The sequence below is a fragment of the Schistocerca serialis genome, chromosome 1 (assembly GCF_023864345.2).
Source record: "Schistocerca serialis cubense isolate TAMUIC-IGC-003099 chromosome 1, iqSchSeri2.2, whole genome shotgun sequence".
Classification (NCBI taxonomy): Eukaryota; Metazoa; Arthropoda; class Insecta; order Orthoptera; family Acrididae; genus Schistocerca; species Schistocerca serialis.
The window spans coordinates 388,601,163-388,723,058 of record NC_064638.1 but is presented as its reverse complement, the minus strand read 5'-3'; the positions used below and the strand labels follow the sequence as shown (position 1 = coordinate 388,723,058).

Sequence of the window (121,896 nt, the reverse complement as noted above, 5' to 3'; positions counted from 1 at the left end):
ACACACACACACACACACTCAATATGAATATATTCAAGGACTGAAAATTAGCTGGCATAAGAACAACAAGCATTAGGCAGTATAGTGATAGTTTAGTGTTACTTCAATGTACGATTTGCTTATCTTCTGTTAATGTATAACTTGACACAGTCCACATCCTTGTTGAGATTTATGGAATACGATGGATGGATAGATGGATCGATTTTTTATCAGCAATAACTCCTTTTCAAGTATATGTCCAATAGTAATACTCCAGATAGATTTTATGAACACACAACCTAACAAATTTCTGGGAACACAAACAAACTAACTTACGTTTCAGAGTAAGTAATATCCACTGTTAGCTGTAAGGGCTAACAGCAATCTTCTGTCTTTGGTAATATTCTTAATCATCTCTAAATATTTCACTCTGTGATCTGGATTGATCAAGAATAGTTTCAGAACTCCTTTTAGCATTTACACTCACCCAAATATGAGGGCGGTTCAGAAAGTAACCTCCGATTGGTCACAGTGCAGGTTGTGGGGGGAGTAGCGACGCCATCTGTGCGTTCACGCACTCAACAGGTCAGTCGGCATCAAGCCGTGGTCGAGTGAACGTCGTACCTGCGCTAGTTTAGTTTTTGTGGCAGTTTGAAATGTGTGCTGCAATAGAAAACCCCGCCAAATGTGAAGTGTGTGCTGTCATAAGGTTTTTTACAGCCAAAGGATATTCTGCAGCAGCTATTCATCGTGAGCTTTGTGCCGTGTACGGACCAAGAGTTATGAGTGAAGGAGTTGTCCGTGAATGGGTACGTTTATTTAAAAGTGGACGAGAAAACGTTCATGATGAAGAGAGGAGTGGTAGACCATCATTGGTGACTGACGAACTCCTTCAGACAGTTGATGCAAAAGTTCGTGAAAATCGACGTTTCTCAATGTCGGAGTTGTCTACTGGTTTTCCACAGATTTCTAAGACTCTCTTGTATGAGACAGTGACAGCAAGATTGGGTTACCGTAAGTTCTGTGCACGATGGGTGCCCAAAATTCTTACCAACCACCACAAAACCCAAAGAATGGCCTCTGCATTAGACTTTCTGTCACTTTATGAGGACGAAGGAGAACCATTGTTAAACAGAATCGTGACCGGTGACGAAACCTGGATTAAGTACGTGAACCCTGAGACAAAAGAACAATCAAAGATGTGGGCACATTCAAATTCGCCTACCAAACCAAGAAAAGCCTCGCAAGATTTTTCTGCCAGAAAACTGATGGCAACGGTGTTTTGGGATGCCAAAGGGGTGTTGTTGGTTGAATTCATGGAACGTGGTACGACCATTAATCAAGATGTGTACTGTGAAACAATAAAAAAGTTACGACGGGCTATACAGAACAAACGCCGTGGTATGCTGACTTCCGGTATCGTTTTTTTTGCACGATAACGCCCATCCTCACTCTGCTCGCAGAACAACGGCCCTTCTTGAGTCCTTCAAGTGGGACGTTATCAACCATCCACCTTACAGCCCAGACCTGGCGCCAAGTGATTATCACCTCTTCATGCATTTGAAGAAATGGCTCGGGTCACAGCGGTTTGATGACGACGAAGAGCTCAAAGATGCGGTCACAGGCTGGCTCCAGGCACAAGCGGGTGATTTTTATGCAGAAGGAATTTCAAAGCTTGTGAAGAGATACGATAAGTGCCTCAATCGCTATGGAGACTATGTAGAAAAATAGTGCAAAGATGTAGTTGTAAGATGTATATATTAAAATATTTTTATTTAACTTGGTGTATTTTTTTAAATCAACCGGAGGTTACTTTCTGAACGGCCCTCGTATATCATCATGTTATGCCTCATGTTTTCTGGTGCTGGTGACAACCCCCTTTTTTTACATTTGCCAAAATTAATAGATCGTATTAATGGTGCAGCATGTTAAAATACTGACTGCCACACACAAAGTGATGGATGTTTCATCGCCAGACCACACCCGGCACTTTGCGGCGGACAGACAGTGTCAGGCTGTTGGCAAAGCAATCAACATGCTAAATTACACTGGCTGCATTAGTCACCTAATTTATGGCAATCGGAGTCTCTGTTCTTAGTTACCTTTGATCCTGACTGGAATTTCCCGAATTTCTAGATAAATTAAAAATGTTTTCTTGGCAAGGATTCAAACCTGAATGTTTAACATTTACTAACAACACTATTACTGACTGAGCTACCTAGGTATGACTCAACTTCAGAGCTTTAATTATGCTAGTATCTATCTATTTATTCTGACTTCATAGTGTGCTACTTGCTGCCTCATTTCATTTAACAATAGTATTTGGTCCTTCGAATGCCTAAGAAACTGACTTTGTGCTCCCCCTATCTTTGCCTTTAGTTTACACACATCTTCATTTTATGCAGTCTTCCTTTAAGTCAACTACTCATCTTGCAAGAACCTTGGGATGTTCAAATTTATGCAGAATCTCTGGAACAGCTGGCAATACTTCAGTTTATATGGTAGATTCCGAAGTTGCTCATACTGTTACACAATCCACGAGAAAAATGAAACCTTTCTAGCTACTCTACTCTGAATATTGGGGCAATACCACTGATGATGTATAACAGTGGCATCTGAAATAAAAGAACTATTTTGTTCTTTTTAGAATGGACGGGTGATGTACTTATGTTTCTTTACACAAATTACTATCACTGGTCATTTAATTCATACTACTGTATAATGGCTGCACCATTGGCTATCCTACTCTGAAGACCTACCTTGTCAATAATTGTTACAAAAAATGACAAAACACAACTCCTTAGGTTTTTTGCCCTTCTGTATCATTCTGTCTTACAACGTGTGTTCCATTCTCACACATACTGGTGCATCTGACACATAGAAAAAAGATGTAACTGTCATGAATTGGAAGGTTGGTTTGAACACCACAGTGCTTTACGAATTACTGGACCTATTGGAGGAGGTATGTGCTTGCTTGACCTTTGCATTGACTTAATTAGTTAAAGGTAGACTACAAACCATGGAGGCATTTTTCATATTAAAAAACCATTGCCAGAGTTGAAAGAAGCAGCAAGTGACAGAAGAAATGTTAGATCTGACAGAGGACTGAACCCCAGGTTTTTCAATCTGTAGTCCAACATTCACTCTCTCAGTCACCCAGCTACTCTTATGCCCCCTTTCATCATAACTGTGCAATATTTCAGCTGTGTATTTCTCGAGTGACCTTGGAATATTACAAACTCATCTGAAGAACAATTCCTGTACATCCAGTCACATTAGGTAGTCTAGTATCGTAGACAAAACTGTATACACTCTAAGACATCCCCCCCCCCCCCCGCCCCCGCCCCCCCACACACACACACACACAAAAAAAGTGCACCATGGAGGAGTTATGCAAATTAGTCACAAATTGATATTCATACAGGTATTGACAGATAATGCAAAATTATAAACTATAATGTAAAGAAGACACATTGAGTTGTAGACAGGTATAATTAAAAGACACTTGCATAAAGCTTTCGGCCACAGTCTTCATCAGTAAAAGTGAGAGACACACCATTCATATATACACCTCACGAACACATGACCGTCAACTCCAGCATCTCTGGCCAAAATGCAACAGTCTGGAGGAGGCAGGGAAGGGGAAGGGATAGACGTGAACTGGTAGAGAGGGGGGGGGGGGGGGAGGGGGAGAGAGAGAGAGAGAGAGAGAGAGAGAGAGAGAGAGAGAGACTATCTGATGGAACGGGCAAGGACTGTAATGCCAACAGGTGCACTGTCACAAGGTTGTGGGGCAGGAAGGTGGGGAAAAGGGGGCAAAAAAGGAGAGGTGCAGGGAAAGATGGGCAGATCTGTTAGCAGAGGGCGGCAAATATACAGGGTGGGAGATGAGAATGGGGAGGAGATAATAGGACAGAGGGGTGTGAAAACTGCTGGGTGGAGGGGTGTGGCAACAGTAGTTATCGTAGCTTAAGGCAGGATATTCCCTACCTGGAGTTTCCATTGTTTAAATTATAACCATTGGGGGACAGTGGATGAATGTATGATGCTGCAGTGCAATTTCACCATCGTGCTGGAAAGGATAGTAAAGATAGCGTGTCGATACCAGGGCATAAATTCTTTGTGAATTTCATTCAGTGTACTCATACAATGGAAGCTCCAGGTAGGAATATCAACAGTGTAGGAAAAGACAGGTTGCTACGTACCATAAAGAAGATAACATTAAGTTCCAGATAGGAACACTTAAAAAAAAAAAATACCTTGCATAAAGCTTCTGGCCATGGCTGTCATCAGGAAAAGAGAAACACAGACCATTCACACATACCTCATGCACACATGACCATCAAAGCCAGCATCTTGGGCATTTCAGGCTGGCCCGAGATGCTGGAGTTAGCAGTCATGTGTGCATGAGGTATGCTTGCTTGGGTGTCTTTTACTGATGAATGCTGTGGCCAAAACTTTATGCAAGTGTCTTAATTCCGTATACTCAGTTGGACAGTAACTATGTCCTGCAGACAGCTGCATAGACAGTTTACGCAGATGTCAGCATTTGAGAGAGGACGTGTAGTTGGGCTCAAAGAAGCTGGTTGGAGTAATCAGCATATCGCTCAACATTTGACTAGGAGTGATGCCATATTCGATGATGCTGGCAGGAATGGGTGAACCATGGCTGAACTTAGTGTCAAGATGGAAGTAGTTTACCTAGAGAGACCACACAACGTAAGGACTGAGCGATCATCAGAGAGGTGCTCGGAGACCCAGATTCATCTTTATCATAGATTTGACATGCAACTGGTGCTTAAGTGACCACAAGGACCATTAATAGGAATCTTACAGAAAAGGGGGGGGGGGGGAGGGGGCTGAGCTCAAGCACACCCTGCACTAATTATCATTGACCTCTGCTCACCAAGCCCATTTGCAGTGGTGTCAGGCACATTTGATCTGGAATCTCACTGACTGGAGTTGAACTATCTTCAGTAATGAGTCCTGCTTCAAACTGAGCCCTGATGACCAGCAAACATGTGTCTGGAGACATCCCAGATAACAGTGGAATGTCCGATGGCCGTACGGCCCAGCAGCCACGTGTGATGGCGTGGGGTACCATTTCATTTCACAGCAGGATCCCTTTGGTTGTCATCCACGGCCAGTATACCAATGACATTTTGCACCCTGTTTTGTTGCCCATCGTGGCAGACCATCTGGAGCTTACATTTCAGCAAGATACCTGCCCCCCCTCTCCTCCTCCTCCTCTGGTGAGAGTTTCTACTGCCTGCCTAACCCAGCAAGGTCAACAGACTCTCGCCAACTGAGTTACGTTTGGATCGTTATGGGCACAGCTCTTCAACCAGCTCGGGATTTTGATGATTTAACACTCATATTGGATAGAATTTAGCATTCAGTGCCAAGTCAAATAACTGCTTGCATAAAGGCCAGAGGTGAACCAATGCATTATTGACTTGCTCCATTTGTGAAAATCTTTCTGTTGAATAAATTATTCAATTTTTCTGAAATTATAATCATTTGTTTGTCTCTACATGTATATCATATCTACTGATTTCTGTTCCATTTGGAAAATTCCTTCACAGTGAGGTTCTTTTTTTGTTTTTGTTTTTTTGTCTTAGAGCGTATGTACTGTCTCAACTCATCTAGTTCAAAGTACCCGCTTTATCAATGTTGTCACTCAAATGTGTTCTGGGTTGTCCTAATTTTAAGCAGAATCCTCATTTTGTTCTGAGTAACTTTGTCCTTCCTTAATTTGATATTCGACATCTTTTTTCATACCATTCCACATTTAGTACTTGGACAGGGTGGTAGTCTTTCAGCAACTTGGCTGCTGCTTTCAACTTTTTTGAACAGCTGCACAAGTAAACACAAGACTTAAAAATGCCAGATTTGCAATCATACTTTTAAGTCTTCATTTAAAATATGTTGTTTCTTTACTACTGGGCATGTTATTTGTAGGTTTTAATCATTTTATGAACATATCATATGGGGAACGGTGGTGGAATCTTGCTTTATAAAATCGTAGCTGTCACTGGCTAGTCAACACTTGGTGGTGGTGGGTAAGTCATCACACAGTGGCTACAAGCACGGGCTTTTCATGTGATCAGTAGAGCCTGAATTTTTATATAATTACCTATTGGTTTCCTTTGCCCTGACATACATAAATAGTGTAAACATTCATGAATTACACCACCACATTGATATATTTCACTTCATCATTACATATTGTCATGTCGTAATAACAATAAAGTTCAAATCTGAGAACACAATTGTCTATGAAGTACAACACTTAGCACTGAGAGATAACAGATATCAACATACTGCCAGTACAAAACGGAACTCTTGCACGAAGAGTGTTGCTATTTATACAAACACAGAATATTCAAAAATATGCGCGTGTTACAAACATAAGAAGTTTTGGGAACCTTCCAGAAATGATAAATACTCAGTAACAAATACATGCTAGTGATGGGGTGTGGCTACCCACAGCATGCCAGCCAGCAACACTTACCAGTACGCCCCCTTTCCTGATGATGTCAGACTCCCTATTTGGGTATATAGGTTTTGATTAACTCAGCTCTTATTCTTTGAGGCAAATATCCTCCTGAGAATTCTTCATTCCACAAATGATCCTGTTTTATGTGGTTCAGACTTTTTGAAGTGTATAAGGCTTCAGGGCAGACATTGTCTGCTAACATCTTTATTTTGCACTGGTTGAAAGATTCTTCTTATTGTAGATGTACATAGTTTGTATTACTAAATTCATCTTGTTTATTCGAGCTCCCATTACTTCTTTTTCTGTCAGATTAGTTGCTGTCCAGTCCCCTAGATATTTGAGTGTCTCTGAATTCTAATTTTTCCTCCCTCTGCTGTCACTCATCCACAAACTGTCTTTATTTTCATCATCACAGTGCCTTCTGGACAGAGATCTGTAGATCTGCTTCAGCTGCTTGTGTGTATAGTTGTGTGGTTTGATTAGCCTCCTGTTCTAATTATTCCAACAATATCACAGTCATCTATGAATATCAGACAATTTAATTGTATTCCTCTTTTCTAGCCTCCCATTGTATTCTAACTGTCTCCCACTGCATTCCAACCATTCCTTTGATTTCTTGTCACCATTATGATCAATTTATCAAGGAAACAACAAAAGAGCCAAAGTGGGAGTCCATCCCCCAATCCGGCTCCAGTTTTGCTCTTGAAAGACTCTGGAAGCTTTCCTCTGAAATTGACATTGGATGCTTAAGGTATCTTCAACCAATTCACTGGATTTTCCATCCAAACTCAGTGTTGTTTTTCTATCTTGAAGCCTACAAATGTGAGGATGAAATTCGTTCTTCTCTGTTTCTGATATGCAATGATCAGCTCCTGATTAAAGATTTGTTGTACACACCATCTGCCTTTCCTGAAGCCTCCTCGGTCCTCTCCAGTTTGTGGATTTAGTTATTTTTCCACTCTCTTCAGTAACGTTTCTGAGAATATCTTTTATGAGGTGCAGTCAAGCAGTATCAGGAATTTTAATTTTTTGCAATTAGTTTTATTTATTCATCTACATAAATGTTACCTCTTTCAAAGTAGTCCCTATTAGACATTACAAGCTTTTGCCAGTATTTCTTCCAATCCCCAAAATGCTTCTAGAGCTTGATCGTTGGGATAGTACTCAGCTCTATCAGCAATTTACTTTTAATCTCATCTAAGTGTGAAAAATGATGGCCCTTTAAGGTTCTTGTTAATTTTGGAAACAGAAAAAAAGAATGCATTCCGGTCTGAGCTGCTGGAGATGTCAATCATGTGAGGGTGTGTGAGGCGTGCTTTTTTGTGTGTGTGTGTGTGTGTGTGTGTGTGTGTGTGTGTGTGTGTGTACGCGCGCGCGCATGCTTCCTTTTCTGAAAAAGTCTTTGGCCAAATGTGTAGGGTAGCAATTAAACCATTTACTTATACCGTTGATATTCCAACCTGGTGTTTTTATTCTTTGAAAATGTCAAGAAATATTTTTTAAAAAATGACTGGTAAACCTAGAGCATGTTTCTGAAAAATTTTACAAATCCTACAAATGGGACTAAGGTAACTATAAATTTAAAAACAAGAAATGAAGTCAAATTGCAACTTTCACTTTGTTCCATAATTTTCTGAATACAATACCAGCTTAAGTACATTTTTTTAATAATTAAAATACATGTACAATGGAAAATATTCACCAGTGACGAACATTTCGAAATTCCTTACTGAATTTACTTCTGTTATATTCCAATCAAATTTAGTTTTCCCTAAAATATGTAAAATTAAGCTAATGACACCCTTGCCATCAAGTGAGATGCTATAAATACTGTTAAATCTTCTCCAATAATACTGTATAACTTGCCTGTGAAGTTATATTTCTTGAAGTACCAATTCTTAGCTGCCATAAACAAAGTATTTTCTGTTAGAAAAGCCTTTACACTGTGTTACAGTTTTGATATGTCAGATTACTTACACATACAGAAAATTATTTTTATTTTATAAAGGTCACATAGTCAGAATTTGATAATATTTTTCTCTGTGTATAATTACACCTTTCAATTTGAAAGTATTCTCTGTTTGTCAGTGCACGAATTTTAAGATTGGTAGCTGACAGAATACTATTAATATGTTGCAGTCTCTAAGTGTACTTCCTGTTCAGGTGAAAAGGTAAGAATATTAGTATATCAACATAAAGGCACATGGCACCATCACCAAATTTTCATTGTGGCAAGACACTGATGGAAAAAAAATTCTTCTGTTCTCTTTGCTTTCAGTATTCCTAATGAAACACAAACTTCCTTACATATTAAAACAAATACTGAACACTTCAAACTTAATAAACAAGCCTTTTGATGTATTAACAACAAGCCAGTCAGTCTCCAGGAGGAGAATTGCGCAATGGAAACATAAGCAATTTTGATTGCATAAAAGAAAGATCAGGGAAAGCATTCAGCACAGCAACTGCATCTTGTGAAAGACCCTCATGTCTATTATGAGAAGAGGGCACAGGTCCAAGTGCCGCAGAAGTCAACAGGTCTTGCATTAACTGTCTTGGTGCAATTGTCATTTCTTCTTGTGTTGAACGATGACAATTTTCAGTCACACTATTTGGCTCAGCTGCTAAACCTGAAAAGGAAGAGAATAATTACAACTTAAAGTTTTAATAAACTGATAATGAGATTTAGAGATAGTTCCTACAGTGTTCACCAGTCAAGGTAGCCATCTGAAACTTAAAACTAGGTTTTGGTGCAGGCATGCAATGTACCTGGGGCTTTTGCAGTGTTCTGTTTTTCCTCTTTTATAAATAGTAGAATAATAATCACACAGACAAGTTTATGTTTTACCATGATAAAATGTACTGACCTGTATTATATACACAGGGATTTGCACAATCACTATATCTTTAAAGAAAATGCGCTTTACTTTGGTGGAGCTCTGTTTATTACTATTCTTATTATTTTTACCAGCAATATAAAAACCAAAGGCAACAAATATTCAACATATGCATGTTGCACCTTCTCCAAGTGACTCAGTGTCTGCAAATGTTGTATGAAATGAATGGAGGGTACAAATATTTGCTGCTAATATAAATATTTTTGATACTTATGTGAAATGCTACATAAAGTTACTTTTTTTAAACAGTCATGAACATTATCTCTGTCTTGTTACAACTTACATACATTATTTTTATTTCTTCTAGACACAATCACAGTAACACACTTAATTATGACTGTTTTGGCCATATATTGGCCATAAGCAGCAAACTGCAAAGAATATTTACACAAAATGCACTGTCATAACAATTGTAGGCACAATAAAAAAAAAGACAAATAATGCACCACTTAAATATCAGCTGTATGAAACCAAATAATGTTACTATCAAATAAAAAAAGTAACCAAAACAGTGGCAACTATTTGAAAGTCTACATCTTTGCACATGTGTGGAAACAATATGCTTCTGTGTAATATGCAGTTAGTGTGTCACTCCACCCTACATATTGCAACAATCTGGGATCCTCCTCGGAGTGCTGCCTACAAGGCGGTCAAGACACTGCTGCTCAAGCCTGTCCTCCAATAGTGGCCCTCCTGTAGTCATCAAGTGTGTGAGAGGGATGCTACAAGGAGCAGAAAATTCCAACAAGTCCCAAGCATGTTCAGTCAGGTTCATCGCAGCAAGTATTGCTGTCCATTCCCTTTGGTTGTTTCATGCCACCTGAAGGAAGGTGTTCAAGAGGGGAGCGCCGTCATTCTTGTATATTACCATCTTAAAAGACAAACTCATCACCAAAATACTGACATTAGAGCTGGTCAATAGGTAGGAGGATCCTGCAGATGCACAAGTTGACATAATTAAAGTAGCTGATATGGTAGACTGTAACATCACTACAACAATAATCTCCACTGTGTTTGGCACTGAAACATACAGGCTTGTTTACTTTGTGTCTCTAATCTTCTATGATGTTATATTTTGAGGCAACTCTGTTTACCCACCAAGAATACTCTTAGACTGACCTGTGGTGTCAAGTTTGCAACCTCTGCGTAGGCCGTTGTTCAGACATCTCAGAATACTAATTCTGCCAACCCTATACATATGTTCAACTGCGGAATTATTTGTTGACATTACCGACTTGTTGAAAACAGACTGCAATATTTGTTCAGTGAAAGTGACTGTATGCCTGAGATGTGCATCAGTATGTTACTGCCTCCATTCTCATCAACGAAGAGGATCCACTGCTCCAATTTTCATTCCAGATGTTTCCTTGCTCATGACATTTGCATATCGCTGAGCAGGGGGCTTTGTACCATAGCTCATAAAGGAAGCAGAGATGCAGAACTGATCGTAAGCAGACTGTTGTGTTCTGTTTGGGTCAACCTTGTCGCCCTAGTTTCCTCCTAAAATGAATTGTCCACCACTGGGTACCCACAAGCCATAATTGAAGATAGTAATCACTAGCAGCAGGTGTTGTTGACCACAGATGATCACCCTGATGCACATTTTGTGCCTCATGAGAATGACAATGTCCAAATGATATCACTGTGGCATGTGTCAACTTTGTGATCGATTTCCATTGCTGAAAACCCTTTTTGCTACAAAAGTAATGCAGTGTACACAATCTAAGCTTGAAGTTATCCTTTGAAGTATGTTGACAAACTTAACAGTGTACTCGGGCCACTTTGTCCCTTTCTTCATTGGAAACATTGTCCTCTACTGAACTACACTGAGACTGCAGGTTACCTTTTTCTCCATTACATGAGTGTCGGTGCATAGAAATATTCTGTACTTAAAAAGAGTGTTCAGAAAATCAATCTATACGAATCATGAGTGTGGTGCAAAACTTTTTTTCTGAGCAGTCTCTAACGAAAGGATGGGTGGTTATATAAACAAAAAATGGAATTAAGTCCCAAGCCATAGATCTAAACAAATGTTGAATAAACAACTCATTAAATGTTGTGCTTTAGCAACGGAGGTGGAACATAAGAAATAGCAACTCTGACACAGTATATGTCCCATTAAAAACTGTTTTAAACTCCATCGGGTAGTTAGAGAGAGTACTATTAATATTTAATAAAAGTAACTGGGAAGCCATTGCATGTGGTGATTTCAACACTGATTGGATTTTGAATAGTGTTACATGACAACACAGAGCTAGCAAAGAAGGGACAGGCACACTGAATTATCTTCAGTGTTAATAAACAGCATCAGCTGTATTTCGTCCTTTATTTTTAAGTCGCTACCTGTTTCATGGCACTAAAAGTCACATCTTCAGGTGAATGTCTGCATAACAATAAACCAAGAAGGAATAACAACCCTGAGGCATACATTGATACAATAATTTTCTTAAATTATTTTAAGATATTTAAAATTAAAATACTATTAAAAACTTTTACATGAAAAAATTAAAATATTTGTACTCACTTAACTAAAACATTAAAGCCTAAAGGCTCAGAACTTTGTACCCAATATTCGTTGCCTGTCAGAACAAAATAACAGAGATCAACAAATTAATCTATCATTGATTGGTCATTTCACTGATGTCATAGGACAATCCTTTCTCTCAAAATAATGTTTCTTTCTCATTTTAAGTAATATCAGAAAGGGTGTGCACTCTAGGACAAAAGTCAAAACAGGAATCAGTGACATCCTGATGAATAATCTGGTGGATGGCTTACTCAAGAACATTCATTCAATTTACTACTCAGAACAATGAGGAGGGGACATTACCATATCTGGATCTTCAGATCACCTCATGCAGCACTAAAGCCGCATTTGATATTTGCAGAAAGGCAAACACCACTGATTCATAACCTCCAACCACCCTATCAAGAAAAAGTCAGCCTTTAGATTGCTGTTAAAGGAAGCCTTCAATAGAGACTTTCAAATTATATGGTACACAGCCTACAAAAATGGTGATAGCAGTGAGTTCATCAATGGTATTAACAGGGGTATCCCTCTGCTAAGTCCTCAAAGTTTCGTCTTGAACTTGCGTGAATCCACAACAAGTAATCAGCAGGATGATGAGATCCATGATTTGGAATCACATCACAACGACTTAGCCCAGATACAATTAGCAGCGGGCACTGTACGATGCAACCAGACTTGTCAGCAATCACCTCAATGGCAGTAGCAGTAAGACAGCATTTGCAATGCACACTCCCAACTTCAGAAATCTCAATATACGGAGGGGAGGGGAGTTTATTCCTGGTTTCTATTTTCCTTGATCTACCTGCTTCATGCAGTGGTATGCAAGTTTTTCTGCAATCTCCTTCTTACTTCAAATGAGATTTTTCTCACAACCACTTATGTTTTGTTTCAATATAGAATTAACTCCTTGGAGCTCACCCATCTAGTGATGTTTCTTTCTGATTCTTCCTTTACTCATTGATCTGCTGTCCGCTCTGTTTTGTGTAATTCTAAAGTTTTGCAATCAGAGTAGATAGCATAATTTGTGTCCTTCGTATGTCTGGCCACCAACTCAACCATAATTGTCCAGCATCATGCTGGTTATCTCAACTGTATTGTCCAGCATCATGCCAGTGTCAACCCGAGCAACCATTCATTTTCTTATCATTTTTCTGTTTTAAATGCATAAATTCATTCTCAAATTGTTTTATAACCTTGGTGCTTATGTGCCATGAGTAATTTTTACACACTGTTTCAACAAATATTATTTTACCAGATCAAACTATCATTCAGTGACCATTTAAGTAAATTATTCAACTGAAATGTCCAGGTGCTCCTGCCAATGAGCAATGGGCGAGGTCCCTGACAAGTTCTGGAACTTATCAAACAACATTTTCCAATGTGCATGGCAGCTGATTTTTCAAGTAGCCTATTAGCTTCATGGGGGTAATCTATCGTTTATATTATCTGGGGTGACAGATTCAGCATCAGTCTAACCTGCACACCCATGGAACACCTGAAAAGCAAGAGGTTATGTTCACAGCACACACGGTTCCTGGCACAGCTTTGAACAAAGAAGTACCTGGAGGAATGATTCTTCTTTGAGACACATGATCAAGTATATTTTAATGCCCAGGAAAGAATGAAAATATTTGTACAAAATGTAAAATACATAATATTATCAAAGAAATAAAGCAATATCAAAAAAAAAAAAAAAAAAAAAAAAAAAAGGAAAAAGTAGACTGGACAGCAAATGAGAGAATAACTGAAACCAAACACCAATATGTATAAAAAAGGAAATGATGCTTGGGAAGTCTTAAGAAGAGGTGACTAGACCAATTCTGTCACAGCTCACTCAAATACACATGAAACATTTCGAGTCCTCTGCTTCTGTATTTTAACACACACTAAATACTGACAAAAATCAATTGCAACAAGAGGAAAGAATGTACAGGGTGACACAAAAGTCCAATAACATTTGAAAATTCAATACTTCAATGAATAATGAAGAGGAGTAAAAATTGACACACAAACTTGAAATGACAGGAGGTTTTACTGAAACCAAAAACTGTACAAAATGGCCAACAGATGGTACTTCATATGATACAAAACAACAAATGCTCAACATACCTGTAGTCTACATATACGAAGACAGTAACTTGTTCTCGAAAGAACAGTTACTGTTGATGATCGTGCAGCTTTTCCCTGGAATAAATGATAACTAACTGAAAACCTCAGCTGCTGAGAGGTGTTGTTGATATACCTCGAGAGGTGGTGTTGATATACCTCGATGTAGACAGCTGAAAATGTGTGCCCCGACCGGGACTCGAACCCGGGATCTCCTGCTTACGTGGCAGATGCTCTATCCATCTGAGCCACCGAGGACACAGATGAATAGCGCGACTGCAGGGACTTATCCCTTGCACGCTTCTCGTGAGACTCACATTCCCAACTGTCCACAATTCTACATATGTATTGTACCTTATAGACATTTGCCCAACCACTCATTACTCACGCACGCTTTGGCGATTCCCGTAAGAGTTTGGGCAACCTGTGCGCATTCGCACAGACGAAGGTCAACGGCTGGGTAGCCTTTAACTATATATACAAAGACAGTAACTTGTTCTCGAAAGAACAGTTACTGTTGATGACCGTGCAGCTTTTCCCTGGAATAAATGATAACTAACTGAAAACCTCAGCTGCTGAGAGGTGGTGTTGATATACCTCAATGTGGACAGCTGAAAATTTGTGCCTGTAGTCAATGGACAATGTTGTGAACAGCACTGTACAGCATACCAGTAGGTGTGGTGAGACATTCCCATTGGACGTTGTCTTTTAGCATCCCTAATGAGGTTGGGCAACTGAGGTAGACTTTTAACTTGTGACTAACCCACCACCTATTGACCAGTTTTTGCAATCTTTTGGTTTCAGTAAAACCCCATATCATTTCGTGCATCTTGAACTTTACCTGCCTGTCTACATTATTCCATTAATTAGTGCATTTTCAAATGTTAATTAATTTTTGGGTCACCCTACATATAATGAATAGTGGCTAACCGAGGGGTGTTAATTAAAAGAAAATTAAGTGGTAAGTTATTTACATACACTGAAATGGTACTTGTGCTTAATAACTAATTCAATGTGAGTCATATAGATAATGTACAAGAAAACTGCCATACATATTGGTGATTGCAAGACTGTGATTGTAGAGCAAAATGCAGAAGATAGATATCGAAGAAACTGGCAAGAGATTTTGTTCAGACACAGCTCCATTTCAGGCAGTGTATTTGAAGAATGTTACCAGTTTCTTTAATCGAATACTAATAAATTCGCGAACGGACAAGGATGCCACACGAGAAAGTGTACCGAAATACTGAAAAATTTCAACCCGGGGCACTAAGAACGACGCCTAATATATCAACGCAATATACCTATAAAATTTCAGGAACTCTATTCCAGAGGATTTACGAATAATCTTCAACTCACTGTTTATTTCTTCCATAAAGATTTAGTCTAATAATAGCTTGTACAGTGCACATTTTCCATTTCTCAGGAATGGAACAAGGGAAGAGCCTCAGTGTATATCACAATGTAAGCTCTCCCTCCTACTTAGCAGTGAAAGAGTGGATTGCAGTTTGTAAACATATACTAAGAGTGCACGTCTCTCGCACAGGCCCAGACAAACAATTCAACTGTATCAGTAGCGAAGAAGATGACACGGTGGGATCGACAGAAGAGAGAATTCTTCACTCGCGAGTAAATATAACTACTGCCTTCCACAGTGACTACTGAAGACTAACACCATTAGTCCCCACCGAATAATCTTACAAAGTGTTAAGCCTACTGAACTGGACAACGGAAAACTTTGACACGAAAATGAGCATAGGATGTAAAAAAACAATACTGAAAGCCTGTCCTATGTGGATGTGAATCAGAGTCAAAAGACACGAGTTAAGAATAATTATACAGAAAAGAACATCCTTTGGCAGATAAACAAAAACAAAACATATGAGTGCAGGCTTTCTCGGCGAATTTTGCAGGTTGTCAGCCGAGAACTCTGAAGACCGGCCACACAAAGAGAGAAGACAGGCCGGATGAAGACTGAGCGATGGGCTGTGCATTCTGGCCACACGTGGCTCCACCAACAGCCAACATCATCAGAATTCTCCACAAACATCAAATGAAGACCGTTTTCCGCGCAGTGGGAAAAATCGGAGACCTTCTCAGTTCGACCGAGGATCCACCAGGTCTGGCGGCACTTGGCGTGTACGAGATCGGATGCGAATGTGGGACGCGATATATAGGACGGACGCAGTGTCGCATCTCATGGCGCCGCAACGAACACGTCGGGCACGTACGCTCGGGTCGGACCGCCAAATCTGCTGTGGCAGAACGTAGAAGCGCACCTTTGATTTTGTGGACACGAAGAAAATATGCAGTATGAACGGATTTTGGGACTCTGTAATCGAAGAGTCCGTAGAAATACGGTTACACTACAATCTGATCGACTGCGACAGTGGCTACCGTCTCGGCACGGCCCGGAAGCCTGCAAACGGGAAAATCGGAGAAGAACGTTCCGTCCCACCGAGGGCCGAGGACGGAGCGGACGGGGACAGACGCCGGAACACTAACCCCGCACATGTGTCCCCCCCCCCCCCCCCCTCACCGGCCACTCCGAGCGCATCAGGCAATTCCGTGGGTGCGCGATTGGCCAGTGGCAGGAAGCGGAGAGTGGTCCGGCAGAGATATCGGCCCACGAGCGACGGTATCCCGACACTTCGCCTGAAGGTGGAGAAGCGTTCCGTCGAAACGTCGCTACGAGACGACGATGCTACTCGGCTGACAACACGTGAAGACTTCGTATATGAAAAACAAAATAGCAATATTACCTACCTATCATAAATCTGCCTACTAAATGCAAAGAGTCCGTAGACAACGTGGAAATGAAATGGAAAATAGAATGATTAAATTGTTTCAAAAAGCTACAAAAAGGATACTGCTTTAGTAGTACAGAAACATAAAAGCAGCAAGAAATGATGTGACAAATATAAACAACAAAAATGTTTATTTTGTATCAGATATAGAATATTTTAGTGATATACATTACCAAGTGAAATAGAATGGAGCCCAAAGAGACAAATAACTATGTGTGGTCGTTTTTGCAATGGCATTCTGAAATATTCAGATAAGAAAATCATACATGATACACATATATTATACAAGATGATGCTTGAAAAGATGAAAACAGCAACCAGTCACTGTCAATAATACTGTTTATTTACACAAACAACACTGTTACCTGTTGCATGCTGAGAGGTTCATCTTCAGGCGGCTGTTAACGTTTAGATTACATTTGTTGTTATTTACATTAGTTGTTGGCTGTTTCCCCATGTTACAGCAAAAGTTTCGACAAACTAGCATACATATATGCGGTATGTGGTTAAGAAAAGTAAAGATCTACTTTATTTACTATTTTATACTACAATCGACCTTCTACTGTCAGATCAATTTGTTTATTTGACAAGTTGATGCATTAATAAGTATGAACACAAGTCGCAACCTTAATATTCTACTTTTATGTCTAATTATTAGGAAACAACTTCTGCAATACCATCAATAATTACTGCAGTCTAGTCTCATTTCCATAACACAATCTCTCTTTTTACCATCTCATCACACTAATTTAACAGGATCATCATACTCTAAATTGCCTACTTCCACTATAGAATCCTTCGGGTGTAGATCAGTGTAAATATGGAACACATAAAACACTTCTTTTAATCTCCTGCATTCCAAGGCAGAATTAAAAGCTGATTTTACATGCTGCATTAAAGAATCATGCATGGAGATAACAGGAAGATCAAACAAGGTCATTGCAGAAAGCAAGCAGAACATAGCTGAAACACCAATACTCACTGCAGAACTCCCAAAGAGTGTCAGATGTGGAGGATGATGTTAAGCTATCAAATGTGTTGAGACAGTCGAGGTCAAGCAGGGCTGACTGGCAGCCTGCTTCCATGACCAATTTAGTCAGCATAAACACAAGACAGACATCATTACCACACAATTATGGTAATAAACAAGGACAACCACTACAAATTGTTAAGATATGTTATATCTCTTACATGCAGTTCTTTATTTTTTTTATGGAGCAAGAGACATACAAATCAAGCTCTAAAATTTATCAAGAGAATCACACTGCAAAGTAATTACAATTTTATGAATTTTAGCCATTCAACATAAATGATGAAAGAAGAGTGGGAAGGGGGGTGAGGAAGCAGGACAATGGCAGAACAGTGCATCCTCTCCTTGCTGATTGAATTTTGCCTGTCTGTAGATCACCGAGTTTTGATGCAAATGAATACTAAATTTTCAGAAACAGACTGGACACAACAATAGGGGCGCAAGTTATTACACAACAACACTTATAGACAATGTTTTGAGTATGGAAACAGATTGGGGGGGGCACAAGGGGGGGGGGGGGGGGGAGGACTTCACTGAGCATACAGGATTAACAGCACAATCCAGAAGTTACACAGGATAAACTTCTCAATTACAGACAAATTAACTGACAGATTTGTAATGCGTGAATTTTTGCACACACAAGCTAAAGATGTAGGAATTTCAATACTACGTGCCCTGAGTACTATGGATCATCACAAAGTACTTGTTGGCTTTCGATGGTCACCTTATAATTTAAAAAATCTGTATATCAAGAAACAGTGGATCCAAGCCTATGATCTTGAGAAAATGAATAATTTTCAAAATAAAATAAAGAAACTATCTACAATCATAAAGCAGTAACAGAAAGGAAATCTAAACACAAACTTTATAATGTGGTTTTATTTGGCATCCTCAAATTGATGGATTGTGTGTGCACATGCACATTAAATAGGTTTCCTGCCTTTGACACCTGTGTGGCCAATACAAAAAGTGTGCAACACAGGAGAAAAATAGCATGATGGAACAAATTATGAAATGGATAGCAAATAACACAGGAATATCCTTGCGTGGAGAGTATTTTTAACAATGGATGAAAATATAAAAAATTTCACTGCACAAGGAAAAAACATAGATGAATTCATACAAAAAGTACCCATTTTTGCAAATGCTCCTAACTAAACTATTACATAAACTGGAGAGGGTAAAATGAAACCTCAATTTCACCACCTGAATTCAAATCCCACCAAGTTCAAAGGGCCTTATAACACCTACTCACAAATTACCCACAGCTGTGTGTCCCTGTGTTTGCAGCTCACAAGTTCGCATGCACTTGTTAGAAAATTAACTTATCAAATTTCAATATAACAATAAACAAAAGCATCACAGCTTCATAACTTCATGAAATAATTGCTATTTGAAATTAGAAATGTCAACTGATTTTATACAAATAATGTCCACCAATATCATCATACTCAGCCATGACAAGATCATCTTCCTCTTAGTCTTTTCCCATGGACATTATTATCATAATATTTTTGACAGGTCCTACAGTGAGTCACTCTCTTCATATGACCAAACTGCCATATTTACTATGGGTTGAGATTTACCAGCATGCTTTTTTCTAATGTGACAGTTGTCAGATAATCTCATTCTTCATTTTATATTTCTTGTCCTTTTGAGCAAGACATTAGGAACTCCATTACTGTTTACTTGTTTGCTGCAGTAACTACAGCTGCTTCTTGACCATACATCAGTACAGATACGAGATATTCTTTGGATGAAATATTTCAACTAGTTTCCTACTTATCTTCTTTGCCAGAAGGTAATCAGTAGGGCACTTGCCAACATGTTGGATCAAATGGTGCCTTTACTCAACTGCTAACCCAAGAAAATACCATGAGTCAAATTCACAGGGAAACGTGTCTAGTGGAGCATGCAGAGACTAGATTGCAGACAGGAGCAGAGTCAGGAGGCTGTAGGGCAGAGAGGTGAGGGAAAAAGGAACAAACAAGGAGAGGAGTAGGTAAAGATGGGCAGATGCATTGGCAGAGGGCTGCAAATAAACAGATCGGAGATGAGAATGGGGAGGAGATGATAGGACAGAGGGAGTGAAAATTGTTGGGTGGAGGGTGTGGAGACAGTGTGTTACTGTATGTTGAGGACAGGATAATTACGGGAGTGGAGAATGTGTTGTAAGCATAATTTCCACCTGCACAGTTCAGAAACGCTGGTGGTGAAGAGAAGGATCCAGATGGCTTGGGTAGTGAAGTAGCAATTGAAATCGAGTGTGTTATGTTCAGCTGCACACTGTGCCACAAGGTTGTATACTTTGCTCCAGGTCACAGTTTGGCTGTGGTCATTTACACTGGCAGACAGCTGGTTGGTAGTCATACCAACATAAAAAGCTGTGAAATGATGGCAGAAGAGCTGGCAAATGACATGGAAGCTTTCACAGGTGGCCCGGCCCCTGATGGTGTCTGACAAACCTGTGACAGGACTGGAATAGGAAGTACTAGTTGTGTGGATTGGGTAGGTTTTGCATATGGATCTTCTAATCCTTGTGGTAGGATGCTGTGGCTCCATCCACCCCTCTGTCCACAATGAACTCTGCAACCACCAACAGTACCTACATTTTGACAACTGTCATCCCTTTCACACCCAAAAATCCCTCCCATACAGCCTGGCTATTTGGGGACAGCATACCTGCAGTGGAAAAAAAACCTCCATTGCTCAGTATGCTGAGGGTCTCACCAAGGCCTTTACATACAGACACTATCATGCAGACCTAGTCCGCAAACAAATCTCCTTGTCATTTCCCCTCACACCCCCAATCCCCCCACCACCAAAAAACAGCCACAAAGGAGCGTCCCCTTCATCACCCAGTACTATCCCAGACTGGAACAACTGAACCACACCCTTCGCCAGGGCTCTGATTACCTATCATCGTGTCCCGAAACGATGGACATCCTACCAGAGATACTACTTCCCACCCCTCCTAAAGTGGTGTTCCATCACCCACCCAACCTCCACAACATCATATGCCATCCCTATGCCACTGCCAATTCCAATCCCTTGCCACAAGGATCACACCCCTGTGGAAGATCCAAAGCAAAACCAGCCCATTCCACCCAACCGGCACATTCTATTCCAGTCCTGTCACAGATTTATCCTACCCCTCAGGGACTATGCCATCTGTGAAAGCAGCCTGTCATTTACCAGCTCTGCTGCAATCACTGCACAGCCATTTATGTTGATATGACTACCTACCGGCTGCTCACCAGGATGAACGGCCACCTCCAAACTGTGGCCAAGAGCAAAGTATACCACACTGTGACACAGCATGCAGCTGAACATAACACACTTTATTTCAATGGCTGCTTCACTATCCAAGCCATCCGGATCCTTCCTTCTACCAATAGCTTTTCTGAATTGTGCAGATGAGAACGATTCTTACAATACATTCTCCACTCCTGTAATTATCCTGCCCTTAACATACAGTAACATACTGTCTCTGCACCTTCCACCCAACAGTTTCCACTCCTTCTGCTCTATCATCTCCTCCCCATTCTCTTCTGCCACACTTTATTTGCAGCCTTCTGACAGTGCATCCACATATCTTTATCCACTCCTCTCTTTGTTTATTCCTTTTGCCCACCTCCCCGCCCCACTATCTCCTGACGCTGCCGTCTTCTTTATGGTAAGTAGCAAACCATCTTTTCTTACACTGTTCATATTTCTACCTGGAGTTTCCATCATTGATTTTTGCCGAATGCCTTTCTTCCATCCTAAAACCCTTTTATGTTTTCCTTAGTTACTCTTCTCTATAGCATTACTTGTCTCAGTGTCCATTCTCTCTGGTCTTTCCTATGTTTATTTACCACTGCATCTACTCCCAAGCCACACTGTATCAACAACTGTCCACAAACAACACAGACTTCATGACCATGCAGATTGCTGACGCAGCATCTAATGTCCCAGATTCTTTCCTCTGATAGTTAATTACATTTATTCCTATTGATCCCACTTCATCCCTCATCCTGGCATACTTTAGAGTTTTGTTTTACATACATGCCAGGTGCCACATGAACTTTTAATCCTCGATTAAACCTCCCTCGCTCTCTCTTTGCTTATTGTGACATACACTACCATACTTCATCGTTCCTTTTCACCCACGTTTCTGTACGTTTTTAATGTATTTTTGTATAATTTCATGTGGTTTCTTGCAGTTTCACATATTTATGCACATTTTGACATATCTGAGTATTTTGCATAGCTGTGCATGTTTCTGTGTTCTTTATGTATTTTTTATGCATCTCTATGCAACTTTTAGCTTATCCAGTTCCTCTCACAACCATCAACATCTACATCTACAGAGTCCACCAGAAAAATGTATACACTCTGTCTGGCTCTATCGAGATATCAATATTGTCATTTGATTTGAGTTACGAGTGTGTTGTATGGTCTTTGGCTCAACAGATGTTAGTACTTTCATCTCGGTATTGAGAAAACAAGATGGCTGTAGCACATTTGACATTCAAGCAATGAAAATGTATTGTGAAGTGGCTTTTCAAGTTTGATAATGCCGTTGAAGTGCAAAGTCAGTGGAAGTGAGAGTTTGAAACAGAACCACCAACCTGCCGAGCAATTAAATGCATCATTGACAATTTGCGTTGCTTGGAATGATTTGTGATATTCACAACGGAATATCAGGAAGACAGTATACAGCTACTAGTCCCTCTTCATCAGCTCTCATGTTAGAAATGTTTCTTAATCCTCCACAGAAGTCTGCTATGCAATGTGCATGTGAAGTGGGGGCTAGCAGTACAAGTGTGTGAAGAATTCTGAAAGCTGCAAAGTGGAAAGTTTACATTCCACGAATACTGCACATGATTAATGATGATGATGATGATGATGATGATTGTCGAATGCAATTTTGTGAATGTTATCAGCAAATGATAACTGATGACAAATAATTTGTGACGAAGGTAGTGTGGAGTGACGAGGCACAATTTACACTTAACGGAACTGTGAATCGGCATTACAGTGTGTACTGGGCACCAGAAAATCTGCATGTTTATATGGATGTAGTGGTCAATCCGACAGGGGTTCATGTGTGGTGTGGATTATCGTCTAGGGGCTTCTTTGATGCTACTGTAACTGGAGAAGTGGACCTGGAAATGTTATGCACATCAATTTTGCCAGGTATACATGCACTTTATGGAGCTGATGAAGAGGTCTTCTACCAACCGGAGAGGGGGCCACCATACTACCACCTAACCGTACGAGCTTTCCTGGATGACAGTTTTCGGGGCACTGGATTGGACAAAAAGAGGGCCCACTGAGTTCCCTCCATGGTCACCAATCTAACACCTATGGACTTTTACTTGTGCGAAACTGTGAAAGATAACATCTACCGACGTAAGCCACGCACACTGGAGTAACTTCGCCAGGAGATTACGGCCACATGTGCAGCGATCTCCACTGTAACACTGACTGACTTGGATGCAGAAGCTGCTTGCCTTTCTGCTATTTGTATAGCCACCAATGGTGAACATTCTGAACATTGAAAGTAACAATGTGCTAAACTGAAGGTTGTACAACAAGTGTGATCAATTATTAAATGTAAAATAAACAAATAAGTAATACTTTTCATTCCTTATATTGTGTATACATTTTTCTGTCGGACTCTATTTTGCCCATTTCTGTGTCATTCCCATTTCCTTTGCACCATTCCTGGCACAATGGACCCTTGCCCCATCTTTCTGCACCAGTCTAGAAAAATATCATTTTCTCTGATTGAAACCAAGTCCCACATCCTGTTTCCCAAATGCTCACTAAACCATGGAATCCCCCAAATGCCCTAACTGTAAAGAGTCCTTTCTCTGGATCCCACCCCTCTTTCACAATGATCTACACCTTTTCAGATTCTGCCAATCTCTGCCCTGGCTCTCACAAACCTGGTACTGCAACCCATGGCACAGACATCTCAGAACCGCCTCTGCTCCCTCCGCAAGATACTACTACTCTGTAATCCCCGCTCCATACATCAATCTCTGAAACTGAATCCCTTGCTCTCCAGCACCTGGAGGAGCATTCCAGACACCACCTCCAAAAATTATCCAAGTTGCTGACTTCCTGCTGCCACCTCAGGGCATCACTATCCAACGCCTATCATATCCACAGTGTTCCTCCTTGTCCCCCTCATAGCAGCTAACCCCTGCCTTACTGACCTTTTCAACTTGCCACATCCCCTGAAACTCCCTAACAACCACCCACAAAATCCAGAGCCAACACAATCCCGTAACATTGTTGTTAACCTTTCCATCAAAATCCCCAGCTCTACAAAAGTTACAATTCCATCCAGCGGCTTTACTTTTAGCCCTACACCCAAATTTAACCGTGCTGGACTTGACAAAGGCCTACTTTCCTTCTCCTAATTCCTGCAAGGTAAGCACTTCTTTGCCACCAACCCCTCCAGCCAAAACCACCCTAATTCCAACACTGAACCCTGCCTCTTGCAGTTTGTACCACCAGACAGTCACGATCCTCCCCCCCCCCCCCCCTCCACCTCCCTTCCACCTTACCACCCACTGGTCACTTCCAGAAATTTCTTACCCCAAATTAGCCTCACCATCCTTCACCAGGTTCCTTCCTCAGAACACCAACCTTTCGGTAGAAAAAAGTACAGCCGTACACAACCTCAAACCAGATCTTGACCTAATCATCCTACCTGCAGACAAAGGTTCTACAACTGTTGTTATGAACTGCCGTGACTATCTGGCAGAAGGCCTCCACCAATTGTTCAATTCCTCCACCTATAAACTTTGCCAGAATGATCCCATACCATAAATCCAACACAAACTGCAACCCCTGCTTAAAGCCTTAGGCCTTTCCCAGATCATCATCCCTGAATCCATTTCCCTCATCATGCCTATGACGCCCCGCACACCTGCCTTCTACATGCTCCCCAAAATCCACAAACCCAAAAATCCTGGATGTCTCATTGCGGCTGGTTATTGTGTCCCAACTGAAAGAATTTCATCAGTGATTGACTAACACCTCCAATCAGTTCCCTGTAATCTAGCCTCCCACATCAAAGTTACCAACCACTTCCTTCACCAACTCTCCACCATCGGCACCCCTCTACCTCCTGGATCCCTACTCATCACTGTTGACACCACCTCCCTACACATCAACATCCCTCGTGCCCATGGTCTTACCGCTACTGACACTATCTTTCCCAACGTCCTTCAAACTCCAAACCCACTACCTCATTCCTCATACACCTTGTTAACTTCATCCTAACGTACAACTGTTTCTCATTTGAAGGGAATGTATACAAAGAAATCTGCGGCACAGCCCACTGGCACCTGCATGGCATGCTCCTATGCCAACCTTTTTATGGGCCACCTAGACAAGACCTCCCTAGCCTACCAAAACCAAGTCTGGTTCAGGTTCACTGATGATATCTTCATGATCTGGACTAGGGCCAAGCACCCATCTTCGTTCCTTCACAACATCATCATCCGCTCTCACATTCGCTTCATGTGATGCTCATCAACCCAGTCATGGTGTGTACGCGAACAAGGAAAAAAAATTCCCGGGTTTCTCTCGATTTCCCGGTTAAAAATACACTTTCTCCCGGGTGGAAACATAGTTTTTTCCCTGTTAACTGACAGTATATTTTCTCTCGGAACTGTATAACTTATCAATCTTTTGAATGGTTATGGTTTTATACAGGGACGTAGAATTTCCCGGCGCTTTAGAAAACGAAACTCAGAGGAAAAAACACCTTTAGGAAAGATGTTTGATGTGCAGTAACATGTACGCTGCATATTTTCGTATTACAAATTCCACCAAACACCACATGTTACTTTCCGAACCATTGAAATCGAGATTACAATGCGTATTTGTAAGTCAATCATAGCTCATGTCACCTGATCTCGACAGCCGATGAGAGCAGATATTCAGAGCTTCGGACACGTGGTGTAGTCAGCCAATAGCAACATCACTGTTAAGTACCGCGAACACACGAACAGGAAAAGTTAATGGTTTAAATTAATATATATAATGTTGCTACAAGAAAAAGCTTTCACATATAATGTTGGTCTTTTATGTACGTATTACATTTCAAGATATATCACACAAATGTGCCAGTAAATTTTCTTAAAAACGACATAAAAGTGTGATCTTCTGGGATATAAATTATTCTACATTGATCATCATCAAAGAGCTGATTTTTAAATGAGTCCCAGATTCCTAGTGAAGTAGGCATTGACCTGATATTAAGCTTTTCAATGTGGTTTCGGGATGTAAATTTCCTTGGGTACCAGTACTTTATCTCATGTCTGTTTCTTTGTTATGGCATAATGCCATATGTGCTAGAAGATGAAAACGTACACTTGAAATGCACCGAACAGTTGAACTAGCCAATAGTTTGAAATTAAACCCTTTGTTTCAAATATACTGACAGCCTCAGCAGAAAAGATTATTAAAAGACAATTTCTTCAGCAAACCGATAAAAAAAACTTCATTGTTTTGCATGGCAATTAATGCTTGACTGTCAGAAAGGTGGAAATAAAATAAAATCTGAAAATAATAACATATTTTAGCCTTCTGTAATTATGTGAATGTATTTTAATTCACATGATAGCTCCCGGCCAAAGAAATCAATTTTGTTTTCATTTGACGTGAGTACAGTAGACAAAGAGGAAACAGCAAAATCACTAAATGTAAACACGGGTACATGGAGACTACCCGCTTCCCTATTATAACTCAGACTGCTCTGTGCATCAGATCCGTATCTACGATATTTCCGAACCGGGGCAATAGTAGATAGTGGCGTCCCTTGAGCGTTTGAGATAGGACGTCAAAATTTTTTAAAAAAATCGAATTTTCAAAAATATGTTCATTTTGTAGCACAAATCTTTCTGAAGAGTCTGATACATAAAACACACAAGTCCGAAGAATTGTAAGACATGTTATTTGATCTTAAGTGTGCCAAAGTGCAGCGCCACACCTCTTCACACAGCATTCTTCTATTGCCCGTCACTGTATTTCGGTCTGTGGAATTGAAACATGTATATTTTGTACTGGTTGCCATCAAACTATATTCAGGACAGTTGAAATTAAAAAAAACTCTTCAGAAAATTTGCACTCTTTATCCCCTATTAGCTAACAACTTGATGCTTTGTGTGACATAAAATTAAGTATAGGATACATAAAACCAGTAAAGAGAAGAGACAAGCAAGACAGTACACATTTCTTCAATCCTTGGCTCCTAGAATTTTTTTCTCTCTAATCTTGCTACAGCTTTACATGGCGTGCTTTCCTTTCTGCGAAAGGATCTGTTACCTCATCACAGTTCGTCAAACGTTTTGCTACATGAAGAATCTAAATGTCGCTGTCTAATTCTGAAAAAGCTGTAATTACAAATAAGCCCAAGACTGGTGTGGTTTCTCGACCTGATTACCTGTATTTTGTCACTGTCTGCAAGATAAAACAAAACAGGTCTTTATAATACTGCAGCAATTGTAACAAACGCCAAATAAACGAGACTGTTTTGGCAAAATGGTCATTTTTATAACATGACAGAATATAATTCACAAAGTACCAATATCAAATGTCTATTAGGCCAACTACAACCAACAAGCTTTACATTAGGAAATAGTTTTACACTTCATTCATACGCTCCAGTTTCTCAAGCTTGAGATCGAAAAGTAGTAGTGCGAAATTTTTATATAAATTTGGAATCGTCATATTCTTCCATAATTTAAGTGATGTCACCATTTCTTCTCCTTCCTCGTTCTAACACCCCAGTGTCAAAGCTTATTCACCGGTTAACTTGACTAACTCTGCCAGAATCACCAGTTTAGTTATTCCGCGATTATTCTCCAGTTAGGCATTATTACGTGTTCATACAACGCGTTTTCCACGCTACTTCGAGAATAGATCTTAAAGCGGCTGCTAGACGGAGACTGTACAACTGGCCCTTGCTAGTATATCGATCTGGCCAAAAATTTTCTGTCAAAATTTCATTTTCTTGGATACACCAAGAAGATAATGCGTAATCTTTCTTACCTGTTATTCCTGCTATCCGTTTATTCGCACTCTGGTAGTCTGAATCTATGGATTTCGCTGGTAATCATAACAACCCTCATCATTTGCAAACCCAATCAGCCACATAATCAGACAGTAGTTGGCTTTCTTTCATTCGGCTATACTCTGTTCAGCTCGTATAGCACCTTTTGTCTGCAGGAAAGTTTATTTCTAGATGTGATGAGGATTCCACTGACAGAGACATCACGTACACTATGCACGCATTCACAAATCAACTTATGATTCATTCAGAAATCAACTTAGAATGTGTTCAACAACGTTCAAAAACCGACAGGGACACGTTTCAAAGTCATACAAATAATCGATAGACCAACGTGCGCTGGATGCTAGGCGCTTTGTGAAACAAGGTTTTCTCCTCAGGAATATGAATTGCCCCCCCCCCCTCCCCCCCACACACACACACACTCCTAGATCTAGAGCTGCTGCGCAATCTGGCAGCTTGGCCGCACCAGTAAAATTCTTCCTGGTAGCACCTAGCTGCCCCCCCCCCCTTTTTTTTTGCAGCTGCTTACACAGCCAACAGCCATGTTTCTGTAGCCACAAGCGGAAGAAAATACTACTCAACTGCGTATGCGCATGATCCCACTTTTAACTGTTATACCAAATCAAATGTTAACAGTTGTGACGCCATGCTCATCGGAGGCAATTTGTTGTTACGGAGCATTGCACAGTCTTCCTAAAGCCTTTGGCACATTTTGCTGTTGGCAGACGCTTGTATGAGCACTGTGTTTCGTTGCTGTATATGGCGCATTTCCTTTGCAATTTAAGTTTTACTTCAGTTTTTTCTCTCGTTCATGTTTTATTGCTGCAGTAGCAGGATATAGTAATATCCTTTGTTAAGAGTATTGGTTCTTACCAGTCAAAATTACAAAAATTTATCTGAGAACAAAAACAATGAAAAATTCCTGGAATTCAAAAAAATTCCCAGGTTTTTTGCGGTTTTCTCCCGGATGAAAAAATTCCCGGTTGTCCCAGGTCGTAGACACCCTGCCAGTGTGCCACTTTCCTAAATGTTGACCACCTCTTCTCTAATGGCTCCATCTGCACCTCTGTCCACATTAAACCCACCAACCTCCGACGGTAGCTGCATTTTGACAGCTATCATCCCTTTCTGGTGTGAAAGTCCCTCCCATAAAGTCTGGCTACATGGAGATATATCTGCAATGACAAAAACTCCTTTACTCATCATGCTGTGGGTCTCATCAAGGCCTTCACAGACAGGCACTATCACGCAGACCTAGTCTGCAAACAGATCTCCTTACCATTTCCCCTCACAAACCCAATCTTCCCATCTCCACCTAAAACCAGTCACAAAGAAGTGTCCCTTTCATCACCAAAAGTACCATCCCGGAGTGTAACAATGGAACCACAAGCTTCAACAGGACTTTGTCAAAGCATGTGGTTCATCGTGCCCTGAAATGAGGGCCATCATACCCGATGTACTTCCACCCCTCCTTAATAAGGTGGTGTTCTGTAGCCCACCCAACCTCCATAACATCATTGGCCAACCCTATGCCACTCCCAATTCCAACCCCTTGTCACAAGGATCACATCCCTGTGGAAGATCCAGGTGCAAATCCTGCCCAATCCACCCACCCAGCACTTTCATTTCCAGTCCTGTCACAGATTTATCCCACCCCATCAGGAACTATGCCACCTGTGAAAGCAGCCATGTCATTTACCAGCTCTGCTGCAATCGTTACACAACCTTTTATACTGGTATGACTACCAACCAGCTGCTCACCAGGATGAATGGCCACTGCCAAACTGTGGCCAAGAGCAAAGTATACCACCCTGTGGCACAGCATGCAGCTGAACATAACACACTTTATTTGAATGGCTGCTTCATTACCCAAGCCATCTAGATCCTTCCCTCCACTACTAGCTTTTCTGAACTGCACACATGGGAATGATTCTTACAATACATTCTCCACTCCTGTAATTATACTGCCCTCAACCTACGGTAACGTACTGTGTCCACACCCTCCACCCAACAGTTTCCACCCCTTCTGCCCTATCATCTCCTTCCCTTTTTCTTCTCCCACCCTGTTTATTTGCAGCCTTCTGACAATGCATCCGCATATCTTTATCTATTCCTCTCTTCGTTTGTTCCTTTCCCCCACCTCCCTGCCCCACAACCTCCTGACGCTGTGCCAGTCAGCAGTCTAGTACCTGCACATTCCACCAGACAGTGATTGTCTCTCTTCCCACCTGTACACTACTATCCCTTCCCTTCCCCACCCCTTCCAGAGTGTTGCTGCTTGCGTCTCACATGGTGATGCATTCCAGCCTGAGATGCTAGAGTTGGTAGTCATGCGTGCGTGAGGTGTGCTTGGTTGTGTGTGGTGTGTGTGTGTGTGTGTGTGTGTGTGTGTGTTTACTGTAAACACAAAGGCTGTAGCCGACAGCTATATATGAGTGCCTTTTAAAAAATTGTGCCTGTCTCAAACTTGATATGTCTTCTTTACGGTAACTAGCAATCTTATCTTCTCCTACATTGTTGATATTCCTACCTAGCATTTCCACAGCTTGATTACAGGGAAAGGTGATATTCTCATAAAGTTATGAAGTAGGTTTTATACAGACTGATCTATGAGGCTCAAAGTGTCTGAGATAATACATGATAGGATTATAAGCTCTTTGTATTTTCTTGTTAAACTCTTAATACACAGTATCATTAAATTAATCAATGCTATGCAAGTACTGGAAGCTGATCAAAATATCTATATATTTGTAAGAGGGATGGCTAGAGTGTTCTAAACCAAGAACAAACCAACTGCTTCAGTTCATTTTTTTTACAAATTCTTCAAGCCAACGAGCTAATTAGTTTCTCTATTTACATCTTACATCACAGGCACAAAGCTTTGACTTTTTTAAATCTTCATGCATTATTATGACCAGGATGAAGAGATGTGGCAATATACAACTTCTTTGGTGGAATCCACTCTTCAATTCTAATCAATCTGGTACTCCATTCTGGGATTGTACATTGTTCCTGGTGTTCTTGAGTAACTCTTACTGTGGTGTTACGAAACCTTGTTACACAAATTCCTAATGGAAAGAAGCAGGGGATTCTAGAGTTGAATACAGTGTGTGTTCCATAACCATGATAGTAGTCACAAAGAATCTATTTTAACCTCGAAAAGTTACAGTAAATGGGTTCTATGTTACACATCAGCTCAGCAGTGGTGGCTAAAAACTCCATTTGAAGATGGATTACTAGACCTGTTGCTAAGCACTCTTCAAATAGCTACACAGAAAATATTTACAGAGCAAAGTCAGTGAAGAACAAGCTACATACAAATTAGTAAACCTGAAACTATCCTAATGACAGACGGCATAAAATTATCTCTCATATAAGTTTCTTTAAAAAGTCACAATGTTTGTTAACCAATAATACTTTGAATTTGATGTGATAAGTAAATACTTACCGTCAAGGGGGTTAACCAGTCCACTACTTGTCCAGTCAAACTGAGCTGCAGGAACAACATCCTGTAAAATATTACATAAATGTATGACTGTCAGTAACATGACACAGGCAACACTGATATATGGGTTGTCAAACAGTTTTTAATAGAATAAATCATATTAGTGAATCAGAAGTTACTGTGCCTACCTCTGATTCCATTCCTAAGATTGTTATCTGTATACATATCTGATACCTCTATGTGTGTCTTGATACTCCAATTGTGATTAAGCATCTATCCCAATGTCTTCAAATGCAACATACACCACAAGCTTCTTTTAAGCTTCTCTCTAGTCCCCACTTTTTTTCCTTTCTTGGTTCTGTTTTGATGCAGTCTGCCATGTTTTCCCCTCCTGTGCTAATTGCCTCATCTGAGAGATGCATTGCTAACACCAGAGAAACTCCTCTGGCACTGTACTGCTACTTGTTCCTACTTCTCTGTGAAACTTTCATCTTCCAAGTTCACCTCACCTGTTTCACAGAAGACAACTACATATCACAGTTGGATCACAGTGCCTGGAGAATATTGTGTGCAACCCCCCCCCCCCCCCTCCAAATTTTAAAGATATCTACTGTGTTTAACATATTGTTGAAGGTTAGTCTTCACTCACCTTTTAACCTCCAGTTAGAGTAATAAAATAGGCCTACTGGTGTGAACAAAAGAAATTCAGGACAAACAGAGTCTTAGAAGCAGGTGAACTTCTATATCATTTTCTCTTTCTTTGAAATATGAATGAAATTCAGAACTAAGATATATTACTGATGACAATACAATAAGGCCACAGTATTTGCAGTGTCTGAGGTTAGTCTCAACAGAATGTACAATATAATATTAATTTCTGGATGGGGCCAACAAAAGAATATGCTCTCACATTGAAACACAAACAAGTAACTAGAATGTTTTGAAAGGAAGAGGGCGTTTTGTTGGTTGTTTGGGACAGATAAGGAATAAAACAGTGAGGTCATCATGGGACCCTCTATCAGAAATTAATGACCTCAGCCACAATTTTGATCAATTTGAAAGATGATGTAGGAGTAGTAAAATACAGGCGCTGAAAGCAATATTAATGCCAGTGATGAGGAATAATTGAATGAGGAATAAAAGTATGTGGGTAGGATCAGTCTACAGGCTACAGAGCAGACAAGCCCCTTCCCTCAGCTCATTGCAGCAACAGGCACCTTATCCACGTTTGACACCTCGCTGAACCAATGCAGGGCTAAGATGACAATGGAATAAATAATTCCTTCTAGTTAGATGGAGCAGATATGCATACAGTAAAAATTGAATAGCTAGAAACATAATGAACATCAGTAGGACCAGTAATACTAAAACAAGGCGAGAGAAATACTCACATCGGTAAATGGATGTGTTCAGTCTAGTGTCCCCTCTGGGCTTAGCATTTGTTGGAATGTGCCACCCCCAATCCATTACAGTCAAACAGTTAAAGACAGGAATAGAACTCACTCTCTCTCAGAGGAAGCATAAAAATCTGTTCCTTCATCGTCAGCTATTATCAAAGATAAGGAATCTTTAAGGTTGTGCCTCTGTTGGAGTGCTATAATGAAGGGGCACTCTTAGAAAAGTAAAACAGGGTGCAACAGAAGAAAAGGCTAACTGCATCTTAAAGTAATTATACAAAGAGTAAAAGACGGTGGTTGCTGGAGGGGGTATGGTTGAGGGCCGTCTGGGCCCAGCTTGTGGAAGGAGACATTCCAATCCCAACCACACAGACTTCACCCTGAAAGCAGTTAAAAACATTAGATGCAAGAATAAAAACTAATCTCTCAGAGCAAATAAAAAACCAGTTCAAGTGTCTCCATATTGTTCACCACCATTATGCAAAGAATGTGGAAGACCCTGTTTGGCAAGGAGAGCACAATGAGAGGGCATTCCACCAGAATGTGAGCTACTGTCTATAAGGCTCCACAACCACAAATAGTGGGTGGTTCATTACATGAAATAAAACTGTGGCTCAGTCTGGTATAACTGATGCTAAGGTGACAGGGCAGTGAACTCCTTCCGGAAGGAATGGAAGGAGGAGTGCCAAGTAGCTGATGTCTCCTTGATAGTGCAGAGTTTTCTATAGAGGGGACATTTGCAAGTATAGGTCTCACCTGCACCCATAAGCAACCTCAAATCATTGCCTGTGATCACCAAAGTGAATGTTGGGTGAGTAATCATTTCTCTAGCCAAATGGCTAACCATTTCATTTCCAGTATACTCACATGTGTTGGGACCCAGTGGAAGACAACCGAACATCTAGTATGACAAAGGACATATGGAAAATTGTGAATTCCAGATATAAGAGGATGACAAGAATAACACTGATCAATAGCCTGCTGATCTCTCATTGTGTAACAACACATTAAAACTAGTTTGAGTTGGGTCTGTTTAACAAGATGTAGGACACTTTTAATGTCTCTTATCTTCACCAAAAAAATATACATCTTCCCTGTAAGGAATGCTGTTGTTAACAGATGAGAGATATAAAAGCATACCCAGTCCTATCAACAACATGCAAGGACTACGTATCCAAACAGAGTTCTTGAACAGGATGAACAGCACTATGGCAACAGAAACGCGTGACTTGCATTTTCACTGGAGAAAACTAGACACCATGGGAAAGAGTCCAAGTGGAAGCCTCCAGATAGCTCCTTGGAGAAGGTATTCAGCCAAGGCTACAGACAGAGCAATACCAAATAGGGAGGTCGTTGACATACAACTCAGGGGTAACCACTGGTCCATTACAGGTCATTAGCCCATGGACGGCAATAAGGAAAACACTTGCATGGAGCTCTGGCCAATGCTGTTCTCTTGGACTAGTGAGAACAGAGTGATGTATCCATTCCAACTCAAAACAATTGATGCAATAAAAACTGATGAATAAAATTTGGTAGGGGGACTAGAAAGTCCCAGTCATGGAGGAGGTGTACAATATGATGACATCAAGTGGTGTCTTACACCTTATGAATGTCAAAAAAAACTGCAAAGAGATGCTGACATTTAGAAAAAGCCTGTAGGATTACTGTTTCCAACTTTAGCCATATAAGTGGTTGATTGCCGCCCCCCTCCCCCCCCTGAAACAACACTGATAGGCAGCCAGAGGCTCCCACAATTCGATACCCCAGCATAATTGTTTGATCATCTAATTATGAAACAAATTAGGGCTTGGGGCCATATTGAATAATGAGTTGAAAGCCTGAACCAAGTCCCAGTTCATTATAAAGTTCAGGGTTATGGCGGCAAGAGGGAAAGGATACAGGGATGACTTCAACTTGTCATTTGTGTGTTACAAGCATAGCCAGGTAAAGAAGTGGACACTTATGTTGTTGGAAAGAGGGTTGTGAGGTGTTCAGCAAGAACTGATGCAGCAGTAGAAATACCACCATGAAGGAGGAGACCAGGAACAGTTGCTGATATTTTGTAGCCAAGTAGACCTTGGAGTTCGGCACTGGGGTGAAGAGAGACACTTTCCTAAGGAAGAGATATAGCACTCCAGGGATTCCTTCTTGCGCATTGAATTCCATAGCGAGTCTTTGCAAAGAGTTGCTTAAAAGTGATTAGGGCAGCTTGAGGAGGATGTTGCTTGAGACATTGCAGGGTCCTTCAACAGTCCTGAACAGCTGTTGCAATGTCTTAGCCCACTATGGTATCAGCTGCCAATGGATGGGGCTCCCAGAAATGGGGATAAGTGTTCCAGTGCTATGAGTGACGGCACTGGAGATATCTCCAACAACCTTGCTGGTACATTCTAATGAAGCTAACAGTAGATGTATACAACTACCAGTTGGTCCTTTGGACAGCCCAACAAGGCAACAGGTCTGGCAGGCAGTGACAGGGTCACTGGAGAGTGATCACTATCCTGAAGAAGTTGATTAATCAGAAGACTTCTACCAGATGACAGGATAGTTCCCCATAAGATGGTGTACAATATAGTCCCCAAGTAGCAGAATGGGGGAGGGGGAATGGGGGGGGGGGACAGAATTATCAAATTAAAGTGGCCATCTCAAAGTATGCTTATCCATTGTAGGGGTAGGAGCTGAAGAATATGGGCAACCTTGAGATGAGCAGTTCATGGCTCATTTAACAAATGGCTGGTGTTGGGTCACTGGTCTGTAGATTTCTAGGAAGCTGTTTCCATATGTGAGTACCAAAAGTCAATACCAAAACTCCAGCTGCTGCCAATGACCTTGCCACAGAAGTGGCACTTCACTTCATTAAATGCACTATTTACAATGTTGCAATTGTATGCATGTGTTTTCTGCCACATAACACTAAACTTTTAGAATTTTGTTTCCCATTACTCAACCCACATCAAACTGCCAATAAATCTAAAATACAAACTGTTCATCTGTAACTTACATAACTGAAAACTTGAACATACCTCAGACAAAGAATTAACAGTCTCCACTGCAGATGTCTGTGGATCTGGCTTCGTAGATGGTGATACAGGTGAACTGATACTGGAAGCTCGCACTGGCTCCAGTGGGCTGAATCCCAAATTAGCAGCAAATCTTGGTACAGAAGCATTCCAGCGTGGGCCAAAGAGCTGCAAAGATAAATAAGTCACTATTAAGACACACAAGACCTGGACATCATTTCATGTCCATATTGTTGTGTGTACTCCTATTACATCAAGTCCCCATGTGGCCAAAATTTGCCTTGGTCAACTCCAACCATCACTTTTGCCACAGCAAATTTTTTTGAATGCCATCTTTCACTACCGCACTTAACACAGATTCAGAAAATCTGTTAATGGACATTTATAATGAAACAGTACGTAATAACCTATAGACTACTTGTACAAGAGAACAGAACAACAGAATATATGAAAAAAGAAAAGAATCTAAATTCTGGCTATGAAGACGTTTCTAGCAGAAATCTTTTGCTGACTTCACAGGATTATGATTAAGCTATATTTGTAAGTAATCAATGACTTGGGGCACATAGCCTGACAGACTTAAGCATGCTTTAGTAACAGGAGTCTATGAAACTGGAAATAAGCAAACTGCCTCTATAATACACCTTTCTCACTCCCTCCACTCTTTCCACAAGTGTTTGAGAGAGTTGCTTGTAACAGAATACTGACTGATTTAGCCAAAAAGAATTTGTTAACTCGCTCTGGTACTGGCTTCTGTAAAAGATTATCCACAAGGAAAGCAATACAAGACCTCACAAACAAAGCATTAGCAGAACTCGGCAAGAAAAGTTATACAGTTGGTGTATTTTGTGACCTTATCAAAGTATTTCATTGTGTTGATCACAAAATTCTACTTAGCATACTGAAGTGCCACAATATTAATGGTATCTGTCTTGCAGAGATGGAGCTTATCTTCATAACAGAATGCAGAGGATCTAATTGACAGGCTATGTCACAGGCATGAAACTAACCCATAATGGGGGAATATAATATGTGAGGTCCCCCAAGGATTGGTACAAGGCCCACCGTTCTTGACCTACATACATGATCCAGAATGAGATTTTCACTCTGCAGCAGAGTGTGCGTTGATATGAAACTTCCTGGCAGATTAAAACTGTGTGCCGGTCCGAGACTCGAACTCAGGACCTTTGCCTTTCGCGGGCAAGTGCTCTACCAACTGAGCTACCCAAGCACGACTCATGCCCCGTCCTCACAGCTTTACTTCTGCCCGTACCTTGTCTCCTACCTTCCAAACTTAACAGAAGTTCTCCTGCGAACCTTGCAGAACTAGCACCCCTGAAAGAAAGGATATTGCAGAGACATGGCTTAGCCACAGCCTGGGGGATGTTTCCAGAATGAGGTCCCGACTTCGAGTCTCGGTCCGGCACACAGTTTTAATCAGCCAGGAAGTTTTACATAAATGATCTCCCAATGAATTTAAAGGGTGATTCATAAAACTGTAATGCTTTCTGATGACACAGAGACAATAAGACGTGACAAGATTTGTACCGTGCAATTCAAACTAGCAATAATAGCCTGTTATCACCCAAAGTAGACATCAATGGTCATCCCATTAATGAAACATCATATTTAAGATTTCTTGGGGTGCAGTTGGATAATTAGTTAAAGTGGAGAGAACACAAAAATAACCAAAAGCACAGTTCAATTTACTGGTCCTTAGAAGCACCTCTCATGGTGCTGATCTAAGGACAAACAGTGCTTGTTTATTTTGCATATTTTACTAGCTGTAACCTTACAGAATTATCTTCTAGGGCACTATACCTAAAATTCATAAAATGCTTTTACAGTAGAAGCCAACAGCAAAAGTACTTCTTGCCAGAGCCTTTTTGAGGATCTTTGAAATCTTACACTCACTTCCTAGTACATTTACTCTGCACTGGTTTTTGTTTCTGAAAAAAAAAAATTTGTTTCAGCTGAACTGTGATATACACAGTTGTAATTACAGACACAAACTTCTTTTCCTGTTGAATTTGTCTCCTCCTTTAGGGTTCAGAATGGAGTTATATTTTCTTATGGGAACATATTCAACAATCTCCCATCTAACGTAAAGCAGGAAATTGGCAGTCCTTACCGACTAAAAAGAAAATTAAAAAATTTCTCTCACCAGCCAGTCATTGTACTAAATATCTGAATATTTAGATTCAGTGATTGGATAGTTCTCTTAGCTATGTGGAAAGCATTAGTGTTTGTCGTAATGCTGCATGACAAATAGAAATTTGCTATAAACAGGATCTAAATTTACAGATTTAGGTAAATATTTTCTTTGAAAAATACCATTACAATCAAGTAATTATTAGCTGCCAAAAGCAGGTAAACAACAATTATTTTTTTGTAATAGAGAGTATAACTTCTTTTTTCCTTTCTAATTTACTTGATTAAAGTTGGCAGCCCTATGATTTCCTTGTCTCTTGTTAACATATATGCTGACACACTCCACCCCCCCACCCTCTTGTAGGTTCTCCATTTTGATGGGCTCGATGGGTGGATGAGTTTAAAGGCTACATTCAAATTATTCACACTTGTTCATTCATTATTGTGACTAACCATATCACAAAAATAAAAGTATGAAAAAGACAAGATGATATTTATGATTACTTAATAAAGTATGTAGTTATTAGCACTAACAGTCAGTGTTAAATCAGTTATACTAAGAGTAATGTTAAAAATCTATAGAACAGTGTACTTTCAAAAGGAACAGTTTCATCAGTGTTGCTTTTTTGATTAGTTAAATAGTGCACTGCAATAAGCCATTTGTAAATATTCAATGATCATGTCAGACATGGTCACTGAAAATAAAATGATAACTTTGGGACTTCTTAAAACCTTCAAATATTTTTGCATCAGCCAATGAATCATTAAACTACAGAGAAAAGTTTCTCATATACCTGAATGATTGAGACAAATATAGCAGAAAAGTTTGCTCCAAAAATTTTGATCTCTGGGTTCACAGGAGAAAATTCAAGCCACAATACACTCTGTACTTTATATCAAATCTCTCGGAACACAGTGTGTTCCCTCAGAAACTTTCTAGAGACATAGGTGATTACTGGGAAACCTCGGTTCTCAAATTGATACTTTTCAATCGTACAACAAATTTATGATCATATTCATGAGATACCAAGCAGGTGAAAACAAGACATACAGAACAAACAACATAAATAAATCACTGTCATTAAAGGTACAAGTGTTTAAATTATTTCTGTATTGAAATCCATTCAAAAACTTTTCTTAAGAATGAAATAAATTTTTAAAACCATTTGCTAAAATATCACATATCTGAATATGCTTATGTGTAAACATACATTTCTAAGTACAACATAGGACATACAGCAAAAAGAAAGCAAAGTGTGACAAAAAAAGGAAAAAACATCCTGCAGATAGATATGACTAATTGCTTGTCAACTGAATGGATGAACAATCACTTGGATACAAATTAAAATTTGAAGAGCTTATATGCTTGTGCATAAACTACATTTCTTCATTACAGGAATCACTAACTTTTTTGGTTCCACTACCTCTAATGAATATTGCAATCAATCCACAGTATTACTCTACATTCCAATAATTTAATCAGTTCATTCCCAGCAACAAGTGAAAATAATCCAATGAAATGCATAAAACTTTCGCTGTTATATATACTGCGGAAAAAGATGCTAACACACAAGATCAACAGAAGTACAAGTGTCTCAGTCCTGATTACAGACAACAAATGGTTCTGAGTAATGACAGGAGATAGTACATGGGGCCAACAGAAAATGTCTAAACAAGAAAGTGAATTGCAGTCATCATTAAAGAAAGTTGACAAATACATATTATCACCCTGTTGATGACATAGTCATTAGAGACAGACAGACTATAGTAAGAGGTGAAGAAGGAGGAAGCTGTGATGACTAAATTATAGGATTAGGTTTCTGCTGCTTTTGCAAAATGCAACTTCTTTTTAATTCCTATGACTATAGCCACAAACCAAAAACTGATAATGATGAACAACAGAAAGGAAACAAAGAAACAAAGGCAGAAAAGTGTGAAAATAAGAGAAAGAAGAAAAATAGTGAAAACAAAAAACAATATTAATTCTATAAATCACTCACCAACAGAGAGGCAAAGCAAGTATTACGAATCAAAATTAGAAAGGCTTCTGCTCGTTACTTTTTTTTTAGAAAAGATAATTGACAAACTGTATTAGTGTCATGTCAAAACGTGGCAGTGACAGATGTATCAATTTAAACTTTAAGTCAGGTGAGGATTTTTGTCACAGCAAATAACTATTTGCTTGAACTGTCTATGGTATCACCCAAAAAAAATTTATCATATCTACATCTACATGATTACTCTGCAAGTTACATCTGAATGTTCATCAGAAGGTGCACTGAACCACTTTTAGGCTCTTTCTCAGCTGTTCCACTATCTAACAACACAAGGTAAAAAGGAAAAATTAAATCTTTCTGTATGGGCTGTCATTTATCTTATTTTATCATGATGGTCAATTCTATTATTTTTAGAGCATTTCTCATGAAGAAACAGCAATCTGGCTGAAAGTACTTTAAAAAAGGATTAAAAACAGTCTTGGTTGCAATAAAACACTATACAATACAATGTTTACTGATTTTGATCAGAATGTTACCATCTTCAGGCCCTTTATACCATGATGGTAGGTGGTGGCAATGAATGGAGCAAGTATTATGACTCGATGAACGTTGACACCTGCTCCATTCACCACCACCACTACCTACCATCATGGTATAAAGGGCCTGAAAATGATTACATTCTGACCACAACTGGTAACCATTGTAAATAAATGTTTTATTGTCATTATGACTATATTTAATCCACTTTTATAGTCATTTCTTCCTATGTAGGTGGGAGCTGACAAAATTTTTGGTATTTGGAGGAGAAATTTGGTGAACATCATTTTGTGAAGAGATTTCACCATAATGAAGAATATGATTGTTTTAATTATTACAACCCCAATTTGCTCACCATATCAAAAACACTGGATCCCCTACTTCATGACAATATAAAATGAGTTGTCCTCCTTTGAAGTTTTCTCAACGTTCTCTGTCAATTCTCCGTCCTTCATAATCATGTTATATGTATGGTGAATTTCTTGTACAAGATGAGTTTTTTATATATACACTGCTACACATTGTTTTATATGTCCAAGTAATGTATTAAACTTACTTTGTAAGTCCAGTAGTTAGCAGCATTTGGTCTTTTATTCTAACCTAAACGATCACATGTTCATCACTAGCATATCATCTCCTAATGATCCAATAGTATCAATATGTATCTAGTTATAATTTTCCTAAGACAGATTTTGAATGACAACATTGCTTAGAGTAAAGCTGCACACACTGAACAGCTTTGCTAATGGTCTTGTTCATCTGTTCGTGCTGAATCACTACCTCCCATCCACCACGTTGCACACACAAAAAAGTACTTCCTATTGGAGCATTCCTCCAGTTTTACAATAAAACACCATGACCTGATCTCTGTAATGACACTGTTGTAATCTTGTAAAAATTCACTCAAGAGTCTTGTACAAAGTCACTCGTGAAAGAACCTGTACTATTTTGACAGTCTATGTACAATTGTTCTTCGGCAAGATAACAGAACTCTAAATGGACATGTAACCTACTTCAAATGTATAACTCAATGGATACCTACTGTCTTGCTATAATTCATTGGTTGGAATCATCTGAAAATGAATTACGTACAACAACAATGGATATCCTGCCTTCAAACACACACAACAAATGTACAAAATGTTTATTACAACATTAGACACAGTGGTGACTCACCAACCATATCTATCAGTTTTATCTTCTGAAATTCCAGAAATCTATGGCCAAGTTATTTACAATGCCCGATTCTTTTACACACATGAACTGGAATAATTATAAGTGCTGAAACAATTAGTGTTTCTTCTAAGTGCTAGCTGTAACATTTTCTAACTCTTGTTGCCCCATCTGATCCCTCTATATAATCCACCAAAAACCCTTTTATTGCTGCTTTTCCTTTTTCCCTGGTGAATACAAATTAGGTACAATGTTGTCACCTTTCCTCAATTTTCTGTATTTACTCCCACTTGCTAATTTGCTGATTCTCTTTCAAAAGCACCAAGAAAAACATTGTTTTGACCTTTCATTTTCAGTTGAATGACTTACTTCTCTGAGGTATCTGTACATCAAATTCCAGGTGCAACCTGACTTTTAATAATATATTTCAACAGGAACCAACACTTTTCCTTTGTGTTTTAATTAATAATGCTCCTAAAGTCTCCATAAATACTATGTTTTGTATTTATTATCATAATCAACAACCTGATTAATCAGCAAAGAAACTACTATTTTCAGACAGTTAACAAACAGTGATTGCAGTACAGTATTTTCAAAACATTATTTTTGGCAGCTGTAAGGACATTCTTCTCACTACTTAGGATCTGTCAATTTTATAAGAACAAACCTTAAAATTTTATGAATACTTGTGCCATTACCACTGTGAACTACCATTGATGACCTGAATAACGATCTATTTTACAGATTGCACAGTTAAATAAATACATCACAACACTAACCACTTTGATTATAACTTCCACATGTAACTGCATTCTGTCATCTTCTTATATCTGTTGATGTGTGCCAACAAACTTAATGCTGCACTTATAGGAAACTGAAAAGGCTTCTTATGAAACAGTCCAGTTGTGCGCAGACTAAGAATCACCATTCCACTATTTCAACCATGATCAAGCTGGGGTTCTGGGCCATCAAGCGCATTATGCTGCAATGGAAGAAAATCAGGGGCTGTAGATGCTTTTTGGTTTTAAGATCTCCAGATTGACTAAAATAAATGAATTATAGCTATCCCATATTGTATTACAGTAGTTTATCTTGGAAACCTGTGGTAGGAAATAATAGATTTGGAGCAAATGAGCTCTATTACAATGTGAAAGTAGAGTTCTGATGATATCAATGAACCTACAAAAACTGAAGTGTGCAAAGAAAAACTGAAGTGTGCAAAGAAAAACTGCGACCATGGGAAGCTAGAGCCTGTGATCCTACAATGAAAATGAACTATTTCTCTGTTGGGCCCAAAACTTGTATAAGATCACTATATTACATATTCTTTATACTTTTGACAAAATTAGCTGCAGATTGTTCATTTCTTGTTGATTACCTAAGTTCACGACAAGCATGTTTTGGCATATGTATCATCATCAAATGTTTCTGTTGGTATTATATTTATACATCATTTTATTCTACATCTACGTAATAGTACTATGAGGTTTTACATTATGTTATAATTATGTCTAGATAGGGTGATGTCCATAAACCATCTTGCAACATAAGTAATATGTTGTTATCGTATGTCATCCATTTGCTTTCTACTGAAGAATAATAGTGAAACTTTGTGTTATTTTTTTACAGTAGTAAAATGACAGATTGTTGTTGTGATGCTTTATGTTTATCAGTAAATTATATCTCTGGTAGTCAGAGATGTTTTTTTGCCAGAGATATTGTTCTTTATGTAGATTGGTGATCTTAATGTGGTCTATTGTTTTTTGTTTATCATGTTGTGTTTATCGCTCTTCTTTTTCTATTATGTCAAAATTATCTGAAAAACTTTATTGACATAAAAGAAACCAAACGAGAAAAAAAAGCACCATGATAAACAAAAAACAACACACAACATTACAACTGCATATCTACATAATGCACAATATCTCTCACATAAAAACTCTTCTGAATACCTAAGATATAATTTATTTTTAAATGTAAAGCATCACTAGAACGATATATCATTTTACAACTGCCAAAAATTTACTCATAATTTCACTAATATTCTTCTATAGAAAGTAAATACATGACTTATGTCAACAATACAGGACATAAAAGGGCTTATGTTTCATGATGATTTATGGACCTTATACCATCTAGATGTAGGTATAATAAAAGACAAAATTTCATAAAACTACTTCATAGATGTAGAATAAAATGGTATATATGAGGTGCATTCAAGTTCTAAGGCCTCCGATTTTTTTCCTAATTAACTACTCACCCGAAATCGATGAAACTGGCGTTACTTCTTGACGTAATCGCCCTGCAGACGTACACATTTTTCACAACGCTGACGCCATGATTCCATGGCAGCGGCGAAGGCTTCTTTAGGAGTCTGTTTTGACCACTGGAAAATCGCTGAGGCAATAGCAGCACGGCTGGTGAATGTGCGGCCACGGAGAGTGTCTTTCATTGTTGGAAAAAGCCAAAAGTCACTAGGAACCAGATCAGGTGAGTAGGGAGCATGAGGAATCACTTCAAAGTTGTTATCACGAAGAAACTGTTGCGTAACGTTAGCTCGATGTGCGGATGCGTTGTCTTGGTGAAACAGCACACACGCACCCCTTCCCGGACGTTTTTGTTGCAGTGCAAGAAGGAATTTGTTCTTCAAAACATTTTCGTAGGATGCACCTGTTACCGTAGTGCCCTTTGGAACGCAATGGGTAAGGATTACGCCCTCGCTGTCCCAGAACATGGACACCATCATTTTTTCAGCACTGGCGGTTACCCTAAATTTTTTTGGTGGCGGTGAATCTGTGTGCTTCCATTGAGCTGACTGGCGCTTTGTTTCTGGATTGAAAATGGCATCCACATCTCATCCATTGTCACAACCGACGAAAAGGAAGTCCCATTCATGCTGTCGTTGCGCGTCAACATTGCTTGGCAACATGCCACACGGGCAGCCATGTGGTCATCCGTCAGCATTCGTGGCACCCACCTGGATGACACTTTTCGCATTTTCAGGTCGTCATGCAGGATTGTGTGCACAGAACCCACAGAAATGCCAACTCTGGAGGCGATCTGTTCAACAGTCATTCAGCGATCCCCCAAAACAATTCTCTCCACTTTCTCGATCATGTCGTCAGACCGGCTTGTGCGAGCCCGAGGTTGTTTTCGTTTGTTGTCACACAATGTTCTGCCTTCATTAAACTGTCGCACCCACGAACGCACTTTCGACACATCCATAACTCCATCACCACATGTCTCCTTCAACTGTCGATGAATTTCAATTGGTTTCACGCCACGCAAACTCAGAAAACGCATGATTGCACGCTGTTCAAGGAAAACGTCGCCATTGTAAGTATTTAAAACAGTTCTCATTCTCGCCGCTGGCGGTAAAATTCCATCTGCCGTACGGTGCTGCCAACTCTGGGACATATTGACAATGAACTGTGTTAATCAAAATTATTTCTGTACTTTGAAATATTATAGAAATATTGTACTTATGTACACAAGTAGTACAGCAACAGGCTGACTGTGACATCTGTTGCAGAAAATTATTTATATTACACAAGCTCATTGCCAATATTTTCCAGTACAAGACAGATTAGCGTGACATTTGTCATGCACATATGTAATACATAAAATAGTCTCACAGAAACTGAGTTCGTAGAATGCATGTCCTCACAACCAAGATTTTTTTAACAGGAAAAAAAAAAGGCAACCAATAAATTTCTTGTTAACCACATTGAAAAAAAATAACCATAATCAATAAAAGTATATTAATAAGATTGCAGATATGTAAACATATATAACAGAATTAACTCTGGTAAGCACAGACATGAAATTTTTGACTTATGCTTACTTTAAGTAAAGATCTTGCTGTAAGAAGGAAGGTTACACTTAACATTTCGTTAGAGCTTGATATGGTCATTGGATATTAAGTGCTACATCAGACTGAATCCAAGTGGAGCTAATATATTTTGGTCTTTCCAAGAAACCACCTTGCATTCATCTCTGACAATTTAAAGAAACCTCATAACACATTAATGAGGGGGGTCTGATTCATTCTCTCTCTGAAAGCACATATTAAACGCTGAACTTCTGAAGTAATTCATTCTGCACATGAATAAAGAAACACAAGAAGTCTTGAGTAACTGACTACAGGAAAAGTATACTCCATGTCAGAAGTCCAAAACTGCTCAATACATAAGAGAACATGGAATATGTTTGCTTCCCTACACTCTACACATTTATGTTGAAAACACTATTCTAAAATCTCCTGATTGTTTATTCATTTATCACTGTGCCTATAGGCTAAATATTGGTGTAAATGTCTGTGAAACAATACATGGTGTTAGAAAGTGGACACCTATTAAAGTTATAGCATGAAAAAGAGACAGGAAGCAATACATTTAACACTGAAATTAAAATCAGCAATAACAAGCACCTATAAAATGCACAGTACTTCAACGCAGAATGCAAATGAAGAACCAATGGTGATTTTTTTTTTTTTTTTTTTTATAAGAGCATTTAGGCCATGGTCTAAAGCATATTTCTGTGTTGAATAATGCTTCTAATGCTGGCAAAAATGTCAGATTCTACAAAGAGGCAAATAGTTAACTTTCAGACTGAAACAATCTCAACGAAGTGCTCAACAGTCAGGTCGTGATGTCATTTCATCACTGCCTGAGATCATGGAGTTGAGTGTTATGGAGTTTTTAGCAAAGAAAAGTGGGCACTGTGTTTTGTTTAGTACTATACTTCAGTTAAAATAACCGTTTGATTGACATTTCAGTGAGTTGAGTTATGGGGACAAGGCATCAGCCAATTACAGCTGTTTCTTGGGCTCCATAGCTTTTCTATGTTGCCTGCCCGCAGGCATTAGCAGCAGTGCCTCGCCAGCAACACAGGCTCCAAGGGATGGGAAGGACCCAGACAAGACAGATGAGGGACCACATTTTTGATGGAAATCACTAATAAAGGATTGTTATTCCTTTAGTCAACTGGATGCCTCTGGAGCAAGCAGGCTTGTACCAGATGCATTCAGATGCAAACCAAGTGACCAAGTGAAGAGCAGTACATGATTACATTTGTGTGTTAATTTTCCTCTCCCCTGAGAAATTCTCCAAACTCTGCTCTAACGCATTTGACAGAACACTTCTTCCATGATATCCACCACAGGAACGTGCTATCAAAATCTTCTGATCAAGGTTACTTAATGCTATCAAGACGAAATATCATGGGCGTTTTTGCTCCATGACTGCACATACACAGACGCTGCTTCTTTGGGCTACCAAATATTGCCCTTCCCCACATTCTCCTCAATGGCACTTAGTAACTTATTCCTTCTTCGTTGGATGAAGAAACCATTGTTTGGCAGGCATTTCCAGCACAAGATGGTGATAAATGTGAACAGTTTCTCAGACAGCCAAAATGCAGATACCTACAACCAAGTTCTCCACTGACTCAGCCACCACTGAGAATGGCATGTGTCATGTTGAAGGGTGAATATGTGCAGAAGGAACAACACATCACCAGTTTCATGGTCACAGCTTGATTTCTTGAAGTGATAATTAAAACTTTACAATAACAGCTAGTGGCATCTGTTAGATTCTGAAGATGCAGAAGAAAATTGTTAGATATATGTGTACTGCTCGGCTAAAAGTATCTTGTTACCCATGATTTCAACAGAAATTTAGACCTGACTTATCCATATACAGATATGCAACTATAATCTTCTTACACAACGTATAAATTGTTTTGGTCACATGTACAACTCAATAAAGAACGATAATTTAATGCTTCCCAAATACCTACTGAAACTGTATGCTCAGACATCTAACTACAAGGGGACAAAATTTATAATAAACCAACACGCCAAACCTTACCCAGTATAAACTACAGGGAGTTTTGTGGAACGAATGCTAATATTCACCAGCAGAATTCATGCAAGATGAACAGATAATTTGAGCAAAGTGTACCTTGGTACTAGAATTAATGATTAACCTTTCTGGCCCTAATAGGAGATTATATTAAAATTAGGCTAATGTTAGCATTTCTTGTACTTTGAGCGTGGTAAAATTGTAACACAAATTTTAGATGGGTCTCTTGTACCTGAAATGAATGATTTAAAAATATGTATAATGTGAATAATAAATCATAATTCACAACTCTTCAACATTTGTTCATCAAATATGTTCAGACATATTTCTATTTTGCACTTCCTTTTTTTATCCCGTGTTCTTACTGATAATTATTCTGACTGATTCGAATCGTAAATTTGATCAGAACTATGAATCAGAGCCTTTGTAGGCAATGCTCTGCTGGCCAAGGAGGACTCAAAGTGACTTCAAGCTCAAATTTACCATAAGTTTCCCCCTATAATTTTCCAACCCCACAAAGAAACTCTAGGACTAAAAAGCCATCAATTCTAGAGGTGCATTTAGATGGTCTGCATTTAATGGCAATATTTGGCCACAATAGTGTTGCCATCAACAATGCTCAAATGTGACTGCAATAGATGGTAATTATACAGTATGGCTTCGCTATACTGCTGATGCTGCAGGCTGTTGCCAACATATTGCTGAGGGATTGCCAGTGCTGTCCAGCAAGAGTGAAGAGTATTTCATATTGCAAGGCAATATCTATCTCTGTCCTTGTGTGTAAATGCTTCTCTCTCACTTTCACCTTTGATTCCTACTTCTCTCACAGTCTAGTGTCTGAATGAAAACAAAATTGTTTCACTTTTCTTCGATTATTTGTGCATGTACATATAGCCACATATTTTGTAGCTATTCGTTGTCAGGAATTTGTTATAGACAGCAAGGGAAGTAGACAAATGAGAGAACTATAAATTTTGCAAATGAGATTTATCTCTGACTCACACTTGATGAAAGATATAAAAAATTCTGAAGACCTCAAATCTTTGCCAAATGCAAGGCAACAAAGTTGCATAGGAAGTGTGGAAGCACTTGTGGTCTGCATTTGATGCCATGAGTTTCAGATTATTTCTTCAAGAGGTACCTGAAGTAGGAATTGATAGTGTTAAACAGTAGTGTATGCCAGTTAACAAAAACAAAATAAAAACTATTTTTATTTAAAACTTCCTATGGTAAAATCTTTCAGGCCTTCTATCAAAGAATTGCATGTTTCTTGTACCATTGACAAATAGTGAAGTTTAAAGAGGTATATTATACTCCTGTCAGAATCACCAGTTGCTAAAACCTAAAGGCTGATCGCCAACCAGGTTGTAACTGATAATATATACTCTCTCATATTTGTATTGGTTTTAGCCATTCTTGGACCAATTGTTTGTATTAGATATTCAAAATGGTGTTTTGACATTCTAGTAAAATTTGGAACAGGCACGTATCCAGTATCAGTTCACTAGTTAAACTTTCTGAAGCACTGAGCTTACTTACAAAAAGTATGTATCCATGAAGCCAAATGTATCTTGTTATATCTAACTTGATTCCTTGTGTGACAGAAATGCAGTGGATCCACACTTATTTCCAATAGATTACATGCATACCTTTTATGAAAATATGCAATAGTGTGGCCACTTGTAAACATTTCTGGGCTGCTGCCAGGCAGTAGTGACTGGCAGTTTAGTACACATGCCTGCAATTAGTGTGGCCACGATATTGCCTTATATAAATCTGATGTTTATTTTATGAGTGAAAATTAATTTACGATTCTTTTTCCTTATAGATTGCAATAGCGTCTAACAGGACTCAAACTCTTGTATTTGTTGGTGTGAGGCATATTTGCTCTTGATGGTTCAAATATATTTGGCTGTTACACATCAAATAATTATTTTGATTTACATGTTTTCATTTTGGTGGTAACACATTTATTGAAAATAAATTGTGTTTTAACCTACTATACTGTTTCATTATGTAGCGTTGTTGCATTTTCTGTGTTTGTGAATAAGGGGGTAACAGCTTAGGCTTGATGTTTGGTTTTACATCATTAGTCCACATCACACTGGAAATGTCGATTTCTTTATAAATTGTGGCGAGCTGCAACTGCACTGCCAAACATAACAGGAATTTACAGTATAACAGAGTCATAATGACATAACAATGAGTTTGCAGAATCAGCAGAAACTACCAACAGGACACCCCCCCCCCCCCCATACCCCAATCTCCTCCCCCTGCCCCCCCCCCCCCCCCCCCCACACACACACACACACATAAACACATTTGTAATTTTTGAAACATGTCAATAAAATTGCTTTGATTTTAACTATAAATAGATTTTAGTGTTAAAATAGTAGTACTGTGGAGACTGATTGCATGTTGTAATGGGTATGGTAATGTGTTAACATGCAGCGGTTCTTTGGTTCGAATCACTTAGGTTCTTTAAACTTTTTTATTTTTTAATCTTTATTGAAATGACTCCTCATTATTTGTACCCAGTTAAATGGTTTCAATGTAATTTCCTATTTCTATTCCTTAGTCACATTATTTTAAACATTGTATATACTTCTTTAATTGTTCTCCTTTTGTCTTTACATCATCGTTTCTCCACTAAGAATTTTCATAAATGTGAATTTTATTACATTTAAATATAAGAAGATGCCAATCTATTAGTAAAAATAAAAGACAAAATGATCTATTTATACTGACTGTGCAACGGTGTCAAAAATGTATTTTTCATTGCAATACGTGTATTTTTCTGGATGGTAATCGTCGTACAAAGATGTACAACATAGCCTAAATTCCTATTGTTGTTGTTGTTGTTGTGGTCTTCAGTCCTGAGACTGGTTTGATGCAGCTCTCCATGCTACTCTATCCTGTGCAAGCTTCTTCATTTCCCAGTACTTACTGCAGCCTACATCCTTCTGAATCTGCTTAGTGTATTCATCTCTTGGTCTCCCTCCACGATTTTTACCCTCCACGCTTCCCTCCAATGCTAAATTTGTGATCCCTTGATGCCTCAGAACATGTCCCAACAACCGGTCCCTTCTTCTTGTCAAGTGGTGCCACATACTCCTCTTCTCCCCAATTCTATTCAATACCTCCTCATTAGTTACGTGATTTACCCATCTAATCTTCAGCATTCTTCTGTAACACCACTTTTGAAAGCTTCTCTTCTCTTCTTGTCCAAACTATTTATCGCCCATGTTTCACTCCCATACATGGCTACACTCCATACAAATACTTTCAGAAACGACTTCCTGACACTTAAATCTATACTCGATGTTAACAAATTTCTCTTCTTCAAAAACGCTTTCCTTGCCATTGCCAGTCTACATTTTATATCCTCTCTACTTCGACCATCATCAGTTATTTTGCTCCCCAAATAGCAAAACTCCTTTACTACTTTAAGTGTCTCAATTCCTAATCTAATTCCCTCAGCATCTCCCGACTTAATTCAACTACGTTCCATTATCCTCGTTTTGCTTTTGTTGATGTTCTTCTTATATCCTCCTTTAAAGACACTGTCCATTCCATTCAACTGCTCTTCCAAGTCCTCTGCTGCCTCTGACAGAATTAAAATTTCATTGGCGAACCTCAAAGTTTTTATTTCTTCTCCATGGATTTTAATACCTACTCTGAATTTTTTTTTTGCTTCCTTTACTGCTTGCTCAAAAAAAATTCCTATTGTAGTACAGACAAAATAACGCAGATGAATATTCAAATGAAAGAAGAGGTTATAAGCAAAATGAAATTAAAGCAAAACAAAGAATAGAAATAGCAAATGCAACAACATGGGTAAAAAAAATAGGATAAAAAATATCAAAATTAATACATAAAATTAATTAAAATCACGCGAACAAAGACTTCAAGCAGAAAAAGAATGACAGAAAGAAAAATGAGAGCAAATGAAGTTTATATGATGATTAAAATGATGTGACAAGAAATACAAATGAAAATACATTTAATTCAATTCATTGAATAAAAATAAGATGAAAGTATTTTGATAAAGATTTACAAATAAAAAAATTTAAAGTACCTGATGAAATTCGAAGCCATGACTTTCTGCATGTCAAAGTCTTACTCTATCCATTACACCATGCAACCAATCCATACAATAAAACTTTTTAAGGTTATTTTTGAGCATCATGGAAAATATCGATTTTTTTCCATCAATTAATCGAACAAAACCCCATCGGGGTAAATGGCTGCAGGGTTTGATGCCTGAGATCTTAATCTACATCATCTTATAGATGGTTTCAAAAAGCTGATCCCACTTTTGGGTACTTCTCCTTTTTAGTTAACCAAATTTCTGTCTGAGAAATTCTTGACTGTTAGCTTATGCTTTGACCTTCCAGCCTCTAGCAAATGTGTCCATTTCACACAGTCAACAGCAATTAATCCGAAACTTCAGGACAGATTAAAACAAACTCTTTGCCTCCAATGCAGAACCTCACCTTTCACAACTGCAGCTGTGAGAGCACACTGAGGGTCATACCTGCACAGCTCAGGAGTTTACAGCATTATCTGCAGGTTCGAGTATTGTCTGACACATGGTTTTAATCTACTGGGAAGTTTGAGGTGGACTACTATTCATACTGGAATGACACATAGTTTTAATCTATCAGGAAGTTTCAAAACCCCCATACTCAATGGTTGAGTGAAAGACTCATTCTGGAGCAATTTATTCTAGTAATAACAGTATCAAAAATGATTACCTAATTGAGTGCAGTAATCAAACTTTGTATTAATGTATATATGTGGTGTCTATTTTTTTTTTTTTGACATGTCCGAAAGAACAAACACCATTTTGATCTAACAGCCAGTATGAATTAAGACGCAAAGGCAATACAGTCAATGGCCTCTTCAGTGCAGACACACACCAGGGCAAACTCTTGTGGGAATTGGCAAAATACCAAAGGTAATGAGGATAATGCACAAGGGGCACTACATGTGTAGTGTGTGGATAAACTGAGAATTTCACAGTTTCGATGACCACTGTGTCCGGATGGTGCACCTACCTAGTAAGCGGGAGACATGCATTCGAAGTCCAGTCCAGCACAAATTTTCAACTTTCACCACTGAATTAAAGCAATCCCTTTCCCACCCAGTGTCTGTAATTCCTTTGTGTCTTTGTAGTAATGCCTAAAATATGTTGAAACAACTGTGCAAAAAGCCTATAGAAAACAAGATATTTATACTATCTTGCAGAAAAAGGGATGAGTCAGCTTGATGTCCCATTAGTAGCACACTATCGGGATATTACTGTAACTGCACACTAGATAAGACCAAGTGAAATGAGTAGCTGCTGGAGCAATCACCTAACATTCACCTGACGTGAGCTAAGGTAGCTTCAATAACTATCACCTATAGCATTTGAGTACTAGTGTTCCCAAATAAAAGTTTAGTGTCTCAACTACTGCTACCACATAAATGTGTTCTATTCTATATGCTGTGAACCACAAGTGGCAATGGAACATATGTGAGTGTATTGTATCCCCACTAATGAGAGACGCACAAGAGAAAAAAGAAAGTTCTACAAATTTAATTAGAATTAGCATTACTGTTTATGAAGTAAATTTCTGAAATGTCCCACTAGGTATTAACCAGATCTTTTCTTCCATTAGTTATTAGACATCAAAGCTGAATTACAGTTCTTTATAAACTTTTGTTTGCTATTAGATAAGTGAGAAGAGCTCACACTCGCAGACCATACACTAGTACACGATTTCTTTTAAAATTATACTTACAAGGTTTCGTGAATCTATACCAAGAGCAGACAGCAGTAATTTATTTGAAGTTGACCCTGCCCATTGGTAAGACAAAGCATGCGTAGTTTCTATATTTTTCAGATGAGCCCAGATACTTTGGGAGGCTTCTAAGTAATTTGTTAGAGGAAGCCACGTCTGTTCAGTATGCTCCTCAGTGGGAGTGTCTTTGCAGCTGCGAAACAACGCTAGGATCTTGCTTTCCAACGACAGTACCACCTGGAAGAGTCAACAACAACATATTACAAATGACGTGAATACACATGTAACTGCAAACTGCAAGTACAGATACACACATGTATAGATGAGAGAGAGAGAGAGAGAGCGCGCTAGTTTGCTTTTTTTTTTGGGGGGGGGGCGCATCGATACATCACAGACAGTAAGCATACAAAGAACACTAGGTGATGAATAGTATTACGTTTCACAAATAAAACTGTAACAGTTTTGAACACATCAGCAGCTCATACACTGTACACCACTCAGTTCGTACATTCAAAGAGATAGAGGGGCTGGCCAGTACTTACCTCAGCTCAGTACAGCCGATAGATACACAAAAAACAGAGCCGAAAATTTACGTTCCTAGCTTTCGGAACTTTGTTCCTTCACCAGGGAGGAGAGAGGGGAAAGAAAGGGAAGAAGGGAAAGTGGATTCAGTTACTCACAACCCAGGTTATGAAGCAATGGGGAAAGGAAAACAGGGAGGGTAGCAAGGATGGAGGCAGGGTTGTCAGAGGGCTTTCACTGTTCCTTATCCAAGTAACACGAATGTAGAAAGATTATGTAGCAGGTTTATCATTTTGAAATATCATATGAAAGTCAGCTGTTTATGAGAAGATCATGTTATATTTCAAGTGAGAAGCAGAAGTGCCAACACCTGTCAGAATTCGACAGCAGTAGGATTGTGGCCTATGGAGACTGCAGTTCATCATTACATGATATTGCTGCTCACACTGCCCCACGACTCTCCTGCAAATACGTAATCGATGGATTGAAGATGAGCATGTCAAGCAGGTTCTCAACAGCCCCATGCGACTAGCGTGCAAGAGGACAGACATACCATTAACTTGGCTGTGCAGGGTCATACTGCCATGTCATGTACCTTCAGTCAAGAAATAGGTTCACTCACAGTAAGACAAGCAACCACGTGGAGAACCATGTCTGCAGCATCACAGACTGTCTGCATTATGACCACTGTTGCAGCTTTCATTTGATACAGCAGTAGAGGTACGCATGCTGACAATGGTGTATCCGCAATTGACACTGGAAACAGGACTGGCGCCATGACATCTTTACGGAAGAGTCCCTGTTCTGCGTGTAGCATAACAATGGTGGCTTCAGGTATAACTAATGTTGCCAGATTGCATTTGGTATTGTTGTATATGGGACCAGACCTGGTGTGATGGTTTTAGGGTGTCACTGGGTACACAACAGTATCAGCTCCAGTTCACATAGCCAGTAATTTGGACATCAGCTTTTACAGTTCTGAAATGTTGAAGCTAATGGTCATGCTTTTCTTCAAAGTCAGCATGACAATTTTCTATTGACAAGACTACAATAGACTACGCCAGCTGGACTGTCTTGGCCTTCAACAATATAGGGTGTTCAGCTGCTGCCATAATCAGCACATCATCCAAGTCTCCCAGCCATTAAAAATATGGTCAGGGGTTGCAGAGAGGCTGGCATGACACCACTCACCAGCCATTACAATAGATTAATTCTGACATAGATCTGAAGCAGCATGAAATGACACATCAATATCTGTCATACAAGCTCAGTTCTATTCATTCCCAGCCAGGGTAGACTTCTTGTTGCTGCCAAAGGTGGCAGCTCCGTATACTTAGCTTCACACCCTGTATACCCAAAATCACTGACACATTAAAGCATGTATTCTTCCTACAATACTGTACAAGCACAAAAGTAAAATTTCATTATTTGATATCCTTCCCAATGTTTTAATTTTAATGACCCACAGTGTCAGTGGGAAAACTATGGCTATTTGCTTAAGGGAGGAAGAGAAAGGTTGTCTATAATGTTAGTTGCTCAACATACTCATTGCTAATGATCCTCCAGTAAATATTATTTCTGTATGTAGAGATTAAAAATGGCTTGCATTTTATCTCCTACAGCAATTTAAGTTGTATATCACTACAGAAAACCTCCAATGTGTAGTGGATGCCAGTGAAGACACAAACATTTAGTATAAACACAAAAGACTTTAGCAACAAGCACTTTACATCTGGTCAGGAGTGATTAGTTTGTTCAGAGTTTAGTAACAGTCACCTCAGCTTGTTCCAATGGTGAATGGAAAATAGTAGAGCAGAGACAGGCAAACCACTAACAATGCTATGATTTACAGACTGTTACAGGATATGTAAAAAGGAGTGCAGAATTCGGCCAGTGTTGGTCAGCAGCAGATGATGGTGCTTTGGGGCTCATCTGTGGTGACAGATGAAATCTCTCCATCTATCCCTCCCCACTGCTACTTTCATGCCGAGATGTGATATGTGTACATCAGAGATGTAATAAGCAACATCCTCCTAACATATGAATGGGAAAACAGGGCTGAGATGCTGAGAACACTGATGAATCTTATGATTGGAAGTAATTACAGAATATTATAAATGTGATGCAAAATTGGGCTGGCATGTAGGTCAGAGGCAGAGAGGGAACCTTGGAGGCTCCTCTGTATCCCTTACATCACAAGCCTGATGCTCAGCCAACTCAAGATTGTTTAGCACAGTGGTGTAATAAACAATGCCCTTCTAAACAGACAAAAGGGAGATCAAGGTGGGTAAAATATGGTAAAAAGAACAAAAATTATATTGTAAGTGAACATTTTATTCATACTAATATTATACATGTGAAAGTAACTCTGTCTGTTAAGTTCTAACAACCAATGCACTGAATCAATTTTGATAAAATTGTTTATTTAAATAGCTTGAACCCTGACGAAGAATACAAGCTGCTTTAGAAAGTGTGTAGTACAAGATGCTTATTGATTTGAAGAATATTATGTGAATTAGGGAAACATGTACTCTATAAACAAGAGATTTTCTGTTTAACTTTCAATCTTTATCATATTTATGAAAATGATTTTATTGGGTGATATGTGCTACGTGATACAACTCAAAGTAACGAGTACAATCCAGAATGAAATTTTCACTCTACAGTGGAGTGCGCACTGATATGAAACTTCCTGGCAGATTAAAACTATGTGCCGGACTGAGACTCGAACTTGGACCTTTGCCTTTCACAGGCAAGTGCTCTACCAACTGAGCTACCCACGCACGACTCATGCCCCGTCCTCACAGCTTTGCTTCTGCCAGTACCTCATTTCCTACCTTCCAAACCTTGCAGAAGCTCTCCTGTGAACCTTGCAGAACTAACACTCCTGAAAGAAAGGATATTGTGGAGACACGGCTTAGCCACAGCCTTGGGGATGTTTCCAGAATGAGATGTAAAGCTGTGAGGACGGGGCATGAGTCACGCTTGGGTAGCTCAGATGGTAGAGCACTTGCCCGCGAAAGGCAAAGGTCCCGAGTTCGAGTCTCGGTCCGGCACACAGTTTTAATCTGCCAGGAAGTTTCATAAAGAATACAATGCTTGTACAATCCTTAATGTATTTAATCCATACTTCTACACTATTTGTTTCATAATGTACACATTGTATAATAGGGTTCCGTAGCTACTTCAATAGCACGACGCATAAATGGGTACTCCTGCCCAGTCCACTCTATAGGTGCTACTCAGCAGTGATGCTATGCATGCTGCCGCATCATGCTCTTTGAAGCTCGGGAGGGGGGAGAACAGGGAACACATCATGAGCTATGCCATCCAAACATGTGAGGCAGCTGATGTTACTGCAGGTACAGTAATCACCATCACTCAACATAACAAAACTACTGATATGTAAGTGCAGCCACAGGTAACGGATAATACTGATTATAAGGAGTCCTCAAGATCCTTCATTTGTTAGAGTGTTGTAAGGCGGGGAACACTTCATAAGTATGTGAGACACAATCAGCAAAGAACAGCAGTTATGCTTGGGAAGGGGAAGTGCGACACTGCAGACGATAAGGCCATGGATCGAGGCGAGTAAGACCAATACAAAGCTGACATAAGTGAATTCTTTCCAGGCCACACAACAGTAGTCTCCTTGGTAGTGCACAGTTTATTGGAGGGAGCAGTAGTTCACCATTCCATGCTGCAGCTGTGATGGATAAAGTGTCTCCTCTGTGCTTCCAAATCAGTGATTTGTATGTCCATTACAAACATTGATTGTGTGGTTAATTCCCTGGCTAAGTGATCACCTAGTTCATTCCCCAAGATTTCAGTATGACTCAGGATCCAGAAGAAAATGACTCAGCACAGGGTACAGCTGAAATCATAAAGAAAGCCATGGACAGTGGACAATACTGGATGGTGGAGGTAGCATAAGTCAAGATACTGCTGAAAGCTCACTGAGTCATTAAATACCAAAAGTCAATTATACCCACCTGAGAGCATCAGAAGTGATAAAATATTCTAATTTATAAATTCTAATATAGCACAAGCTGTTTAATACATATGACAGATCAGAGGCTTACTAACTTGATTCTATCATCAACCATTCCAACACAGAGGAAGATAATCGAAGTTCTCAAGTCATTTAATGCCATTTCTTGAGTCCCTTTGGTTATTATAATCACTTAGAGTGACAATGCAGGCATTATTACCATATAAGAAGGAAGAAAGGAAAATTAGGATTAAATGTCCCATCAATGCAATGGTCATTAAATGAGATGGAGAGCTTGCTCAGGCTGTAGAAGAAAACAGGCTACGTCCTTTTCAAAGGTACACTTCTGGCAACCCTATAAGACCTTTGCCTGTTAACCTATTACTACTACTACTCTGCCTAGGGTGGAGTTATTAGATAGCTAATGAATGCATTATTGGAGCCCCATGCTCTGTTAGTTGTTAATGTTCAAAACCAGTTCTCCCACTTCTTTTTCAATTAGGTAATTAATAGTGTGCTCTGCTCCAGATTGTCCTGCAAGGTAACTTGCTTGTGACAATACAAGACAAGTTGACTGTCAGCCATGTAAGTAAACAAATGATACAGTTTAGAAAGGTGTACATCTGTGACAAGCTGTATGCCAGACCGGAGTTGAAACCCAAATCCCTGTCTTTCATGTAAAATGCTCTAGCATCTAAAATTCTGAGCACATCCCACAGACTGACTTAAAAGCTGCAATTTGCTACTAGTTCCTCACCGCACCTTCCAAACTAATCAATAGAAATGTTGTTGAGCTGCTCAAGTAACTGAAATGGAAACCACAGAGAAAAAATTACATTCTTGTATTTAATTCCTGGTAAATTTAAAAGACCAACATTTTGGACACATGGTGAAGCAGTTTACTGCCTCCATTTCACTTTTGTTCCAAAAAAGGAAGGAAGGAAGAGCAGAGTTTTAAACTTTACGATGACAGAATGAGTGTAAACTCAGAACAAAGGAACCACCTCTGCATTCATTCTAACTCATTTAGGGAAACCATGAAAAACCTAAACACAAACAGCTAGATAGAAATTTGAACCCCACCCCTCTCAAATACAGGTTCTGTGTCTTAGCCACTTAACTATCTCACTCGGTTTTGAGTAACGACCACACAAAAATACGAGCATATAATTATGGCCCAACAGACTGTTTTGCTTATTCCATCCACAAATAAAACAGACTATGGACCAGCTAGTAATAGTAAGAGGTATCCTCTCACAAGATGATGCACAGTGAGAATATGAAGAAAAATTAGTAAATCTATTGAAACTCTATGAAAAATGGGAAATTTTCTTAAGGGGCTGAATTTTTATCAAATACGGTGCCATTAATAGTTGTGTTCACAGTTTCAAACAGATGAAATGTGAGACTGGCATTACATTTTTCATGGAAATGGACAATGATTAGTATCAGACAGCAATATTATGCTACACATAAAATAAAATGGATTGCGATTGAGATGCAGTCCAAGTTGACAGAAGCTAACAGAAATTCTGCCGCAGATTCAAGACCTTTTATTATTGGGTGAATGAAGTAAACACAGATGTAGGAGCAGTGCAGATTTGGTACATTATGATCATACAATTGAGGTTTCTTCTGAAGAAGCAGTGGATACAATGCATGATATTGTGGTTGAAGACTATTGCCTTTAAATTTATATTACTGTCAAGACAATTGGCATCTCGTATACAGAGTTACGTAAGATTCTGGTGACAGCAACTGCAGTAATGGAATTTTCATAATTTCATGATAATTTACTGCAAAAAGAGTGCATCATCATTAGCTCCTACACTGGAACAATAATGACTTGTTCACAAAATGAGTGTGCTTTCACCTGCTCACACATTTGCCATTGTGAAGGGCAGGAGTCAGAGTAAAGTTTCAAAACAGATCCACATACATCCTCTGTCACAAGTGACTTCTGTTTTCTAATCCCAAAATTATGCAGCATTAGAAGCAAAATTCTGTTCTGATCGAACAAAAACATCTGAATTATACTGGGTCAAATTCATTTATCTCAATGGAGATCATACAGAAAAATAATATTTTTCTAAAAAAAAAAATTATTTATTAATAAACATAGCAATCCATTCTTCTACATAACATACTGTATAGCTGTGTTAATAATATCATAATGGTTGTAGTTTGCTCTTGTTTCTTTCTATGTCATCATTTACTACTGATTACATTTTTTGCTACACCTACAATACTACACCTAATTTACCGCACAAAACACCTAGGTTTTGTTCTAGTAGAGTATAATATCCTATCAACACGGAAATCATGAGGTACTGAATGCAAGCTTTGACTGAACAAGGATAGGGAAGGAGATCAGCTGTAGATCTGTTTATGGGACCATTATTAACCTCCAAGTGATTAACATAAATCTATCTGGCCAGGCAAGAATTTGAATTTCACTCCTTGAAAATATGAATCCTGTGTCTTCACCAATGCATCTCCTCACTTGTCATATGGAGTATAAGTACAGACAAAAATGTGCACACACTTTGTTAAATATATTCGTCAAATTCAGTGTCTCCCTATTAATGATGCAAAGCATGATATACAGGCTGTCTTATCTTTATCAGTCCACATGAAGAATTAACTGTTTTCAGCACCTAACTTGCTGGTATTCAATATGGAAACAACATATTAAAAAAGGGTGAGTAGAAAATAGCTTCCACTTCACTTCTGCAAGAAAAACACAAGAAAAGTCCCATAAATGATAGGTTGTCTGACACAGAGCACAAACTTGAAGTGGGTAAAGATGGGAAAGAAAATCAAAATCAACCCTTCCCTTCTGAAGAAAAAACACGTCGAAGAAAAAACACGTCAGCACTTGGTTTGACAGATTTATAAGAAACTGTGGAAAGCATGAATCAGAATGATGGCCTGACATGGATGTGTATTAAAAAACAAGATTTACCAAATTATGCCAGCAATCATTTCACAAATGAAACAACTTCATTAATCCTGAAATTTACAAATCAAGAAAACCCAGGAAATTCAAAATCTGCTTGTAGCATGAGGGTAGAGCCAACAAACAAACATGAAGTGTTAAAAAGCCTGAAACCTAAAATGTCAACAGGAGTACATGAGGTGCCAGGTCCTTCATAACAGTGACAGCACCACAGATGACAAGGCCTTTGGCATACATAACCAACTTACCATTTAATGGAGGAGTGTTTCTAGGAAGATTGGCAATCTAAAAAATGAAGCCATTATTTAAAAATGGCAATCTCTCCAAAGTATTTTCTACTGCTAATCATCATATTCTTTAGGTACAACTGGAACCATTTGGTATTCAAGAGATAGTAAAAAAGTGACTTGAATCACACCCACTAAACACAACGCAGATTATAAGACTGATGCCAGCTTACGCCATACACAACATCAGTTTACTATCAGGTGCAAAAAAATTTGAAATAGAAGTATTACAAGACAGTATTCTAGGTCCCATACTGTTTCCTGTTTATATAAATGACATTCACACCTCAGACATACAGCAAACGACATACTATTCACAGATGATACTAGTGTGATAAAAGTGCATCAAAGCAATTGCTTCACAAATACTGATCAAGTCCTAAAGTACGTCCTCTTTTGGTTCAATGCAAACAGGTTGACAGACAAAAGCTAGATCTGGTGTTGGGTGATGAAGTCATAAACAGAGTGACTTCTACAAAAACTGCTGGGGATTCATGCCATTGGAAACTTAAATATTAATGGTCATAATAAAACTTGCAGAAAAACCCAATTCAGCATGTTTTGCTCTTAGAATTATTGCAAATGTTTGTATTTCATAGGGTGTCGAGATAGCATATTTTGGTTAGTTTCAGTCTCCTACAACACAGAGAACAATATTTTGGGTTCCAGAGCTTGCTGCCTAAATGGATTATTATTATTATTATTATTATTATTATTATTTTAATAGAAGGCTATTCAAATAATAACACAATAGTTCTCTACACACACACACACACACACACACACACACACACACACACACTCTGCAAATCAATTTTCAAAAAGCTGAAAATACTAATAATACCTTCACTATATCTACACAAACATGTTGTATGTGTCAGAGTCCATCTTCAAGATTTTCAGATAAATGCCAACTTTCATACCTAAAATACCCAAAATGTGCAGCACTCCATGCTCAGTGAACAAAACGAAGAAACACACAAAGGAATGTGAACCATATTGGTACATAACTTAGCAACTGACTGCCAGTCAACAATAGGTAGTTGGAAGATGAGAATCAATTTAAAACAGAATTTAAAAAAAAAAAAAATCAGCCAAACAATGTTTTTACTTGTTAAGTGACTATATAGGCCAATAAGATTTCCTGATAATGCTTATAAAAAAGTAAAATTGAAAATATTGTCTTATGTCCCTAAACCTTTTTGTTATATGGTCAAAGGAGAACAATCATGCAATGTAAAATCTTTACTGAATTACTGTAGTGTGTGTAAGATCTTGCTGTTTAGGGAGAACAAAAGTAAAGCCCTACAAAAAACCAACTATGCATTATTACAACATATAGAACTGTGTTACTATGCACTGAATGACCTTTTCTTATTTTGTTTGTAATTTGTGTACATATAAATATGTTCCATTTCCTTTAAGTGCTTTCTCTTAAATTTATATGGGAAATACGGAAGCGTCCGATCCCACCCGTCTGCTTTGACCCATGACGTCACAAATATGGCGGAAACAAAAACAAACACACACACTTTCCACAAGAAGCCTAATGACACTAACGGGACAAGCGCGGGTAATGGGGTGTTTTGGGTGGGGGGCAAACTAAATATAAACAAATTTAGACGCCTTGCGTAGCTACAACGTGTAAGTGAAGACAGCCACGCATGAATACCCACCCACCTCCCCAGGGGTCATAACCCCTGCAACCCATAGAAGAGAAAGATGCTTCAGTAGCTGATTAGTGTTTGTCTTTTTTTTTTTTTAAATTTCACGGGATAGAACGAACAGATCAGAAAGATAAATATAATAAACTAAAACAGAAATTCGAGGAAACAGATAATTAAAATAAGTAATAAGTGTTTTTAAATTTTAAAAAAATCTCACGAGATAGAACGGACAGATCAGAAAAGTAAATAAAATAAGATAAAACAGAACTGGAGACAGCCACACTCAAACCAAATTCCGCGCCGTCATGACGTCACACACGACGACATCCTTACGTCACGGGTCAAAGCCGACGCGTTGGATCAGACGCTTCTGTTGACCCTTTATATGTGCACTTGGACAACATTCATATGATATTCATTATCAATGGGCTGAATAATAAGATAATATAAATAAATTTGAACCAAAAGTGAAACCAGTTGTAATGAAGCAAGCTGGGATATTTTTACTTCTAGTTTTGCCATCTGCCTCCTTAAAATTTTTTTTTTTTTTTTTACTTTTAACTATTACCATTAACATACATAACATGCATCATCATTAAAGAGAAAGGTTGGCCCTCAGTTTTAAAGAATATAACACAAGATCGAATATTGTGGTTAGTTTTATGCATGTAGTTGCTTTTCTAATTTATTTTGACTATTCCTAATTAATACTGATAAACATTTGGATGAACAACTAATGGCATTATTAAAGGATCTATTTGGCTCTATTCGAAAACTTGTTAGCAGAGCCAACTCTTAATTAATTACAAAGTAAGTCACAGTTTTGTCAAAAGTATTGTTTGCATAATGATATGTTAATTTCATAATTTAAACAAATAATTTCCCCTAACCCTTGCAACACAAGAAATTGTTAAAAGGAACGAATTTTTTGATGTATTCAGTTAATTTAATGAGTTAAGCTTTAATTGTAATTTCTGTAAATTTAACTTCAAACAATGTGTAGTTTCAGTACCTATTATTGTGAGGATATATATGGGCCCAATTTTCCGTCCTGAAACAGTCAGTCCACGGCCGAGTTTCAGACAAGAAACCTGTGTTGATAAGAACGACAACAATCCATCAACTTAACCATGGAATAAGTGTTACACCAACAGGCCGTGTGCTAAAGCAATGACAATGTCTCATCAATTTATTTGAAAGATTGTGAAATGTGTGGTTAGATGTTTACTGCTAGTAGATGTTCAACAGTACACTATTGTAGCAGTATGTGGATGTTTGCCCACAAACTATTAATGAGGCTTATCAAAAGTTAAATAATAGTTCACTGCCCATATAACTGTGTATTACTGGGGGATTGTGAACAGTGAAAGTAAAGAACAGCAAAACACTACAGTGCGCCTGTCGGCTACATTATTTACAGTAGCCAGTGTCGAAATTACAAACCCCATTTTTCAGCCATTCAGCCAGTGTAGTCATCACTGAGGGCTATCAGCAAAGAAACAAAGCAGGCGAATGCCACCCAGTGTCTTCAGCACTACTCCATCTTGCTTGGGAAGAAAAAGAGATTGTCTATGTCCATTGTCAATATTGGTAAATCACTTTTTTTAGGGGGGGGGGGGGGGGTGAAGGTATAAGATTGAAGTGAATGGTGAGTGGGGCAGGTGGGGTCTGGACCCAGTCAATAGATATTCATCTTTTTGTAGGTGCACATTAAATCACTTTCAGCAATAGGGTATTTTTGCATATTTCATATAACCGATGTTCTACAGCTGTATAAATAATATTATTGCAACTGGTAAATGAAGGTTTTAATATCAAATTACGATCAGTCTTCGAAAATGAAATTTTCACTCTGCGGCGGAGTGTGCACTGATATGAAACTTCCTGACAGATTAAAACTGTGCGCTGGGCCGAGACTCGAACTCAGGACCTTAGCCTTCTGCGGGCAAGTGCTCTACCAACTGAGCTACCCAAGCATGACTCACGCCCCGTCCTCGCAGCTTTAATTCCGCCAGTACCTCGTCTCCTACCTTCCAAACTTCGCAGAGGCTCTCCTGCATACCTAAGGTCCTGCACACAGTTTTGATCTGTCAGGAAGTTTCATGATCAATCTTGTTCTTTCTGTCTGCAGCAAAGGAAAATTATCTCCTATACCTACATAATAAAAAGAAGGAAGGAGAAGGAAATTAGTTGTATCCTACCTAAAGGTACACAACTCTGTCTTATAATTTAAGTAATTTGTATCACCATCGAAAACCTAAATCTGCATGGGCTCATGAGAATTTGAAATTCTAGCATTCAATAAGCGTGTCAGTTTCGGTAACCATCAGACCACTTTGCTCAGTATAATTCAACAGTTAAATATAGCATTTGTACATGAGTTAAGGAATATCAGTGCTATTGGAAAATATAATTCTAGAAGTTCCTCATCACAGTCTCTGTTCATTGGCAAAATCAAAGACTGTGGTACCACCAGCCAGCTTTGGTCCATGAAGTTTACTCTGTTCGGCAGTCCTGACTTAGGTTTTCGTGAATCATTTCAAGCAAATGCTGGGGCAGTTCCTCATACAATTATAGAGTTTCTGTGTGTGCATATATTTTGAGCTATTTATTTCCACTGAATTACAATGACAAATCCCAAATCATTGTGAGACTATCCCTGGATGAATAAATGCATAAATAAAATAACTGATTCAATACTAGAGTAACATCAGTTTTTTTTCCTGGCATACCTCTGCACTGTTGCAATGATTGGTGTATGACAAAAAATGATAAGCCATATCTTGGTTTGATCTCACATCACAATGACATGATAAAAGTCATGTTGGAAGTCCCCTGCAGAAATATCGAACCATGCTGCCTCTATAGCACTCCATAATTGCAAAAGTGTTGCAGGTGCAGAATTTTTTTGCATGAACTGACCTTTTGATTATGTCCCATAAATGTTTATTGGAATTCATGTCAGGAAAGAATGTTCTTCAAACCAATCGTGAACAATTGAGGCCTGGTGACATAGCATATTCTCACCCACAAAAGTTCCATCATTGCTTGAAACATCAAGTCCATGAATGATTGCAAATGGTCACCAAGTAGGTCACTTGTGCCAGAGGACACAGACTGTTCTATGTAAACATGACCCACACCATTATGGAGCCTTCACCAACATGCACAGTGCCTTATTGACAACTTCCGTTCATGGCTTTGTGGGGCCTTTGGCACATTCTAACCCCACCATCAGCTCTTACCAATTTAAATTGGGACTCACCAGACCAAACTGCTGCACTGCTGCAGGCGATGTCATGCAGCAAGCAAAGGTATTCGCATAAGTCATCTACTGCCGTAGCCCACCAACACCAAATTTCGCTGCACTATCCTAAAGGATACATTCGTCACATGACCCACATAGATTTCTGTGGTTATTTCACACAATGCTGCTTGCCTGTTAGCACTGACACCTCTCCGCAAACGCCACTGCTTTTGGTCATTAAGTGACCTGGTTGTCGGCTGCTGTGTTGTCTGTAGTGAGAGGTAGTTCTTGAAATGTGGTATTCTCGACACTGCGTATTACAGATTATTGAATTCCCTAATGATTTCTGAATTGCAAGGTGCCATGCGTATAGCTCCAATTACTTTCCCGCATTCAATGTCTGTTAATTCTTGTTGTGCAGCCATAATAATGTCAGAAATCTTTTCACATGAATCACCTGTGTACAACTGACAGCTCTGACAATGCACTGCCCTGCTATACCTTGTGTGCATGACATTACCATCATAGGTACATAAGCTTATAGCTATCCCATGACTTTTGTGTAAACTGTATGCTATTCTTTACCAACTTGGGTTGACCACTTTTGAGGTCAGAAGGTGCAAAGCATATGCTACGTTTAATAGTATGATGAAAGTAAATAAACCAAACTTCAGTTAAACAACTGCTTTCTTCTCGTAAAGAAAGTGTAGGCTGTAAAAAGCAGAGCAAACACAAAGTCTATCTCCCTAAAATGCATTGACCTTAAAGATAAGCATCTGATATATGGATAAAATGGAAGTGACATACAATATGATGTTTACAAAGAAAGACAATCACTCCTACAACTGTTAAAGTAACAACAGTGATGGTAATTATGTTCATAGCTATGATATGAACTTGCTTCTTCCAGCCTGGGCAAGACTCATTTCAGTTTGGCAACAAGATAAAAATGATTTGCTCATCATAGGAAAGTATACCATAAATTATAAGCCACTATTTCAGATACCTGTGTACTATCTTCTTTGGGTTTAACACTGGATGAGAACTCTACTGCTTCAAAATCTCCAAAATCATCATCAGCCAGCATGGAATCTGGGATCACATCATGTAATTGGGTAGCTGATGCATCAACCCAGTCTGTCCTTCCACTTTCTCCACTTTGTGCTTCCGGGAAGAAAGAAGATTCTTCACACACTGATGGTCTCTCTGTTGATGCCCCATTACCTCTATTTGGTCTTTCACTGTCACTACTGTTTCCAGATTCAATATAAGCCACTTTATCAAATTTTAGGTCCTCCAGTTCTTCCTCTGGCAATTCAGTTACATTATGGAAAACACCAAACTCATCAGAACTGCTGTCATGGTAGGAAATATCTTCAAACTTCTCACTTTCAGACACTACTAGTCCGGAAAAATTTTCACTTTCACAACTTAATTTTGTAGTGTCTTTCACAGACTCACTAAGGTCCAATTTCAGTGGCAATGGTTTGATGAGTGTGTCACCCTCAACCACTACTGAAAAGTCAGAGGAAGTAAATAAACTATCTTGTGGTTCACACTCTTCAGGAGTTGGTCCATCTGCTGATGTCACAAAATCATCGTTATACTTAATACTTTCACTTACAGGTTCTTCAGTCACAGTACTTACAACAGGGAATTCTGTGACTAGACTGCTTTTTCTATCTGAATCCGTTATTTCTGAAAGCAATGTGCCCCCTTCAATGTTTAGAGCTGACTGTCCGGGAATGGAAGACTTTGAATTAGCAACCTCATTAGGAGTACAGTGTGATGTATCTCCTAATGAATTTACATCATCTGCACCATTTCTATCATTTAGTTCTTGCTGACTTTTACTGTATGCTTCTTTAAGGTCTGTTTCATGTCGTGAAACAGAATTAACAATAGATATATCCTGATGACCATTGCAGCCTTGAGTTATGCTAGTATAAGATTCCACTTGTTTATCAATTTGTTTCATATCAGGGGCTTCTGCTTCTTGCATTATTGTAGGAATTCTGGTTTGTGCAGTAACACTTTCTCTGCATGTTACATTACCATCAGTCTGTTGATTTCCAGTAGCATCTGAAAAGTTCAACATGATCTATTAATACAGAAGCAGCAATACTATCAATATTATTAGCTCTGTATACAGTACTTACAAAGCTAGAACATTATGATAGAATAGGTAGCAGCATACTACAGTGGCTTCGAATTTTGAAACCTGACATCAGATCAACAATACTTATATTAAACCATTTTGTTTAAATCTTGTCTGAAGTATGTGTTTATCAGCCATAGAAATATGTACAACTGGTGTGTACAACACAAATTAGTACGTGTGTACTTATGCATTTACACAAAATTAAATGTTGTCCACCAATTTCATGGTGGTTTGTGTGGCATAATGATATATACAGATAGCTTGCCCATAATTTCATCTGAATAGTGCATAGTGGCATATGTGGCTGATTGTCATGTTTGCTTGGGCAGTGCAGGGTTTATGGTTTTATAAAAATGAAGCATAAGAGCAAAATATAGTGTTCATATGTAGCTTGTACCTCTCAAATGCCACCAAAGGAACTGGGAAACTGAAAAAATCACTTTAGACAGACTGACTAGAATCAGCTTCTTTACCCAAGATAGTATGAAGAATTTTACAGCAATCACTTTTCAACAACCAAAATCAATAGTTTCACTTGTAATATCGTTTATTTTAAATGGAATTTAACCCACACATGGTTTACTAAGACTGACAGTACAACATCAGTTCATTTTTAACATTACCCCTTTCAAAAGCTGAAGTTTGTTAGCTGTCACTCTGTTTATCACCTCCACTTACACTACATTGGTAAACAATAAACGAAATGATCATGTGTGGAGCATAATGTTCCATCACGATTTCTGCTACTTGAGTTACCTGTGGCGTTAAATGACAAATCTCCCATCGAAAAATCACCAAAGTCGTCGTCGTCATCATCATCTTCATCAGGATTGTCATCCAAAGGCGGAGGTGATGATGACACCATTGGTGGTATTATGTTTGACATGGTGATGTACTTACACAAAACTTAAGTTCAGTGCAAAGTATCCATCTGAAATCTAATTGATGGTACCACGTAAGTTCATGGAACGTGGAACACGTAGAAGACAATTAGGCATATGCCAAGGTAAGCCCTTCATTTATACACACAAACGAACGTCACATGACATTACACAGAAAACCAGTAAGTTCCGCATGTCAACATAAAACAGAAGTCAAGAAGCTTTAAATATTTTTCTTCAGAACCCTTGTGGCGCTTACCTCAAAGGTATTGGAGTCTAGATTAATACTGACTGCGAACAGAAAATAGAACATGTATGTTAATTATGACATTACACACTTTCTATCGATTCACCACATTACACATATCCTACATTATCTGTCGTAAACACAGCAGACATATGACATTTCTCAATCGCATTCCATTCGATCAAACTTGGGGAGATCGATGTCGATGAAAATCAATGTCGACATAAACTGTAGACTTTTCATGAATCTATATTGCAATATTACTATCGGGATTAGGAAATAAAACGCAGCTGTTGTTCTTGACATATCACATAATCAATTACAGTTCACAAATAGTTCTCTTCATTCTATATGTATTACCAACTGCGCAGACAAGTCATACCGCATGAACCCTTATTTTTAGCGGATATGAAACGTGCGCAACCCTGGAAGTTTGAGTCGCAAGTCTGGGCAAAATTGTTCAAATCTGCTTGCGCAAATCACACATGCGTATACAATGCTTAGCATGTGGAATGGTAATAGTCGTAAATCTGGTGCACGAGACATGTCTTAGTCAGTTGTTTATTCAGTGTACTCTGTAAGTGCTCGCTGAATTCTAAAACGCCTGATACATGTATGTGCTGTAGAGATTGTACTTTCATTGTAATGTTTAGAAGACACAAATTTTTGTGGGCAGTTAACAGCAAGCAATAAAGCCATCGGATTAGAAGGCAGTTATAGCAGACAGATGAAAAGTAACAAAAAAATGTTTGTGGACTATTCAGGCTATCGTTGTGGCCGATCCATAGCCCCCGGCTCCTCCCTAGCTGCTCGGCGACAGAGGATCGCGGAGATTAACGGCCGCGCCCAGGAAGTAGCTGTGGCCAGCCAGACAGCCGGACCCAGCAACAACACAATGCAGACGTTCAGCGAGATGCACGAAATCAGGATAAAGAAATTTTTCAACAAAATAGTTCCCATACTCAAAAAGACTGACGACGAGAGAAAAGATATCAACATGTAATGGCAAAAACCGACAAAAACTGAAAGAAAAGGCGTCAGGAAGGGCCAAGAAAACCCGTAACGGATGGATACATCTGCTGCAGAAGCGTCAGACACACCAGCCTCAAAAACGAAAACGCCCACCAGCAAACCCGAGGACGTGGACGTCGTCCTATCGCCGGACTGGCTGCAGCACACATCTGCCCCGCCCCCGAAAAGTGCGTGACGCCCACCACTGTGAATGCAAGGTAAAACAATGCACAAATCCTCTCATGCAATGTGAACAGAATGAGTTCCTCAGTGAAATTAAACTCGCTTTCAGATCTCTTGCAGCATAGAACTGAAGACATAGTTCTTCTACAAGAGGTGGTAATGACGCAATAGAAGAGGTACAATGATACCGAGTTTTCAGCAACACTGCACGGTGGTTAGCACACTGGACTCGAATTCGGGAGGACGGCGGTTCAGTCCCATCCTGATTTAGGTTTTCCGTGATTTCCCTAAATTGCTCCAGGCAAATGCCGGGATGGATCCTCTGAAAGGGCACAGCCGACTTCCATCCCCGTTCTTCCCTGATCCGATGAGATCGATGACTACACTGTTTGGTCTCTTCCCCCAAACAACCCAACCCAACCCAGCAACACTGACTCTGAAACCCGATGAGGATGGCTATTATGGTCAGAGAAGAAATAGAAACAGGAGAACCGAAACTAATGGTAGATGGAAGCAACATAGCAGTAGTAATAGCAGGAACGCTATTCATAAACATATATGCACCGTCGGGGACAAGAACAAGAGTGCGAGAAATCAGTTCTTCAACGAAAACATTTGCGAACTCCACCCACACAATAATACCAATCTTGTGCTAGGGCGAGATTTTAATTGCGTTGCCGCGCCAGAAGACCAGATCCCAGTACTGAATCTATTTGCAGAGCTGCATGATCTGATAAGCCGTCTAAAACTCGATAACTCATGGCGTTTGCACAACAAAGAAAACACGGAGTTCACCTTCCACTACAACAGGGGGGAAAGCAGACTAGACAGGGTGTACATAAACAAAAAATTAGCCGCCCCTGTATCACACATAGAAGTCTCCCCAGTGATCTTATCTGATCACTGTGCATACGAGAGCAAAATTCACCTACCAAGAAGAAGGATCCCTGGTCAGAAAGCGAGACGGAAAATAAAAGGAGACGTTAGGAAAATGTTCAGAAAGGCGACACTCATACAATTCCACTATAGAGTGGTGGGCAGAACTTGCCAAGGCAGCAATCAGAAGATCACTGATCAGATACAGTGCGGGAAAAGCTATCTGGAAGAACAGCATGGCAGACTTCTACGCACTCTGTCTAAAAGACGCACTGAACATCCCTACAGACGACCCACACTACCTGACATGCGTGAGTGGGTTGGAAGCACGTCTCCAAAACATCAAATGACACCGAATGAAAGGCTTTATCGCTCGTAGCCAAGCAAACGGTATCATCAAGGATGAACCTGTCACACTTAGTCAGGGAAAGGCAAAGGTCCAACAGCAAGGTCATCACTGAACTCCGTGACAGTATGGAAACAAACTGCCGACTAAGCGAGAAATCCTACACCACGTAGAATATCACTTCAGAGAACTCTTCAGAAGCGGAGAGACATCCTACTAGAAACACGTCGGAACATGAGCAATGAAGACAACAACCTGACCGAAAAAGTTACTGAGGACGTGGTGAGAGCCATCCTCAAAAACAGGACACCAACGGGATCCCCAAGGAATTCTACAGCCACCTCTGGGACCTAGTAAGCGGATTCCTAACCGAAATGGCAAACGAAATTTTATGTGGGGCAGCAGTACCAGCCTCCCTCGTGGAAGGGACAGTATTCTCTCAAAGAAATAGGAATCGAAACAGATCGAGGAGTTCAGAACCATACTGCTGATGAATGCAGATTACAAGATTGCCGCAAAATGCCTTGCAGACAACATCAATGTTGGAATTGTGTGAACTATGTATTTCGTGTGAGACGGTGGCGAAACCTCTCTAGTGCTATTGTACGCTCTGAGTTTTATGTGTCTAATATGATGTTCCTTGGTTGTTGTCTTTGATGGAAGTGCAAATATAGTTACTGGCACTAAATTTCTTCTCCTCACTATTACTTATTCAACTGTGTCGACTCTAATAGGTTATTAGCCAAGCCATGTATTTGGAATAAGTATAGCCATGATATAGTAATGAGAAAGTATTAGAAAAGTCCCAAGTAGTGCACTTGCGTGAAGTGCAAGTTACCCTTACAAGACGAACGCAACTCTTTTAGTATTATTCTTTACACTAAAAAAGATCAAACTTACTGTTAAAATGAGCGCAACACAAATTCTGCAATTGAAAGACTTACGAGTCGCGAAAACTATGCAATGTGGAAATTGGCAGTAGAAGCGTACAAGGGGCGTTTGAAAAGTCCGTGCAAAAATAAAAAGTACTTACGTGTTTGCTACAAACCTTTTTTATTTTTCGACATAGTCTCCTTTTAGACTTATACACTTCGTCCAACGCTGTTCTAATTTGTTGATCCCTTCCGAATAACAGGAATTGTCCAAGTCTGCAAAATAACTATTAGTTACTGCAATCACCTCCTCATTTGAATAAAATCGTTGTCCCGCCAGCCATTTCTTCAAATTGGGGAACATGTAGTAGTCCAAGGGAGCCAAGTCTGGAGAATAGAGGGGGTGTGAAACGAGTTGGAATCCTGTTTCCATTAATTTTGAGACCACAACTGCTGAGGTGTGTGCTGGTGCATTGTCATGATGGAAAAGGACTTTTTGCAGTCCAATCGCTGGCGTTTTTTTTGCAGCTAGGTTTTCAAACGGTCCAATAACGATGAATAATATGCACCTACAATAGTTTTACCCTTTTCCAGATAGTCTATGAGGATTACCCCTTGCGAATCCTAAAAGGCAGTCGCCATAACTTTTCCTGCCGAAGGAATGGTCTTCGCCGTTTTTGGTGCAGATTCTCCCTTGGTAACCCATTGTTTAGAACGTTCTTTGGTCTCAGGAGTATAGTAATATATCCATGTTTCATCCACGGTGACGAAACGACGCTTAAAGTCCTACGGATTTTTCCTGAACAGCTGGAAACCATCCTTGCAACACTTCACACGATTCTGGTTTTGGTCAAGCGTGAGCAATCGTGGAACCAATCTTGCGAATAGCTTTCTCACGTCCAGATGTTTATGCAAAATATTATGCAACCGTTTATTCGAGATGCCCACAGCACTAGCAATCTCAAGCACGTTAACTCTTCTGTCATCCATCATCATATCATGGATTTTATCAATGATTTCCAGAGTCGTAAACTCCACAGGGCGTCCAGAACGTTCAGCAACACTTGTGCCCATATGGCCACTCCGAAAATTTTGAAACCACTTTTAAACTGTTCTAATTGAAGGTGCAAGGTCACCATAATGTCTGTCAAGCTTCTCTTTAGTCTCCTGAGGCATTTTGTCTTTTATAAAGTCATGTTTAATCACCACACGAAATTCTTTTTCATCCATTTTTTGACAATCACTCGACTTCCTTGATTCACAAGAATGCCAAACACAAACAAATAGACCAATATGGCTGAAACTTGGTGTGCATTCTTTCCAGAGATGCTACTAACCGAACATGACCTCGATACGAGCCGCCGTTGCCATCTCTCGAACGTTGCACAGACTTTTCAAACACCCCTCGTATTTACATTGGACGACCTATCATCGGATGTGATGGATGGGACAATGAAATCCACAGATCATAATTATGCAAGTAAGGATATCAAGGCAAAATCAAAGTTGATACTACTGGTTGATTCAGTGGATTTGTTCACACTGAAAAAGCTGCAACAGCGAAAGAAGTCTGGGACAAATTACAAAGTGCATATGAGGATGGAGGTCTTACAAGGAAAGTAGGATTATTACGTGAATTATTAACCACTCGGCTGGACAAATGCAAGAGTGAAGACGAATACATCAACAAAATAATAGCTCGTCGAACCGACTGAGAAACATAGGGTTTGAGATCGCTGGCAAATGGATAGGGACACACTGTTGCCAGGACTGCTCTAAAGATATGCGACCATGATTATGGGTCTGGAAAGCTGAGGTATACCGATCATGCGCAACGGTGTTAAAATGAAAATCCTGCAGGATGTAAAGAGTACTTCAAGCTGTCATGTACTGGAGAAGGAAACTACATCTGCTCTTTATTCAAAAAATAAAAGGACGAAATCAGTGAGGTGCTATAGATGTCAGAAGAAGGAGCAATTGCATCTCAGCGCAGAGAAAAAGTAAACCCAATGTCAGACATGCAGAGAAAGAGGCATGTTGCTGATAGCCCAGAGAGAGGGATCAATAACAAAGGTAAGGCACTCTCATGTTTTCATTCTTTTGGAGATGTGGGTAATTGTCAACTGGAATGGATTTTAGACTCAGGTGCATCTGTGCATAGTGTTAAATACAAATCGCTTCTTTATTATGTTAAAAATACAGGGTGTTTCAAAAATGACCGGCATATTTGAAACGGCAATAAAAACTAAACGAGCAGCGATAGAAATACACCGTTTGTTGCAATATGCTTGGGACAACAGTACATTTTCAGGCAGACAAACTTTCGAAATTACAGTAGTTACAATTTTCAACAACAGATGGCGCTGCGGTCTGGGAAACTCTATAGTACGATATTTTCCACATATCCAACATGCGTAGCAATAATCTGGCGTAGTCTCTGAATGAAATTACCCGAAACCTTTGACAACGTGTCTGGCGGAATGGCTTCACATGCAGATGAGATGTACTGCTTCAGCTGTTCAATTGTTTCTGGATTCTGGCGGTACACCTGGTCTTTCAAGTGTCCCCACAGAAAGAAGTCACAGGGGTTCATGTCTGGCGAATAGGGAGGCCAATCCACGCCGCCTCCTGTATGTTTCGGATAGCCCAAAGCAATCACACGATCATCGAAATATTCATTCAGGAAATTAAAGACGTCGGCCGTGCGATGTGGCCGGGCACCATCTTGCATAAACCACGAGGTGTTCGCAGTGTCGTCTAAGGCAGTTTGTACCGCCACAAATTCACGAAGAATGTCCAGATAGCGTGATGCAGTAATCGTTTCGGATCTGAAAAATGGGCCAATGATTCCTTTGGAAGAAATGGCGGCCCAGACCAGTACTTTTTGAGGATGCAGGGACGATGGGACTGCAACATGGGGCTTTTCGGTTCCCCATATGCGCCAGTTCTGTTTATTGACGAAGCCGTCCAGGTAAAAATAAGCTTCGTCAGTAAACCAAATGCTGTCCACATGCATATCGCCGTCATCAATCCTGTGCACTATATCGTTAGCGTATGTCTCTCGTGCAGCAACTGTAGTGGCGCTGAGGGGTTGCCGCGTTTGAATTTTGTATGGATAGAGGTGTAAACTCTGGCGCATGAGACGATACGTGGACGTTGGCGTCATTTGGACCGCAGCTGCAACACGGCGAACGGAAACCCGAGGCCGCTGTTGGATCACCTGCTGCACTAGCTGCGCGTTGCCCTCTGTGGTTGCCGTACACGGTCGCCCTACCTTTCCAGCACGTTCATCTGTCACGTTCCCAGTCCGTTGACATTTTGCAAACAGATCCTTTATTGTATCGCTTTTCGGTCCTTTGGTTACATTAAACCTCCGTTGAAAACTTCGTCTTGTTGCAACAACACTGTGTTCTAGGCGGTGGAATTCCAACACCAGAAAAATCCTCTGTTCTAAGGAATAAACCATGTTGTCTACAGCACACTTGCACGTTGTGAACAGCACACGCTTACAGCAGAAAGACGACGTACAGAATGGCACACCCAGAGACTGCGTTGTCTTCTATATCTTTCACATCACTTGCAGCGCCATCTGTTGTTGAAAATTGTAACTACTGTAATTTCGAAAGTTTGTCTGCCTGAAAATGTACTGTTGTCCCAAGCATATTGTATTATTTCTATCGCTGCTCGTTTAGTTTTTATTGCCGTTTCAAATATACCGGTCATTTTTAAAACACCCTGTAAGACTCATATGGAATGGTGAATCTGGTATGCTTACAGCACATGATGTTCATTATGTAAAAAATGTAGTGACTAACCTATTGTCTGTAGCGGAAAATGTCAAGAAGGAAAATACAGTCACTTTTGACATGCATGGAGCAAGAGAAATCAACGAAAATGGTGAAGTTATAACTATAGCAAGCAAAGAAAGGGGTATTTTTAAGTTGGAGACCATTGACAGTAATCATAGAAATGTTAGTCATTCAGTGTACTCAGCGGAAAGTTTTTTATTGCACCACAGACTTGGACACCTAAATAGAAAGAAGATGTATGTGGCCTGACGGAGTGTGAATCCATGGGTGAGAATTATAATTTTCTTACATTTATTGATGATTACTCACGATATACCTATGTTTAATTTCCTAGTTCCAAAGACCAAGTGAGTGACACTTTTGAGGAATATCGTAATATGGTCGAAAGGTGGACAACAAAGAAGAGTAAGATCATCAGGTCTGATAATGGGAGAGATTATATTAACCATGAAAATCAGATCAAACTACCATACAGTACAGCCGCTTCTCAAAATCCGTTGCAGAGAGGGCTAATAGCACCATTGTCGAAAAAGCAAGGAGCATGATAACTGAAGCTGGATTATCAAAATATTTTTAGGCAGTGACAGTATCAATGGCAGTATATTTGAACAATATTTCACCTACAAAGCATTACGGAATACAACCCCCTACGAGATATGGGTAGGAAGGAAAACTGACCTAAGCAATATAAGGGTTTTTGGGTGTGATGCAATGGCGCACGTTTCAAAACGGCTGAGAGGAAAATGGGACCCAAAAGCTAAAAAGTATATTTCAAAGGGCTGCCGATTAATGGGTCCATTGAATAAAAGGATAGCTACAAGCAAAGATGTAGTATTCTTTGAAAATAGAAAGGACTCTGAAGAGGGCAATACTACTAAGTTAACTGCACCTAGTTCCAAGGGTGAAACCTTATGTGAAGAAGGAAGAAATTAAGAACAGAAAGAGCATAGTCAAAGGCAAATGGAGACTATTTATGATGACAATGAGTCTGAGGGAGAACAAAATGAAGAGAGCAATGTAAGGCGTTCTTCTCGCTTACCAAAACCGAAAGAATATCCGGATTTTGAGATGTATGCAGCCCAGTCTTTTAATGATGAGCCAGCAACAGCAAAAGAAGCAATGGGCGGCCTGAACTCTCAAGAATGGAAAGAAGCGCTGTAGAGGGAATTGGAATCTTTATCTCAGAACGAAACCTTTCAATGGGTAAATACGCCAGCAGATAAGAAACCATTACAGGCAAGATGTGTATTCACTTTAAAGAGCCTCGAAAATTCATCTCTGAGATATAAAGCATGTTGTTGTTGTTGTGGTCTTCAGTCCTGTGACTGGTTTGATGCAGCTCTCCATGCTACCCTATCCTGGGCAAGCTTTTTCATCTCGCAGTACTTACTGCAACCTACGTCCTTCTGAATCTGCTTAGTGTATTCATTTCTTGGTCTCCCTCTACAATTTTTACACTCCACGCTGCCCTCCAACGCTAAATTTGTGATCCCTTGATGCCTCAGAACACGTCCTACCAACCGGTCCCTTCTTCTTGTCAAGTTGTGCCACAAATTCCTCTTCCCCCCAATTCTATTCAATAAAGCATGACTTGTAATAAAAGAATATTCACAGAAACGAGGGGTAGATTACAAATAAACTTTTTCACCTGTAGTCAAGTATGCCTTATTGAGATATCTTTTAGCCTTGGCAGCAAAACGAAATTTAGCAGTTCATCATATGGATGTAAGAACAGCACATTGAAATGGGGAATTGGAGGAGGAGAATGTTTATGGACTTAAACGGAGTGTAAATTGCTGGAATCGATGTCTACATAAAACTCTAATAAATAAGAATATGAAGCACTCTAAGGCGGAGCCTAGTATACACCATAAAAGGGGAAGAGAAGGGATAATGATAATGGCAATATGGGTGGACGACTTTTTTATCCTGACTGAAAACGAAAGCCAAATGAGAATTTTTAAGATACAGTTTCAAACCAAGTTTAAGGTGCATGATTTGGGAGAAGTTAAATGTTATCTAGGTATCTAGATCACTAAGGATGAAGAGAGACAAGAACTGAGCGTAAATCAATCATCATACACAGAAAAAATGTTAAAAAAATTTGGCATGAGTGATTGTAATGTTAAATATAAATGAGACAGATGAAGAATGTGATACAAATGTTCCATATTTAGAAGCACTGGGGAGTCTGTTATATTTGTCTCAAACGTCATGACCTGACATTGCTTTTGCCACCAACACAGTGAGCAGATTTTGCACAGATCCAAAGGAAAAGCACTGGAAAGCTGTGAAAAGGATATTCCGATATCTAAGAGGAACTTAAAACCACGAATTAGGGTACTGTAGAGAAGGTTTTGCAAAATTAGAAGCCTACAGTGATGTGGACTGGGGGACTGAATTGGGAGATGGACACTCTACTACTGGCTGCTGCTTTAAGTTAATGAGAGGCCTCATTTCATGGTCCTGTCAAAGGCAAAAAACTGTTGCATTGAGCACCAAAGAGGCCGAGTATACGGCGCTATCTTACACCACACAGGAAGCATTGTGACTAAGAACATTAATATCTAAAACAGAACCCAATTTAATCGTGGAACCCATAACGATCTTCTGTGACAATAAAGGGGCGTTTTAGCTAGCTAAAAATGATGTCACTAGTGCTAGGACAAAACATATTGATATAAGGCACTATATTATTCGGAACATAGAGCGACAGATCATCCTGGGGACTACCAACGCACAGAGGGGGGACATGTTGCCTGACCTTCTGACAAAACCCTTGGACAAAGAGAAGTTTCAAAAGATTGTGGAGCTATTTGGTTTATCTTGTGAAGTGGTGTGTTGGAATTGTGTGAACAATATATTTCGTGTGAGACGGCGGCAAAGTGTATCATGTGAAATATAATAGACCTCTCTGGTGCTATTGTATGCTCTGATTTTTATATATGTAATATAATGTTTCTTGGTTGTTGTGTTCAATGTATTTTACCTTGAAGTGCAAATATAGTTACTGGCACCAAATGACTTTTACTCACTATTACTTATTCAACTGTGTCGAGTGTAATAATCAAAATAGCATTAATGAAGTCCATTAGGCTGTGGCAAACGTGTGCAGTGCTTAGAAGGAGCATATCTGATGCTGCCTGCGCATACAGAGACATGATTGGGCACACTGCAACTAACAGAACGACCGCTTCAGTAATTTCTCTTGATTTTCACAAGGCTTTCGACAGGATCAGCCACTGGTACGTACTGCAAACGTTGACGAGACTCGGATTCGGCCGCAAATTTACTCAAATCATACGAAACTTCTAAGCGAACGCCATATCACTAACAACTGTAAACGGATGGACAACAAGAAGAATTAAACTAGGTCCGCAGCTCGTGGTCGTGCGGTAGCGTTCTCGCTTCCCACGCCCGGGTTCCCGGGTTCGATTCCCGGCGGGGTCAGGGATTTTCTCTGCCTCGTGATGACTGGGTGTTGTGTGATGTCCTTAGGTAAGTTAGGTTTAAGTAGTTCTAAGTTCTAGGGGACTGATGACCATAGATGTTAAGTCCCATAGTGCTCAGAGCCATTTGAACCATTTTTGAATTAAACTAGGGAAGTCAGTGAGACAAGGCTACCCACTGTCTGTGGCGCTTTTCATGGCTGCACTTGATCCACTCCTACAGAAACGGCAGCCAGGTTAAATGGTTTCCAAATTAGAGCACAAACAGTCGCATGCAGGGCCTACACCAATGATGTGGAATTTTTTGTCAGCAATGAGCAGGACATCGAGAAAATAGAGTCAGTCATGAGAACTTTCCAAAACGCATCAGGAGCAAAAGTGAATCCCCTGAAAACAGTGCTGGGAACAGGAGTCTGACAACCAACAGGCAGTGATACCGAATAACTGACATTCATAAAACACTAGGGTTAGAAGTAAAAAATGTCCACTAAGGATGGCAGCACAAAACGGCGAACAACTCTACACATAATAAGAGGGCTCGCCAGGACTCATGCGAACTGATATCTAACGTTGGGACAAAGAGCGGAATTCACCGACATTACGATGCTGTCGAAAGCCTGGTATGTGGCTCAGACACTACGTGCAACAACAGAAATTGCACGAGTGCTACGAGGGTCTGTCTATTACTTGTTGTGGAGGTGGGAGATATTCAAGGTGTCACAGGCGACGTACTCACTGAAGTTTGAGAGCTTTTATTAGTTGACGTGAAGACGAAGTGTGCAGCACTGTTGCTCCACAGAGCAATCCAAATGGAGAACAAGAATGGAGAGAGTATCACGGCCTGCCTAATAAATACCTATGCAGGCCTCAGTCAGAGGAAGCGCCAGTAGACACCAGCCATATCCCTTTCAAGATGCGGCACATGACGCAACTGCCACTTGACAAGAGCTACACACTCCCCATTTTGGCTAACCCACAACTATAGACTGCGAAGTACATCTACGGCGCACTAAAAGGGCAAACGAAGAAAAAAAGAATCGAGATAAAATTTCTAGAGCACAATCGGCCAGAAGTCTGGAAAAGCATTTCAGAACCAGCAATATTGGAGCACGGCAGATCTAAGTGGTACAACGTAGTGTAAAACGCCATACCAACTAACGAGAGGCTGGCCCTGATTCATATAAAGGAATCGCCCAACTGCGAAATTTGCAACTAAAAGGATACCACAGAACACTGGCTCCCATGCAGGGAAAGCAGCAATATATGGGCGGCATGCAAAAGAATGGTAGCCCACATACCAAAACCGTAGCCCCATACCGAAACGCAGTGCCACGATGTGGACACTAGCTGTGACTGTACATGCAGTTAAAATAGCACATCATTTTAAATGCTGAAACAGTTCTTATCATATAGTGGAAACCAGAAAATATCCTACATCCCTGTTCCAACAAATCCAATAGGAAAAGAAATTATTACCTGCTCATTATTCCATTTATATGGGCCTCAAAATAGAAATCATACACAACAGAAAATATCACTACAGCTAAAGTAGTATTAAGTGAAAATACTGTATTATTGTTATTATTTTTCCTTCTATTTAAATGTATAAATGTGGTGCATCTGGCTTTACAAAAAAGCTAAATTAATATATAAACGTCATAGGTAAGCACTAACGAACTCAGTTTGAGAGACACTCACAAAATACAGAGACCCATGGAAACAATGACCTGAACAATACCAAAAAACGAGAACAGTCGCCTTACTAAATAGCGTAAGATGTTAAGTGTTTTGTAAAACGTAATTTGTTATCTTGTAAATAAAATTCTATAGTAAAAGTCTATAATAAAACGAAAAAAAAGCTGTAATGTAGAGGGTAACGGTTAACAGTGGTGGGTAAGGTAGACGGTTGTTTTGGTTTGCATCCTGCCATCTGGAAAAAATTGTTATCCATCTTCACATTTCTGACAGCTTCTGTGACTCGTAATTGTCAGTCATTTACAAATTAAGTATGAAATACGGAAGTGAGAATGAATATTCAAAACCTATTGGTTATGTGGTAAAAGCAAACTACCACTCGTTGCAGAATAAAAAACATAAACAAATCTGACGCACTTAAGAAAGAATTAAAAGGTGACTTAATCTCGCCGGCAGCAGCCTACAACTATAAAAGGAAATTTATGAGTTGTTTATTTTAGGAAAGTTATAAATATGCACATATGCGGACAAAATACACACATCAAAAAAAGTTTTGCATCACCCCAGTTTCAAGAACTCCTGAAGATAGACGTTGAATGTGGATATTGTATCACAGACACAGCTCCTGTGACTGTTCAGAGATGTCACTAAACCTGCCCAAAGATGTAAACAACCATGCATGGGCAGTGCCTATTAGACAGTGGTGGTCCGACAGCCGATCAGTTCCAGTCATTCCACCAGGAAGGAGGAATATAGCTCGTGTTGTCTGTAGTTCAACCACTCCTAGACGGCCAATACCACTGTTCGATCGCGTCCGCATTGTTACTTTGTGCCAGGAACGTCTCTCAACAATGGAACTGTCCAGGGTTCTTGCAGTGAACAAAAGTGATGTTGTTCAGACATGGAAGAGATACAGAGAGACAGGAACTGTCGTTGGCATATCTCGCTCAGGCCTCCCAAGGGCTACTACTGTAGTGGATGACTGCTACCTACGAATTATGGCTCGGAGGAACCCTGACAGCAACGCAACCATGTTGAATAGTGCTTTTCGTACTGCCACAGGACGTCGTGTTACGACTCAAACTGTGCGCAATAGGCTGCATGATGCGCAACTTCACTTCCGACGTCCATGGCAAGGTCCATCTTCGCAACCATGACACCATGCAGCGCAGTACAGATGGCCCCAACAACATGCTGAATGGCCCACTCGGGATTGGCGTCTCGTTCTCTGCACCGATGAGTGTCGCATATCCCTTCAACCGGAAAATTGTCGGAGATGTGTCTGGAGGCAACCTGGTCAGGCTGAACGCCTCAGACACACTTTCCAGCGAGTGCAGCGAAGTGGAGTTTCCCTGCTATTTTGGAATGGCATTATGTGGGGCCAGTGTACGCCACTGTTGGTCATGGAAGGCGCCGCAATGGCTATACGATGCGTGAATACCATCCTCCGACTGATAGTGCAACCATATCGGCAGCATATTGGTGAGTCACTCGTCTTCATAGGCGACGGATCGCACCCCCATCGTGCACATCTTGCGAATGACTTCCTTCAGGATAACGACATCGGTCCACTAGAGTGGTCAGCATGTTCTCCAGACATGAACCCTGTCTAAAATGCCTGGGATAGATTGAAAAGGGCTGTTTATGGACGACATGACCCACCAACCACCCTGAGGGATCTACGCCGAATCGCAGTTGAGGAGTGGGACAATCTGGACCAACAGGGCCTTGATGAACTTGTGGATATAATGCCACGACGAATATGGGCGTGCATCAATGCAAGAGGACGTGATACTGGATATGAGAGGTACCGGTCAGTACAGCAATCAGGACCATCACCTCTGAAGGTCTCGCTGTATGATGGTACAACACACAATGTGTGATTTTCATGAGCAATAAAAAGGGCGGAAACGATGTTTATGTTGATCTCTATTCTAATTTTCTGTACAGGTTCCGGAACTCTCGGAACCGAGGTGATGCAAAACTTTTTTTGATGTGTGTATATTCTGGTAATGGCGCAGGCGTATTTATGCTGGTGCTTTTTCTAGTTGTTTCAGTTACTTTCAAGAGCAAAGTAAGAAGTTTACTTTCCTGGCACTGAATTGTAATTTTTCCAGCACATTAGAGCTTTCTTCACAGAACAAGCACATTTTTTTAGCATTGGGGGACCTTCTCCTAAACTACATTTTCAAATACATATCACTACATAAATAATTAGTATGTAGTTGACAGCCTCTCATTTTAAAAGAAAGAAAATACAACAATATTTGTAATTTTTGGACAAATTGGAACACATTTCACACGACCAGCACGCTTATTTAGCGTTAGAGGAGCTTCATACTATTCGTAATACATAACGCTATGTAAATAACTAGTATGAAATGGGCAGATTTTCACTTTTAAAGAAAGAAAAGACAGCAATAGTTTTCAGATTTGCAATGACTGAACCAGCTGAACATATAAAGGGCTTCTGCTTTAATTCTTCTGCTAGAATGGCTACCGCAATCATGGTAGCTCTCGTGGCTATATACAAATAAATGCACGTCGCCTTCTGTAGCAGTGCAACATCTGCTCAAACGACTCAATCACTAGTACCTTCTACATACACTAGAGCAGCATGGTGATTATATATTTCTGATAAAATTTCTGATTTGGTTTTCTTGATTGACCTTGGCCCAGAGGTCAGCATACTCTCTTCCTTGTGTAGAACTTATGTGAAATGTAATGAAACTCTTCATTAAATGAAACTTCCTGGCAGATTAAAACTGTGTGCCAGACCGTGACTCGATCTCGGGACCTTTGCCTTTCACGGGCAAGTGCTCTACCGACTGAGCTACCCAAGCACGACTCACGCCCCGTCCTCACAGCTTTACTTCGGCCAGTACCCCGTCTCCTGTAATGGCTGTAAATAACTCTATTATTTGCACTTATGGCCACAAAACTCTAACGATCACTATAGATTTTACTTCGCATTTCAAGTGGAAAATTGTGACCGCCAATATCACTCAGCCTATCTCAGGTATCGATTTCCTTTCAAATTTCACGTTTACTGTGGACTTGACGAAAGCTCGCCTAATAAACAAGACAGTTGTCGCAAAGGGTCGCTCTGTTGTTGGTGAAAGAATCGAAATTATAAATACACAGTTCTCCCAGAACATTGTGCATGGTGTGGAGTTTTTGTAGGTGACAGAGGTTGATGTAATTTGTTTTTTACTTCTGTCTATACCTACAAGTATACTCTGCAAACCAACGTGAGTTGTATGGCAGAGGGTACATCCCATTATACCAGTAATTAGGGTTTCTTCCTGTTCCATTCAAGTATGGTGTGTGGGAAGAATGATAGTTTGAATGCCTCTGTGCATGCAATAGTTATCCCAGTCTTCAAACTCGTAAAGTCCATATCACACAAATGTGATATTAGGGCTAATTTGTTGGATATTCAAGTTTTGAATTTTGACGTTATTTTAAGTGAATTACGTTGCTCTATATATATATATATATATATATATATATATATATATATATATATATATATATATAGTGTACACATATATTAGTGCCCAAGATAACTTCAGTGACTTTTGTGATCTGTCATTGGTAGAATATTACTGTTATTGTCTAAATAAACATTGTAAAAAGACTGTAAACAAGCATGAGCAAGAAGTTTTTGAGCTGCCGTGGGATATTAGTTCCAGGGTTCTATGCAGCTGTAGTGACAGATGGTTACATTGGGGGGGGGGGGATGTAGTGGTATGGGTATTGGGGACGTAAATAGGTCTCTTCAATGGCATTGCAAAGTATGTTCAAGAGATAGGAATAAGTTGAACAGGAAGGGAAGATTAGAGCCCACTAGGCTGAACTGGATAGTGCTAGGGAGGGACTGATGAGGTTAAGGGTGGAGAAGGTTTCAGACAGGTGAGAAGTGGTAGCAAGGAACAGGGACCAAAGAAAGAGAACATTACCTGACAGTTTCATCGTTGGCACAAACAATAGATTGTAGATGTAAGTGTAATTAACGCTCAGTAGACATTCACCAGGAAACTAACTGTTTTTAAAAAAGTAGAAAGTAGGAGGAAAGTTCTATTGTTAGGTAGCAGCCATGTAAAAGGTCTTAGCCAAGTGATAGAGTATTTAGGATCATTGTGAACGGTTTTACTGAGCAAGGTCATGTTGTAATACTGGTAGAGCAGGAAACAGTATTGATAGGGATCAGTGTTACAATATTGAGTGTGATCTGGTAAAATAGCATCTGCAACGAACGAAACAGATGTTGGCTTGGTTACTGCTTTCATGCGATATGATCAGCACCAACTGAACAGCTCCGTCAGTAGGGTCAATATGGTGCTTGATCAGCTGCTTCGAGCAGCTACTTTGTGATGCATAGGTTTGGTTTCTTTAATGCTATTTGTAGGTGGGACTTCACAAGGCACAGCCTACATCTCAGTAGGAGAGGGAGGGCTAAATTGGATGGGAATTAGAAAAATATTTAAGGTGGGCACTATAACTCATTGGAGTGGCTCTTTTTTAGTCTATGATTGGGCTCCAGTGATTCAACATTGAATGAAATTAAGCTTAATGAGGGGCTCAGACACTCAGGTACTAGAGCTGTTAAAATATCACAAGATTCTCATAAAATTAAAGTGAAAAATAATGTCAGTTTTTCACAAGATTCTCATAAAAGCGCAGTCAAAAATAGTGTTATAATAAGCATCATAATATCAGGCGATTAGAAAACAAAGTAGATGATCTTCTTGTTTACTTAGAAGATTTAGAAACTGAGGGTGGTGCAGATGTACTATACCTGTGTAAAGGTCGTATAGTCACAAACATGCACAAGTTAAATGTAGGTGGATACAATTTTTCAGCACACGTAAGCAGAGACACTATGGAGAGGGGATAAGTTGCCATATATGCTAAAACTGATCATAGTGTAAAAAATTTAAAAACTAAAGAATTTTGTGTAGAGCAACATATAGAAGCATGTGCATGTGATCTTAAACTAAATGATGGTATTTTTATAAGTGTACCTGTGTATAGGTCCCCATTGGGAAATTTTCAGCTATTTATAAAAAACTTGGATTCTTTGTTGTGCCGTCTGTCAGACAGAGGGAAGCCAATTTTTGTATATGGCGATTTCAATGTAGATTTTCTGAAAGAGTCCAATAGAAAACTTGACCTTCAAGTATTATTGTTTCTTTCAATTTGACATCAGTTATTGATTTTCCTACTTGGGTACTGTAGGAAAGCAGCACACTGATAGATAATATTTTTACATGGCAAGATAAATTTAATCAATCAAAAACGTTTACTTTTAGGAATGGTCTGTCTGCTCATGATGCACAGCTAGTTACAGTATATGACATAGCTCAATACAGTAATGCAAAACAGTTCTCCAAAATAATGCATTCTATTAAACAATTCCAAATTTTAGAAAAAGCTTGCAACAGTTGTACTGTGGTGGGGTGTACAGGGCGCCTGCTGCTAATTTCAAATTTAACCTAGTTCATGATACCTTTGCAAGTATATTTGAAAACAGTTTCCCTAAGACAACAGTGAAATATTATTGTAAGAAACCATCTAAAAAACCATGGCTTACTAAAGGAATAAAATATCTTGCAAATAGAACAGGTAAATGTCTCTTATAGCTAGCAGGAGTAATGATCCATAAAGAGTCAAACATTACAAAAATTACTGCACTGTATTAAGAAAAGTTATTAAAAAGTCCAGAAGTATGTGGATTATGTCTGAGATTAGCACCTCTAACAATAAAATTAAAGCAATTTTGAATATTGTTAAAAGGGAAACAGGACAACCAAGAGTACAGGATGACTGTATTTCTCTATCCAATTGAATGAAAGGCCAGTTAACAAAAAGGCAAAAGTAGAAAATATTTTTAATAATCAATTTTAAGTGTCATAGAGAAAACAGGAACAAACTATTCATTAGCAGATGCAAGGCTGTATATGGAAGAGGCAATACCTATGCAATTTGGTAAAATTGAAATTCAGCCCACATTTCCTACTGAAATTAGGAAAACAACAAATTCACTCCAAAGTCAAAGTTCATTTCCAATAGAATATTAAAAGCTTGTTACCAACAGAGTAGTAGCTATTTCAGCCACATATGTAGTAGCTTATTGAAACAGGATATTTTCCCAGATAGACCGAAATATGCTATTGTTAAACCACTGTGTAAAAAAGGGAAACTAACAAAAAAGGGAAGCTAACAACTACCACCCAATCGCACTTCTGACAGCTGTATCCAAAATTCATGAAGAAGTAATGTATTTGACAGTGCTTCACATGTTTGTCGAAATGAAGTACTAACAAAATGTCAGTTTGGTTTTCAGAAAGTCTTTTGAACAGAAAATGCTATATCCGCTTTCACTGAACAAATATTAAATGCTCTAATCTACTGAGCATCACCCATATATTTTGTGATCTCTCATAGGCTTTTGACTGTGTGAATCATGAAATTGCGACAGTGCACTAATGGTTTAATTCATGTTCAACTGGAAGAATTCAGAAGGTTGAAATTAACAGTACAGATCGTCTGCAGAAATGAACAGAGTCCTCTAAATGGGGAGGTATCAAGAATGGTGTCCCACAGGGTTCAGTCTTGGGTCCTTTATTGTTCTTAATACATATTAATGACTTGCCACATTTCGTTCATGAAGATGCAAAGCTAGTTCTTTTCGCTGATGATACAAGTATAGGAATCATACCCAACAAACAAGAATTAGCCGAGGAAACTGTAAATAATGTTTTTCAGATAATTATTTAAGTGGTTCTCTGTACATGGACTCTCACCAGATTTTGAGAAAGCACAGTATATACAATTCTGTACAGTAAATGGCATAACACCACTGATAAATATAGACTTTCAACAGAAGTCTGCTGCTAAGGCGGAATATTCAAAATTCCTGGGTGCATGCATTGATGAGAAATTGAGTTGAAAGAAATACATTGATGATCTCCTGAAACAGTTAGGTTCAGCTACTTACGCTATTAGTGTTATTGCAAACATTGGTGATAAACATATCAGCTAATTAGCCAACTATGCCTATTTTCATTCACTGCTTCCGTATGGCATCATGTTTTGGGTAATTCATCATTAAGAGAGAAAGTATTCATTGCACAAAAGCATGTAATCAGAATAATAGCTGGAGCCCACCCAAAATCAACTTGCAGACATTTGTTTAAGGGACTTAGGATATTCATAATACTTTTGCAAAACATGTATTCACTTACGAAATTTGTTATTAATAACACAACCCAGTTCAAAAATAATAGCAAAGTGCATAGCTACAACACTAGAAGATAGGATGATCTTCATTATTCCAGATTAAATCTGACTTTGTCACAGAGAGGTGTGAACTATGCTGCCACAAAAATCTTTAGACATCTGCTAAATAGCATTAACAGTCTGATGGGTAGCAACCATTACTAAACTAATTAAAATAATTTCTGAATGACAGCTCCTTTACTACATAGATGAAATCATATATAAAAGTGATTACAACATTTTACTTATATTTGGTGTACTGAAGATGACCACACAGGGACTGAAATCCGGATTTGCAATAAATATTATTTGTGACTGATTTCTATACTCTTCACTAAGATAAATGCATCAGTGCACTGACAAAAGTGACGTAACTTTCTTAGGCCACAGGGTCTTGGCTGATTGTATCTACCTGTTATTGGAGATGTTATCCATTTCACATGACCTTCTGAAGTCAATATATTGACAACATCTGCAATGTTTTCTCAGCATAATCTATTTTCGTAGCTATCATCTTCTGGCATCAACATCTATTCAAGTACCTTTATTGAATGCACATTCTGGTCACAGTACAAAGGGCAAATGAGTACTCATCTGGATTAAGGAAATGGACAGACCTGTCAGTGACCCACAGGTAAGCCTTGTGGAGGCAATGACATCCCCCTATAGGGGTCTGCAGCTGTGTTGCGTTGTCTAACTGAAGAAGCATGATTTGAAGCATTCATAGACTTTGTATTTACAGTGTTCATTGTGTTTGTAGTGAATGGAAGTGTATCTCGTTTGTGTTGGAGATTTGTCTGTACTCCATTAAAATGTCCCAAAAGTGTTTTACGCTAAATTCCAGAGACAAATACGACAATGGTCATAAAGCCAGTATGTTTTATTTTTCACCTGAGGAAAATTTGAGTCATAACTGGATATCAGCTGTTTACGGACAAAACTGGATACTGAATAAACGTTCTGTGGTAAGTGTCACTGTGTTTTGGCTGATTATTGTTTTGTAGGTACTGGTACTTAAAACACACTTCAGCTGAACTGAATACAGTAAACATAAGAATTCATTTATAATCTCACATTTATTTAGTTTTGATTACATCTTTCAAACTGAACTGTATGCTTATTTGTCGATATGTGAACTGCATTTCAACAAAGAGCAGTACCAGTAAGTAAGACCTAAAAACTTGTTGTACTTTCGAGAATTTCTGTGTAAATTCTAGAACCACTCAGCCTTCCACCGTCTCCAACACACAATATTTTAGTTGTGAATGGGAGAAAGGAACCCTGTTTACTCCACATCACCTGTCTGTGTGTGCAGGTTTGAAGTTTATCATGAGATGACTGTAGATGCGGCGATCGAACGGCGCTTACAAGTGTATGCCGGTCGCGCCATGGAAGCCATAGTGAAAGAACAAGGTGCTGTGCTGTTTTATAACTTTGACTATTGTAGTGGAAAAAATAAGAACAGTTGAAATAATGTTAAATGAATGCTCGTCTTGGACTTGGAAAGAATAAGACGTGTATTCAGATTCAGAATGAAAAAGGACTTGGTTTATTGAGCCAACTTTGTATTATGTGTAAATGAACTCTGTCTCTAACCTTTGGATACGCGAAGAGACTTACTTGACAGTGCTTGTTTATGTGGAGAATGACATCTGTAAAAGTTTTGATATTTGAATATACATCGTTACATGAAGCAAAAGAAACTGCATAAGTCTACTTATTATTTTTTATATAAGTAGAAAGAGTCTTGAGAAATTCCTGTTCCTAGCAAATATACTTTGGAGAAGAAGAAAAAAGGAGGTTGCAGCAGCAATCTAACCAGCAAGAAAAATCGGCTGAGAATCTCAAGTAAGTCGTATCGTTAAAGAAGTGGGAGTTTACACTTTAAGTAATCCAAAGTGTTAGAAACTGGTGCACTGTTCAAGCACCATTGAACTGTTGCTGCTTGAAAATGATGAGTCAAGGAAGGTCAACACAGCCTACGTAAACTACAGTGCCATAAGAAACAAGTATATTATGTTTGTATTCTGTGAAATTAGTTTCTCATTTTCAGATTCTGTCCGATCAAGGTTTTCAGGTGTTCGTAATACTTGTCTATTTATCAAACATCAGCATGAGAGAAACCCAAAAGTCACAGGGAGCGTTTATAACATAGTGTGCTTCAAGTTGCTGTCTAGGAAAGAGTCTACACAAACATAAAAATTACTGCTGCAATATTGTTCCATAATTTACAACTGAAAACTAGGCTGAGTACATGTGAAAAATAAAAAGACTCTGTAGTGGTATATCAAAGCAATTCAAATGAAATCTTTAAGCTTTTCACAATGCTGTTTGTGTCATCATACAGAAATACATTAAATTCAGTACACAAAAATAAATAGATAGAAAATACATGGACGTTTTATACAAAGAATACCGACTGAAATATGTTGGTTACAATATTTGCAAATCAGAACTGCAGGACTTTAACATTCTCACAGATAAGAGAGTCAGTAAATAAGGTTATCTTTTTAGCATATATAAAACTCTTCTAGTGAATAAAAGCTTAATCTTTTAGGCATTTCTGCAACATTTTAAAAGCAGGTAATCGAACATCATATGCCTGTGGAGGCAATGAATCAAAAACCGTAACTCCTAAATACTGGTAGCTGTTAATTCTCCTATGAAGCCCAGCTGCAGGTATCGCTATCTTTTATTTCATGTAAGTGAGCCGTTTTTCTTAAGGCATATTTGTGTTATTTTCTTTTATGCATAGTTAACAACTTAATATAAACAATGACAGGACAGACAGTATTTTCAGCTTTTTAAAGTGCACTCTGCAATAAGCTCTACTGGCAGAAATTACTAAGATGCACCTCATGGCCTTTTTTGCCAAACAAAGATTTCCTTTGCTCCTTGTGAGTAACAGCATAGCAATACTCCATATGTCAGATGTTTGCAGAAGAAGGCATGATTGAAGTAAGTAAAATATTATCACTAACGTTAGTTCTAAGATTACCCAATAAATAGGTGACTCTCGTTGGCTTTGTGCATATAAAATTCATATGTGCCTCCCAAGTTAATCCTGAGTTGAGATAAACAACCTGGAGCTTCACTGATTTATTGTCTGTTGCTTATTATATGAATTGTTTTGTTGTGATTGATTCTTAACTCATTGATTTCAAACCATTCATTAGCTGCTCTTGATTGTCCTTCACTTTGTGTTTTTAATGTCTCTGTGTCTCTCCCTGGTATTATAGAATTAGTATCAGCTGCATAGAGAACTAATTTAAATTTTACCACACTTGGAAGATCATTTACATAAACGATAAACAACAAAGGACTCGATATAGATCCCTGTACAACACCTCTTGTGATATTTAGAGCATATGAATTTAAATTGTTGAAGTCTATCATCTGCTTTTTTTAACATTCAAGTAAGATTCAGTGAGAGAACGTACTTTATTCTCATGTAATACTGCCATAGCATTTGTAATAAGTTTCTGTGATTCACCGAGTCAAAAGGATTACTAAGATCTTCAAGTGTAGCACATGCAGGTAATTACATTCAGATAAGTTTAATATAAATGATACAATATTTCTGACTACCTTAATTGTAGACAGGCCCAGCCTGAATCTGTATTGGGATTCTAATAAAAATCCATGTCAAGCTAAATGCACAGAAATTTCTAAAAGCATACAGTATTCCATTATTTTTGGTGGTACTGGTACAAGGGGTATAGGATGGAAATTATTAGGGCTTAATTTGTCACCTTTCTTGTGTAAGGGCGAAACCACTGTTATTTTTAAGTGGTGTGGAAAGTCAGATAGTGTAAGCCTACTGTTACTAAATTACAGTCTTTACCCAAGAGCTGTTTGTTACACAGTTACAAGCAGTGATTCATTATTCAGTGTGTTCATTAATGACGATGAACTGAAATATATTGGAAAGATGGAGTTCATCATTGAAGTATCCACTTCTTCCAAATTAACAATGTAAGTGTAGACCAGATGTGGTTTGAATTCTAAGAAATAGTATCGACAACAATTAGGAGTATATACCAAATAAATTAACAAACGACAGAGCTGATCTCCCTTGGTACACAAAATGGGTTTGAATAGTATTGCAGAAACAATGAAAGAAGCATGTCAAATTTAAACCAATGAAAAATCTCCAAGATTGTCGATCTTTTACAGAAGCTCCAAATTTTCTGTGAAGTTTAATGAGAGATGCTTATTACTGTTTCCACAACGAGACTATATCTCGATACCTGGCAGAAAATCCGAGGAGATTCTATTTCTATTTAAAGAATTGTTTGTGGCAAGACAGTCAACGCCTTCTCTGTGCGACAGCAATGGAAATACTATCGACGACAGTGATTCCAAAACAGAGTTACCAAACCCAGTCTTCCGAAATTCTTACAGCAAAGAAGACGAACTAAATATTTCGGAATTCGAATCAATAACAGCTGCCAAAATGAGTGACTTAGAAGTAGATATCCTCAGAGTAACGAAGCAACTTAAATCAATTAATAAAAGTAAGTCTTTTTCTCCAGACTGTAGACCAATTATGTTCCTTTAAGAGTACACGGATGTAATACCTCTATACTTAATAATCATATACAGCTGATCACTCGACGAAAGATCCGTACCCAAAGACTGGAAAGTTGCACTGGTCACACCTATATTCAAGAATGGTAGTACAAGTAATCCATTAAATTACAGGCCCATATAATTAACGTCGATATGCAGTTGGATTTTGGAGTATATACTGTGTTTGAACATTGTGAATTACCACAAAGAGAACGATCTATTCACACACAGTCAACGTTTTAGAAAACGTCGCTCTTGTAAAACACGACTAGCTCTTTACTCACACATAGTGTTGAGTGCTGTTGACGATGGACTTCAAATTGATTCCGTATTTCTGGATTTATAGAATCCTTTTGACACTGTACCACACGAGTGGGTTCTAGTGAAATTGCATGCTTAAGGAATATCGTCTCAGTCATGCGGCTGGATTCGTGATTTCCTGTCAGGGTTGGTCACAGTTCGCAGGAATGGACAGGAAGTCATCGATTAGAATAGAAGTGATCTCTGGCGTTCCCCAAGGTAGTGCTGCAGGCTCTCTGCTGTTACTTATCTGACTAAAAGATTTAGGAGACAATCTGAGTAACCATCTTAGGCTGTTTGCAGATGATGCTGTCGCTTATCGTCTAGTAAAATCATTAGAAGATCAAAACAAATTGCAAAACGATTTACAAAAGATATATGTATGGTGCGAATATTGGCAATTGACCCTAAATAATGAAACATGTGAGATCGTCCACATGAGTGCTAAGAGGAATCCGTTAAACTCCGAAAATTCGGTAAATGACTTAAATATCACGGCCGTAAATTCAACTAAATACCTTGGAATTACAATTATGAAAAACCTCAATTGGAAAGAACACATAGAAAATGTTGTGGGGAAGGCAAACCAAAGACTGCGTCTTATTGGCAGAACAGTAAGAAAATGTAACAGATCTACTAAAGCCTACTGCCTATAATACACTTGTCCGTCCTCTTTTGGAGTACATGGTCAGAGATACTTACCAGATAGGATTAATGGAGTACATTGAGAAAGTTCAAAGAAGTGCAGCACATTTCGTATTAACGCGAGGTAAAGGGAGAGAGTGTCACCGACGTGATGCAGGATTTGGGATGGACATCATTAAAACAAAGGCATTTTATGCTGTGGCTGAAACTTCTCACGAAATTTCAATCACCAACTTTCTTCTCTGATTGCGAAAATATTTTGTTCACGTCGACCTACATAGGGAGAAACGAGCGTCAAATTAAAATAAAGGAAATCAGAGTTTGCACAGAAAGATTAAGTGTATGTTTTTCTCATGTGCTCTTCGAAATTGGAATAATAGAGAATTATTGTAAAGATGGTTGGATGAACCCTTTGTCAGTCACTTAAGTGTGATTTGCAGAGTATCCACGTAGATGTAGATGCACGGGGTGTAAATTATAAGTTGACAAACAAGAATAAATCGAAAAATAAGCTTCATACGAAAAAATGTGTAGAATCCAATGTTGATTATTTTCGATAGGACATCTGCTGGTGCTAAAATTAGCCCTGGGTGTGGAGCGGAAGGCAACTTTAAAATTTCAAATGGGAACCCCCATTTTTATTGCAGAAACAGATTCTACATAAAAAACTACATACATTTTCTCTTAAGCATTTGTTTTGATTCTTGCTAGGTGGCGCTGTACTTCAAGAAAATCCATTTTCTCATTTTTGGTTGGAAAATGGTAGTGGATAAATAAAAAATATTTATTTACTTCGCAATTTTTGATTTGCTAAAACTAAAATTCTCCCTCTCTTCCCATAGGGTGGGGTTTAAGAGAGAGGAGTTAGAGTTTTACAAATGTTGACCCAAATATTAATTTTTTCCGCGGATTCGGACAAGTTTTGTTTGTTTCATGGTCATGATGACACAAAACTTTTAATTATCAAACAAATCATCTGACTAGCTAACTAACTAACCAAACATCATACTTACTAACTAGTGAACTCATTAACTCACAGAGTAAACAAAGTAAAAGACTAACTGAGGAAAAGACTAATCCACTCACTAACTAAAGATGAACATATTCCCCTTTAAGATTTGGTGGTCTTAAAAAGGAACGATTGGTTTCGTTTTATTGTTGATTATTTGCAAATACTTGCAAGTAAATGAATTTTGCAGTGCTTGTTTCCAGTGAGTCCCCTCGCCTCTCACTTTCAGCCTGCCTGTTGTCTGTAAATCCCTTGCATCTCACCGTGTTATGAAATCAAACATTTAAAGTTATGACTGCCATTTTTGATACATTTATTGACTTGTGCTGTAAATCCCTGCACACATCTTGATAACAAGTCTGGTGTAATCGCAGTGCAAGCATATCTTATTCTTTGCATCACATTTTCGCGAGGGGTAGGAGTTTCCTGATAAGCGATATCTTTTAGATAACCCCATGAGAAAAAATCTGGCGAGGTAAGGTGAGGCGATCTGGCTAACCAGTTCACAAGAACTGCCCTGCCGATCCAGCGACCATGGTAAAAAGTTGATCTAGTACATTACGCGCTACTAATGAATAATGCACTGGACAACCATCATGTTGAAACCACATTTTTTGTCGAAGTCTGATGCTCAGGTCTTCAAGTAGATTTCGATATTTGTTGCTATTCAAATTACCGTCGATAAAATATGGACCAATCAGTTTATCACCAATTATACCATACCAAACATTAACTGACCAAGGTCGCTGATGGTTGACTTCTCGAATCCAGTGTGGGTTCTGTTCACTCCAGTCATGCATGTTATAGCGATTAGTTCTTGATGCATGGATACATGGTATGAATGAAATTTGTGGAGCTTCAGGATTTTACAAAGGCTCATGTGTATTTCTCTTGTGCTCACATGTGGATTATGAGCCACAGCAGCTAGAACTGGCACTTCATTGTTTTCTCCACAAACAGTAGCTTCACGTGTTCTTTTTTTCTGGTCCACATTACATTCCACAGTAAATTGTTTAATAACTCGAAGAAACGAGGACCGTAATCGTACTTAGCCAGCAAAACACTGGGCATAAAGCGCGACTGCATCGTCAAAATTTCCCCCACTTTCTCCATAAATGTGCACCATCTCAATTTATTCTTCCACAGAAAGATAATTTATAATGACATATGCCACCTATTAACCTCAAGAGAGGAAAGATAAGCGGCATCGAGAAAGACAGGGTTAAAATTTCTATGAGCGAGAAACGGCCTGCTCGTGGTAATTCCACCTAGCAATACTAACTCCGCGTCAAACGCGATTGGTAGCGATCAAAGCCGCGAACGCAGTCACACAAGGTAATCAAACATAAGTCGGGCAAAAGACAATCGCTATAAATGATGTATTGATTTCTCAATGCTCAGACGGGTAAAAGATACAATGCGTTTATTATATTAATAATTATAATTTCTAAGGCTCTGTCTTATATCAAGAAAGGGCTCATCAGCAAGGACTGTATAAGAGCATCGATTATCGATCAGGGCTGAGTGGGATATCGATTATCGTACATAATTCTAAAAATGTAAGCGATATAACAGCCGCGATATTCCGAGATAAAATAAAGGTGTGAACAATGTGATTTAAGTCAATCAATTTATGAATTACGTTTTCCACATTTTACCACCCGAAACTAAAATACTCAAATTAAGCAAGCACTCCAGTTGTGAGACTTCTTGACAAACAAGTGTGAGTACTCCGAGAGTAATTAAAAATTAGGTTCGTGAGTCAGTTAGTTTTTTAGTTAATGAGGTCACTCGTTAGTAAGTAGGACATTTGGTTAGTTAGTTAGCTAATCAGATGATTTGTTAGATAATTAAAAGTTGTGTGGTCTCATGACCACGAAACAAACAGAACTTACCGAATTTGCGGAAAAAATTAATATTTGGGTCGATATTTGGAAAACTCTAATTCCTCTCTCTCAAACCTCACCTTATGGGGAGAGAGGAACAGTTTTAGTTTTAGCAAATCAAATTTAAAAAGTAAATAAGTACTTTTTATATATCCATAACCATTTTACACGCAAAAAAGAGAACATCGATTTTCTTAAATTACAGCGCCAACTAGCAAGAATCAAAACAAATACTTAACACAAAATGTACATAGTTCTTATGTAGAATCTGATTCTGCGTTATAAAATGGAGTTTCCCATTTGAAATTTTAAAGTTGCCTCCTGCTCCACCCCCAGGGGGCTGGGGTGGTGGGCTAATTTTAGCACCAGCAGATGTCCCCCTCAAAAATAATCAACTGTGAATTCTATACATTTTTTCGTGTGAAGATTATTTTTCGAATTATTCTAGTTTGTCAGCTTAAAATTTACATCCTGTATATGAAAGTTGACAACATACAGATGGTAAGTGATGCCATTAAGGAAATTTTCTGTTTAATCGTTCTGTGACTCCTGCTGTTAACATTTTGTCTTTAACCGAACAGATGAAGCAAAGCTTATTGCAAAATTCGTCAGGAAACAAAACTAAAATAAAATTTTTTTAAGGAACTGGTTTCATTTTTTAAGTACATTAGAATTTAGGTATGGGTCCGATTCTGTGATAGTATGGTCATTAGTAATTTCTATTAGCCCACATGCTTACAAATTTTTAGTAGAATTAGTAGCTTTTGTATGCCAAATCCTAACAGCCTCTCGAAGCTTTGTAGTAAACTCTTAACAAATTCCATCACTGACCAACAGAGTGATCGGTTTATGAGCTACATCACAAATACAGTGAGCACTTACCTTCAGAAGATAAAACTTTTTTACTGTTGATGGATGAAATTCATTTGAAGTCTCATCTTGACTACAAATGTGGGAAACTTGTAGGCTGAGCCTTTAACACTGACAAATTTTTTGTGCAATCAGTGCCTGTGGTTTTTATGATTTGGAGCATGGATTCACCTTACAAAGATGTGGTATCTCTTATTCCATTTCATAATATTCAGGCTGATGTTCTGTTGTTGTACATCAAAGCTCTAATTCTTAAATTAGAAGCTGCTGGGTTTGAGGTGGTTGGGATAATAGGAGAAAGTAATACAATTATTAGGAAAGCAGTATCTAAATTTTCTAGTCATCTACAAGTGGAAATCAAATATATTCATCCTGTACAGTCTTCTAAAAATCGTTCGCCATTGCATTTTGTGGATATTGTTCACTCATTCTCTCTCTCTCTCTCTCTCATACACACACACACACACACACACACACACACACACACACACACACACACATGTATATATATATGGTTCAAATGGCTCTGAGAACTATGGGACTTAACTTCTGAGGTCATCAGTCCCCTAGAACTTAGAACTACTTAAACCTAACTAACCTAAGGACATCACACACATCCATGCCCGAGGCAGGATTCCAACCTGTGACCACAGCGGTCGCGCGGTTCCAGACTGTAGCGCCTAGAACCGCTTGGCCACTCCGGCCGGCTATATGATATATACCCATAATAATAATTCAGTCAAAAAGGAGAAGGTCCTGTGTTTTCCTAATGTCCATGACAGTTTGAAGGTAGGTCTAGCATCTGTCACAGCACTGAAAAATTGCACTTGATATAAAAAGATGAACTACTGCAATAATTCAATTCATTTACATTGAAATTCCTATTTTCTAGTTCAACTGAACGCCTAAATGTGAAGCTATTGTTGTGTATTTTTAATGATATGCCTGTTGATGCTCTGGACCAATTTGGTTCAAAGAAAGCAATTATATACTGGAGAAGCACTGCACCATTTACAAAGATTATAAATCGAGGGTGGGATATTCTAAAGAGGTTAAATGTCATAGTTTAAGATATATGTTCTAAGAATCTGTAACTAATGATTCCTCTCACATACAAGATTTTTACAGTGCTTCTTGTCATGGTTATGTTCATGGGATGATTTGAGTAATGAAAGGGAACTTACTAGAGAAACATATTTTGCTTTGAAACACATATCACACAACACAGGCATGATGACATGATTCCTCTTACATCTATAACTATTAAGAGAGCAATGTATAGGGAACAAGGTCATTACAACACATATTTATTTACAGCACACACATTTGGTACCTACACATATTTTCCCATACTCATGAAGATAACAAATTTGAGATTGCATAGAACTCTCATATTTAAAGCAGACAGCAATTAGTAAGACAATTCATATTGGCTGTGCTGACATCACAAACATTGTAAAGAGTCGCATTTTTCACAGGCAAGATTTTGTCAGTGTATAAACATGAATGGCATGCAACATACGAGGTCTGTTCAAAAAATTCCGGAACTCTGTCAACAAAATTTTTCTATACTTAACTTTTACTTATTGTGCATGGTCTCCTATGAAATACTCTCCTCCACAATTGATACAACGCTCCCAACGCAGTTTCCACTTCCAGAGGCAGTTTTGGTATGCAACTTGATGGATCGTGCAAAGCACCATCTACGAATTTTCTTTTATCTCGTCTACCGTTGTTAATCTTCGTTCTTTCAACGAGGTTTTCAACTTTGTAAATGAAAAAAGTACACAGGAGCCAGGTCTGGAGAGCACAGATGATGAGGCAACACAGTGATTTCGTTTTTTGTGCAATAGTCACGCACCAACAGGGCTGAAAGTGCGGGAGCGTTATCGTGGTACAAGAACATGGATCGCCTCGCAACATTTCAGGCCGTTAGGCCACATTTTCTCGCAAGTGTCGCAACACGTCCCAATAGCACCTCTATTAACAGTTGATCCATGTGGCAAGAACAAATGATGAACCACTCCTTCAAAGTCAAAGAGAACTATCAGCATGGCTTTGACATTTGACCTGAATGACAGTTATCTTTATTGTATCACGCATAAATAAAACTTTAGATGTGAAATCGATGAGCTTTGTAAAGTTTGGGGCGTCCCTCTCCGAAATAAGAAAACTAGTTTTTTCTGAAGAAATAAAAAAAGCTGTCTTCAACCAGTTATTTCTGAAGAAATAGAAAAGCTGTCTTCAAAAGATTTTGTAGTCCTCTTTGGTGGGGTCTAATGACATTTACCAAATTGATACATCTAAAGCCTGCTGCGAATCACAGAAGTGTTTATCTGAACTAAGTGATACAAATGTTATCCTCGTGAATATATCACAAAAGTACAACTTGATGTCCTTGTCGTGTATAAACAAGGAAATTAGTGCTGCCAATGAACTTTTTTCCAGTATATGCAAGCAATATATAAATGTTTTTATTGTTAATATTAATACCATTGGACGCAGATTCAACACTACTCATGGACTGCACTTAAATGGCCTTGGAAAGCAACTTGTTACATTAAAGCTAATGGAGATTATTAAGATACTGCAACACTGACCAACATCATCAGGGGTACCCGCATCACCACCACAGAAAGTGTTTCCAGGAATGACTAATGCAGAATCAGATTCAGTAACAGAAAATGCAGCAGAAGTACCTAAAGCAGCAATACTAACAGCAGTAGAATCAACAGCAGTGTCAGAAGAACCAGTATCAGTAACAGCAGAAACAACTCCACCAGCAGTAGAACCAGTTCATACAGCAGCAGCACCATCTCCCATACCAGCAGTAGCAGAACCAACTCCTTTTCCAGTAATAGCAGAAACTAATTCTCAACCAGCAGCAACTAAACCAACTTCTCCACCAGCAGAAACAGAACCAGCTCATCCTCCATCATTTTCTGGGGTAGAAGAAAAGAATAGATCAGTCACAGTAAGTAATGTATCATCTTTGTCTCATGATGAAGTGGTACCAAATGATTTGGGAAAACAAGTTATAAAACTTGTTGACAGTGAAGTGAAACATACTTCCAATGGTGTTTCAAATAAACCCAAAAATTACCAAAGAGAAATGAAGCTTTTTTATGGATTATTCCAAGGAAGTCCAACCACCACCTAACACCTATTCCAGGGCTGGAAAAACAATTAAATGTTCTCCATTGCCACATAAAACTGTACTCCTCCCCTCCTGTGACAAAAACTCTATCTTATTTATGCACTTAAATGTCAGGTCTCTGAAAAATAAAGCTGATGAGCTTGGTATACTATTAAAAACTAACAAAAGAAGGATTTTATATGTAAACAAACATTGGTTAAAGGTCCAAAAAAATGGCTCTGAGCACTATGGGACACAACTTCTGAGGTCATTAGTCCCCTAGAACTTAGAACTAGTTAAACCTAACTAACCTAAGGACATCACACACATCCATGCCTGAGGCAGGATTCGAACCTGCGACCGTAGCGGTCTCGCGGTTCCAGACTGCAGCTCCTAGAATCGCATTGCCACTTCGGCCAGCATTGGTTAAAGGAAGAAGATTTAAAATTGTATGTTCCATCCGGTTTCAAATCAGCTACATTCTACTGCAGACCGAGTGAATCTTATGGGGGTTCATCCATATATGTTAGCAATGATCTAGACTTAAAGTTTTCTGTTCTTAAAGTAAGTGAGTTATGTATTAAAGGTGGTTTTGAAGCAGCTGCTTTGATTATACTTAGTATACAGCTCATAACTGTATCTTTATATCACACTCATGAAAGTAATGTAGAAAAATTTATAGAATGTTTAGAAAAACTTGCAATAAGTATACAAAAGTATGCTAAATATAAAATTTTAATTTTTGGGATCTAAACATAGATATTAGGAAAATGACAGCCAGAAATGTTAATTTAGTAAATATGTTAAGATCCCATAATTTCTTTTGTGCTAATGAAAGTCCTACAAAGCATTTCTTCTGTCTTGACAATCTAATGACAAATGTATACAAATGTGATTTTGAGCTAGGGTTATTTAATGTCGATTACCTGCCAGACCATAGAGGTATATGGGTGAAACTAATTACTGAAAAATCAAAAGAAGACCAGGAAGAAACTCAGTGTATGAGACTATTTACAGATAGAAATATTAGCAAGTATAGAGAATAACTTAAGTCTATAGATTGGATTACTGTTATACATTCCTTCAGAAATGTTGGTGAAGCCTTCAGCACATTTCTCCAAATCATTTCTGAAATCTTCCATACATGCTGTCCACTGGTTAAAAAACAAAAATCAAAAAAGTCAGGAAACCTAACCACTCAGCCTTACAGAAGTGGTTCCCACCTCAATTGCAAAAACTAAGGCTATTGGTAATTACTTGTCACAATAAGGTCAAAAGGGGACCAGTAGATTAAGAAACTTACAAAAACCTGTAAAGAAAATACAGATCTGAAATTAAAATAGCCAAGTGTAAGGCAAGTGGTGATTTCATTAAAAAATCACACAATAAATGTAAGGCTGCATGGAAAGTAGTAAAGCAGAGCTAGGAATGGATATAAACTATAAACACAACACAAATGCTGCTAACATCACTGCTGATGATTTCAATCACTTTTTTGTCAACTGTGCCAAACTTAGCCTCTCAACTCAGGGAAACCAGACTTCCAGTTCTACACATACACTTATTTCTCACCCCACATCTGGCAGAAATTTTCAACAAAACATTACAAACATAGTGCCAGCTTGTAAATGGAGAGAAGTATAAATAATTGATGTAATTAAAGCAACCTTTAAATTAGGAAAGTTCAGATCTGAAAATGTTTATGGCCTGTCAAACTTTGTAATTAAAAAAAATTGTAGATCTCATATCATATCCTCTTTGCATATTGATAAACTGGATGCTCTCTAGTGGACACTTTCCAGAATGTCTCAAAACGACAGTTGTCATGCCATTTTACGAAAAGGGTACAAGTCCTGTATCAATAATTATAGACCAATTTCACTTGTGCCTATTCTCTCAAAAATAATAGAATATTGCATACTGCAGCAAATATGCTTATACTTATCAGTCAATAACATGAAATGATTCTCAGTGTTGATTTAGGTCAAATTTATCATCAGTCGAAGCAGTTACCTTATCTATTTTGTACTAAGGTCATTCGAGTCAAAATTATCTGCTGAAGCCATTTTAATTGGCTTGAGTAAAGTTTTTGACTCAGTTAACCACGAATTATTATTAGATAACTGTGTTGCTATCGAATCAAATACTTGGAACTCTCACTAACTGAATCATACCTCAGCAATAGAAAACAAATTGTGAAGCATAATGGGTAAAAGTCACAGATTCTAAGTATAAAATGAGGTTTTCCTCAGGGCTCAGTGCTTGGCCCTTTACTGTTTATATTATTTGTGAATGATTTTCCGAGTAACTTACCCTGTAAATCTATCCTCTATGCTGATGACATGACATTAGCTAATTCCAGAAAGGATATAAACAAACTGAAGGAGGAAAGTGAAGAATGTCTCAAAATATCTAACATCTGGTTTAAAGCTAATGAGTTAAGTATGAACCGCAAAAAGACTGTCAAGATAATCTTCAGTCTATCAAACAGTAACACTGAGTTATCATCTGTTAAACTACTAGGAATACACATTGACTCGAAATTAATGTGGGACACACATACAGATTATGTATGTGGAAAGTTATCACGAGTTATCTACCTAATAGCCAAACTACACACGTGTTATACAAGATTTAATACTTCATTCATACGCTTTCTTTCACTGCCATCTACAATATGGCATTCTTTTATGGGGTAACTCCCTGGGAGCCAAAAAAATTTCACTTGGCAGAAAAAAGCAATTAGACGGCTTTATGGAATCGCTGACAACAAGACCTCATGTAGACCTTATTTTAAAGACTTAAAAATTCTCACAGTCTCATCTCTTTACATATATTGTTGCCTATTAAACTTGAAAGAAAACTTAAGCCACTACACTATAAGGAAATCTGTTCATCAACACAATACTTGACAAACAAATATGATTGATATACCCACAACCAGGCTTAAGAAAACCCAGCCTAACTATGAACACATAGGCATACAATTATTCAACACTTTACTTGTACAGGCTCAATTGGTTTCACTGGATGAAGGAAAATCCCTTTTATAATATAGAAGAATTTCAGATTAGTTGTAAAGATGACCTAATTTATTGATAAATTAAGGCTCACTGTCATGTATAGATACGGGTGTTGAGGCAGCTATAAGCTAATAAGGTACAACATTGCTGTATTTTTTACCATGTAAAATTTTGTTATGTGAAACATAATGTACAAATATCTATAATTCTTCTGATAGCATCGATTGCATGTTAATGCTGATAAATTAAGGCTTACTGTTATATATAAATATGGGTGTAGAGCCAGTCATAAGCTAACAGGGTACAACACTGCTATACTTTTACCATGTAATACTTTGTTATGTAAAACATAATGTTCAAACAGCAGTAATTCTTCTGACGACATCGATTGGATGTTAATGCTAAAAGATGGATAAAATAAATAAATGAATAAATAACTTCTGCCCAGCCATTTTTAACCATGTGAACCATTTGTATCACTGAGTATAGATTAAGCACTCATTACTGTAGCTTTCCTGCTTCATTTGTTGTGTCTCTGGATAGGTTTCCTTGACTTTCACGCAAAATTTAATGCAGACACATTGCTCCTCTAGTTCTGCCACTTCGAAATTTCCAAACTGCACGACACGGCGTTATACTCAATACAGCACTGAATGATAACTAACAGACACACAACAATGAAACTTCCGGCAGTTATACATTAAACACAAGCATGTGCATTTCGTTCCAACACACCATTGGCACGAAATTACGAATGTTCCGCAATTTTTGGATGAGACCTCTTATAGAACGCTTTAACTACTATTTGCATCTGAATGGCAAATGCCAAGAACAGAAATCGGGAAACAGAGTTTTGAGAAGAAATCAAAGAAGAAGATATAATGTGTTGCCATAGCAACAAGATATAACAATACAAGAGAACTGTTTCGTGTAGTTGGATTAAGTTTAAAAATCAAGTGGAAAAATTTGTGTAAGCAACAGATTGGAAGATGTAAGAAAGTAATAACGTTAAAAGAACGGAAAGACCTCGACGTATTAGACCAAGAAGAGATACGACGCGAATAAATCAACTAAGAAGATCCAGGGGGTGAGGGGGGGGGGGGGGTCAGTATACAGCTCACACACATCGTGGCGACGCCGACGCGGAAACAACATTCGACGCCACTGGCACCAGTTGCGGTTCACCTATGCCGACCTGCTTCGACAGCTGCCTACCGACACTGATGTCGACACCAATGTCTGACGCCGCCGGCTCGCTCTTCACTGGTGCTGACTTGCCGTCACATCTGCTTACCTACGTTGCGAGAATTCTACACTGGGTGAGGGCAAAATGCACTCCTGGAAATTGAAATAAGAACACTGTGAATTCATTGTCCCAGGAAGGGGAAACTTTATTGACACATTCCTGGGGTCAGATACATCACATGATCACACTGACAGAACCACAGGCACATAGACACAGGCAACAGAGCATGCACAATGTCGGCACTAGTACAGTGTATATCCACCTTTCGCAGCAATGCAGGCTGCTATTCTCCCATGGAGACGATCGTAGAGATGCTGGATGTAGTCCTGTGGAACGGCTTGCCATGCCATTTCCACCTGGCGCCTCAGTTGGACCAGCGTTCGTGCTGGACGTGCAGACTGCGTGAGACGACGCTTCATCCAGTCCCAAACATGCTCAATGGGCGACAGATCCGGAGATCTTGCTGGTCAGGGTAGTTGACTTACACCTTCTAGAGCACGTTGGGTGGCACGGGATACATGCGGACGTGCATTGTCCTGTTGGAACAGCAAGTTCCCTTGCCGGTCTAGGAATGGTAGAACGATGGGTTCGATGACGGTTTGGATGTACCGTGCACTATTCAGTGTCCCCTCGACGATCACCAGTGGTGTACGGCCAGTTTAGGAGATCGCTCCCCACACCATGATGCCGGGTGTTGGCCCTGTGTGCCTCGGTCGTATGCAGTCCTGATTGTGGTGCTCACCTGCACGGCGCCAAACACGCATACGACCATCATTGGCACCAAGGCAGAAGCGACTCTCATCGCTGAAGACGACACGTCTCCATTCGTCCCTCCATTCACGCCTGTCGCGACACCACTGGAGGCGGGCTGCACGATGTTGGGGCGTGAGCGGAAGACGGCCTAACGGTGTGCGGGACCGTAGCCCAGCTTCATGGAGACGGTTGCGAATGGTCCTCGCCGATACCCCAGGAGCAACAGTGTCCCTAATTTGCTGGGAAGTGGCGGTGCAGTCCCCTACGGCACTGCGTAGGATCCTACGGTCTAGGCGTGCATCCGTGCGTCGCTGCGGTCCGGTCCCAGGTCGACGGGCACGTGCACCTTCCGCCGACCACTGGCGACAACATCGATGTACTGTGGAGACCTCACGCCCCACGTGTTGAGCAATTCGGCGGTACATCCACCCAGCCTCCCGCATGCCCACTATACGCCCTCGCTCAAAGTCCGTCAACTGCACATATGGTTCACGTCCAAGCTGTCACGTCATGCTACCAGTGTTAAAGACTGCGATGGAGCTCCGTATGCCACGGCAAACTGGCTGACACTGACGGCGGCGGTGCACAAATGCTGCGCAGCTAGCGCCATTCGACGGCCAACACCGCGGTTTCTGGTGTGTCCGCTGTGCCGTGCGTGTGATCATTGCTTGTACAGCCCTCTAGCAGTGTCCGGAGCAAGTATGGTGGGTCTGACACACCGGTGTCAATGTGTTCTTTTTTCCATTTCCAGGAGTGTAGAACTTTAATGGCTAAGCAAGAAGTGATGCAAACAGTAGAGTGACTTTTATTGGTATAGTTACTATACTTAGAGTTAATTCATTAAATGATTACTAGATCTAAAATTAATAGGAATATGGATAATACACAGAGAATTGGGGAAACTTCAGAACCAGCCATGGCTATGAAAATAAGTAAGGAAGTGCCAGACTAGTCTGAATTAGTAAATTTAATCAAAGCCCAAAGTGCAGATTCAGCAGCATTAAGAAAGGAACTAACTGCTCAAATATCTCTTTAAGAAAGGAACTAAGTGCGACTCTAAATGCCAAACTAGAAGCCCAGAGTTTACAGTTAAATGAAACTTTAAAAGCTCAAAATGCTAAATTAGATGTCCAGAGTGCAGCTTCAACTGCTCAGAATGCTACTTTAAGAAAGAACTAGGGTCAATAAATTCTCAATTAAATTTGTTAAATGACAAACTGGAATCACAAAGCAAAGAATTTGGTAGTCTATGCGACAGCATGGGGGCTTTAAAGGCTGAATTTGACGATTTAAATAATAAAGTAGAGGATTTGAAATTAGAATTAAAGAATGAAGTAACTAACTCTTTAAACCTCAATGTGAATCAACTGTTCACTGACTTTAGTCAGAAGCAGAATGATGAAATTCAGGATTGCATAAAAAAGTTAGAATTTGATAATGAAGATAAATGTAATAATGTGGAATCTGAACTTTGTGGAAGGTTAGGATCATTTGAAAATGTGTGTAATATTAAGTTTCATGCAGTGAAACGGAGACTGCATACCTTAAAAGGGGGCGTCGATAAGAATAGCGAATTAATACCAATAATCCAACCGTAAATTCCAGGTGTTAACACTCGAGTAGATAACGCGGAAAGGAACTTTAAAGAGAAACTAGCAATCTCAGACTTGATAAATATAAATAGTCTGGGGGAGCTGGTAGATGAAATTATAGATCGAAAAGTTACCAAGACAATAACCTCTGGAAACGTTTCGACTATTGCTTTGTCCAAACTTAATGATACTAGCAAGGTTATAGACGACTTGTGGAAAGGTTTCAAACTTATCCAGGATAGAGTAGAACATAGAATAACTTCATCTAATGTGGTGTCACATAGTGAAGTGGTGACTGTTTTGCAATGGGAAAAATGTCCAAATAAATGTTAAGAGAAGTACTGGTCTGTACTTTCTCAAGTGAAGTTAATATCAGATCCATCGGATCCGGGCAAAGTCATTTATCCCCCAGGGACACTAACATTCTTAGTTTATAGGCAGTGTGACGATCGTCTGGTGGCGAGTTGTTTCCATTGTTTCTTCTGTAATAATTTTTGTGCAGCGAATTCCGCCAACTCTTAAACTATTCTATCCTCCCACACTTAGAGATACTGGTAAAAACCTTAGCAGTGAGAATTTGTTATTACGTCATTCAAAATTGCTGCTGGTAAGAGATTTTCTTGTTCCAGTCAGTTAAATGTCCCGATTTTGCTTGGCTGCAGCATGAGGCAGAGAATTGCACACATCTTGTCTCTGACTTCAGTCATTTGGCACAGCCTTGGGACAGGATATATTAGGTGCCTCGTCAGTTCTTATCTCCCTCGGTCATGGGAATACTATTCTCATGCAAAATGTAATATAGTCAAGCCAGCTTTTGCCTTTTTGCTCTACATGAGGTTTCCGTCCTCGCTGAGCTAGGTCAACTGCATTATTCTTTGCAGATGTACTGCCATAGTCAGTCCAGAGTTCAAATTTATATTTCCTTATGCATATTTGTCTTAATGAATGGAAGTGAATATTACATTAGCAGAACATATAATATTGGATGAATAATTAAATAATGATGATACAATAGCATATAATGTTCTATTTTGTATAGAATAGTTCATGCGTTTTATGAGATGTAATGTAGACAGGAGGGTTTGTATTGATTTTGAAAGGGATGGGTAGTGTAAATAAGAGCATGATTTACACCAACAGATAAATCATGGCTGACACAGAACACACATCGCACCTTTCAAACAACCCTCGCAAGCAAGTGAGACTGGTTCTTCACCATTTGCCATTTCCATAGGGTTGCTAAGATTTTCTTTGGGGTGAAGGTGGAAATGTCCATTCTGTAGGAGACGATTTAAAACCATACCTCCTCCGACTTTTCACTCAAGTGCTGGCGAGGTTGGGGTCCTGGGGAAGTGGGGTGGGAAGGGTAACCTGTCTTTGTGGCTGTCTTCTTTCTCGCCTTCTATCTTAGCAACAATTTCTGTTTTTTCCTTTCTTACTTCTCTTTTGAGGACCCAACTATTTTTTATCTCTTTCCATATTCATATACTTCTATCGCAGAAGTCCTTCCTACTCTCCATGGTTTCCAATAACATACAACTTATTTTCACATAAGAAGGCTGAAGAATCAGAACACACAAACACACGCATACACACAAAGAAATACAAATACACAAACAGTGAAGTTACTGATTAGAAGGATGTAAGAACCGCCAAGGGTTTTAGGTGAGAAGATATATGTACATCTAGAAAGATGCACACATTGTTTTTATTATGATAGTTCGACATCGCCTATTTGCATGAAAAGTCATTATATATATATATATATATATATATATATATATTTATATATTTATATATATATATACAATGAAGATTCCATATCGCATATGTACATAAGTATAGAAAAACTATGATGATCTTACAATGAGCAGGAAGCATGAGTAATGAAGGGGAACACAAGTCAGATTGGAGTAAATTGTGATGCTTATTGAAGAAAAGTCAGTGTAGCGAATACTCACATAAATAGTAGGATAGTGGGGCTTGAGCAAAGTAGGTAGACATAGTGTCTACCATGAGTTGAATAATATGGGTAGACGTGGCATCTACTAAGTTTATAGAAGTTGAAAAGTAGAGGAGGACTCTAGGGTACTAAATGAGGTACTAAGAAGTGAAAGTGAAGTGTAAAATAGATTTTTATTTTACCAAGAAATATTTAAGATGTATACTAAGGCAATGAACCATGAGGCCTACTCATAAAGGATAAGGGGGGCATACCCAGCAATTGCTAAGGATATAGGGCAGGCATACCTACATAGAGATAGGAAGACCTGTGGCTTGATGAATAGGGATGTTTTATAAAGGGGCATACCTACCATAATGGAAGGAGGAAGTGAACTCATAGGGGCAACCCACATGTAAGGTATAGGTACTGATCATAAGGGAAAACGACAGTATTGTGACAGAAGTCACACATTTAATAGGAATGATTCTGGTAAGTTTGAATTCGATATACCACTAGCTTTATTACGTTTTATGTGAGTTTACAAGTGTCGAAAAGAACACTTTTAGTTCCCCAGGTTCTCCAGACTACAAATTACTACAAATAATGATACTAGTATGTAATAAGGAAAAAATAGTACAAGGAATTAGAATAAAGTACTCAAGTGCCATGAACACCTGGAGCTTATGATTGGAAACTAAAGGTTTAGTCCCCACGATTCATAGATATAAGAAAAATAACTCTGACATTGATTGAAATGTTCATGTTTTATAATTAAAGTAAAATGAAAAGAATAAAGAATAGCTAAAAAAATACGAGAAAGGGTATTCACAATTATTAGAAGATCAAGGTATACTGTTGAAATATAAACTGTTATTACATGTGATATAAATGTACGTAATGACTATATAAAATATCGTGTGTTCGATCTGGGGGGGGGGGGGGGGATATGTAGTGCTTCAAGAATTTTTGTGTAAATTCTAGAACCACTTGGCCTTCCTCCATCGCGAACGCACGATATTTTAAACAGAAGTGTGAGAGAGGCGAATCCAACCTACTGCACATTGCATGTTTGTGTGTGCAGGTCTAAAAACAGTCATGAGCAAAATGTGGATGTGGCGGCCAACGGCGGTCGACGAGTACCTGCTGTACGATCCATAGAGTTTCAGTGTAGAGAAGAACATGGAGTGTTTATGTATCATTCTGTGATTTTAGTGACTGTGATGATTGTTAAGGACAAATGAAGAAATGAAGTAAGACTTTCAAGTAATTCATGTGTTGGACTTTCTAGAAGCAAGACATGTTCATAAATTATGTGGTAGTTAAACCAACGCTATTGTAAATGTATTTAACCGAGTCTAATGCGAGACGAATCGGTTGACTTGCAAACTTTCAAATATTTATGTGAGAAATGGTGAATTTGTTCTTTGTGGAAGTTGAAATATACCAAGACTAAACTGAAGTTCTGTGAGTATCCACTTATTTCATGAGGAGAGAGAGAGAGAGAGAGAGACAAGAGTTTGGTAAATTCCCTTAACCAGCTTTATTCTTCGGAGAAGAAAATCGATGTGGCCGACTATCCAGAGAGGAAGATCGGCTGTGCATACCAAGTAAGTCAACTGATGTGAGAGCGATGTGAAGTTGGCAAAACAGCTCCACATCGATTCTTGTCGTCTAAATCGCTAGAGCAAGTGTCAACACCCGAAACAACGATCCATGTCTGAGAAAGTTTAATGATAATAATGTTTTTCTATCACGTAAAAGTTAGGCTTCGCAACATATCAATGATACTTTTACTGCTCAGCAAGAAATAATATCTCTTGCTGTTTATCTCAGAATGTACCTCATCAGAGAGTTTACATTAAGTGTATACAGCCATCTTACTCCACTTTATGTTTGACAGCATGGTTATGCACAGTTCATTATTTTTAACTTTTAGCCCTCAGCTAAGTAATGTAAGCTATCATTTTGTAGGTTGAAGTTGTGAATTTATCTTATCGTATGGACGTATGAGACATTGTATTTCTGCAGTTCTGAAGATACTTACACTGGTTGAGTGAAACAACTAAATATAGAGAAAAGTCACATGTGACTCGTAGCTTCCTTACAGTTTTATTTGTAAGCTATTCCTCACTACAGACCAAATAAAATGGCTGATGATTTGATAATAAGGAAGAGTCTAGAGGTTTTGACGTATCTTGCAGACATTGTAGTGGCATGTGTAACACATGTCTATTTAACGCTGAAAAAATTGCGAAAGAACAGGAAATTTAATTTTTACAACACACAAAACAAAGAAGTGTATTTGTGAAGTGGCAGCGGCACACAATTATTCGCAGCACCTTTTCTCTGGGTTTCACTGTCAGAATAGGTACTCTCTTGACTTAGTTAAGGGTTGGAAATTGTTTTGCTGTGCAAACAACTTTCCAATCAATTTTCCCAAGAGAAGAAATGACAATACTACTATTAAGCAAATAGCTGTGTACAAATGATTGAGAAAAATGTTAAAATGTATTACAGGTTGTAAGTTTTCATTTTTTTGAGGCATGGAATCATGATGTGAAATACATATTTATATATGATTTCTGTTTTTATTTCATACACAGTATACCACTCATATCTGTCTCTTTCTTTTGCTCTCCTGCACATGTGTGTGTGTGTGTGTGTGTCAAGAGGTAAATAATTTGTGAGAAATGCTATGCAATTGTATTTAATTACGTTTTTGGAGTTAGGAATGTTAGATTCTGCACTTTTTTTCCAGGGACTATTTTATTTAGCTTGTTGAAGGTACAGTGAAGTTTACACTAATATTTGTATAATACTGTTTCCTCAAGCATGAAACTGCAGAGAAATGCTTGATGAAGTATTCGTCATATAAAAATAAAATTTGGAATGGCTACATATTTCAGAGTTCTTTGAATCATTGATGCTTTCTCCAGTTACAATTAAAGTAACCCAAGGCACTTACATAGTTAAAATGATGAGGTAAAAGACACAAGATTTAAAATTCGTATATGCAAAAAGACTGAGTGACAGAACTTACAAACAGTATTTTGGTCCTTGGAGCTATAGTTTTCGAAATTTGAACAAGATAAGTCTGCAATGAGAAGGTTTAAACCTTGCAGACTTACTTGTAAAAACTCAGAATGCATAGTTTACCACAAAAGTGTTGAATGTTTTGATGTATGTAACACTGTTGAATAATATATGGTGCAGAGATGACCAAACCTTCCGGTATTTCAGACGCCTAGTAAGTTTTCTTTCGAAAAACACATAGCCAGACAAAAGAAATGGAGTGGTTACAGCAGAGAGCTGTCGGCAAGATATAAGAGTGACAGGTATTTTCGCCCTCTAATCTAAACTCAGCCATTGACGATCTGTACAGTTCACAAACCAGTCATGCCAGCCTTTGAAAACGTCGGTGGAAAGCATGCCACTCGACAACTCCAGCACATTGAATTAATCAGTCAACTTACCACTGACATAAGTCATAGTGCTTGCTAACTGCTTTTCCTGAATTTGCATTATGGTGGTCATTTTGAAATACAACTATCACGCCATGGCTCAAGTGATGACTCAAGAACGGCAACTTTTAGAAAATGATCCTTCCATGAGACTGAGACTAAAGCTAGTCGAGGTGCTAGGTAGCAATCCTAAAATATGGTCAGTATCAGGGGTAGGCATAAAATGATTGAGTCCCATAGTGCTCAGAGCCAGCCATAAAATGATTATTGGATCCTTCTATCGCCTATAAGACTGAAGTAGCAGAAAAATGTAGAGAAAACCTCAGTCCACCTGTATGTAAGCTCCCCAATCATATTGTAATCTTCAATGGAGACTTTAATCATCCAACAATTAACTGCGAGAATTACAGATGTCCATGTCGAAACAAGTAACAATGACCATGATGCAGCTGTGGAAACAGTGTTACCAAAGTACAAAGGACAACTAAAACAAGCAGAAATATATATATCTTAAGTAAACTATGTAAAAAATCAGTAGTGACACATCTCAGCGAAGAACATGAAACTTCCAGCACAGAGTAGGAGCATGTAGAGGAAGTATTGCTCAAGTTTAAAAGAATAGTTGACCACACACTGTACAGACATGTACCCCATCGAAAAGTTCATAACGGTAGGGTACCTCCATGGCATACAGTCACTGTAAAGAAGCTTATAAAGAAACAGAGATTAGTGCATTATAGGTGTAAAACAAGGTCTGGTGAAAAGTTTTCTTGGAAAAAGACAGAGGTCACACCTGTCTACAAGAAGGGTAGCAGAAGTGATCCACAAACCCACCATCGAATATCCTTGACATCAGTATGTTGCACAATCTTAGAACATATTGAGCTCAAACCTAATGAGGTATTTTGAACACAATGACCACCTCAATGCCAACCAGAATGGATTTCAGAAACATCGATCACATGAAACAACTCGCACTTTTCTCACATGACATACTGAAAGCTTTGAATCAAGGCAATCAGGTAGATGCAATATTGATTACCAAAAAGTATTTGACTCAGTAGTATACTTACGCTTATTGTCAGAAGTACGTTCGTAGGGTGTATCAGCTGAAATTTGTGACCAGATTGTGGACTTTTAGTTAGGGTCAGATGTTGAAGTAAATTCGGGTGTGCCCCAGGGAAATGTGTTGGTACCCTTGATGTTCATATTGTATATTAATGAACTTATAGACAATATTTATAGTAAAATCTGGCTTTTTGCAGATCATGATGTTGTCTATAATGAAATATTACCTGGAAAGAAACTGCATAAATATTCAATCAGATCTTGATAAGATTTCAACGTGGTACAGGGATTGGAAACTTAAGTGAATTTTCAGAAATGTAAAATTGTGAACTTCGCAAAAGGAAAAAACGTAGCGCCCTATAACAATAATATAAGTGAGTCACTATTTGAATCGGCCAACTCATACAAATAGCTGGTTGTAACACTTTGTAGGGATATGAAATGAAATGCTCACATGGGTAAAGCAGGTGGTAGACTTTGGTTTATTGGTAGAATACTGGGGAAGTGCAATAAATCTACAAAGGAGATTGCTTGCAAATCACTCATGCAAACTGTTCTAGAATATTGCTCAACTGTTTCAGACCTATACCAAAAAGGACTAAAAGGAGACATTGAACGTGTATAGAGAAGGGCAGCATGAATTGTCACAGATTTGTTTAATCTGTGTGGGAGGTCACAGAGTTACTGAAGGAACTGAATTGGAAGACTCTTGACGATAGTTGTAAACTATCCCGAAGTCTATTAACAAAGTTTCAAAAACCGGATTTAAAAGATTACTCTACGAACATACTCCAAGCCCCTACATATCGCTCATATAGGGACTGTGAGGATAAGATTAGCATAATTACAGCACAAACAGAGACATTCAAACCATCATTATTCCCGCACTTCATACGTGAATGTAGCAGGAAGAAGCCCTAATAACTCGTACAATGGGATGTACTCTCTGCCATGCACCTCACGGTAGTTTGCAGAGTATAAATGTAGATGTAGCTGAAGAACACAAGCCACATCCATATATTTCACTAAAGTTTTAGAAAGGGGCTTTCGACAGTGTCCATAACCTGGCACATCCAGAGGTAAATGCCACTACTAATTTAGCTACTAAATATGGCCACCAGTAAAATAAGTCTCAAGGGTCTTGGATCGCACATGCCTTCAGTGCAGTACTGGCCGATGGGACACCACATTCATGAAGATATCGGACATTTCCTTATGTCTCCAGCGAGATTTAGTCATTTTCACATCTCCCTCGTTGGATCTCTGCTGCCTTCCGAAGGTTACAAGTACCTATTCATGGCAGTTGACAGAGCACGAGGTAGGCAGAAGCTATACAGTCACAGATATACCGCTGAGACGATAGCAAACACGTTCATCGGAAATTGGTTATCATGATTTGGATGTCCTCTTCGTACTAAAACAGACCATGGCTGGCAATCTGATTCCAATCTTTTCAATGAATTATTTAAACTGTGTGATTTCCAATGCCACCACAATACACAATATCCTTCTGGTAGCAATGGAATGGACGAAAGCACGTTTTTTAGTCCTTTTAAAACTGCAGACGGCTTATAAATCTGCATCGTTAGCTGAAATGGTATACTGGGAGCCACATAGGACTCTGGCAGACTACCGGACAACTGGACCACAGCCAGACCAAGAGGAACTACCACTGTTGGTACAGCAAAGTTGAGAACTTGTCTCAAGGATCCAATGCCACCTGACTTTGGTATACAAAGAACTGGCGGACTGTTCTCATGTCGTATTCTGCACTAATTTAGTTCAAACCTCTGTTCAATCCCCATACACAGGATCTTTTCTTGTGTTGTGACGTGGGGACCATATGAGTTAACGAGCATTGTGCTCTCATTTAAATATATGGGCGAAAGAATCCGCCTTGAGGAATTGTGAAACGAACCTTGTCGTCAATGCCAGCGTGTCACAAAGGGCGCAGATTCACCACGAGATGGGGAAATTCACAGGCGTCTATTGTCTATTGAGGCCTAAGCGCTGTAGTGTGCAAGTGAGACAGACGAGAACCTACATTATAGGGAAACACAGTAGAAGCCATTTGTGGTCAAGGAGACGTAGCAGTGTTAAATTTGGCGGCCTAAGCTCAGCCATAAAGGGGAACATTTATGAAAACTATTCAATTCTGTAGTAATGCAGGGAATCAAGCTACAGTAATCTTAATCTGACATCCTCCATAAAGTTTCATGGTGATCCCAATAAAACTTGAATATTGGTCATATCTATAATAGTTTAGGATTTACTGTTAAAGTGAAATTAACCATTTTTGTAACAAAGACCTGAATGCTAAAATCTGAACGCTTTGGTCGATATTAACGATCGACATTTCATATAGAAGTACATCATTAAAATGACAAACGTCGTAAATATCAACTCTGTAACTTTATTTGTTTGAAATATATAGTAAATTTAAATTAACAGTATTTACAGTTAAGCAATCATTTCCTTCACACAAATCAAAGTGAACGACGACAGCAAAATGAAAATTAAAATTTGTGTTAATAATAATTATTTGCAGAACTAGCTATGTTAGAATGGTGTTTAAAGAAATGTTTTGTTAATGAACCAGTAAATGAATAACGAAGGTCTAACAAAGTTGAAAGATAACTTTAATATTGATGTAGTAATGAAGTTTATTATTTCGAGACAGATATAAAGGTATTTAAATGAGCAGTAAATAAGATGAAAAGAGTAGTAACTTATATACTGGAAATCTTGAACACATAATAAATTCAGTAATAATTTTTTTTAATACAGCGATCATAACAGTTTCAGCCCCCCCCCCCCCCTTAATTCATTTGAATTCTGAAGTGTTCTAAATTGGTTTGACCGACAAAAGTTAAAGTCAATATAAAAGTGAAAATTTATCAGTGTTTTATCTTCATCAAAATTGACATTTTGTGTGTGGCACAAAAGTGCTATTTCTAGGGTAACCTAGGCCCAATTTTAATCAGATTAATAGACAGTATAAAGTTTTGTAGTATACATCATAGTGTAGTGTTATGTATTCATGGTTTTTCCATATCAGTACAGAACGTGAAAGTATCAGTTCAATAAATTTTCTGGTTCTAAAATTCTACTATATTATGCGGTGTTACTACTTGTTGTTTTGCATGAATATATACCAACTTGTACAGGGAAGAAACTCAGTTAATGCCTAATTAGGCTGGCGATCGTATTATTATCAAATTGGTAGCATCTATAGGGTTGCTTTTGGGTCCATCCTGGCGTGTAATTGCATTTCGAACTTGCTTGACGGATCATTGTTATTACAGAGTGGGTGTAAGTCTGATTTGCCACCTTTCAGGTAAACGCGGTCGATATCTATTCGAAAATCCTTTCTCATAAGGTGAATCCCGCTCACTTACCATAGCACAGGCTTTAACGAGTACTGTGTCGCGGAGGTTATAAGTGGCTTCCCGGTGACAGGACACCCAGTTGTTTTCGGTCACAAATTAACGTAAATGCCGAACAGTGGATGTTCAGTGGCACGAACTGCAATAATATTCAGTAAAGTAAATAGCAGTGAACGTCAAGTACGGTAGTGAGGTGTAATTTGCGTTCAGTATGGACAAGAACGTAGACACAGTAGATGTGCCGAGCGTAATGGAAGATGCGGCTGGCAATGGCAGGAGTTTACGCGGCCAGATAACAGATGGCGTTAGCGGTAGACAATTGGCGTACATACAATACCACGAAAATGTTAACGAACAGATTGAAATGTCGAGATCGCCTCGAACACAGCAAGGAATAAAACAGGAAGTAGAGGATGACTTTGTAGATGATAGTGGGTATGTGAACGAATCCACTGACATGTTTGATTCACCACAGATAAAGAAAGAACCGATACAAAATTCTGAAGTAGGATCGGAACACACCGATTCCATAGAGCAAGGCAGTGTGAAAATTTTAAGCATGAACGACTTATTTGAACGGTTAACCAAACAAATTGCAGAACAGAATGATCAGCTTCAAACACAAATCAGTAATCAGGTTGGTCAGCTTAAAGCACAGGTCAAAGAACAAGGAATTAAAATTAGTAAACAAATCGAACAGGTAGAACAAATTCTCAACATCCAAGAGAAAGTAGAGCCTCTAGTTGAAACAAAAGTAGACGAAAAAGTTTTCGGTCTTAAAACTGGGATCGTAAACGAATGCCAACATGGAATCTCACAGTTGAAAAAGGCAGTTTCAGATACTGAAAGAGATTTAGGCGAAAAAGTTACCGGATGTGTACATAAGTGTGAACAAAATACATCGAAAGTTCTCGGCAAAATTTTCGATCTCGAGAGTAAAATCAAAGATAGGCCTGGTGTTTTCTGTAATGTTACGCCACTTACGAAGCTGTTGGAAGGTGAGGAGCACTTCGATCCTGCCAAGAAACATAACGAATGGCATCCGTTGGATTCTATCAAAAATTGCGAGAGGATGTTTCCTAAACACTTATCTGGTCAGGAGAAGATAAGCGTAGTAATTAGCGCCTTGGCAGGTGATGCTAAGCGCTGGGGAATTAACTTGGATACCGAACCAATGACGTTCGAATAGTTTAAACAAAAGTTTACGGAAGAATACTGGTCCAAACAAAAACAGGATCATTTGTGGCGCGAGTTTATCATGACCAAACTTCATGATAACAGGGGCAGGAATTCTTTGAAAGATTTCTGCGAATATTGGTACCGAAAGTTGACACACTTAAGAGGGAGAAGATCCGATTCTGATATCGTATGGGAGCTATATAAAAAGCTTCCAGAAGATTCGAAGAGGTATGTGGGAAGCAATCATCGCAGCTTCCAAGCGTTTCTCGAAAGGGTCGAAGACGAAGACCACTGGCGCGAAAGTCGTGGCAATTATCAGAATTTTAGTAACAAGAATAACCGCAATAGTGACGAGAGGAATGACGGCGATGGTTTTCGCGTCAACATGATACAGCGAGGTAGAGGCAGAGGAACAGGAACAGGGGGTTATCGAGGTCGCGGTAGAGGGTACACCGCGCAAAATAATTACGACGCGGGAAACTGATTTCCGCGAACGTTGCGGGCCAAACGGAAGCGGACAGAACATACCGGCCCCGATTTAAGAAACATCACCGGACTGACAGTAAAGTTATGAGACAGCGTAGGGACAGGCGTGGAACGACGCAGCGTGTTGTTGCAAAACAAGCGTCAGGTGCGTGCGCAGATGATTCATCTTCGCCGCGCAGTGCGCTACATGTTAACAGGCGAGCAGAGCATCAGAGTGCAACGGCCCAGCCTAGCAGATCAGCTGTTCAGAGAAGCCGCTAGCAAGGCGGCAGAATTAGGTACGAACATTGCCGTAAGAGCTGGCGAATACATTACGAGTGGTAATTCCTTGGCGAAGGAAGTAGTAGATGGAACAGTGGATACACAGAGAGGCGCGGTTAGCAGTGTTAGAAATGAAGTAAATGGCGAGAATGAATTAGCCGAAGTAACTGATTGGCGTGTGCAGATCGACGATCTGTACAAGGGCCTCAAACAATGTGAGTGGGAGGATTTTAAGAAGGAATATGAGGCAAGGAGGCTAATTAATGAAAAAGGAAATAGTAGGGACATCGATAAGATGACGTGGCCCTAATTTAAGGAAAAGGGAGCAAAGAGCGCCGCGCAAAGTACGCGTGCTGCCGATAGGACGATGGTTAAAGATAGGAAGGAATTAGAGGATGAAATCCTAAGCATCGACGAGGAAGTAACTTCTGTTAACGATCCGCCAGCAGAACAAGCTGTTACCGAAAGGCACCGTGGGGAAGGGGCAGGTAATTACCTACGAGTAACTGAAGTTCACAAGGATTACAGTAAATATGAAGTAACAGTGATTGTGAGTAAAGCTGATAATGAGGTCGTTTTGCCAAAAGAGGATATTGGGTTAAAATCAAAGCCTGACGAAAATGCAGAGGAAGAACTTATTGCCTGTCTCAGAAAAGCTTTTATGTTAGAACCTGAAAGCGATCCAGAATGGCCGGATTCTGACGATAGTTCAGATGATGGGTATTTCGGTACTAGTGAAAATAATGGGAATACAGCTAATTGCGATATTGTACCTACTGATGACAAAATTTCAATACAAAACCCAGATATTGAGACTGAACACAGAAAAAAGGAGCCACCGGACGACTCTGTGTCTATTTTGCAAAGAGTTCTAGTAAGTAAAGACTTTGAACTCCAGAAACCGAGAAAGCCACCAGATATAAATGGTTCACAGGTCAGGAACGTATCTTGGGACAATGTCACAGTCGACCAAGGTGCGTTGTGGAAAAAAGGAAGAGGCACGCTTTTAATAGTCCTCATTTGAATAATCTCCTTAAGAAAAATAGTGCTTTTGTTTGGACTGAAAGGTGCATGAGAGATTTTGAAAATTTAAAAAGTGAACTCTTGCATGACAATATTTTGCATCACCCCATACTGACAGAACCTTTCCACATGAGTACTGACAGTAGTGCTTATGGGATTGGTATAGAAGTTTTCCAAGAAATCTGTGATGGCAAAGAAATCGAACACAGGACTATCGCGTTTGCAAGCAGAACTCTAACAAAATACGATAGAAACTACACTATATCGGAAAAGGAGGCTTTAGCCATTATATGAGGATTAAAGAAATTCAGGAATTATCTATGGGGCCATAAGCTCATCATACATACTGACCACAAAGCTTTAACTTTTCCTAAAGATTGTCATTTACTTAATGGCAGGCTAACTCGTCAGGCTTTGTACCTACAGCAGGTTGATTATGAGATTTGCTATGTTGAGGGTACTGAGAATTACGTGGCAGATGCTTTATCTCGATTGCCTAATGGTATGAGTGAAGTGCCCAATGAAAATGGTGAAGAGGGTACTTTCTAGATAAGGTATATGAAAGAGGTTACAGGAAAAAGGAAAATTGAGCAAATATGTAAAAACATGAGGTACCATCAGAATGAGGATCTGACATGGAAATCCATGGAGGTAAATTTTGACAGTGTGCAGTATCCTCAGATTAAGAAATACCACAAAATCTTTAAAGGCATTTTATACAGGAGGAAAGATTTAGTCACTGAGTAATGGAGAGTATGTTGGCCACCCCAGTTTGATACTGATGTCATAGACTATTTCCATTTAGCATTGGGGCGTAGTGGACCAAAGAAATGTTTGGATAAACTGAATAATGTAATAGTGATTGCTGGTAGTGTCAGTAAGAAGGTAAATGAATGAATTAAGTGGTGTGATTTGTGTCAAAGGGCCAAAGTACCTATCAAAACTGGTCGAGGTCCAATGCAAAGTACATTAACTGAGGACACGCTAGAATTATTATCAGTAGATTTGTATGGTCCCCTCCCAAAGACTTCGGGAAATTGTGCATATATTTTAGTAATTTTGGAAGTATTCTCAAAGTTTGTAAAATTATACCCCTTGGAAAAGGCAACAGCAAAAGCTGTATTTAATAGGATGGTCGAATACTTCAGAACCATCGGGAAATCCAAGGCAGTATTATCTGATAATGGACCCCAGTTCATATCCAAAATTTGGAAAGAAGGAATGGAGCAAAATGGTGTGGAGGTTAAATATATCTCAGCCTAC

General features: G+C 39.1%; 1 protein-coding gene and 1 non-coding gene across 4 annotated transcripts; both read right to left on the bottom strand.

Moving 5' to 3' along the window:
• Positions 1-8,069: 8,069 nt before the first annotated feature.
• On the bottom strand, positions 8,070-69,569 carry LOC126471161 (aftiphilin). 3 transcript variants are annotated; one of them, XM_050099267.1, is made up of 9 exons: positions 69,393-69,568; positions 69,280-69,311; positions 68,896-69,077; positions 66,985-68,060; positions 53,306-53,542; positions 35,798-35,962; positions 31,378-31,438; positions 17,801-17,893; positions 8,072-9,108 (listed from the first exon to the last, which is right to left on the bottom strand). In XM_050099267.1, the coding sequence occupies exons 3-9, from the start codon at positions 69,023-69,025 to the stop codon at positions 8,855-8,857; spliced, it is 2,016 nt and encodes a 671-aa protein (XP_049955224.1). In that variant the 5' UTR covers positions 69,026-69,077; positions 69,280-69,311; positions 69,393-69,568; the 3' UTR covers positions 8,072-8,854. The 3 variants fall into 3 exon arrangements, with proteins under 3 accessions (XP_049955230.1, XP_049955224.1, XP_049955236.1); XM_050099273.1 differs by lacking the exon at positions 69,280-69,311 and having other exon boundaries at positions 8,070-9,108; positions 68,896-69,070; positions 69,359-69,569; XM_050099279.1 differs by lacking the exon at positions 17,801-17,893 and having other exon boundaries at positions 8,077-9,108; positions 69,280-69,563.
• Positions 14,196-14,269, bottom strand: Trnat-cgu (transfer RNA threonine (anticodon CGU)). The gene has a single exon. It is a non-coding gene; the product is annotated as a tRNA-Thr (tRNA).
• Positions 69,570-121,896: the final 52,327 nt, after the last annotated feature.

What these genes read in the sequence shown, in the direction of transcription:
- LOC126471161 (XM_050099273.1), bottom strand. Translation starts at nt 69,025, where the DNA reads ATGTCAAACATAATACCACCAATGGTGTCATCATCACCTCCGCCTTTG. An exon ending in TTTGTCATTTAACGCCACAG is followed by an intron (nt 68,061 to 68,895) that starts GTAACTCAAGTA and finishes TGAACTTTTCAG; the next exon opens with ATGCTACTGGAAATCAACAG. An exon ending in GTATAGATTCACGAAACCTT is followed by an intron (nt 35,963 to 53,305) that starts GTAAGTATAATT and finishes TTATCTTTGCAG; the next exon opens with CTCTTTGGCCCACGCTGGAA.